The sequence below is a fragment of the Ipomoea nil genome, unplaced genomic scaffold (assembly GCF_001879475.1).
Source record: "Ipomoea nil cultivar Tokyo-kokei standard unplaced genomic scaffold, Asagao_1.1 scaffold1407, whole genome shotgun sequence".
In the NCBI taxonomy this organism is placed as follows: domain Eukaryota; kingdom Viridiplantae; phylum Streptophyta; class Magnoliopsida; order Solanales; family Convolvulaceae; genus Ipomoea; species Ipomoea nil.
In genome coordinates, this window is record NW_017617835.1 from 1,956,309 (window position 1) to 2,093,164 (window position 136,856).

Genomic DNA, 136,856 nt, shown 5'->3' on the forward strand with positions numbered 1-136,856 from the left:
TAAAGTCAGAGATTGAACAAAAAAATATATATAAAATAATGTGACATTATATTGAAGGGTAGGCAAATTATGTAAGTGGCACCATAAGTTGTTGACTATCTGGAAGAGGAGATTTATCCAAACAATCATGGCACCAATATCTATATCCCCAGTTAGAATATCCAAAAAATCGTGTCCATATCTCCGGTAGTAACAGATTTAGAGACGAAAGGAACCCATTATCAATTTCTAGCACATAATATAAATGTCAATATCATCATTTATCAAAAAATAAAATTAAAAAATATATAAAAATTTAATTTTTTTTTAAAAAATGGTGGATCAAAATTGTGATTAATGTGATAAATAAAATAAAAAAATGAATTTATATTCCAAATACCAATGAACATGTAATTTTCTTAGCATAAAATAATGTTCAATTTACATCCACAAATATTATTTTAGTACTAATTTTCATCCACGACTAATTTTTTAGTATCAAAATTCATCACACCAGTCACTCATTTATTTAAAAAATACCATAAATGAAATTTATAAAAATTTTAAAGGTATTTTTGTCTTAAACATTAATAAAAAAAATTTAAACAACAATTCCCAATCCCCTAGCACCAATATATTCTCAAGATTTGATTGATTACACCGATTATAAATATTAACCACAAACAACCACCACTTACTAAAGATTCTATAGTAATACAAGACTATACATAATAATGTTCTGGGTACCCTCAAACAATGTCATGTTAAACTGAGAGTATCCCCTTGAATGATGATATAAACTGAGAGTATCCCAAACAAATAAGGAAATCCAAATCTCTCCGATTCAAAAATGAGTAGTTCCAAATTAATAAAAAAATTAAAAAAGTAAGATAGATAGCGGCAGATTTTGCAGCAATTTGACAGCAAATGAAAATATGACTCATTTTCTAAATTGGGAGAAATTTGTAAGAACGTAAAATAAATAGTGAAGAATTTGCAACCTTGATAATGTAAAAATAAGATCCATTATAGAAAAAGAGAAATTTGTAAGAATAAGGATAGTCCTAGATTGCTGATATATAGTCGGCAAGATGGAACTCATATGATTATTGGAGTACAGAGTAAAGCATGATATACAAAGGTTGAATGTGATTTTGCCAGAAATCAAATTACATTTCATTAAAGAGAAATCAAAATTGGGTATCATTAAAGGGCATCAGTTCTCCAAGGTGATTAGCATCAAAGAAAACTCAGGCGCAAATTACCCATTAAAAATGAGACTCATCATATGCCCTTCAATATTAGACAACAAACATCAAAAGGAAATTATAATCTGCAGATCACAATAAAAAAAAAAAAAAAAAAAAACCAAGTTAATAAATTCTATCATCCCCTCACTTCTCCAGGGAAACATTTTGCAAAACAAACAAACAAACAAAACTGTGAAGTTAATAACACAGCTGCAAGTGCTCAGAACTTCTTAGAGGGTTGTGTAACCGTCAAAGACAAAATGTCTCCGGCACAAAGTTATTTTCATCCCAGCACCATGAAATCACAAAACAGGTACACCCAGACAAACATATACTTACATGGACCCAAAATCATACAAAAAGATTTTTATTAGAACAAGATTCACTGAAATGCATCAAGAAAGATTTAAGGGACTCAGTTTATGGGTGGTGATATATCAGGATGGTCGGCAAGGTGGCTATCACCATTACGACGAACGAGACCAATCTGAAAGCAGTCATCATAATCCCAGAACAATTCAAAATCAAAACAATCGTAGATTAAATCAAAATCAGTAAAATCTAAGCATCTAATCTAAGAATAAACACTGAATCTAACAAATAGTTGATCCAAAAGGAGAGGAAGATGAGTAACTGGCGAGACAAGAGCCTCAGTAGGTATAAAGCGCAATGAAGTTGAAATCATGGATGATCATAATTACCCATTGTTGAATCATCGGCATCTCATACCAGAACCAAAACAGCTAAAAATTAAATTAAAATATATATATATAAAATAAAAATAAAAAATAAAAAGAAGAAATGAATGGCCTCATTGAGAAGATTAGGCTATCAACATAAGAAAATTCAGACATATGCTTGTCTATTAAAGAATTTTAATCATTGGCCAAGCACCGAAGAAACAATACAAAACAAAACAAAAAGAAAACAAGCTAGTTACCCATTACCCATCATGGAAATGGCACATAAACAAGGAAGACTTGAATTTTGGGCTTCTATAGAGAACAGAACACAAAAAGATGATAAAGCCTAGCTGGGAGAAGCAGCTATACATCTCTGATAAATCTTTGATAAGTCTGATAATTATAGCTACATAAGGAGCTAGGGGGTTTTAGAGGCCACCGTCGTGCACAACGTGATAATTATTTCAAGCAGCCAATTCTTTGGTTCCAAGTTGGGCCTCCCAACATGGGACCTAAGTAATATCACACAACATACTGAACTATTAGAGAAAACCGGAAAAAACGGAACTTTTAGACTTTCACACATGGTAATGAGAATCAGAATAGGAATCATCAAATAAAAAACTTAATAATAGTAATAGATTTTGGTGAAAGTATTTTGCATATCTGTTAGTCAAACTAAATGCCAGCTTAAATGACTACCTTAGAGACACTAAGAACTTTCAATTTCCATGAAAGATCCATTCCCTAGCTCTGACTGCCTTTAATTAAGTTCCACCAGAAGTAGTCCCCATTAGTTAGCCAGCTAAACAGCTAGGTGATACTGAAGTGATTCTTATCATTGAAATAATCTCAATATTACCTTGAACCTTACGATCATGAGATATTAACTAAACCTTTTTGTTGAGTCCGACACAGCACAGATGAAACCTATATGTAAATAGGTTTGGAAGAATACCAGTTTTTGTGGACAAGGATACCTGGTAGGTAAGTTGGTGACAACAAAGCACACAAAGCATGTCTCTTGTTCCTTGATCATCAAATCTGGTATGACAAACCATGTGGTATTACATAAAGATAAAATCTTGTAAAAGGAAGTGATTTCCAAGTTGCAAATACAATTCAAATTCTTCAATCAATTATTTCAAACTGATATTCAGAAATTTGGACAGTTATTATGACTGCAATGTTGCTCTAAATCTCAATTAAGATTTGCAAATTTTGTCTTTGGATATAAGTCTCCGGAGAAAGATTTTTTTGGATTATCAAACAATGTGAGGACTGGATTTTCATTTAGATAACAACAGGAAAGCCTACTTGAACAAGAAAAGATTATAACATTGTAGAAAGATCCACATACAAATTACTAGAATTGGTATGAGATTTGATTGATTACAAAAATAACAAATAATAACAGAAATTTACTACGGATTGTATAGTAATACAGGACGGCACATAATGTTCCCATAGAAGCTCTGGGTTTCTTTGTGATCACGCTCAAACAATGTCCTATTTCGAAGATTGGGCAGTCAGATCAGTCTTCCTTGCATGACCCTGCATTCTATTGTTATTGATGTTGAAAATCTAGTTGGTAAAATAGAACTCAAACACCAGACAGGTTTTATTGGAGTCTATATGATTATAGACCATGTCAAATGCAAATAACAAATTCTGTAGGGTAATGAAGCACAAAGCAAGTATAAATATAACAAAGGTTGAATGTGATTTTGCCAGAAATCAAATTACATTTCATTAAAGGGAAATCAATATTGGCTATCATTAAAGAGCATCAGTTCTCCAAGGTGATTAACATCAAAGAAAACTCAGGCGCAAATTACCCATTAAAAATGAGACTCATCATATGCCCTTCAATATTAGACAAGAACATAAAAAAGAAATGATAAATCTGCAGATAACAATAAAAAAACCAAGTGAAAGAAGTGATCAGAACCTGTCGGGATTCACATTTGACATCACAAAATTTGTCAGTGGATTGACAGACTAATGAATTCTATCATCCCCTCACTTCTCCAGTGAAACATTTTGCAAAACAAACAAACAAACAAAACTGTGAAGTTAATAACACAGCTGAAAGTGCTCAGAACTTCTTAGAGGGTTGTGTAACCGTCAAAGACAAAATGTCTCCGGCACAAAGTTATTTTCATCCCAGCACCATGAAATCACAAAACAGGTACACCCAGACAAACATATACTTAAATGGACCCAAATCATACAAAAAGATTTTATTAAAACAAAATTCACTGAAATGCATCAAGAAAGATTTAAGGGACTCAGTTTATGGGTGGTGATATATCAGGATGGTCGGCAAGGTGGCTATCACCATTACGACGAACGAGACCAATCTGAAAGTAGTCATCATAATCCCAGAACAAATCCAAAAGCAAAATAATCATAGATTAAATCAAAATCAGTAAAATCTAAACGTCTAAGAATAAACACTGAATCTAACAAACAGTTGATCCAAAAGGAGAGGAAGATGAGTAACTGGCAAGACAAGAGCCTCAGTAGGTATAAAGCGCAATGAAGTTGAAATCATGGATGATCATAATTACCCATTGTTGAATCATCGGCATCTCATAACAGACTCAAAACAACCAAATTTTTTAAAAAAATTAAAAAAAGAAAAAAGAAATGAATGGCCTCATAGAGAAGATTAGAATATCAACATATGAAAATTCAGACATATGCTTGTCTATTAAAGAATTTTAATCATTGGCCAAAGAAACAAAACAAAACGAAACAAAAAGAAAACAAGATTGTTACCCATCATGCAAATGGCACATAAACAAGGACTTTAAATTTTTGGGGATTCTCCAGAGAACAAAACACAAACAAATGCTAAACCCTAGCTGGGAGAAGAAGCTATATATCTCTGATAGATCTTCGATAAGTCTGATACTTATAGCTACATCAGGAGCTAGGGTTTTAGAGGCCGCCGTCGCGCACAACGCGATCATTATTTCTAGCGGCCAATTTTTTTGGCTCCGGCTTGGGCCTCGCGACATTGGGCCTTAAGTAATACTCCGTATCCAATAGTCATGTTGTGCATGGTACATACGGATGCAAAAACGACGTCGTTTTATTAAAAAACGCGCGTCTCCCCTTTAAAAAAAATTCAAGTTCGATTCCCAGCAACAACATTATATTGTTCATTCATTCTGGAATTTTAGTTCATAGATTATGGAATTATAGTTCATTGGTTATGGAATTATAGTTCATCGATTATGGAATTGTAGTTCATCGATTCTGAAATTTTAGTTTATAGATTATGGAATTTTAATTCATTCATTTTGAAATTTTTAGTTCATAGATTAGATTATGGAATTATAGTTCATGGTGCATACGGATGCACAGCATAATTTGCCCTCCGTATCACTCAAATTAGGGAAAACCGAAAAAAGGGTATTTTGTCTTACTTTTATAAATTTTAAATAAATTTAATATTTTAACTATTCATAATGTTACAATTTTAGTCTCTAGTGTTATATAATTATAAACTATATTAACATATTAAATTATTTATTTAGAATCAATATTTACTATTAAAAACTAATTAAGAAAGCTTGCAAGCCACATGACTTGTAAAGTTAAACAAAAACAAAATTAAAAAGTCACTTCATAGTTCACGTCATCTTGCAATTAACAAAATTTATGAGATAAATTGCAATTGACAAATGATCCCAATGTCTTCTTCCCATAGAAGGTCACAAAGAATCTATCAAGGATGCTCACTCAAGACAACATCAACTTGATTTTGTTCTTCGTAGATGCTAATGTAATACAGGGTTTTTAACGCTCATGCATCAGCAACTCAATTTTGTTCTCTATAAATGTCCATGTAGATGATCTGACAATCAACATATTGATTTTGTTTTTTTGTACAATCAAAAAAATCAATAGCTCACTTATGTTCTTTATAGATGCTCGTGTGTGCATTAAATTGCTCCCACAAAACATTCAGAAACTCAATTTAACCTATGATGTCTTATAAACAGGTTTAAACATAATAACAACACATCACAATTTACATATACCTCAAGTATAATGGTGTTTACAACTGAATAACCAATTTATTTTAACTAATAAAACCCCCTTTTATTTACAGAAGTGATGAAGTGGTATTCCGGAATTACCAGGAGAGAGACTCTTGGGAAGAAGGATCTCAACATTCAAACAGCCTATAAATAATCATGGAAGTAGTAGTATTAATCAACTATATTTCCACACAAACCCTACTTTCTCTACATTGTACACTACCAAATCTTGTTACAAAAGCAACTCAATCTAATCTAATGATTCAAAAATCAAATAAATCGGAAAAAAACTTGTGCCAATCGATAGGGTTGCAGGTGTTGGTGCTGGTGAGGTGCCCGTGCCCCAGTCTGCAACGTTTAAAAAACGTGATGGAATTCAAGGCCGTCGGCTATGTCTATTATCTTCAGTCTCAACTTCTGTCAGGTCTAACCCTATCAACTTTGAACGATTCTTTGATCCAGCGTTGATAAAATCTGGGGCATCGACATGCCACCAGATACGACAATCTCTGCAAGAAAAAACACGGCAACATATGTGTACAGTATGAATTGGGTGCCCTTATGTTCCCCAGATGGGAACCTCAGTAACAAAAGCCGAGAAGAAGCAAGGTTGAGAATGCGTGACTACAGTAGTTCAAAGTGTACTCTGTAAAAAAAAAATACTTAACCAGGTAATATAAGAACTCTTACCAATCCCTTCACGAACTGACAAGTTCGGTCTTATAACATCGTTTGCATTGACCAGGAATATATCACCAATGTAGAGATGGTTTGTAGGAACATACACACAGCATAGCTCTTCATCTCCTGAATAGTTCTGGTTTAAACAGACAAGAATCAAGCATACATAAATCTTATATAGTTATTTTCAAGTCAAGCATACATAAATAAAGCATCCCTTGGTGATTTTTAGGAAGTCTTATTTTATTATATTACATAGTATAGATATTAATAAATTACTAAATAGTGTTTTTGTTTTGAGTGTTGCTGACTCTATATTACAATGTAGTATCTGCTCATAAACTACTTTCTCAACCTAGTGAAGCACAAAGAGTCAATGCTGCCTCCACTGAGGCTCGAACCCACAACCCTCCCACATAGGGGAGTAACTTGGTGCCACTTGACCACAATTATTTAGAAACTAATAAATAGTTATTTAGAAATTACTAAATAGTATTTCCAAAAAAGAAATTACTAAATAGTTATTTAACTTATTACTCTTAGTCTTCGAATTAATTTAGGTAGTTTAATTATTTAGAGGTAAATTGGAAGGATTACTTAGCTTATTTAGCCATTCTATGAGTTGCATTTTACCCTATAAAAAGGGGACCAATTTCAACGAAAGATAAGCAGAAATTTAATCCCAAAAAGGGTCTAAGGGAGCTTTGGGTCTCAAGCAAACCCAGTATTTTCTTCTCTTCCTTTTCCAACTGTTATTCTCTATTCATTTTTTCCTTATGTTTTCTTTCCCATGACGGGAGAACATAACACTTGGTCACAGTTGAAATGATCTAAAACACTAAACAATTGAAAATCCCCCCTTAATATACAGAACGGTTTGGCATGTAAAGTGAAAACAGAATAGCTTAAATTAGGATATAAGAGAAGCATCCAAGTATTGACAAACCTGAAGAACAACAGAAGAAGTAATGAACCCAAATGCATATTCACCAATACGTGGATGCCTTATGATGGCCACTTCCTTGAAAGCCTGAGTGTTCTGATCTGGAATAAAAGAAATATGTCAGGGAATTAATGATCCACCACATATAGAAAGCCATTTGATGAAAAGACAAGAGCAGAAAATCAATAAACAGACCTGGAGATATGGCAGAACTAATTTGCTTAGAGGCATTATAGATATGACGAACAAAAGGCATTCTTTTGATGAACCATTCCCCAAGACCTAAAACAGATGCCCCCAACCATGATGACATGAATACTCCAACCAAGAAAATGAAAGTGATTGAGGTCACAAATCCGAGACCTGGTCAAGATATAGATGTAAACAAAAAAATATACTGCAGTCAAAACAGGGTATCTACCAAGTTTTCACAACATCAAACAAAAACATAAGACCAGAAAAGAAAAAAGATCCATGGTTGAAGAAAGATGTTTCAGACTCATTAATAAAATTTATACTCTGCCTTTTCAACCATATTGGTTCTTGTCTTGCATGGCAATTGTTACAAGTTAAATATCACAACAGTTTATGAGAATAAAACTAGCCACACGATCTCTTCTTGAAGGGAAAATAAGCTTACCAAATATATTGATACCAAGCTGCAGATAGATGGGGGAGAAAAAGCTATCCACAAAGTGAATAAACCACCATGTTATATAAAATGTCACTGCTATTGGAAATAGAATGACACTGCAAAGGAAGATCAGTCAGCAACTATTACCATAGATTAGCAGAACAAGTGCAAACAGAGAAGGTATTTTATAATTTGAACTACTGCAGGATACAAACAAAAACACTCATGAGAAGAAAATATCTGAGCTGCATCTCATAGAAACATGTGCAGCGTGTGATAAACCAGCTAAGATCAGCCAAGTTTCAACAGTTATTATGGATGGCAGTAAATGAAGAAAAGGTGTGAGTGAGTTAAAAGCCTAACCCAAAGTATCCGTAAAATTATGGATTTTTATCTAAAGTATCAAAACTATGAATAATAATTGCGAGCAACCTTTTAAAAGAAAAATCAATATTCAATATAGTTCATGTGCTATATTTGTTTGTTTGCAAATTTTATGTGTCTTCATGTAGGAAATTTATTGCATATGCTACAAATCCAAGAACACAGCAACATCAGACTTTATATCTCACAATACATCAATTACAGTTCTGCCTCACTTGGACAACCATAAGAATAGAAACTAAAATCTTACATTCTTACTATATGCAGAATTTATCAGACACGTTAGGAAAGACCTGCTATATACATACTTATGTAGTGTCTCACTTAAAGTATCAAACATAATTATGCATCAAAGGAAAGGAATGTTCTCACCATCCAGTCATGAATTTCTTTGAAGCCCAACTCCTAACAACTTTGTAGAAAGTCTGCAAAGATAACAGAATATACAGTTTTTGTTAGAAGTAAACGAATTTGCGTATCACAATAGCTTCCAGTAAGATCATTCAAACTGAAATGAGTAATCTAAGAAATTTGGGTATCACAATAGCTTCCAGTAAGATCATTCAAACTGAAATGAGTAATCTAACTTGCTTCTCCGTACATAATTCAATAGTAAAACCTTCCCAGACATCACCAAAACTCAAAAGTGCCTTGTTTTCCTCTTAAAAGAAAAACAAGAAACTAACAAACAAATGAATTGCGGCTTTTTCAACTTTTATACGAAAACAGGCAGCACCATAATCAATAGATCGCACTTATAAACAAAATTAAAAGTTCCCTATTCCCAATCCCAATACCCTTCATCAAACACAGCTCAAACTCCCTAATACCCCACTACCCAAACCCTAACCCTACCCCAAAGTCTGGGAAAAGAACATCTGATCAAAACAAATCAAATTATCAACCGAACTACACGCGCAAGACCAGAAGTGGGGGAAAATATTCTCTCTTTCTGCTAAAATTATGCACTTGAATACAAAAATTCTAGATTTCCGAACACACGGCGTGCTCTACCTCGCGGCCGGAATGAAGGTGGTGAGCAGACGCGGCGGAGGACGACGGCTTGGAGTCATGGTCGTCAACGCCGCCGGCGGAGACAGCCACGGGTATGAGAAGCTCCCGATCTCTTTCTCTACTGGAGTTCCCAATAGTACCCACCATCCCCGATTTGTCATCTCCCATTACTTTCCTCCGCAAACCCAATTTCAGACTCTTCTTTGCTCAGTAGTCTACAGATTTCAACAGTCTCTCTCTCTCTCTATCTCTCCCCTTTTCTCTCTCTATCCCCCCCTAATCTCTCATATATAGCTTTAGCTGTATGCACATCAATAACTAAAGAGTTTTACTTTTATTAAATGTGATTCTATAGATTATTTATATTGAACATTGTAACAAGGGGTATTGTTGGGTAGTGCGACAGGGGAGAAATTCAAGAAAACTGTTGTCAACAATTTCTATTTTTTTTTTTTTAATTTCCTTAAATTACATCATTAGACTGTCATACATAGGATTAGGACATAATCAAACGGTTTATTCAAAGATGATAATTGATAAGGAATTAGGTTGTGTTTGGTTAGTCTATGCAGCCATGCACATGTATACAAACGTTTTCGGTGAGCTGTATCCAATCATTCTTTGCCAGCTCTGCTACCCAACGCCACAGAGGGATTAAACTAATATTAATTGTATCTGAAAATATATTTTCTAAAAATTAGTAGCATCTTAGAATCTTAAAATCAAAGAAAAAGTCAAATAAGTTATTGAATTGCATGCAAAGATACAATTAAACTATTGAATTTTAAAACAAAAAGTGATATTAACCCATCAAACAAGCTAATATTGTTCAATTATAAAAGTTTGTCACTATTGAACTTCATCCCATACCGGAGCAAAGTTCGTCTCTGATCTAAGAGATGAAACATCGTCTCCCATATTTGAGCTTTTGTCTTCGTCTCATATGAAGCTTCTCTAATGCTTTATCTTGGAAGATAGTTGTTTTTTGAAATAATAATAATAATAATAAATTGTTTCAAGAGATTGTTTGCATGGATAAAGATGTTTTAAAAATTACATATAAGTCACATAAGTATGTGACTAGTAATTTATAGGTATAATATGTCATTTTGATATAATTGTACGATTTAAATTTGTTTGAAGGGTTAATTGTACTACTATTTTTTGTATGGTTCAATTACAATTTCATGTATAGCTTAGTAATTTATGTGATCTTTTTTCATAAAATCAATAATCATAATCATAATATCTAAATGCCTTACATTTTACTACATTTTGCACCATCTTTTAATAATAAAAAATTGAAATATATTTGATAAAAAAAATATGTCTATTCTATATATTTTGATTAATTGATTATCAAATTAATGAGTCTTCTAATTTAACAATAAATGCTTACTACAGTTTATCTACTTAGATTGTGTGGTTAATTAGCAAGGAGTCTCATTCGTCTTCTAATGTTATATTAACTTGATATATGACCATGCGAAATATTAAAGTGTCTCCAACATACATTTATGTACTTTGCAACTAAAATTGTTCACATTTGACTTGAACATTGAACTCAATAACTCATAAAGAAGTACATACATCATGTGAACTTATAATAATTTGAACTCAATTTTGCTTCTAAATTAACGGAATAACGGTTGGACTTTTAGTTTAACTGATAGAGATAGGATGGAAAAAAAATCAAGAAAATAAAATAAGAATGAGATAGATAATAACAACAACAACCATAATAATAAAGGAAATTTTGCAAGCTTGTTTAGTATCTAAATAATATTTTAATATTCACGATGGAGACGAATAATGCGGTCCAAAAACACATAAAGTACAGTATTCTAACTCATAAAATACATTATTTTAACACATAAACTACATTATTATAACTCACAAAAACATTATTTTTACCTCAGAAATTTTATTATTCTAAGACATATAAAGTACATTATTCTAACACATAAAGTAGATTATTCTAACTTATAAAATACATTATATTACCCCAGAATGCTCATTATTAATTATAACACGCACATGGAGCAAGAATTTATTTTTTTTAATATCAAAATGACGTCGATTTGGACCGTTGGGACCACATAACATTGTGGACCCTTGATCAAAACGACATCGTTTTGATGTTTAAGCGATTATGTAGTTTCTTGTTTCTCATGTTTTAACACAATTTTTAATTTATTCTAAATACATAATCAATACTTTTAAAGTACAGAATTTCATAACACAAGACACATAGACATATTATATATTTACTTATTCTCAAATTTGATTTATGTAAATAATATATGTTGTATATGCATATAATTTCATAATACAAGACATAAATTTGTAAAATACAACATACAATATGTTGTGTGTTACAAACTACTAATATATTTCAGGTATAGAATATATACGCTTAAAGTATGAAATTGTATAACATGAAACATAGAAACACATAACACAAGACACATACACATCTTTACAAGAGCAAAAAAAACAAAAAAAAAAAAAACAAAAAAAAACAAAACATGTAACGTGAATTGAACAACAAACGGTCGTTGTCAATATTAAAATTCAAAACTACGTCGTTTAGAACCATGGTCCACTGTGGTTAATTGGGTTTAATTTCATCAATTTAGTCCTGAGAAGGATTTAATTGATTAAATTTTAAACAATTCGAGGATCAATTTAGTTGAAATTAAAAACTAAAAACTACATTGACTATTGACAAACAATTGAGAGATCAAAATAGCAAGGTTGAAAAAATCGCTAAGCGCCCTCTAGGCGTCTGGGGACCGCCTAGGATGCCTAGAGCGCCTAGGCAGGCGCCTAGAGCGATTAATCGGCGCCTAGAGCGCCGACCGCCTAGGCCTGATTTGTGCAACACTGCAAAATAGTCTTCATTATCACCCCATTTCTTGTGAACTGACACTCTTAGATACTCTGGAATTCTATAAATTTAATTGACCATTCAGTTTGACACATCCTAATAGTTGGATTTGGAAAAAGGAAATTCCCAAATTTTTCTCCTTGTATCAGCATGACAAGAGTGAGTATAGCTATATACAGATTAGAAGTTGAAATCCAGAATAATGTAACATTTACACAGCAAAATCTGCTACTGTATCCTCAATCATACCACACAACACCTGCTTCTCTATCTCACCTATTATCTTCTCCACTTCATCTGAACTGAATCCTTTACTCCAACCCAAATCCCATGTCCCACTCACCACTCCCTTGCACCATTGATCTTTTCTGGTTAACGAACAAAGTGTATCGACACCAAGGGCTCCAGCAGGATCTTCATAGCTCCTCAAACCTTCAATCACCTCGCAGATTTCAGAAACCAGCATGTCAAGGGAGACACCATCTCCAGATCTTCTAACCGATAATGGATCGAAAGACAGTGTGCATTGCGCCTTCTTGTTGCTCAATAGTTCGCAGGCACAATCGAGCAACAGTTTTGTCTCCACCGTTCCATTCTGTGAGCAATCATGTTTGAAGGATGATGCAGCTCCAGGCTGCCATGCATCAGTACCAAAAAGCTCTTCTGCTTGGCTCAGGAACGATGCACTGCTTAGCAGTAAACTTCTCGTGCAAGATTTTGATTCAATATTGATGTCACATTCGACAGTTAGCACGTTGGGGTCACAGGGAAGAGTTTCATCACTGATTTGATCATCTGAAATCAAAGACAAATTAACTGCAGATAAGTTTTTGGGTTGAACTACAGATAAGTTTTTGGATTTTGGAAGACAAATTTAATGCAGATAAATAGTGGTTACTTTTAAGTTTTTAGTAGTAGGAGCAAAAACGACGGGAGTAACTGCCTTACCAGTGATGTGATTCTCATAAACAACAGAAGCTTCGGGGGAATAAACTTTCTCTGATGCTTCAACTTTGGTTTCTGTTTTGTAAGTCTCTTTCTTGTCCCCCTTATTTTCAACCTGCTTTGTCACCCACTGTTATTGTGGGGCAACACCAAAAAGGATAGAATGTTATTAAGTAAAATTCTCAACACCGGTCTCAAATTGCACAAATGGCTATGAAAAATTGAGAACAAGAAAAAGTTTGATATAAAACTTGAGGCTTTAGAAGCAACAATAGCTATAGAGGAATTCCTTACTGGCTTGTCTGTTTTCATATTCTTCTTATTTCTGGAGTTATGAGATGCAGCACGCTTTGAAGCAAGATCTGAAGAGCTATTTTTTTGCTGTGTATCTGATTTTCTGAGTTTAGCAGAGGCGTTCTTGTCTATGTCACAAGATTTAGCTGCATTCCTAACTTTGGGATTTTTCATTCCTTCTGTTTTCCTCAAATTAGGAGTCACCTTCTGAATCTTGTCGAGCTTTTTATCAGTAGCTTCTTTCTTCTGTTGCCTAGGCTTCCCAGGATCAGAAGCCTTGGCCTTAATAGAAGACAGTTTTGCATGAACCTTGGTCCCATTTTCATTTGGATATTTGGGTGTTTTTCTATGTTCCTTAGCTCCTTTTTCCTGAATGGAATTTGCTATTTGACCATTTTTTGCTGTCCAGCTTCTAGAGTTGGGTAAAAAGTCTTCTCTTCTGCTTCTCCTAACCTTTTCTTCAGTGACAGAAGCACATTCGAAGCGGGGAGCACTTCCATAAAACCTTTCTCCATGAAGTTCAGGAGCATAAAAAGGCCTCATAATCACGATTGGCGGGGAACCATCATCAAACCTCTCTTCCAAATCTGAAACAGTGTGGTGCTTTGACCCATCCATAAGCTTGCTTTTCAATAGCCCTTTGAGTTGCATGGTTTCGATGATCTCTTCCAGAGTTTTGCGTTTGGGATCCGCCTTCTGGATGACAAAAGGAGGTTTCTTTGCCTTTGGCAAAGGCAGATCAATTTCGAATATAGGCCGCCTTTGGTTGAAAAGCCTGTCCTTCTCTAACTGTTTCTGGGAAGTTGATTGGAGAGGCTTTGAAGAAATTTCTTCAAGACCCATAAGTTTGGCAATCAAGTTTGGACCTTTAGGCTTCTCCTCTTTAAAAGGCAGGGAATTGGCAAAGATGGAAGATTGGCTTGAGCTAGTAGAAAGAGGATCAGGAGTGAAAGCCAGTTTTCTTCTGTCAAAACAAGCCTTTTGAAATGAAGATTGGCTTGAGCTAGTGGAGGGGAGATCTGGGGATAACAATTCCAGTTCTCTGCATTCAAAAGAAACTCTCTTGACAGGATAGCTTGGTGGCAACAAATTCTGTCTAGCAAAGCTCTCTCTTATCACCTCCCTCAGCTCCTCATAGCAATCCCCCGACGCCCCATCAACAGAAAACCTCGGTTTCTCAAACTCCATCTCATGATACCTCTGACCTCCAATTCTTTCAGATTTCGCCCTCCCAATCTGTGATGCTTCCTGCAATTTCCCCAGCATCACTAGAGACTCCTGCAAATCAAGAGCCCCTTTCAACAAGTCCTTTGCAATATCTTTCGACTGCCTCTCAAAGCTAACCCCTCGTGACCACAACTCAATCACTCGGTTTAGCTTCTCAGCTCCTTTAGACACCTCCTCGAGCTGCACAGACGACACACAACTTAACTCTTCTGCACACCCTTTCCACGCCATTTCTTTCCTTCCTCCCTTCTTCGATTGTGCTCTTTGTTTTACAACACGATCGTCCATCTTTGAGGGTTCGGTCTTGTTTTTTCTAATAGTCTTACACTCAACAACACCTCTGGGATCATCACATCTGACAAATGATCTGTATGACTTCAGACTGTCTTGAGGCATATTCTAAAAGCACAATTTTTTTTTTTTTGCAGAAACAGTCAAACAATGATTCTAACATTCAGCTCAAAGAGTAAATAAAATCAAGAACGATTCTAGCGTTGCCAAATGTACTTTACCTACATAGATTAGTATATCGCAAATAGGCTGTCGAATGTATTGATCCAGACAGACAAGCAACAGCTCTTCTGCAGCTCTAAATCACAGCAAGCATATGAAAGAAAACATAAAGAATTAAATGCCGGCTAAAAAGAACAACAATCTAATATCCAATTAGAAAAAAACAAGCTTTATCAACCCAGAAACTATAAAGAATTAAAAACAATATATAAACCCAAAATCAACATCAACCTTTCACTCTCCTATTGAAAAATTCAGAAACTATGGACTGATCTACATTCTTAATTCTCACAAATATTCTTAGGAATCCTCAAAAGCAATTTAGGAAAAATAGAGAGTCAGATATAATGGTAAAACCCAAAGCCAATGGATCTACATAAGAAGCTTAAAAAACCAATCTTTATTACAGTGGTAATAACTATATCTCAATAAGTTGATTGTTTTTGCTCCTCTGCCAAAAAAGGCCAGAGTTTTCAATGCTCCCTTTATCATCCTTGGACCAAAAAAGAAAAAGAAAAGGAACCAAACCAGAATCCTTAAAACCACAACATCAAACCAGAAATCTCAAAATTCCTAAACACATGAAAAAAGGAACTGATCAAGACCCATTGTAGTAGCAGCATTAGTGTTGCACTTCAAGTCTCACCTGCATTAGTAATGGTCTTAGGCTGAGAAAGACAGAAACCTCAGATCCACCAAAAAACTTAGAAAATAAGAATATCTCACTACCCTATGATTCTTGACTCTCTCTTTTTTTGGGTTCTCAACCCACCACCACAATATCTCAGTAATTTAAAGAACCAAAAACCCACGGCTCATCTTTCATTGAACTTTGTTTTTTTAGTATAATTAATAGAAACAGTTATAAAAGAAATGAGAGAACTAATGAGGAAACGTGGGTGGTTGATAAACAAGTGGTGTGCTTTGTCTTTATGTGAGATTGCAGTGCTGTAAAGCAAAATAAAAATGAGAGCTTTGAAGAGGAAAGGTCGGATCACAGGCGCAGAAACAACACACAGAACACACTCACTGTGTGTGTGAAAATACAAAGAGAAAGAGAACTACCGGGGGGCGGATGTGCCCGTGAAAGTATTAAATATTGGAGCTTTTTGAACTTGGGGAGGAGAGGAGCATGAAGAACTGGAGTCTGGAGATTCTTTGCCAGGAAGAAAAGTTTAAAAGTTCAGTCCCAATGCAGCAATGTATAGAGGGAGGAGTACGTGTTTTTGTGTTCTCGAAATGAGTGGCCTATTATTGTGTGTCATCATGACAAGGAAACATCGTATAATCAATTGATTAACGTATGATTAGATTGAGGTTTACTCTGTTCTTGGTCTAACCCAGATTAATTAAAAGAGCATTAATTACTGTGATTGAGATCCCACAAGCGGCGGCCCTAAGCTAAGATGGCAAAATATTTGGTAATCTTCAAGTACCAATAAGTGGCAATGAATATGACAGCTGAATTACATTACATTGGTGCCCGGGCATAATTCAACTGGTACCCAAAGTTTATTATTTGAACCTAAGTTTTTTTTTTTTTTTTTTTTTGGGCAGTTATATGGTGAGGATTAACATAATTATTATATGGACTTACATTGTAAGACAGACCACTAATATATTAGGGAGTAATTTTTAATATATCGAAACTTCATTTTTAATGGATTATAGTAATCGTTTATTTTTTGAAGGTTTATTTTCAATGTACGGTAGATTTAAGTTCTGTATGTTATTATTTTTGAAAAAAAGTTAGTATGCTACTTAAAAATGAACATATAGTGAGCAAAACCTTACTCATGTGGTCAAATTGTTCATTTGATGATAACCACAAGATTACATGTTTGACTTCCCACGGGAGTGATCTGTTGATCTTTTTGGTTTGAGTCGGTCAGCTTTGGGCAACTTAGGTTGCTTTATCTCATTGTGGTTCTTTGCTGATTAGAGTCACAAGATGAGATTTATCTCGTGCACACCATTAGTTAGTGGTTGTGAGTTTCCCTCATTACTAGAAAAAAAAAATTTATAATACATTAAAAATGAACATTTATTAGTGTTCCATCTTACAATGTATTATTACTTCCATTAATCTTTAATCAGTGTTGTAAAAATCAGCTTAGGCACCCCTAAGCCGAGGCAATTTTAGTCCTACGCAGCTTTTAGTTGGCTGGCCGACTAACGGGACGACTAGGTGCTGATTGGGGTGCCTAACTCCGCCTAGTTGGCGCCCAATTCAACTGAGTGATATTTTTTGTCTTGCTCGGTTGCTCCTCTTCTATATTCTTCCCATCATATATTCAACTAACCATTTAACATATATAATTGACTAGTTTGCGTGATTATAATAATCTAACAACTCACAACCCTGAGTGAAAAAAGTAGAAATGATATATTCAAATTACTTGATCGCCTAGAAGGCGCTAGGTGCCCCTGAGCATCCAACTAACACCTAGCGCCTTCTACAACATTATCTTTAAAATATGATTGAACTAAGCACATAGAGTGTTGAATCCTAACATCCTTGATAAGCAATCCAACGGTCAGCACTATCAAAATTTGGTTAAAAAAAAAAATAATTTTGACGAAAACAATGTTGAAGAATGGTGTTGTAAAATGGGCGCGCAATGATTAATAAAATGTAATTCAAAGTATGATAGAAAATGAAAGTGAGGAAATGAATGAAGGCATCTACCCCACTATAAAGAAGCAATTATTGTAAGCTTGCAAATTAAAGCCAAGTCCAATTCAAGTCAAAAAGAAAGGAAAGAATAAAGAATAACAGTCTACATACACCACCCCCCTAGCTTCTTCATTTAAAAATTTTAAAATTATATTCAACTCAACTCTATAATGAATATAGTGGGACTATTGATTAACTATTGAGTATTGACCCACCAATAAATGTTTTGATATGTTTCTTCATCTTCCTCTTCTATCTCGTAGTTATTATTATAAAATAAAAATAAAATAAAATAATTGAGAAAGATTCAATACAGAATAACATTATATGCAGTGATTATTTTAAGGGTATGTTTGAAAAATTAAAAAATAATTTTCAAAAGTTATTTTATTAATTTTTTCGTATTTAGATATTCAAGAAAAATAAAGTCAAAGAAAACAAATTCAATTTGGCCAAAAACGTCTTCATATTTTTTTAGTCAAAAAACCCTTTTAAGAATCTTTATTTTCCCACTTCTCATGTCACTCTTTTTTTTTTTTTTTTTCAAGTTAGTTTCCAAATTACTATAATCACCATGACACCACAACAACACCACCACAAATTATTATTATTATTATTATTATTTAACAAATAATATTTTCGTTTTCAAGAAAATTAAAAAAAAAAATGTAATTTCTTAACTTTCAACCAAACAACAAAAGATAGTTTTCTGATACCTTCAATCAAACACCAGAAAATTAAAATATTTTTTTCAAAAAACGAGTCATTTTTCAAAAAATATTTTTTAGTCTTCCAAACGGACCCTAAAAAGAGTTTTTTTTTTTTTTTTTTTTTTTTTTTTCCAATTTTGATTCCTTGAGTATTGTACATTTCTTACGTTTGGTTATCAACTATTAATTTTTTCATATTTGGTGCATGATATCAAATTCCTTCCACTTTTAAATTTTAATCAATTTTTTGACCAACCTTAACCAAAATCTTGCACACGATAGTTATGTGATTTATTTGAATTTATGCAACATATAAACAACACAACTGAAAATAGTATTCTTGGGAGGTTAACGTTGATAAAAGTCAAACAAGATTGACAAGAAAATTGACGATCGAAATAACTAAATATGGTAAGAATTTGATAGCCATACATAAAATATATATAAAAAAAAATTAATAACTAAAGATAAAATGCAAATAAATACAAAAGTCGATGCACCAAAATAAAAATAATCCACGCTAGGAAGTTTGAGTAAAGAGTAAAATTAAATTTGGAGGTTTAATTTGTGTAGTATTTTACATTTATGAACCATGAATGTAGCTGTACCATGATGCAATTAAGTATATATAACTGTATAAGAGTATAAGGCTGACATATATTAGGTGGTAGAACAGGAGAAATTGCATGAAACAAAGGGTACAAACATAGCCATTGGCTAGTATATATTAGATTAAGATAAGATATAACAAAATCATGTTTGACCATCACTTTCATCTTCTATAAAGAGCTAGCTAGGCTAGGGAAAAAGTAAATGCCATCTTTTATATGCAAAATACCACTCCCGCCATCTTAAATTATAACCCTTTTTCTATTCAAAATATTAATTACTAAACAATTAAATTACTTAAATATACTGTGCAGTGTGGAATGGGTATTCGGTAGGGGCCGGGCTTTGCCCAAAGCCTACTTTCGAGCTTTCGCACAGATTCATCCAATCATTATTCTGTGGACCTATATTTTGTATATAGTATAAAATAATATACATTTAATATATTAAAAATATATTTGTATTCAGAGGATGCATTTTATGTGAATACTAAAAGTACATTATTTTATATAATGTAAATTCAGTACACAAATAATATATTTTTAGGGAACGATTGGGCGACGCCACTGCAAGAAGTCCGGCCGCCGTCGGAGGTGTCATGCGCCGCTGCCGCAGGACTGCTCCGACTCCACGCACCGGCGCGTGAGGCGGTTTCCGGCGACGTCTCCGGTCGATTCTTGGTGCGTCAGTCTCGCCTCGCCGTGCTGGTTCCAGGGAGGTGGGATGTGTTGAAGGTTTCCGATCTGGTTGGCTCGTCTATTGAAAGAGGTACGCAGTGTGTATTTTTCTGTACTGTGTGAAGAGAGTTGTGCTGGTTTTTGTTTTGACTTTGCTGGGTGAAGATTAAAAATGGCACAAGAAAGGAATATCACAGTGATTTCCATGCCATCTAAATTAATCGACATAGTTTTGGCCCCAGATGGGTCTAATTTTCATGAGTGGAGGTTTTTGGTTAAAGTAAATTTAGATGGTATGGGAAAGGGTGATCATCTGGAAAAAGAGTGTCCTACAGATGCGACAGCTGGGGACTGGAAAACTACTGATAAAGCGTTAATGTCACGTGTAATTAATTGCATTGAAACTTGACATGGCCAAGGCCTACGACCGGATGGAGTGGGGTTTCTTGAAGGGGATGCTCGCGACTCTAGGTTTCGACCAAGGGTGGATCGAGCTACTTATGATGTGTGTCACGACTGTGGCTTACAACATTCAGGTTAACGGGAATTCGGCGGGACCAATAATTCCGACCCGAGGCATCCATCAGGGCGATCCACTATCTCCCTACCTCTTCATTTTGTGTGTTGAGGGGCTATCCATCTTACTACAGCAAGCCGAAGCAAGAGGTGACATCCATGGTGTCAGAATTGCACGTGGTGCCCCAGCTGTATCACATTTATTCTTCGCGGATGATAGCTTACTTTTCTTCAGAGCTACACCCGCGGAGGCCCAGAAGGTCAAAGATTGCTTGGAGATGTACAGTGCAGCTTTGGGACAAACTATCAACTACGAGAAATCCAATGTCATGTTCAGTACAAACACAGACCACGATACTCGACGGACAGTAGCAGAATGTGCAGGGGTCCAGGAAACCACGGATTTAGGCCGTTATTTGGAACTGCCTTCGGCATTGGGGCGTAATAAAACAGCGACGTTCCACTTCATCGAGCAGAAAGTTCTTGAGCGAATCGGAGGATGGCAACAGAAGCTTCTTTCTAGAGCTGGCAAAGAGGTACTTCTAAAGAGTATAGCGCAGGCTTTACCTATATTCACCATGTCTGTTTTTTTGTTGCCTGAACGGGTCTGTTCTACTATTGAAAAGTTGTTTAATCGTTACTGGTGGGCGGAAACGGAACCGGGAACTCTAGCATTCACTGGATGAGTAGGAAACGCTTGTCTATCCCCAAAAAACATGGTGGGCTGGGATTCAAACGCCTCCACGAATTTAATCTGGCTTTATTGGCGAAACAAGGCTGACGGTTGTTAATTCACCCGAGCTCCCTTGTGTCGCGGTTGTTGAAGGCGAAGTATTATCCACATTGCGACTTCCTTGACGCACAACTTGAAAACAATCCAAGTTATTTATGGCGGAGCATATTGGCAGGTCAACCACTTCTGAAAGTAGGAGTTGCAAGGCGAATTGGTAATGGCATGGATTCCACAATCTGGGGTTGGCCATGGCTCTCGGACTCGGCTAATCCAGCACTACATACCCCATGCGTAGAAGCTCTGAAGGAGGTGACGGTAGATGGTCTGCTAACATCGCAGGGAGAGTGGGATATGGAAGTTCTGCACGATCTCTTCCTCGATAGCGACGTTGCCCGAATTGTGGCAACACCGGTCTCGATACAATACTCGGACTCTTGGCGATGGAAGGACGATATCCGAGGATTATACACGGCACGACATGGCTATCAGATTCTTACGGCGACCAATGGGGAGACGATCACAGCAGGTGGCTTCACGAAATGGCAACAGCTATGGAAACTGCCGATTCCTCCCAAGGTAAAAAATCTGTTGTAGAGATGTGCGAGAGCTATCCTTCCGGTCAAAGAAATCCTTAAGGTACATAAAGTATGGATTGGTGGGGGGTGCACATTTTGCGGCTTCCCACTAGAAACGATAGAACATTTACTGTGCGACAATGCCACTGCACGACAGGTGTGGGGAGAAGACGATGTTCCACGGGGTCGATCCATACAAGGATTGATGGAAGATATTCTGGGAACTGCAACACTGGAAAGGGCTGTGCGCATGGCAGCGATCTTCTGGACGCTATGGATGACACAGAATGATCAGATCTGGAAGGCAGAATACAAAACTATACACAGTCTCCGAGTTCAGGTCTGTGCGTTGCAGCAACTCTGGAAAGCTACGCGATTAACACCAAATGTCGCCAGAGCGGATGGTTCAGGTCCAGCCAATTGGGTCCCACCACCTTACGGATGGATCACATGTAATGTTGATGCTGCTCTCTTCGGAACTGGTGCAGGATTCGGTGCGGTGATACGTGATCATGCGGGGTGGTTTATTGCGGCACATGGCGGTAGATTGGGTTGTCTGCAAGACCCTCTCTTAGCTGAAGCAACCGCTGTTGTTAGAGCCTTGAGTTGGATCAAGAGTTTGAACTTGAATAACGCATTAGTAGAGACTGACTGTTTAAATTTCTCTACTGCTTTTAATTCTAGTTGTAATGATTTTTCTTATGTCGGTTCCATTGTAACGTAATGTTTAAAGATTGCTAGTGATATTGGGAACGTCAGAGTTCGCCATATCAAGAGGTCAGCGAATCAGGTCGCTCATGTACTAGCTAGGGCAACTGATTCCCCGTCTGTCCTAGGGTCGTGGTTTAATCACCCGCCCTCGTGTATTGCTTCTCTTTTCAATCGTTATACCCTACACCACGGCGCACATAGCACTGTGCGCCGCACGCCTCCCAAAATGACGTCGTTTTGGGGTCGTTTTAGGAGGCGCGGTAGGAAGTTGCTGGGATTATGTGTATTTATTCACACAGTTATGTGTATTTGTTCATACAGTTATGTGTATTGATTCATACAGTTATGTACATTTTCTATACAATTATGTACATTCTTTTTATACAATTATGTACATCCGAATCAGAAAATTTGTGTGTATTATGTTAATAGTTGATGTGTATTATGTTAAAAGTTTATGTTTATTATGTATTATGTTACATTATGTGTATTATCCTTTAAAAAGAGTATGTATATTTTTTTATATAATTATGTACATTCATGTATACAATTATGTGTATTCTAGTATAACATTATGTACATTCTTGAACAGCGGATTTTTTTTTTAAAGAAAAAACTACTGTCATTTACTGGGGCGGAAAATTTCAAAAAAAAAATAAAAAAATAAAACGACGTCGTTTTGCATCTGGGTGCATAGTGCAACGCGCACCGTGGTGTAGGATATAAATTGCCTTCTCTTTTGGTTTATTAATGATATTGTTACGTTTTGTTTCAAAAAAAAAAAAAAGGACAAATTATTGTGTGAACCATGATCTACACAATAATACATAGACCATAACAAAAAATACATTTTTAATATACTAAATGTACATTATTTTTGTACTGAATGTACATTATACAATATAATGTACACTCAGAACAAAAATAATGTACATCCCCTAAAATTCTGAATACAATATACATTATTTTTGTACTGAATGTACATTATTTTACAGTAGATAAAATAAGGCCCACACAATATGATTGTTAAAAATGTATTTTCTTTTATGTTCCACACAACAATTTGCCCAGGTTGATCAGGCTATTCACAAAGATTAGGTTAAAACCCAACAATACAAAAGACGAATAATTTTCCAATATTTTTAAGGTTTTTTTTTTTCATTGGTTCAACAATGGATCTCAAAACAGAATAGTCTCTATATGATAAAAACATTAACTTGACTACCTGGTACAGGAAGATGGATAATTACAAACAAAAAAAACTCTAGTCACTGCATGAAAAAAGTTTCATAAAAACAAATTCCATCCAATTATTTCCATGTTTCATCACTCACAGATCATGATGTGTATTCAAAGGCCGGCGGCGGCTGAGGTTCGTCGTCGACATTCATGGCGGCGGCAGCAGCTGCAGATCCGCCGGCAGCATTTGATGCGGTGGAGGGCGCATCAGTAAGGGACAGGACTTCAGGTTCTTCAGGCCTAAGATCCTCTAGTAATACAAACCCTGAAGGAGAAGATAACTTTATCGGAACATATCTGCTATCCTCCAAAAATTTAATGCATTTCTCCTGTGCTGGAACCACCCTCGCAGGATTTGTTAGAATTTCGAAAGATGCCTCGGGTTCTGTCTTCTTCTCTGCAGGAGCATCCACCTGCCAATATATATATATATATATATATATATAAGTACACATTTGGTGAGTGTTAGATCTCAGGCATTATGCTTACTCCCCAGGGTCCCCATCTTGTGATTGTAAGTTAAAGCACACTTAATCACAAAGTTCTTTGGCTATCTGGTTGTCATATCCTACTTAAAACCAATTGGTTATAAGTAAGTGAACATTAATCATTTAACTACATCCCTCCATGGTAAGCTAACAGTGCCCACGTCTCGAATCGAGTAGGGGCTGAACTCGGCCAACCCGGCCGACGCCCAACGGTGAGCAAACAAAATATCGTAAGACAAATTTAAGAGAAGCATTAACAGAGTGTTTGGTTCATGGAATAGGTCAGGAATGGAATAACATTCTTAGAATATACCTGCATGGATTCTCCATCCTTATCAGTGGACTTCCCCTTCACAGAACCCGAAGGTTCGGCTCCAGAAGTCTTCTCAGCATTTGCTTTCTCAGCTTCTTTCTTGCTAGCCCTGGCCTTTGCTCTTGCAGATGTTGATAAGACCGCCGTGGGGAGTTTTACTGTGGAAGTTGTGGCGGCTACGGTAGTCGGTTTGGGATACTCAAATAGCGAGGGCTTGGCATGAGACATGAACTCAAACGTTGGGACCTTGAGGTCGTAATTTAGACCGATAAAAGCAGTGGGTGAGAATGCCAAGCTGACGAAATATATAAGCGGGTACCAGTACCAAAACTGGCTGAAAACAGCGAGTCCAACAATCGCAGTGATCTTATCATGTTTCGTCTTTGAAAGTAATTTTATGGTCACATTTCTTCCCCCAGCATCGAGTATTCCAGAGGCCAAAATTGCACCCATTTTGCTCATGGTATCTTCATGCTTATCCAGAATAATTTTCTCCAGTTGCCGCCTAAACATATAAGGAAGATTATAAACTGAAGACAAAAAAGAATACCACTTTGAACGTGTAATAAACTAGGGTCACTCAATTGGACTATAATGCACATGGGCCAAACAACACTAAAAGATTGAATCCAACCAATTAACTAGTCTAACATATGGCCTTATAAACCCATATGTAATACGTTCTCTCTTATTTTATCAATGTGGGACTCTTAACAGAACGAGAAAGGAGAAGAACATGTCAAGATAGAGTACCTGAATGTACCAACTCGTGAATCACTTGCTTCACTGGTCTGAACCATTACCATAGCCATTGCTATAAGAGCACCCTGACGAACAAAATCAACAACATCGGACGTCAAAGGCTCTAGTAGCGAGATGGCTTCGCTAAGGCCAGTACCAGCACAAGAGATGCCTACAGCCAATGCAGCACCATATCGCACGTGCGGATTGTAAGATTCAGATAGCAGAGAAACAATACGAGGCACCTGCAAATTCAAGGTAATTAAAGAACAATTTAAGGAAAACAAGAAACCTTCATGTAAAGAAATTAACCTTGCAAACTACTGGACCAAATATAGAAACACACGAGTAACAAGATCAATCCAAATTTGTCCCAATCAAAAGCACCAACCTGTTCTGGTTCAGAATAAAGAACAAATCCAAGAGCCAAAACAGCAGTTCGCCTGACATCATCACTAACATCTGATACAGCAAAATGTAGCAACTGGCGGATAGCCTTATTATTTGCTGTTCCTCTGTATGCCAATGCCAAAGCATACATGCCACCATAGCGCAATATAGGGTCTTGATCCCGAGTCATTTGCTCAATCAGTGTATCGGCTTCTTCCTCTCTTCCATAAACAGTGAGGGCTATCCCCAATGCTAGGCCCCTATAGACATCCAATAGAAGAGCATACAAACGGTAAATAAAACAACGGTTATAGGATCATAGTCCCAAAAGAATTGCATTTCAGATGCCAATACCTGATAATCTTCTCATGCTGAGTCTCATGAGCATAAGCAAGCATCTCGCCTGCCTTCTCACTTGCAGTTCCAACCATCAGTAACCCCATGCCTATTCCAGCAGCTTCACCAGCAACAGCACTGTCAGTGTAAAGCACAGTCTTTATGTCATCGTAGACGTCTTCATCTGCAGTGCCCAAAGCAGCCAACCCAAGACCTAAACAAGCACCATGCTGAATAACCTGCAGCAAGAGAACTCACATATAAAACAAATTGCTGGAGATTTTTTCAGGCAAACAAGCATCGTTTTCAGACAGATCACCTCAACATTTGTGCTCCGTAAGCTATCCCGAAGAAACTGCTTGATCCCCTCCCCATGATTGGCATGGATTAACCCTAGAGCATATAAAGCACCACCTTCCGAATATGGACTGCCACCTCCACCAGCTCCACTCTGTGGCAAGTAAGGTGCCATCAAGGATCTACCCTGCTGCAAGTGACCACTGTGAATAACACCTAGTCCAGCTGTCGCACTAAATTTGGCCCAATTGGTTGCTCTGCTGAGCCAGTCCTGAGAAAAGTATATATTTGTGTAAAATCAATAGATGATCATATATGTACAGCACTATTAGGTAAAAGTAGTTAAAATTATTTATTACCAGATTTTCCCTAAGGAATGTATCAACAGTTGTTCCAGCATGCATAATAGCATTAGCGTATATTGTTGCACTGTGGCAAACACTGTTTCTCATCTCAACAGACTGCTTAATTGTCTTGAGAATTAGGAGATCCGATCTATATGAGAATATCAAGAATATGAATACTAATTATTTGACAAGTCAAACAACAAAATTTAGCACATGGAAATTGAGAAATTGATAAGAGCCTTACTTATTATGTCTATACAAGAACTGCAAGGTCAACTGTATTGCAGTTTCTCCAGATAAAATGCCTTTTATTTTTGCCAACCTCTCTGCATAAGTTGCTTCCTTTGGATCCACAATAGGTACATCCCTGCTTGACGCTTGGGAATCTTCTGCCATCTGAACATCCTCAGGAGCATCCGTGTTTCCAGTTTCTGCAGTGCCTGGCTCAGTGGGACCCGCCTGCACAGGTTCTGAAGGTTGTATCATGGGACTAGAAAGTCGGTCTCTCACACTAAGTAGAAAAACTTGATTTTCACTCTCTAAAAGCTCAAAAGCTATTTGAAATGCCATCAGAGCATCATTCCTATCATCTGAGCGCAGAAGTTTCTCCAGTATGGCTGCAGCATCATTTGGTTTATCTAGGAACATAAGCCACTGACAAATGCTCAAATAATTGGGTGATGCAGACTTCTGGTACACATCAACAAGGAGACGGAGCACCTAACATGAACAAGAGGCATACAACAGTGAGTCTATCAATCACTCAACACATGTCATGATTAGCATAGATAATCCTCAGTGCATTGAAGCAATTGTGAAAACATTCTATATTTCTATATAAAATAGACCAAATACAACAAGGATGTGTGCAAGGCTGCAAGCACATATAGGCTAGGACTTAAGCATGAAAAGATAATGGAGGTGAAAGGGATATCTAAAAAGAGGAATCATAGGAAGACATGAGATTGCAAGTTAAAAAGTTAAACCATTGAAATGTAAGCAAGTGGTACATGGGAAAACTAGAAGGAAAGATAGTTATGTTCACTAATATAAAATTAACATAATATGAGTAAATTTTCCCTCTAGCTCAACTGTCAAAGAAATACATAAAAAAGGGAATTATAGAAGTATTACGTAACTATACCTCACGTCTAAATTCCCTACGGTTGACAAAGTTGTGGGACACATTACTGCAATACATCAAAGCTGCATCAAGATTATCACTCCTTACAATTGCTTCTGCAACTTTATCTAACCTTCGGCACTCTATTGCCATTCCAATGGCTTGTTGATATTTTCCATCCACTATGCACCTGAAAAGGTAAGGAGCATGTTAAAGACAAGTCAGAGTGAAAACTACAGAAAAACAATTAGAATAGAGCTCCACATACTTATCAAGCATTCTCTCCACAATGGCCTCCATCCTAGGATCCACATCAGCTGCCTCATCATTTGACTCAGCAGCCTTAGTCTTTCGACTAGCATATTCATCTAATGCTTTAGCTGCAAAGGGCAAGAAGGGAGGAAAAACAACCCAAATAAATTAAACTGAAAAGCAAAACCTAAATTTTTTTAATTTAACATGACATAGTAAATTTATATCTTCGCTGAGAAGAATAGGAATTTAAGTGAATCTTACCGAGAAGAGTATGGACATAGTCAGACTCCTCAGAAACATCAAACAGAGGGCCGGCTCCAAGGGCATAAGATAATGAATCATTAAGATCTCCCAAATAATAGAACACCTAGAGACAAATTAAAATGTTTGAGATGATTAGTGAAAATGCATATCATGAGATGATGCAAAATTACTTCTTAGTTTATTCACTACTTTAGGAATTTGCGATAAACAAAAAAAAAAAAATGGAGTAATAATAATACTCTTTATTGTGATAAAAAGGTTTTTTGCCATAGGAGCAGTTGATTTAACTTTTTTCGCAAGTCAGTTCATATATTATACTCCGTAGTAAAATAACAATAAATACAAAACAAAGAAGCCATAGCAGATTTCAGACCTTAGAAACAAGTAAGGCAGCAAGCTGTCTTTGATCAAATTCCTCATCCTCATACAAACTTTCTCTGCAGAACAATATGTCAAAAAGATATTCATCATTCCAAAGTGAAAGCACACACATCAACATATACTTCAAATATATAAAAGTTAAAGTTCAGAAATAATTTGCAAGTTTAGCAAAAAATTGATAAAGATCCATTCTTTTATAAATTACAAGCACATGACCTCGAGGCTAATGCCGCAATTGCCCAGTATAGACATTAAACTAACAAATCGAAACAATCTTTGTTGATAAACCATGACCAAACTTGGCATAGTACTCGATTTAGAACCAACTTTATAAAATTTTATAGTTTTGGCACTCCCTATCCACATTAATAAGATACAATAAAAAATAATTCCCAGAATTCCACCCCATAGCACTGGACATGGGCATTCTGAAGCAAAAAGATCATATTTTTCATAACCTAAACCATAATGTAGGGTAAAATTTCAAAATCCCAATTGTTATATACATTCCCCAAACTTGCAAAAGTAACCCCAACCCTAGGATTGTTGCAAATAATTAATAAAGATAGAGGTAGAGGGATTACATTACGGGGACGGATGTAGAGATCTCTGGCCAAAAATAATCGACGAAGGCGTTGAGATTGGTGAGAGCGTGGAGTTTGAGGGCGGGGTGAGTCTCGTTCAACATGGCCAATAGCCCTCCGGCGGAGGACACCATCGCCGTGGACGCCATTGACCGCAAAAACTCAGAGATTGATATTCAAGGATCCGAAGAAAAGCAGAGCAAAGCTTATTCAGAGAATCGGACTGGTATTTTTTGTCCAGTTTCGTAGCCGCTACTCCAAGTATATTACTCCTATTTTTCTCCAGCTTCCTAATTTCCTACAATCTCCATGGCGGCGACGTCAGCTACAATGTATTATGGAGAGGTTAGAAAAGATTTCTTGAAACCCTTGTTCAAGTTGCGGGGCTAGCTCAGTTGGGAGAGCGTCAGACTGAAGATCTGAAGGTCACGTGTTCGATCCACGTTCACCGCATTAATGTTTTGTTCATTGCCTAAGTCTTCAGATCATTAGTAGGATTTTAATTTTAATTATTTGGGTGCCCGAAGGGAATGATGTTTTGTTCATTGCCTAAGTCTTCAGATCATTAGTAGGATTTTAATTTTAATTATTTGGGTGCCCGAAGGGGTTTATCATTCCCTTTTGGTTTATTATTAAAAATTGATTGGTTCTATATTTTATAAATCGAATAGGTGAATTGAAAAATCGAATGGTTTATATATATATATATATATATATATATATATATATATATATATATATATATATATATAGAAAGGTTCCCGTGCGGATGTGCGTGAGATTTGTACTCAATGTGCGTGAAGGTTGTGTTTAATGTGCCTGAGATTTGTACTTAATGTGCGTGAATGTGTAAAATGCAGTAGAAAATATTGATGTCAGTTTCTTCCCCATCTCCAGTAGCCATTGCCCCCTCCCTGATGATGATGATGCGGAGGCGGGCTATGGTGGTTAAGAATTATGGGAATAATACAATAGAAATCCACACTTAGCTGCTGTGCAAATTTTACTGTGTGTGCGTCATCTATATAAACATTCAACTGCACTGAAGGTAGCTGATAATTCAGAATCCATGGCCAAATTGAAGGAAGAAGCAACAAGAAGCTTGGGCGTTAATGTGCGTGAGTTTCTGTTCTGCTTCCTTCTGAGCTCGTAATTATGAAATACTCACGCATATTAAGCACAAATATCACGCATAAACACAATACTCAGGCACATTAAGTACAAAACTCACGCATATTAACATGACGCACATTAAGTACAAATCTCAGGCACATTGAGTACAAATCTCACGCACATTAAATATAAACCTCACGCACATCCGCACCAGAAGCCACAAATGCACATGATCCCTTCCATATATATATATATATATATATATATATATATATATATATATATATATATATATATATATATATATATCCACATTTTTTATATTTATAAATTTATTCAAATATATATACTAAATTCCTAATTTCTTAACTTAAATTTTCTTTACAAATCTGTAACGTTGCAATCTGAGGAGGACGCATGTGAAGATGTTGGTTCGGTTTATACTTGTTTTAGGTTAAGAACTTTAAAACATGCATTGTGGACTTGTTTAATTTTTTCAAATTTAAATTATTAGTGGAAATAAATAAATAGTTATATGTGTAAGAAAACTAGAGAATGTTTGAGCCTTCAAACCGGATCGAACCGAAACCGAACTATTTCAACTAGCACATGCAATGCACAGGCATGTTGAGCGCGACAATTACTGACAGGCACATTCTGCATAATAGCTTTCCCCCTTCTCCCCAATAAATGAACCCCACAAAATTTGTGATTTGCAGGAGAAAAAAAATTTCCATTAGTTATTAAAATAAAATAAAATAAAATAAAATAAAACTCACCCTTAACGAGGCGTTTGGTCGGAGATTTGGAGGGAGGGAATTAGGTGGAAAGAAATTGTAATTTCATGGGAGATGAACAATGTGAGAATAAAGTGATAATTTAAATTTTATTGTTTGGTTTGCAGGAACAAAATTACTGAGAATTTCAATTCCAATATTTGGTATACATGGGAATTAAAATGGAATAAGTAGAATAAAGTTCAAAATGCACATACTTGTTGTTGTTGTTGTTGTTGTTGTTATCATTATAAATCCTAAATAACCAAATTAAATTCAAATTTTGCTTTTGAAAATTTATGTAAGACGTTGTAAATAAACTCTAGAATTGTATAACGAAAACAATAAAATCAATAAAAGGAGTTTTGAGAAAACATATTTGATTGAAGTTGGGATATTGATTGACACTATGTGTTGAGACTAGAATGAGAAGACACTAAAATTGAAAAAGAGAGGTCAAATATCAAATTTAGGTTACAAAATAGAGTGGTAATTTTGTCTCAAAGTTATTTTTTCTTCATAAAATCCATGGAATTGAAATACCAAGGGGGACATGAGATTCCAATTCCATGAAAATGAGATAATTTCAATTCCGTGGAATTACAATTCCCTCCACCCAACCGAAGAAATTTGTTTGTCCTTGAATTTAGGTGGGAATAGAATTGTAATTCCCTTAAACCAAACGCCCCATTAATTTTTTATTATGCAAAAAAATCATTGATATATTTGCTATTTAGAGCAACTCCATTAGGAGTTTTGCTAAGTTTATGAGGAAGAATAGATCAAGCTATGATGTTCACATTAATGGGAGAGATGGGTTATAGGGTGCTTTTATCACTGCAAATTGAGGGTTTTTAGTGGGGCCCAAGTGAAAAGATAATGGGAGAAAAAGAAACTCAGGTCTACACGTGTGGCACAATATTTGCACAGCAAATTATGCTGTGCATCCGTGTGTATCATGGATGCAAAAACGATATCGTTTTGACTAAAAACGTGTGTCCACTTAAAAAAAAAAGTTTTGATTCCCAGCAACAGCATTATGTTGTTCATTCATTCTAGATTTGTAGTTCATTTATTCTGAATTTTTAGTTATGAAAGTATGGATGTGTAGTTTTGCAATTCTGGATTTATAGTTATGAAGTTATGGATGTGTAATTATGCATGGTGTAGTTATGCAATTCTGGATTTATAGTTATGAAATTATGGATGTATAGTTATGCAATTCTGGATGTATAGTTATGAAGTTATGGATGTGTAGTTACGCAATTCTGGATTTAGAGTTATAAAGTTATGGATGTGTAGTTATGCAATTCTGGATGTATAGTTATGAAGTTATAGATGTGTAGTTATGCATGCAATTCTGGATTTATAATTATGAAGTTATGAATGTATAGTTATGCAATTATGAATGTATAGTTATGAAGTTATGGACGTGTAGTTATACAATTATGGATGTATAGTTATGAAGTTATGAATTTTTTTTTTAAGTCAACGTCAAAACGACGTCGTTTTTGCATTCGTGTGCACTGGTGCACACGGATGCACAACATAACGCTCCTATTTGCACATAGTAGAAACGTGCATAACACGCGCTATGTTAGACGTGTAATAATATACTTTTTACTTTTATTTTTTTTTTCTTAGATTTGTTTTTTTTTTTTCTCTTTTTCTTTTTCTCCTATTTTTTTTATCTCCCTCTTCCCACTCTTAATTAACACCTCAAAAACCTCAAAATAAAAACTAAAACTAAAATACTCCCTAGAAATTGAACTATTGATCAGCACTACTATCATCATGCCATTATAGGGCTGACATTTTAGGTTGTATGTCAGCATAAATAAAATCATGTTTGACCATCACTTTCACCTTCTATACAGAGGTAGGCTAGGGAAGAATAGATGCAATATATCTATGTGCAAAATAATATGAGATGATTTTTCGAAGTGATTTTATTTCATTTACTGCATCTCCAACCCACTCTACTCCAAAACACCAAATTTTTTCACCAAATGTCACATCAGAAGGAATATTCCCAACATATTCTGACACCAAATTTTATTCATCTCCAACCCATTTTTACCAAAACACCAAACTTTTACACTAAAATAATTTTATTTTTCAATTACTATTTCGAATTTAATTAGTTTAATATAATTTAGTTCGAACTTATTTAGTTTAATATAAAATATAACTTGTGATGTAAATAATAATTTTTATTAACATTAATTTTTTTATAAAATTAATTATTTTAAAAAATCGAATTTAACAATATTTTTTAAAATTTAATTTATTCCACAATAATAATATAGCATACAACATCTAGTACATTTAATTATGTTCTAGTTTTTTTTTTTTTTTGAAGGGAAAAGTAAGCAACTTTATTAGAATAGATGCTCAATACAAGTAGGAATAATCGATAACCAATGCATAGGACCAGGTTGTGAACGAGTTGCTCTAGCTAGGGTATGAGCAAACTTGTTCGCTGATCTCGAAAGAAAATGAATAGACACTGATTCAAAGTGTCGTTGAATTGATCGGCACTCTTCTAAAACACAACCGGCATAAGAACGATCACATGTTATACCATCGAACCACTTACAGACTAACTGACTGTCTGAAAAAATGGCCACCTTGGTGTCTCCTCTCTCCTTTGCCCAGGACAAAGCCTCTTTCACGGCTAGCGCCTCCGCCATAAAAACATTGTTCAAGCAACGTACATAGCCATTTCTAGCCGCCACATAATCTCCATGACTATTTTTCATAATCGCACCAAAAAAACCTTCTCCCGAATTCGGAAAAACTGCAGCATCAACATCAATACAAACCGTACCTGAAGGGACCAAAATATTAGGTGTGCTGCTATCTGTCATTTGCGCACCATTAGTTGTATGCACCAGATTATTTTCCCAATCAGATACCAACCTTGAAGCCTCAAAAATAACCATGGAACTTTGCCAAGCTTTGCTATTCCAAACTAAATCATTACGGTGCTTCCAAATTGACCAACAAAGAGCAACACATCTGTAGCCCATATTGCTATCCGTAGCCCCTAACCATTTAGATAGGCTACTCGTGAAATCATCATCAGCATGTAAAGGCAGCAACGAAGGATCATCCCATAATGGCTGTACATGAGAACAATAAAAAAAGAGGTGTTTGATTGACTCAGGTTCCTGCTGACAGAGAAGGCAGTGCGTATCCACATCCATCCGTCGCGAAACTAAAGCCACCATTGTTGGCAAAACACCATGAATGCATCTCCAAACAAAGTTCAAAATATTGGGTGGTATCTTTAGCCTCCAAAAATTCTTCCATGCGAAGGCAGAATGTTGGCTACTTGTTTGCTGGTTGCCCATCAACTTATAGCCATGCTTCACCGTGTAAGCACCTCTAGTATCATCACGCCATTGCCACACATCATCAAAGCTTGGGGAGATCGGGATTCTTCGAATCAACTCCACATCGCGAGCTTCGAACATCTGATTTAAAACATCCATATCCCAATCCTTAGTTTCCCCATTGATTAGATTACTCACCGGCATATTGAGCTGATGGCTTATACAAGGGCTTCGAATATAAGGGTCATCGCGATCAGGTAGCCACGGGTGCTTCCAAACTAACGTGTCTTCCCCATTGCCTATTCGCTTCACACAGCCCGTTTTCAGAATATCACTGCCTGCTAGAATAGAGCGCCAAACATAGCTCGGGTTTGCACCTATCGTAGCATCTAAGAACTCTGTACCTGGATAATACCTCGCCTTAAAAATCCTTGCGGCTAGGGACGATGGATTCGTTAGTAAACGCCAACCTTGCTTGGCAAGTAACGCAAGATTAAATCTATTTAGCATCTTAAAACCCAAACCACCATCAGCCTTTGGGGAGCACATACGATGCCAAGCCATCCACCGGATCCCACCACCTTCACTGCCACGAGAACCCCACCAATACTTGTTCATGATACGCTCCAAGTGCTCACAAAATGTCACCGGCAGATAATAGATGCTCATTGTGTACGTAGGGAGGGCCTGTGCCACGCTCTTAATTAGAACCTCCTTCCCTGCACGTGATAAAATTTTTTTGTGCCAACCAGCTACCCGTTGGCGCAACTTTGCTTCAAGATAGGAAAAAACTTCCTTCCTATTACGTCCAATGCCCATAGGTAAACCCAAATATTTACCTAAATTTTCAGAGGCTGTGACAGTAAGAGCAGAAATAACCTCATTCCTCATGGCAGCAGACGTGTTGCGGCTGAAGATTATGCAAGACTTCCCATAGTTCACTGATTGCCCGGACATATTTTCATAAGTCGAAAGACATTCCTTAACCGCAGAAGCCTCAGATGGTGTTGCCTTGAAGAAGAGGAGACTATCATCGGCGAAGAATAAATGAGATATTCCGGGTGCACCACGGGCAACAACACAAGGTGAAATCTTTCTACTTTGTACGGCGTTGGTCAGTAAGAATCCCAAACCCTCCGCACAAAGAATAAAGAGATAAGGTGAAAGTGGATCACCCTGACGAAGTCCCCTGGATGGTACAATGAAGTCAGTGAGAAAACCATTTAAACCAACCTTATACCGGACAGTTGTCACGCATTGCATAATAGTATCAATCCACCGGTTATCAAAGCCCATCCTTATCATAATCTGCTTGAGGAAGCCCCATTCCATTTTGTCATAGGCCTTGGCCATGTCAAGCTTAAGAGCACACCAGCCAGTATTGCCTTGTCTCCTACGATGAAGATAATGTACTACTTCAGAGGCGATTAGGACATTATCCGTTATGAGACGGCCAGGGAGGAAAGCACTCTGTGGAGCCGAAATCACAGCATCTAAGACCTCTTTAAGCCGGTTAGCCACCATCTTCGAAAGGATCTTGTAGGTCACATTGCATAGAGCAATTGGCCTTAGATCACCCATATAAACTGGTGTTGTCTTCTTAGGGATTAAAGTAACAAAGGCATCATTCATACCTACAGGCCAAGGCTGTCCATTCAAGCAATCCAAGATAAACCGAGTCACATCACCACCAATTTCGTTCCAAAAGTGTTGTAAAAAAGCTGGGCTATAACCGTCGGGACCAGGTGATTTATCCGGGGCCATTGAAAATAAAGCATTTTTAACATCATCCATGGTGTACGGCCTGAGAAGTCTCTCATTATCTGCTGTTGTAATCTTCCTTGGCATACCCTCCAGCACTGCACAACTTACGTCACTTCCAGACGTAAAGATTTGAGTGTAATATCTGTCCACCAAGCCTAGCAAGCCATTGCCTTCGACCCAATCATCCATATCATTCTTCAACTTTTTAACAGTGTTTTTCCTTCTCCTAGCCGAAGCGTAGAGGTGGAAAAATTTTGTGTTTCTGTCTGCGTTAACTAACCAGAATTGTTTTGCTCTTTGTCGCCATATAATGTGTTGTTGTTCGAACAATTCATTCAACTGACTGTTCACTGTTCGAAACTGAGAGAGGCCATCCAGGTCGCGCCTGCTACGTAAATTGTTTAAGCAGGTCTGAAGATGATTTATTCTTTTATCAATTTGCTGCACCAAACTCCCACCCCAGCTCTTTAGTGATTCACCGCAATAGTCCAGCCGAACTGGTAGGTCGTCCCCAGCTGAATCATTCCACGCCTTCAACACGACATCCTTGCATCCCGAATCCTTTAACCAAGCATTTTCAAATAAGAAACGCCTTCTTTGTCTCCCCAAGCGCGGTCCCTCCACATCCACAAAAATCGCTGAATGGTCAGAGGTGATAACATTGTAATTTCGTACCTCAGCTTGCGGGAATAAAGTTCTCCAGTCAGCACTTGCTATTGCTCTGTCTAGCCTCTCCTCCACCCAACTATCAGTGCCTTGTCCACGTTGCCACGTAAATTGTCGACCTTTCATACCCATATCAAATAGCTGGCAGTCCTCCAAAGCAGTATTAAAACCATCGATCAAAGTCGGTGGATGGGGATGATGTCCCCTCTTTTCATTTGGGGATAAGATATCGTTGAAGTCCCCGCGACAAGCCAAGGGAGATCAGACTTTTGATGAAGTGTACGCAGTAAATCCCATGATTGTTGTCGCCTTCCTCTATCTGGGAACCCATAAAAACCGGTCATCCTCCAAGCTTCACTGCCAGGCAGCTTAACCTGGATGTCGATGTGGTTTTTAGAAAAGCTAATAAGATTAGCTACATCCTTATCTCTCCAAAGTAGTGCCAAACCACCCCTAGTACCCCCGCCATCCACAAAGAAAAGACCTTCATAATTTAATTTTCTTTGAAGCTGTTCTGCATGATTCTGTCGAACCTTTGTTTCCATAATAAAAATAAACATTGGCTTAGTTTTGGCTTCCAAGGCCAAAAGTTCCCGAATTGTACGCGGATTGCCAAGCCCACGACAGTTCCAGCAAAGGGTACTCATTGAAATTAATATATATTCAATATTAGTCTTGTTTCGATCGTCTCAATGAGATCTTTAAAATGGTATAATTTTTATTTAATTATACAAACTTTAAATATAAGCATTTAACAAAATAAAACATTACATATAAAACAAATAAATGATACATTTAGAATTATAAAAAGAAGTAAGGACAAAAGAGTCATTTTCCCCTCCATTTTAGATTTGCCGCGGATGAACAGTGCAGTCATGAACGCCAAACATTTTGGCGTTATGGCGCAATGAAATCTCCTCTTGGAGCACCCCAATTTGCATATTTGGTGTTTTGCAGTTTTGAAGTTCACATTGGAGATGCTCTTATATACTCTGATGATAGTGTGAGGTTTGATAGGAAGTAGGATTAAACTAAACCTGTTTAATATTGCAAGTAAAAGATTATATTACTATTATCCTATAAACACTTGTTATGTTGTATTTTTGTCAGACTTTATAGCATGTCATGACATATATCCATATTTGCAAGTGATTTTTTTTTTTTCTCTCTTTCAACTTTATTTGTTCACAAATTTTAAATATTTTATAAAGTTTATTAGATAGACTGATAGAGGCCACACAAACTAATAAGTATGTAAGTTTAAACTAGTATAAAAATATATACTCCGTATTTCACTTTTTAAATAGCGTGAAATATGTTGTTAAAAAACTTTTTTTCTTTCTAGGGCACTTTCATTTTTACTTGTACACATGCATATCAAGTATTTGTAATTTTTTTATTCATTTATTTTCTTTCTTAAAAAAAATACAATAATAATATTCTTGAGCAAATACCAATTTTGGTTCCATGAGTATTAGTAAAATGATGATTTTGGTCCACATGTTTAATTTTTTCCAATTTTCATCCACGACTATTGTTTTAGTACCAATTTTCATCCACAATTATTATTTTGGTACCAAAATTTATCACGCCGGTCACCCCTCCATTTAAGACATGACGAAATCTAAAACTTTGTAGGGCATTTTTGTCCTTTTCAACTTAAGATTCCAATTTAAGCATGAATAAAGTGATTTAAACTCTAAGATAGATCCCAATTCGCAGTTATCATCCTCATCCTACCTTAATTTGAAGAGGAAGACTGCAATTTGATATAGATCTTAGGATTTAAACCCATTTATTCATGCTCAAATTGATATTTTAATTTGAAAATGACAAAAATACCCTTAATAATTTCATATTTCGGCATGTCTTAAACGAAAGAGGTGACTGACGTGATAAATTTTGACACTAAAACAATAGTCATGGATGAAAATTAATACTAAAACAATAGTTGTGGATGAAAATTGATAAGAATTAAACATGTGTATCAAAATTGTCATTTTGCTAATACTCGTGAGACCACAATTGATATTTGCTCTAATATTCTTCTTTGAAAGTAACAGGTATCAATGTATCATTTTTCAATTATAATGGTTATTACCAACAATAAATATGGTATGGTAGGGGTCTATTGATATTTTGGTGTCATTCAAATTTGAATGGTTTTAGTTGTTGAAAAGCTACATACCATTAAAGACCATTTATCCTTGTATTTGTTTTTAATCCTTTTAATGCTAGTAATTAATGAACTCCACTTTAGCTTAATATTTGAAAACATGTCAAATTGTCAATGATAAATTTTAGCCGGGAGTTGATGATATAAGTTTGACTTTTTTTTTTTTTTTTTTGAATGCTACTAGCTCTATTACATTATAGTATCTGTTCATATACTTTCTCAACCTATTGAAACATAAAGAGCTAATAACGCCTCCACTGAGGCTTAAACTCACAACCTTCCTAATGGAAGTCCAACCCGGGTACCATTGGACCACATATAAGTTTAACTTAAATTGATTAAAATTTACTTTTTATGATATTTTAATAAATTAACATGCCATTTAATTTTTAATATTAATGTAAGAACCTTTAGTCATTAATTTGAATCTTATTAAGAAGAAATTATAGTAAATAAAAGCACGTGGTAGTACATTCCTTTTATTGTTGTAGGTCCTCCATTATTTGAGTGTAGCGTCTAATTACTATAAGAAAACATGTTATTGATTGTATCAATTGTATTGGAGATATTTACTGATTAATTGAATTTATTTATAATTTTAATACATGCATAATTATACAGAGAGATTAAACCTCAATTCAAAATATGAGTATAAATGAGCCGAGCCAAGCTCGAACTCAATCAACAATAGATAGGCTCGAGTTCGGCTCGAATATGAAACGAGCTGAAAGCTGAGCTTTGAGAGCGGCTCGGTTATATATATATATATATATATATATATATATATATATATGTCATGTGGGGGGCTCATGATCGGCTCGACGAGCCACGAGCCTAAAATATTTGAGCTCGATTACAAAATGAGCCGGCTCGAGCTCGAACAGAACTTTGACCGAGCGGCTCGACTCATTTATGCCCCTAGAAATTCAAACAAACTTTTGGGTGGGAACTAGATATTTGGTCTTGTAAAGTTAAGGCAATTATTAAAAATGGATGACTAAAATTAAAGAGGGCATTATTCCATTTATTTGTGTATCTTAAAGACAGTTGACCATTGTATGCTTTCCCCGGGCTTTTTGGTGGCAGTAAAAACTTCAACCATTCATCTCCTTTCATGCACCCACCCACCCACCCACACCATCTTCCATCCAACAATCACAAACTCACAAGAACACATAACCTAAAAACAAATTTTGATCTCCAACAGGAAGAACTTTTCCACCCATTTCCCAATCCTGGACAAAGGGGTTTCCCCCCATTTCTTCATTCTCCTGCCTCCTGCATCACAAGAAATAGAAGAAGAACAACAAGAAAGAATCATCAGAGCATTTTATGGTGACTAGTTACTGCAAATCTTGATTGGTTTCATAGCCCCAATGCCCGTGTGTGCAAGGCGTTTGTTGCAGAGATAAGCATCAGAAAAGGCACAAGATGGTTACGGAGGAGCGTGTGATTCAGAAGTCGTGGTCTTTCAACTTCAGGAAGATGTTTGAGCTCCCAGGGAGGAAATTGAGCGTGCATGGCTTAGATGGCGAGGAGGGAAGATCGGGCAGTCCAGTAGAGAATCAAAGCACAAGCGGGATTTCAAAAGCGTGGGAGAAAGTCCCTATTTCGCGGTTGGGGAAGTCAAGTAACCAGAAGGAGAAAGAGTGGGAGGAGAAAGAGAAAGAGAGAGATAGAGACATGCAGATGATGAGGGAAAAGTTTTCTAAGCTGCTTCTAGGAGAGGACATGTCTGGGGGAGGCAAAGGTGTTCCATCTGCTTTGGCTTTATCAAATGCCATCACAAATCTTGCTGGTAAAAAACCATTGTGTTTTCTGCATTTTCTGTCTTTTTTTGTAGATTCTTGATTTGTTTCCTCTCTGGTTTTCTATAGCTTCTGTTTTTGGAGAACAATCCAAGCTGGAGCCTATGTCTGCTGAGAGAAAAGCAAGATGGAGGAAGGAGATAGGTTGGCTTCTAAGTGTCACAGATTACATTGTTGAATTGGTTCCTTCTCAACAGAAAGCAAAAGACGGATCGACTTTCGAGGTAATGTGATTTCAAGAATCATAATTTGTATTGGTTTGAGATGCCCAGTTATGGACAACCTAAGCTGGTTTACCTCGTTCTGATCTTTTGACGGCTAGGGTCCTTCGCAACCTAAAAAGAATCATAATGTATTGGTTTGAGATGCCCAGACGCCCAGTTATGGGCAATCTAAGCTGGTTTACCTTGTTCTGATCTTTTGACGGCTAGGGTCCCTCGCCACCCAAAAAGAATCATAATGTGGTCTAATATCTTATCTCTAAATAACAGATAATGATGAGTCAACAAAGAAGAGATCTTCTGATGAACACACCTGCATTGAAGAAGCTTGATGCCATGCTCATTGTAAGAACCTGCAAATTCCCTGATGCAATATTGACATGTGGTGAACTGTTAGATTATATGATATATCATCCGAAAATTTGGGCAGGACTGCTTAGATGAATTCTCAGACCAGAATGAGTTCTGGTATGTCTCGAAAGACGCGGATGAATCAGAGAGAGGCGTCCAGAAGAGCGAGAAATGGTGGCTCCCCACGGTTAAGGTTCCACCGGGTGGCCTGTCAGATTCAGCAAGGAAATGCCTTCTGTACCAGAAAGAATGTGTAATCCAAGTCCTAAAAGCATCCATGGCCATAAATGCTCACATTTTGTCAGAGATGGAAATTCCAGAATCCTACATTGAAGCACTCCCAAAGGTGAGAGAGCTAAGAACACACTAGCTAGATAGCACTGCTGCATTCTTGAAAACCCGATCGATTTTGTTACCTGAATTGTGCAGAATGGCAGAGCAAGCCTTGGCGATTCACTCTACAAGAGCATAACTCTTGAGTATTTCGATCCTCATCAGTTCCTGTCAATGGTGGACCTGTCAACAGAACACAGTGTGCTTGATCTAAAGAACAGAATAGAGGCATCTATAGTGATATGGAAAAGGAAGATGAACCAGAAGGATGGGAAGTCATCTTGGGGTGTAAGCTTGGAGAAGAGAGAACAGTTTGAAGAAAGAGCAGAAACAATCTTGATCCTGCTAAAACACCGCTTCCCGGGGCTCCCTCAATCTTCCCTGGACATCAGCAAAATCCAGTTTAACAGAGTACAAACACACGAAACACTCCTTCATTTCCCATAAACACAACAAACTTTAACCTCACCTTGTTTTCCTTACACTTCAGGACGTGGGATACGCGATTCTGGAGTGCTACTCGAGGGTACTCGAGAGCCTGGCCAACACTGTCATGTCTCGCATTGAAGATGTCCTTTATGCAGATTCTCTCGCGCAGGCTCCACCCCTGGCAGCAGTTAAACGGAAACCACCATCACCTCCGGCCTCAATTGGGACAGGCAGCCCTGTGGACGAGACAGACAACATAGACACACCAAACTCAATGACATTATCTGACTTCATGGGATGGAATTTCGAGCCAGGACCAGGCGGGCCAGGAGCAGGAGAGCCAGGAATTCACTCCAAAGACAATTTAGATGTTAGCAACAAGCCAACTAGTGTCACCCCGAAGAAGTTTTCTTACCTAGAACAGATAGAAACCGGCCAAAGGAGTCCAACTGCACGCCATTAACAGCAAGCGTTAAAGGAAAATCAGAAGAAAAGCGAGGCACAGAGACAGAAAGAAGTACAGATCACACAGGAAAAGCTATAGCAGTAGACAGCTTAACTTACCAGCCATTTCAAGGAGTTTAATGGCTTTGTAGCTTTTGAATGCTCCTTTCCATTGTGGATAGAGAAGCTCAAGACAGTTTGTTAATGTTCTTCACTAATTTAACATGGTATTTGATAGCTCTTGAGATTAACATTACAACACATTTCTCTATCCTTTGCTCAACCGAATTATAGAATAACATGTGACAGAAATGTCTCCTAATTTTGTTTGGTAAAGACACAAGTAATAAGTACCTGTCTTTATAATGTCCAAAGTACTATATATACAACTATACAAGAGTAACCTCAGCCAAGATAATCCAGTTGTTGACCTTAGCCAAGATAGTTCAGTTGTTGACTTGGTAACCACAAGGGTTATAATTTAACTCGCAAAAGCAGTCTATGGGCCTTCTTAGTTTAAATCAGTTAACTATGAGCAACCTAAATTAATTTACCAGCTAGAATCATAAGGCAGGAATTACCCAGTGCACCTAGTATAGTGGCAGTAAATTTCCCTCTGTCACTCAAAATAAAAAATAAAAAAATATTGTATATACCAATGACACCATATTAAGGCTAATGAGCTAACAGGGTTGATAATATTAATAAGAAAAATTCCCTGTTAGGCGAAATGATTACATTCAAAATGATGTCTCCATGTGTCCATGGTGAAATTTTATTTGAATCCATTTCAAGCAGTATCAAAATACATAGAAAGTCAAGCTCAAAACTGAAAACTTATTGACAAAAGGCTTCTGTAAACTATAGATTTAGGCTAATTTGGTAACTGCTGCATGTATTGCTTCAGCAAGATGAGGAACTTTCTCAGAACTAAGCCCTGCCATGCTAATTCTCCTGCAAAATGATGAGAAAGAAAAGTGATATTAAATTTTCTGTACACAGATTTTGGCAGCAAAGGAAAATATATATATTTGGAGGGAAAGTAGAAAAAATGAACTGATTATAAACAAAAACAATAAAGTCATACACATTAAAATTTTCATATTCAAGCCCGTCTTGTGACCCTAGCCAGCAAAGGACCACACGGAAGTAAACCAGCCTAGGTTGCCCATAGCTGACCGGCTAAAACCAAGAAGGCCAATAAGCCACTACCGCTAGGAGTCAAACTTGTAAGTTGTAACCTTGTGGTTATTATGTCAACAACCTGACTAATTTGGTTGGGGTTGCTCCCCTAATTTGATCTTTGATATCATTGCAGATAGATGCTATATCGGTTGAAGGGTTATACTGCGCTTACCCATCAGCTGTCATGTAGATGTGATGCTTTCGGGTCATAAAGGCAACTTGCTCAGCATTCAATCCCGTGAAAGTAAACATTCCAATTTGTTTGATAATATGACTCCAGTCACCTGGTGTGCCTGCAAAAACAAGTAATATTCTCAGTGCATAGGTCAACTTGGACCGTAAATGAAGTGACCTAACTATACCAGTCCATGCAAAACTACATTATTGTTGGCTAGACATACAAGGAAGTAAGATATCATGCATCAAAGGGATCCAGCCACAGTCTAATTGTGTAATGGTGAGATTCAAATGCATTACGCGAAAGTAAAAAATTAGAATGGGTGACCACTGGATACCTTTAGCTAGTAAAGCCTCAAAAAGTTGTTTTCGCATGCTGATGATTCGATCAGCCATTGCTTTCAGTTCAACAGTCCATTCCTCAAACATTATCCTGAAAGCAAGAATTAAATATGCTTCGGGCCTTCTGTGAAAAGGATATATTATAATAGTGGAAATCACAGAAAATATCGAAAGGACCTGTCCTTGAGTATGGTAGCAACGATGGATGCACCATGAAGGGGCGGACTTGAGTACATAGGCCTGATGACTAGCTTCAATTGGCTTTCAACCCTGCTGGCTACTTCTGCATTTCTGCAAACCTGTAAATAAAATGTAATATGCTGATCGGCATAGCTTTCACTTATGAATCCTCTTTTCCATAATAACGTCCACTCCACAAAAACCCCACTAAGGTTGTGATATCAGCAATACTTTTTGTTCCCTCTTTTTGAAATACAGAGAAAAACCATTTCAAAACACAAACTAAGAAGGCATCTCAGATATCGCTTTAGGCCAACAGTTAAAGTCGCTTTAAACAGAACCAGATACTTACAATGCTAAGGGCACCGACACGTTCCCCATACAGTCCCATATTTTTTGCATAACTCTGTGCCATAAGCAATTCACCACCGTCTGCAACGAAAAGGCGAACAGACTTTGCATCTGCATCAAGATTGCCACTAGCAAAACCCTACAGTGTCAAAGGAGCATTCTTAAACATTTTATGCCAACTGAATATTCCCAACATAATCGCACATCACCATAACGTACCTGATAAGCACTGTCAAAGAAAGGTAACAACCCTTTGGATCGTATCAGCTCCCTGATTTTCCCCCACTGCTCAATAGTTGGGTCTACCCCTGTTGGGTTATGAGCACATGCATGGAGAAGGACTACTGCTCCAACTGGGGCAGCACTAAGATCATCTATCATTCCTGTATACATGTCAAAAGAGCATAGAATTTAGAAATTTCAATTCTTCTATGATCATATCTATGAGCATAAGTCCGGTACAACATAAGAAAAATAAATTGAAAAATGAAAGAAAAAGAATGTGGAGTATATTTTATGAAATACTGAACTTATGCTTACCCATTTTTCAAAAAAATAAAAAAATTGGTGGGGAATGTCATTTGGATCTAATAGAAGCCAATCTATACATTTATGATTAAATTGAAACTATTAGAACATTTAGGAAATTCTTAAATATAGCTTAAACTCTAGGACCAAAAATGAAATTTACTCTGCAATTAACTTATGAAGTTGTACATGTTTAACCAAACAAACAGGTGAAAAAAGTAAATACCCTGGAAATTCAAGCCCCGCGTTTCTGGGTTATAGTAGCGGTAGGTCTTCACTGTCAATCCAGATAACGTGAAAACCTTCGGATGATTTCCCCATGTTGGCAGAGGAATGTATATAGTATGCTGGAAATAAAGTAACCAAGTGAGTAGAACATTTCAACTATTACTAAATTTAGACAAATAGAAGAAACCAACATATATATATATATATATATATATATATATATATATATATATATACCTCATGATAGTGCCTAGCCAGGAACTCTCCACCAACCCTCAATGAACCAGTTCCAGACAAGCATTGGACAGTAGTCACCCTGCCCTCTTGAATGGCACGGCTGCGTCCAGCAAAGCAAAATAACGAATAAATTTAAAAGGAAGAAGGAGACAAATAGCACTGGAAGATGGCTGAATATGCCACCCCAACAAAATGTCTCAATCAGATTTCACAATTATTGACCTATTATGGTTCATACTTGTATCATACTATCAATTTTTTCTCGGGAAATTGATAGATGACTTCGAAACATTCAACACAGAATCTAGATTCAGCACATTCGTTACACGTAAGGTACACGTGACAGCTTGCATTTATATTACTCTGTATTTTTGCCAAAAAAAAAAAAAAAGACACATGCTCTTTGATTGAAGAATCTTTAAATGAAAGCAAGCAAAATTACATACCAATCAGCACCAAATATTAGCTTTGCACTCAGTTTGTTAAACTCCGTCAGTCCAGTGATGGGTAGATACTCTTTCACACGAGCCCTGTACCCTTACCAGTTAGCTACCAACCTTAACATACTCCATTATTATTACTATTATTTCAGATAACAGCCAAACAGGAGAGAACATAAATTAGAAACTCACTTATTGCTTACAAGGATTTCCTCAGCCCGCTTCACCACATTAAGAACAAGGGGCTTCCCTTCCTATTTTATCAAACCAAGTTTTACATCCAAAATCAAGAACCATTATGTTAATGTTAATTCACTACCATGACTGATTTCTCTATCTAACCTTAAAAATCAAACTTCTATAAGAGGATATAAGACAAATTAGTAAAGACGAACCTCAGTTCGATAAGCGCCAACGCCCAAATTCAGCTTTACTGGGCTAGGATCGCTGTTGTAAGCAACAGTGACCTATTTTGTCAAACACGAATCACAACAAAAAACATCAGAAACAAAACACCACAAATCAACCAACTATTATAAAAAAAAAAAAAAAAAAAAATCAATTGCATCCAAAGACATCTAAAAAGTCTAAAGCATCGCTCCCATCAAATCATTTTTGCTGATCAAACAAATGATCTTTTGAAGTATCATTTTAATTTTTAAACGATCATACATCCATGGATCATACAGAAAAGAAAAGGAAGAAAAACCATTTTATCTGATCAGATCACAGATATATAAAGATAAAAGCTTTATGCATAAACATTCATACCCCAAGGATTGGATCTTCATGGGCACGAGCAACATGGGAAAAGGCGGAATCAGAGGGAGCTGACATTTTCACAAGTAAATTTTTTATGATCAGAAAACTTGAGATGAATCGCTATATATAGAGGTAGAAGAAAGTATGTATAAAGTATATTCCAGTGAGAATTATTGTGAGTAGAATGGAGGATGCGTGAAAACTGAAAAAGTATAGTTAGCTCCTGAAAGAACAGTGGGCGGTTCAGTAAATCAGGGGGGCGTTCTTTATTTTTTATTTTAAATTCTTTTATTTTTACCCAATACTGCCTTGGTTTCTTCCAACGGTGTCAGTACATTTTATTATAATGTCTTTTGTCAAAAAAAAAAAAAAAAAAAAAAAAAAAAGGAAAAAATGTATTTTTATTACATACGGAGTACTATTTTTTATATGGAAAAGTGACATTTTTTTTTCAGAATTATATGCATAGTACTTTTTTTCTTAAATTATATATGTATTTACATTACCCTCCTCAATTATTATAAAAGTGATAATTTTTTTCTTGATATATTAAATTAACATTTTTACCTTTTTAATAAATATTTTATTTATTATTTTTCTTCAACAAATTATTGCTTATACGTAATGATGACCACAGTTCGCCTCGAACTGTACCGGACACTATAGCAATCAAATTAAAATTTTTCGGTTATGATTCAGAACCAGAACCCAATATTTGAATTTTAGTTTATTAAAATCGTGAACTGAAAAAATTTGGATCTTGAACCGTGAACCAGAGGTTTGAATCGAAAGAACTACTAGTATTAGCTTAAGTGGCCTAATCTTGCCAAACAACACCCTATTTTAATAAAATACTTAAACACATAACATTTCATTTGAGAGAATCATTTCATGTCACTTGATCATATATAATATTTGATTATATATGATCTTATCTATAGCATAAAAAATGTATAATAATTATAGTTTTTGTTTTTTAATTATTAAAAGACACAGTAAAACTAGCCATCCGAATATTGTGATGTAAGTTTGAATGATGGAACTATTCGAAAATTGCATATAAAAAAAAAAAAAAGTCAAAAGGATGGAGGCAAAGTAGGCAAAATGGAAATTAGAGGACGTGAGAGAAATTCCAAAGCGAGATCCACTTAAAATTGATGAACAAAATTTACAAAGTAGACTCAATTGAAAATTTCAACATAACTGCAAATTATAAGGCCCGAAAAAAACGAAAGAAATAAAATAAAATAAAAAATTACTTATCTTTTCTTCCTCTGATTTTTAAAATGCTTTTTGTGCGTTTTTCTAATATTATCTTTTTTCTTTCCAGGGTACTTTAGTAACGTGGCAAATTTTAATAATAGTAATACAGCACAAGAAAACGAATAATAAATAAATAAATACTCCGTAAATGAAAACATTGTCAACTTCGTTGCGGCATCACGACGACGCAATGCGGCACGTGTGTGGTCCATAATGACGTGGCTCGCTTCTACAGACTACAGTAGAGTTAACAAATAAAGGAGTGTTTAGTAAATTAATGGTAATCACCATTTCATTCAATTGTAGTTATGTTAACACTTTAATGGTAATCACCATTTCATTCAATTTGTAAATTGTTAACAGTAACCATAATTAATCCCCAATTAATATTTCAAGACTTTCAACCAAGTTACATCAATGGACTAAACCGACAATGTTGCCAAATTATTATATGGACCATAAAAAAATGGAGAATTCTATTTACACCATCCTAATTGCTATTTGCACCACCTATTTAATAGGTGTGATAACTTTTAAGTGGTGTAAATGAAAAATTGCTATTTGCACCACCTTCATTAATTTTAGTCAAACATTATTTTTTTAACAAATATTTATTATAAATGACACTTTTTCCCCGTAGGTATATGCTTTTAACACTTTTTCCCTCTTAGTTATTCATGTATCCACATTTGCCTCCTAGTTATATTAAAAGTGGCATGTTTTCTTCCTTTTATGTTTGATAGACATTTTTACCATTAAAACTAAATATTTCATTTATTTTTTCTTCTCCAACAAATTATTGTTTATATGTACGGATGGTCACGGTTCAGTTCAAACAATTTTTTTTTTATTTATTATTGTCAGTTCAAAATTTATTTATTGATTATAAATTTTATTTCTTATTTAAAAAAAATTAATAATTATTTTTTTGTATTTTATTTTTTCGGTTCTGAATCGTAAGCAAAGCCAAAGGGAGTTTGTTTTAATTCGCAATCACACGTGTTATATATTACTCCTCCGAACTTCATTCCAATTAAAAAGGGGGGAAAATATTGATTTCTTAGGCTTTCGCAGTCATATTGAAGTTGACAATCCATTACGTTCCAATGACATTTTGGAGTGTGATTTTATATCTAAGATTATATTTGATTTCTCTCTTTTTGAGGAATGCACACCTTCATTAAAGGACATATATACTAGTAATCTACAATTACTTTGATTTAACAGCAATTAGTTTTTATATGATTATCTTAATCTTAATTATAATAAAGTCATATGGTATTGTGAAAATTAAATGTTGATATTAATGGTTAAATGTTGGTATTAACAACATGTAATTTTCACAAGACCATATGGTATGTGTGTGTGTGTGTGTGTGTGTGTGTATATATATATATATATATATATATATATATATATATATATATATATATGAATATGAATTGCAACTATGTTGATATTAGATTATGTATTTTTTAATAAATAATATTATTATAATGTTGTCCAATATTCATTTCGTGCATCGCATGGGTAGCATACTAGGAGTAAACATACTCAAGATTAAATATGTATACCGCTAGTTGCGATTAATAATATATAGTAACTTTTTCATACTATTTTCAATTATTAAATTAAATACTGTAAATACAATATCATAATTATTTTGTCATATACTTAATAAAAATGTAATTTTAAACAATTAAATTGTGGTTCATGTTTTCTTCTTCTGTACTTCAAATACCATTATTAAAAACATTTTTTTTTACCTATTCTAACATTACAAACAAATTTTTAATATTTAGTCCGTGCATCGCACGAGACAATACTAATTATATATAATATGATTAAGCCAACTATCATGTAATATGATGACATTTCAATTACCATTTCAAATAAATGGTCATAGGTCCGAACCTTGGGAGTGGAGCTTAGATTCTTAGGGTTAAAAATGTTTAAGAAAATATAGAACAAATCTAACTAATTGTGAGGGCACAACACAACTTTATTTTCTTATACTTACGATTCAGAACCGAAAAAATGAAATAAAATAAAATAAAATAATTATTGAATTTATATTATTTTAAAAATAAGAAATAGAATTTATAATAAATAAATAAATAAATTTTGAATTGGCAATAAAATAAAAAATTGTTTCGAACCATAATCATCCGTACATATTAACAATAATTTGTTGGAGAAGAAAAAATAAATGAAATATTTAGTTTTAAGGGTTAAAATGTTCACCTAACATAAAATGTAGAAAATCTGCCACTTTTAATATAATTGAGGGAGCAAATGTGGATGAACAAATAACTGAGAGAAAAAAAAAGTGATATAATCATATAACTCAGAGGGAAAAAGTGTACAATTTTCCCTTAACCGGAAACTTTTAATTCGATTGCTATAGTGTCCGGTTCAGTTAGAACCGAACCGTGGTCATCCCTACGTATACGCAATAATTTGTTAGAGAAGAAAAATAAATAAAATATTTACTTTAAGGGTAAAAATGTCAATTTAATATATCGAAGGAGGGGGGGTGGGGAATCGTCACTTTTAGAATAGTTGAGGGGCTAATATGCTAACATGAATAATTCAGGGATAAAAAGTACTATAAGTATATAACTTAGGGAAAAAAAGTATCATTTTCTCTTAATTAAATTTTGAATTAAAAAATTATTAATTACACCTCATAAATGAGGTTTGACCAAGGTGGTGTAAATAGCAAAATGAATCCCCATTTAGCTATTTACACCACCTATGTAATTATTGAAATTTTTTACCTTTTTACAATTTCAAGATACTTTATACCTACTTTTGACCAAAGGATGGTGTAAATAGCAACACCCTAAAAAAATACATTTTTAATATACTAAAAGTACATTATTGAGTACTGAAAGTACATTATTTAATGTATTTTTTTTTTTAAATACAAAGTACATTTTTAATATATTAAAAGTACATTATTATGTACTGAATGTACATTATTTGATAGTATACAAAATAACGTACTTTCAGTACTCAAATAATGTACTTTCAAATAACACTCAAAGTGCATATTCCTATAGCCGTTACAGGCTTTTCCGTAAATCAAAGGATATGATAATGTACACAATATTTTTAATCATCCCTTAATTAAATTATGAAACTGATGAAATGATAATATTCTCTAGTTGAAGCAGGAATGATGTGCTTGTTTATACATACATGATACATGCATTAATACAAATTTACGAATAAAGTAAGTACTAATTAATCTTAGCAGTAGCTAACAGGAGTGTTTAGTGTTCTTTTGCCTCGCCGAATCATTGACTTCAAGTCTGTAGTCTGCAATGCTTTCCAGTTCAATATGCTCCGTTTTAGCTTCCGACCATCCTTAATTCAACCAAAAACAACAACATTATTAGCTTTTCTCATCTACTCACCATTCCTCATATATATATCCAACTGTGAAAGAGCATATATGTATAGATGGATGGATACCTGGAAATCAAAATTGGGATTTTGAGGTTTTGGTAGTGCTGGAAGGTCATGACGAACAGGCAACACTGCAGATATCCAAGAATGGTTTAATTTGTGTTGTTAAGAACTGCTTAACTTAATTATAATGTTTTAACCTTTGGATCAGATAATTATAGTATATATGCTTCACAATCACATGTTTGGTTTGAGTGATTTAAGGATGTGCCCAATGAGGTCAGATATGTTATGTTCTGTTTCAACTAAAAGTTTAAGTAGATAGTAGAATTACAAATTTTTATTTTGTATGTTATATGCTCCACACTTATCCCGCAAACCAAGATCCAAGCTGGTCGGACTGTTAACTTGGTAACTACAAAGTTTCAAATTTGACTCCCAGTGGGAGCTGGCCTTTTTAGTTTGAACCGGTCAGCTATAGACAATCTATGATAGTTTACCTCTTTGTGATTTTTTACCGTCACAATGCAAGACTTACCCAGTGCACACCCTCAGATAGTAAATTGTGAGTTTCCCTCGTCACTCAAAAAAAAAAGGACATTCAAAGTTTAAAGGGGTTTGTAAATAATCCATTTTACCTGGTGAGGAGCTAATCCCATTCTCAGTATCCTCAGCCAGAGAAGCCTTGTAGCTGCAAGTGTAGAGGAAAAGTGGCACTTCATCTTCTGCTTCAAATTCAGGCTTAGCATCAACTGAACCATCTGATTCCCTTCATTCACACAAGTTTAAAAAGATACAAAATATTACTCAAAAGTTCCTTGCTAATTTCTTCCTAATGTTTGTTTCTCCATTCAGAAGACTCAAACCCGAGACTTGGAACATGTCGTTGGTACGACTCAAATCAAATCTGGAAAGCATCTAGAAAAGAAAACTAACCTTGTGACTCCTCCGGTTTGCTTAGGATCTGGCATTGCTGATCAAGAAAACAGAATCAGCTTTAAGAACTAGAGTCTAGAGACCACAACATTTGATGAAAAGAATTTGTTTGAGTGATAGAGTGAAAAGATTACGCGGGGATAGATAGCGAGGGTGAAATCTCGGACAACTAGCGCTCCAGTAAAATCTGGTAACCGCAAGCTTCTGAGCATAGTATTGGGATGTTCCAAGCCTCTATAAAATTCAAAACAAAACAGACACTCAACGGGGTAACAACCCATAAAACAACCATGTTTTCTGCTAATTCTGGTTCTACTAACTACATACTAACCTGTTTCAGGCAGTCGATTCGAAGTTCTGTTTCAGAAACGTTGTTGCTCTTCGCAAGACAACATTCAAGGTTAGCAGAGACACATCCCAGATGATCAACGACCGTAACGACAGCCCTGCATATGTACTCTCTTGTGTGCTCCACCACACTGCACATAAATAAATGCAGAATTAAAAAAATATGCACAACTTCATACCATTAAATTGGAAGAATTGGAAGACTTGCCTTCTCTTCTCTTCAGAATTCTGGAATGTGGTCTCACAGTAGTCTGCAGCATGATGAAGTTGAGAGCACAAATCCCTGAGTTCCTGCAATCAAGATAATTAAACAAGATTCAAGAAACAAAACAGAGAAATTTCTCCAAAAAAAAAAACACTTACTCTTAGAGACTTCTGAAATTTGGTATCATCATCTGTTTCTTCAACTTCTGGTATCATCTTCATTTTCATAATCTGTTCATTGGCAGGCAACACAGTATCCACCTGCATTGTTTCTTTGAGCAAGAAAGCTTAGAAACTGTACAGAGCAAAAAACAGAAACGTTGCAAGAGCACAGGATAACCTTTAGGGGGAAGAAGAGTGGTCCATTTTATGATGGATTCTTGTGTCAATATTGTGTGTCTGTTTCCTAGGGAGAGAGATAGAGAGCAGAAAGAGACAAGGGTTGAAGAGAGAGATTTTAAAAGCAGAGAAATGGAGTGTGGGCATATATGAGAGACAAAAGTTACTGTCAGTCCCGTGATCTTTAGGGTACTAACCCCTTTCCCATTCCCTTTCCAAAACTAGCTGTGCAGATACCTATCCAACCGTCAGTCAGCCTCTTTCTGTTGCCTCAACAGACCTCCTTTTATTCAAACAATATACATTTCTTGCAGAAACTTTAGTACGACAACCTTAGCCAAGTTAGCCAGACAGTTGACTTGATAATCACAAGGTTACGAATTCAGCATTCTTGGTTTGAGCAACCTTAGCTGATTTACCTCAATGATGTTTTTTACCGAGCACACACTCTTGAATAGTGATTGCAGATTTGCAGGTACACATGTTGATGTTGTATTGTTTTTCGCAACAAAAAAAAAAATAAAAAAATAAAAATAAAATAAAGACATTTTTTTGGTTCATGTTTCAAGAGTTGGGTGATAAAACCAGCATTAACATTTAATGGAGAATCATGGAATCCAGTGTCCAAAAATGCAAGGCACATGCAAGGTGATTATAAAAATGGCAGCTCAGAAATCATAATTTCCAGCCTTGAAACAACCAAAACAGACAAAATGCAACTTCCACTGTCTTAGGTACTAGGGAACACACCATGAGCCAAAAAGGGCTGTGTTTTGCTGATTTAGAGCACACTAAAATACTCTATGCACAATAAATTTTTCCCTCAACTTGAACACTCAGGTGAAATTTGAGAAGCTGGAGGAATCTCTTTCTTCAGCAGCATCCACACTTCTACTACCTCGTTACGGCTATGGTGGAAAAAAATAAACTCACTAATGAAGAACATTGCAGAATTGTAGTCAGCTCATTCGGTTAGGATAGTTTATAGGGTGAAAGAAGAAGGCAAGAGGATCAAAACCGTGAAACTGTTGATCAGATTTTCTTCGTCAGCTCAAGTGCCAAACAAGGTCCTGATGATTCTGAAGGCCTCGGTCACATACATTATATTTGGAAATCAATTATGCAGCTGCCAAGTGTCTCTGCAGACTCGAGTTCTTGAAGAATCATTTTCTGATTTGGAGATCTCGATGATCGTAGAACACCTTTTAGATTTGCACACGTCTCTTTGGGTACCTCTGGACTAATCTTCTCATTGTTGCCATGCTTCCTTCTAGTCACTTCTTTTCGAGTTTTCTTTTGAGTACTTGAGCTTACATCTTTCTCCTTATGGTTCGAAACTTCTGTTTCTGGTTTTAAAATAGATAAAAACAATTGGTTATGTGGGAAACATTTAACATTAAAAAGATCAAGTTTTTAAATGACCAAATTGTAATAGTGCTCTTCAACTGCTATTTCATTTATAAACAAATACCTTTGGATACATTAGGAGAATTCTTCCCTGTCGTGTGTGGGTTAGTCCGTGTAACACATAACCACGTCCTATCCCCTTCAGATTCAAGCTCTGATGCAATTGGAATGTGCCAGTGACCTTTTTCTGACTCCTGTCAACAAAAAAGTGTCACACGTTCTATTTATTGTTATCTACACTAAAGAAAAAAAAAAAGAAACTTTTAAGTCGTGTATATTAATTTAATGGATCATGAGCATGTTCCATCCATGTCTAGATTCCAGGTCGAAAAAATTAATACATTAGTTGCAAGAGAAGACAAACCTGGATTACAACAGAATATGGGGGAGGCATGTGAAATACTTGACCTATTTCCGAGAAACCAAAATGCACCTTTCATAAAAATCCTTCATGAGAACCAATATAAGCGTCCCAAGCACTGATATCATATCAACCCTCGTAAGTATTAAAACTCACCTGATGTCGCTCTTTCCATTTAGGGAAAAAGTCATTTCCGAGTAATTGAAACAAATGATCTCTCATTTCATCATTTGTCACAATTAAGCATCTGAACTTTATAGCTGCATATAACCAGTACCTGAAGAACAAGTTACTTCCGGATGGCTATATATATATATATGACGGTGCATCATAAAATATTGAATAAATGGCAACAAAAATTTTTCACTGACAGCAAAAGGACCATAGTTCTTACCAATCATCATTCGAACCGGTAGGTGTTTCATAGAGTGCATCAGCAGTTCTCCACTTCTGTACAAGTGCCTTGTTTACACCAGAAACTCGTCTATTATGCAAGATTATAAGAGGCCATCTTTTAGAAGGAAGCATCTGACGAATTCCATTCGCAACAGCATTGACCTTTTAAGATGAAAATTACAAGATGAGATAAGAACAAAGAAAATAATTTATTCTTGTATTTTGTAAACTGTGTAATCAAACACTTACCTTAGAGGGTTGAAATTTTCCTTGGCTGAAGAGGCCAACGTTTGCTCCATCAACAATTGCTTCAAAAGGTCCATGGTCGTCGAGCCATTTCTGCATTCAGTTGATTATTTTTACCCTCGTAAGGCCCACATATTATTTGAGGACAAGAAATTATTCACGACAAAACTTTACATACTTGAAATTTCTGAAAATTTAAATGCTTCTCTCTCTGTGAAGCTATAGATGCGACTGATTTGGCAAAATTCTCAGTTTCTTCAGGATCTAGGTCAATGGTTGCTAATTGTTCACCACAACATTTACAGAAGCCATCAGATCCCACGGTTTTACGCAAAACAGTCCATTTTCCATTTCCCAACCAGCCTTGTCCATGCCAACCTCCGCCTCCATTTTCAATTGCTTTCGTAATTAATCTTTGATCCCATTTGCTTTTTCCCGCTCCAGAAGCAGCCTTACTATGAAACCATTCCTCAATCAAATCAGCAGTATAAGGAGAAACCTGCCTAACACTCGTTCTAAGTTTATGCAATAAATAATAGACCTTATCACTCCTTTTAGCCTCAACACTTAATTTCAATAGTGCTTCTAGTTCAGGCTCCTCTGGATAAACCCCATTCTCCAGCATATGTCCTTCAACCATGAATGCTTTCTCAACATCTCCGCTATTGCAGAAAACACTAAGAGCAGGACCATAGGATCGTAGTCTTGGATCTATCCCACATTCCTTCATTTGCTTCACCACATCAAATGCCTTATCACCATCGCCTAAAGACATTGCCAGTCTAGCCATGGATGTGAAAGTTGCCTCATTCATTGGAACCTTTTCTGAACGCATCAACTCACATATTTCAAAACCCTTTCGAAGGGCAAAGCTCTTGACATCTTGGCCTACTTGAATTATATAGCCTTCCTGTTGATCCCTTGCATCTTTTACCTCAGAAGGCTTGACACTAGTCTTCATCAACTGAACTAATTCATCTAGAGTTTGAGGAGAAGAGTCCAAAGGCGTGCTCAACGATTCACTCCAACTAAACGTACTTTGAGAATTATGTTCCGTTACTTTTGATGGAAAAACATTAACATGCAATTGATTTTCCAAAGAGCTATCTACTGTCAAACCATTCTCTCCTCCATAAGGTTTTCTATTTTCCATTTGAGAAAATTCACTATTATCTTCAAACCCCACACTACTAACCTCCTTGGATTCTAACGGATTCAAACTCCTACTACCACTCCCGCTTTTTGCAGGCTGCAGAAAACCAGTAGCCGCAGAAGAACAAAGATACAGAAGCACAGAATAATGGTATTGCCCAATTCTTACTCCCTCCTTCCTAGCCAACTCAAACAGCCTAATTGCCCCCCAAAAATCCCCTCTTTTCGAGCACATATCCAACCCTAGCCTCAACTTAGCTTCCGGTGAGTGTACCTTACCTTTACTAGATCCTTTTTCCTTTTGCTCCATTGCCACCTCCTTGCCATCATTCTTTCTTGATTTCTGCTCTACCCTCTGACTTTTCTCATCCTTCTTTCCAGAAGACCCATTTTTGGATTTAACAATAGAAATTTCAGAGCTTAATTCCCCTCTTTTTCGTGAATTTAACCCATTTACCCCATGCCCTTCTTTTAATACAACTCTTTTATCAACATTTTTCTCATCCTTCTTTCCAGAAGACCCATTTTTGGATTTAACAATATAAATTTCAGAGCTTAATTCCCCTCTTTTTCGTGAATTTAACCCATTTACCCCCTGCCCTTCTTTTAATACAACTCTTTTCTCAACATTTTTCTCATCCTTCTTTCCAGAAGACCCATTTTTGGATTTAACAATAGAAATTTCAGAGCTTAATTCCCCTCCTTTTCGTGAATTTAACCCATTTATCCCATGCCCTTCTTTTAATACGACTCTTTTCTCAACATTTTTCTCATCCTTCTTTCCAGAAGACCCATTTTTGGATTTAACAATAGAAATTTCAGGGCTTAATTCCCCTCTTTTTCGTGAATTTAACCCATTTACCCCATGCCCTTCTTTTAATACGACCCTTTTCTCAACGTTTTCTACTGCATGGTTATTTTTTGAATGTTTTCTACTAACCCTGCTGACTTTAGAACTAAAAGAAGACAACCCAGAACCAGTTTCACTATGATTTACGCTACGCGGTATGATTCTTGAGATTTCCCGGTCTGTTTCCAAGCGAGTAACATGTATATCAACTTCAAGTGAGAGTTTGGTTGAAGGGAAATATGAGGTGTAGATCTTAAAAGGGTTGAGCATTAATGAATACTTACAGTAGGAGAAGGGAGAGAGCTGAAGCTGAGCCTTTTGCAGCGGTTTGAAGGTGAAGGAAGCGGAAGCGCAGGCCATGTGTGGCCGTCACATAGTCGCTCTGCTCTATCTCTGTTGGATTACATTTACAGAGTATTGATTTTATTTTTTAGATGACAAGAATAACTCTTTATATCATGTTTTGTTCAAGGAATATGTGAAAAATAAAATGATATTTTATGAAATTGTCTTATCATGATGGTTGATTTATTTATTGAGTTAATACCTAAAATCATCCTTGACTACAGTGATTTTTTTCAATTTCGTCCTAAACGACTTTGGTGACCTAATATCGTCCCAGACTTTTGTGTTTTTGCTCAATTTAGTCCTCAATTTGTTATTTCGTCAAATTTGTGTTAAATAAAGGGACAATTCAGTAATGTCAATATTGATCTCTCTTTACTTTTAACTTGTGAAGTGCGAAATTCCTCTTTCTTGTACGAATTACACCCAGAATTACTCTCGTACCTGCAAATCAAATTTTATATTCGCAATTTTAGGAGTAATTCGTAAAAAAAAAAAAAAAAAGGATTTCGCAGTTCACATGTCTATGAGTAAAGAGATGCCAATATTAAAATTACTGAATTGTCTATTTATTTAACACCAAATGGATAGAATAACAAATGAGGAACTAAATTGAGCAAAAATACAAAAGTCAGGGACTAAATTGAGCGAAACACAAAAGTCTGAGATGATATTAGGTCACAATAATCGTTTAAGACGAAATTGAGAAAAACCAGTATAGTCGAGGACGATTTTGGGTATTAACTCTTTATTTATTTTATTTTGTGAAATAAGGAAGAGGATGATTATCTTAAATCATTCTTCTATTTTAGTTCAAACTTAGTTTTTTTATTTTTTGCTTTTTGGCTTTAAGTTGTATTATTCTTTTATAAAATTATATATGCAAATTTAAGGTGTATTGTTTTTTTTTACAAATACAATTTTGAATTGAATTGAAGCAATTTTAATATGGAATATTAAATTACCAACTTTAATATATTTGATAAGAATTTTGGCACAATAAATTGCAATTTTTTTCATCAAATAAGCCTAAATGTTGCAGCTAATATTGTGCCTAACAAATGCTATCGATTTTGATTATTAAAAAAAAAAAAAAAAAAAAACTGTTAGTGACGTGGTGTTATATTCCCTCCATTCCATTTTGTCTATCTATAATACGGAGTATAATATATATATCATTAATTTAATATTAAGTAAAATTTATATCACAAAATTTTATATACAAATTATTTTTAACAATTTTTTGTAATGATTTCTGATCCAAACTGGACCAGACAAGCATATACACAAGAAAATGAAAAAAAAAAAAAAATTAAAATAGAATACTCTGTTTTATGAGGGAGGAGAGGGGAGTATGAGAATATGAGAACCTTGAAGCAGCAAATGATGAGGTATATGTAACACAGCATTACTCACCAAAATTCAGCCTTTGTGAGTATGAAACAATCAACCTCTTGGACAGAGCAAAATACAGATTAGTATACAACTCAGCAAACCAAAATGGTTGCCAGGAACTGGGAAATCAGTCACTAATAATGTAGGAAAAAGTTATTAAGGTGACCACAGAAATGTTTTTGGTCTAAATTCAGATATCGAGTCTGTCGCCTACATCCCTTCAGAGAAATAAACTGCTTGCCTAGTGAGGACTTGACTCAAAAGGTGCCTATCATAAAGGCAGTGAATTCCCTGTAATATATACAAAATTAGTGCAAAATCCCACTGTTGACGTATATAACACAAGCATATATGGTAAAACAACAAAATGCAAGAAATATAGTAGTAGGAAATCAATCATTAGTCTTCAAAGCCAAAGATAGGATATTGTCACAAGAAAAGTATAACTTCTGCATGCCCTTACTTGCATTAGTATACATTGTTCCACACAATAAACATATAAACAAACCATATAACCTGAAAATCAGGTGCTAGCAAATGCCATTATTTGGTGCCTTTGGAAAAAAAGACCAAGACTTCTTTCAAGTAAGGTTGGATGACGCAAAAGATGTGCTTCCCAAGAATATATAAAGGAGGCACTGAGGCAGCAAGCCAATTGAATTATGACCATGTTTCAAATTTCAATACCTTTATATCAATCCCAGCCCAAACCAAATGCAGGGTCATTATTCATTTTACACCTTTTTTTTTAGTTCTCAACATAATATAATGCATGACTTTGGCGTATAATTTTAACAGTGAACAGAACTCTCCCATTGCTCTAATTTTAGCACTCCAGCTGCAAGCTTCCTTTACCTAACACAAGGTAACCCTCTATGGTACATCAACATATATAACATCTAAAATTTTTGCAGTCTATTCCCCATGCCCCTTCCCATTCCAATTACAATTTATAACTGAGCCTCAAGACGTTAAAAATAACGGAATTCAAGACAGCTGACCCCAGTAAGGCAGTAACCTCAAAGGGCAATTAAACCACAATTCAAAAGACAGACCCAACCACCAACAAGCAGGTAATGAAAATAATAGCCACAAATGACAACTACCAAGATCTTTCAACAAGTAATGATACTTGTAAACATACATCTACAGAGTACGAATGTACAATTAATAGAGGTTGGGAAAAGGATAGAGGTCCCCAAAATCTAGGGAACGTGAAAATACAGTTAATTTTAAGCAGGTTTCAGGCGCTCCCCACATAGCTTTTTTCTGACAAAATAGTATAACAAAGTAGAAACTTCCAGGCAATCCCAAGATAAACTGCAGTTGTAGCAATTGACAAAATAGTTTAAAGTTGAGAGAAGCTCTAACCCTATACCATAATAGACCTTATACCAAAAGGTTCTACCACAAGCATTCGAGAAAGAATTATCCAAATTCAAATTTCAAACTAAAAAGTCTTCATCCTTCAATGCCTAGTATACATTTGGTACTACAGATGTCACAGAACCAAATAGCTTGAGAGAGGGAAAAAAGGAGAAAATTTCTATAACAGCAAAACATCGAACATCTCCTGGACGCAAAAAATATTCCAAAAATGAAGCCAAAAACGTTACCTTGAGGAACTAAACTCCAGCTATGCGATTCAATGGACAAGCTGGACTTCAGTCGAGCTGAAGCTATGGCACTGTACAGTGGCATCATCGTCTCCACACCACTCAATTCCACGGGTAACCTAATTTCCATTTCAATCACAAGCACAATAAGCATCTCAAGCTCCGCATTTCCATGTTTGTACGTATACATGCAGAATAACATAAAACAGATACATGAATCATGTATGTATGCGTATATACCTGGAGATTCGGGAGAAGCGTTTGACAGATGATTGGGAGGCTGACTTGAGGAACGATGTATCATGCGACAGAGAAGCCGACTTGTTGATCTTGAGAGCTACAGGCTGTAACCGAGAAGATAATCTGGAGAGCACTCTCGAGGCCGCCATTGAAGAAAAGGTTTGGAGGTAGATGCTTGCAGTAAGGGGGCTGAGGAGAGCGACAAGGGTTTCAAAATGGTTTAGTGATACGGCGTCGTTATTTCTCATTGATTCAAGAGTAGTGATATGTGATATCAAGGTTCAAAATACCTGCTAGGTCCCTGTATTGTATCGTTTTGTTCAATTTAGTCATGTACTTTAACTTTATTCAATTTAATCCATGTACTTTAAAACAATTAATGACAATACTTAACACTGTTTAACATAAGTGTCAAATAGACTCATCTACTACTGCGAAGTGTTCAATTCCCACCACAAACTAAATTAAGTGTCAAATAAATCCACCTATCAGCTAAATTTGTTCAATTGACATTTTTTACAGGTTACTAGCAGGTTGCCTATTTAATTATTAAAAATAAATAAATAAATAGAATAGAATAAAAAATTAAAAAATTTTTAAAAATTTTAAAAAAAATTAAAAAAATTAAAAAATTTACAAAAAAATTAAAAAATATCAGCCGCCGTTGATATTTTTTTTAATTTTTTATTCTATTTATTTATTTATTTTTAATAATTGTAAAAAATGTCAATTGAACAGATTTAGCTAGATATACTTATTTGACACTTAATTTATTATTTTATGATGTGGCATAAAACAATATGATTTTCGGACCTAAAAGGATTAAGGACTCGAACCTACTACCCCTTGCATAAAAAATGAGCTCTCTACCACTAAGCAGCACATTAAACTTGTTTTATGATAGTTAAATTTATATAATAATAGATATTCTCCTGAAATACTAAAGTATAAAAAAAGAAAAGGCATAATATAAATTTAACAAGCCAAGACTTTATGGTTTAATGGCATCAAAGTTACACTTTCATATGGGAGGTCGTGGATTTAAGCCTCAGGGGGTGATATTTACTCTTTGTGCTCATTCAAAAAAAAAAAAAAAAAAAATTAACATATTTAACTTATACTAAAACCTAACCAAACAATATATAGAATATAAAATCTGTATGTATTCCTACCCGTGAAGTTTAAATTTCTTCTTATATACGGAGTATTTATTTTCATGGGCTAAATATACCGTAAAATTATACATTTTTAAAAAAATTTTAAAATTTCACATAAAACTAACCAAACAATTGGAAAAAGAAAAAACTAAAAGCATATTAGAAAATGATACAAAATAAAGTACTTAAAATTCACATAATATTTTAAAAAATTTATTGTGGCAAGTCTACTAAAGTATAAATAAAATATACATTTTTCTTTTTTATACTTTAGTATTTTAAGATACTTTTAATTATCTTAAAATAAGTTTATTGTGTAGCTTGATGGTAGAGAGTTGAATATTTAGGCAAGAGTTTGTGGGTTCAAGTCTTCTTTTTTTTTAGTCTGAAAATTATATTGTTTTATGCCACATCACAAAATCTAACATGGCAATTGCAATATCACAAAATCTAACATGACAATTTCAACACCACGTGGGAGACTCTTTATAAACGTTTTGTGATCAATTTAAGCTTGTATTAAAATTTTTTAAATAACTACATTATTATCCTACTAGCTTAAAAAATATTACTCCGTAAATGAGTAAAATACTATTCACATCTTCAAGGAACGCTAAATGCGTTAACGCTTAGATAAAGTGAATGGAAGGAACGTCGACGAAAACTTTTTTACTCAAATTATATCAGTGATCAATGTAGTAAAAAAAAAAATCCTATGGGGTAGATTAGCTCTTTATGAATGGTGCCCAAAATAATAAGCACTGCTGCATCAAAGAAAAAGCCGAATGAACAATTGCCTAATGTTACAGGATGCATCAGTGCTGGGCAAATCTGAAGCTACATCTCTCCCTCTCTCTCTCTATACACTCTCTTTCTCTATCTCTCTCAGTTCTTTGGTTTCTGATCCCCATTCTTGGCTGCTGGGGAAACAACAGGGTGGGGACTACTAACACCACCGACACTAGTCGAGGAACTTACCGTTTCAGGGGCTCTCGATGGAGGCGGAACAGTTGCCATGGCCACACCGTTGCTATAGGCTTCCGGTTGAGTGCCATTGTTGATGATGACGCCGCCGCCTCTTTGGTAAACCGAGTCTGAAGCTCGGGCCATCGATGAACATTTTGTTTCTGTAGTGAAGCAATACATGAATGTCAGTATCAACTCCCACTAGAGATTGGCCCTATGACCTGTAATACAGAGGGAGGGATCAAATCTGAACCTGATGGTATTGAAATCTGAAATGATTAATTAGTTTTTTAAGATAGAAACTTGCCTTTTATTTCTCCCAAAGTAATAAGTCTGTTAAGACAATCACGAAACTTCATCAAAACAATCCTCTCCTGCTCTGCATAGGCTTCTGTCATGGCTTTCCCATGAGAAACCTGAGAAGATGTGTTGCAAATGCTTGTTGATTCATTAGGGGAACCAGCAGCAGCAGCAAACACTGTGTCCTGCTCATCGCACATCAGTGCCAATGTTCCCGGAGACATTGGCCTTTCTTTTGACACGTCGGCACTATCCGAACTGCGCTCACTTGTACCTTTTTTATCATCTTGGCTCCCACTCGAACAATTGTCAGCCAAAACCTTCCCCATACAACCTTTCTGATTCTCTAACTGTTCTTGAGACAATGAAGGAGCAGATGTTTCTCTCTGGTCCTCTCTCGCATTCTTTTCATCTGGAGGCATTACAATAATTTGTAATCAAAAAGAAAATTTAGTAGGTAATATAAGAAGAGCAAAATCATCAAATTTTGTTCACAACACAACTCAACGCCCTTTGACTAAAAAGTGGTAGAACCATTTGTCTTTAACAATTTTGCTGTTGTCAATTAATCTGTGCAACTACTTTCACAATGAGAGAGAACGTCATTATTATGATTCAGGACAAAGATGGGCATCTAGTTCTTCTTAAACAAATGAACCAAGGAGTAAATGAGGCACTTTAAAGATAAGAGAAGAACAAGGAAGGAGGAAGGTAAAAAGATAGGTAGGACAGCAATTTCATATATGGTAGGGATTTTTAGATAATTTGACCTGTACCCGTCAGGTTTTTAACAGTACCACTAGGAAACCCTGTTGTTCCAATAATTATATCACGATCCCCAACCACACAAAAGTGGTGATGATAAATATTATTCAAGAAATGGCATAAAAAAGTGCTTATAATACACACTTATACATATGGAAAATTCTACAATGCCTCTTTCCAAAAATGGAACAAGTGAAGGTATTTTGGTAACATCAACAAGGTTGAGAAAAGAAGGAAATGAAGTAACAAGTGACAAAAAGTCACCCCCCCCCCCACCCACCCAACACACGCACACACTTTTTTTCCCTTGTTTGGCAAAAAGACATGTTATAAGCTCCCTAAACACGTGTGCACAAAAATAGATGAATAGAATTACAAAATTTGTTATGACCAATGAAAAAAGTTAAAGTATGATGGTAATTATTTAATAAATAGTAAAGACGATTTTTAGTGAAGAATATAAAGGGGTAGAATAGGAATATTAATGTAATTTTCCCCTTCCCATCAAACTTGATTTAAGCCCTTGGTATATATAATTATAATATATAAATGACTTACACAAAGAAAGGTTTCGATCATTTTAGTTGGCAACTATATTTACCTGCAAGCATCTTGGCAGCTTGTCTAGAAGAATAGACCAAAACTGAACAAAGCTCTTTCACATCTAGTGGTTGGATCAAATCTGCTAACAAAGACCTTCAACAGCAGTAGATTTAGTCAATTTACTTGGCATGTATTAGAGATTTAAAAGGACACTCTAATGTATTTACTTGTACCTGTAAGTAAATTTTGAAGGTCCCATTGCAGCTAAATTACCAACACGAGCATTGGGAATAGAAGACATTGAAGATGATGGTACAGAAGATTTAATATGGTTCGCCTGTAAGTACCAAAAACACATTTAACACTTGTTAGTAATATTATGAGTTTGTCTCTGAGCTAACTGGATGTTTTAATTTCTAAGGAAAAAAAAAAAAAAGAAAAAAAAAAAAAGAGTATCATTTAAAGTGAAAACTAATATGATTATATGAAGCATGCTATAAAATGCAACTAGCATTCAACCAATTAACCAGTTAGTAATATTTCAAGCTTAGAGGACAGACATTATCCACCTGCGGAAACTGCCCAAATGTGTGAATTGGGTTCTTCATTGTTGACCCAAAAAAGAGCTCCTGACCCTTTCTCTTCTTGTTAACTGGAGGAGACCCATAACCAGATGCCCCAATTGCACCAGTTATTGCAGCATTTGCCGCTTGCTGCAGATATGCCATGTTATTGGCATGATCTCCATGGAAGAGAGCCTGCCTCTCTTCACTTCCTTCAAAATTTTTGCAGTCCATGCATTTGCAATTTTCTGAACACAGAATGTTAGCTTGGAAACACTCACAATACTTCTTAAGGCACCCTGATTTTTTGCAGTGGCATCCTTTGTTATGTTTTCCCAAAACTAAACCATCTCCAGCTTCCTCCTAAATTGTAAATGGTAAAACATAATTAGAAAGATCAACTGTGTAATAACAATTACTTTTTTTATACATCAATTAGGAATTCACTTTGGCTTTGAGTTATGACAGTACCCTATTGTCCCGGACTCCATGGGGACTGCTGGCAATTTTAGGCCTGAATGCATTTGGATTACGCTCCAATGTAGCTTCAACAGCTTCTCGTCTGGCAGCTTCATTTTCAACATTATTGTGACAATTTACACAGTTGCACCCATCGCAATAAATACCTGATGCAAAGCATTCACAGTACCTGATCCGTAACAAAGAAAAAACAGAAAGGAAAAGAATATCATATGTCTGTCATGACTCTCAAAACAGCAAAGACAGAAATAATCCTTATAGAAGTTTCATTAAATGAATCGGAAGAGAGTAGATTTAACAATTGCAACAACCAAATTGCAAAATGAGGATTATGTAGGTAGGTCCTCTCTCCCAATGTCAAAACTCAGTAGTATATATACTACAGTTTTCTCCATCAACTAGATGAACCAAACCAGGATTAAAACTGGTTAAGTGATTCACAAATGTCGTAACTACAGGTTTATAGAAAACAAAAATAATAGCACCCTATCTATCTTTCCATGATTACCTAAAAACTAAATGATCATCAACACAACCAAAGCTTCCCTTATGTAGTTCCGTTTCTTTTCTCCATTATTTGTGATAATAGTAACAGACACAGCATTGATGAAACATAACAAACAATAGAATTACAAGTGGATGCTATGTTCTTAATGAATCAAGTAGCAACAATTGTACGCAAAAGTTTTTATGTCCTACTGAGACATCTCTAAAGTCTAAACTAAAAATAACATCAGATCAGCATATCATAGATTTCATAAAAATCTGTCTTGAAGGTTTATTCAGTTATTCTTACACCTGTAGGCTAGTAAGATAATCACATTGTATGCCCTGGTCAAGTTTATGTTAAAATGATAAAATCAACAGAACCGTGACAAAATATTAAAACAAAAACATACTCCCATAAGTTGTTAAGTTCCAAGGGACTACAGTTCCTAATGCTCACATACATTGATTAAACATTTTATTCTTATGTGAATACACCAATTACAGTTAGAGGGAATTATCAACTAAAAATCGGTGGTTATGAACAAAATGGAATATACAAAAACTTATTTTATAGCAATAAAAGAATAAACTGCTCAATGGTAGAGCAGGCAAATAATTAAGTACAAGCATTGCATTTTACTATCTTTTGAAATTGACAAGTATCAGCTTAAATTACCTATCCATGTTACTGCATTCTCATTGAATAAGTGAGAAAAATAAATAGAATACACAAATGAGAAACAACTTGGTCAATATAAACCTGAAACACAAAGGCAAGGCATAAGAAAGAAGAAAAAAACACAAAGGCAAGGCATAAGAAAGAAGAAAAATTTTCTCAAATAATTTGTGATCTTTTTCCTAGGTGCATACTAGTAACAGTGATCTTAGTATTGATAATAAATTTTTTAAATTAAAATAATTTTAAAAATGAATCAAAACAAAAACCAAACATGAAGTTTAGACATTAAGCCATTCATTAGAGTCCCCTTACACTTCATGTCAATACATGATATAAATATCATCTCATAGCAAACATTAAGAACTATAAATAAATGGTCTCTGCCTTCCCCACCTTTCAAAAAAAATAGCATTACTTATTTTTAGAATCTAAGATTGCGCCGATGGGCCAAACCACACTAAAAGATTGAATCCAATCAATAAGCTAATGTAACCCATGGCCTTATAAACCAATATGTTTCTCTCTTATTTTTCAATGTGGGACTCTTAACACTTATTAATCAAAACTTGAAACTCAAACCCGAAAATCAATATCTAGGACTTTAAGGGTATATTTTTACAACTTTAAATGAGAATTCTTATCTTTATATGGAACGTTATATTTCCAATTCGCGCCAGATATGTGGTAATTATTTGCATACCTAACACAAATTCAATGTGAGACCTTCAAGTACATGAAATTTTTACAATTACTTATTGCATTTCTAAGATCACAGGAGTGGACATGCACAAGCACATCCTTTTGAGAGCACATATGCATCTTAGTTAAATACAAAATTTCTAACAGCACAAATCCACAGCTCCATTCGAGCACCAGGAAAATAAGCAAACACAAAATAAATGGAAGCTCAAACATTACAATTTCTTCCATTATTTCTCTATTAGGAATTACCGAATTACAATAGGCACCTACAGACCAACTTCCACCCATTTTAGGCTACATGTTCAAGCCATTACTATTTTACCAAGTAAACGTCCTCCTTATCAAGGAACTTACCTCATGCAACATGCAAACCTTATTCATCAGTAATTCATTACATGAAAAGATCATTGAGACATTAAAAAAACAAAACAAAACAAAAAACAGAAACAAAACAAAACCTTACAATTTCAAACATCGAGAGTGTTTGCAATTACACTGCTTTTGCTTCTTTGGAGTACCATCTTTTACTTCAGCAGCACTTTGCCTTGGTCTTGCCCTTGGGGATTCTGGTTTCCTGGAAAAGTAAAAGAAAACAGTATGACATAATGGACAAGGCAAAATAAGGCTGGAGTTTCCCCAAAAACTGTATTTTAAATGTTTAATAGCTCAAAGGAATGAAAAATAAAAATATATGTGATTCCATAGTTTGTGTGACAAAGAAGAGATCTTGTTTGATTTGTCATCACCAGATTATAATTAGCTGGAGTTTGCTAAAAAGGACACAATAATAGGTAATAGATTCATGGGAAATTCAAACATGTGCATGGAATCAACTTCTTTGCAAAAGGGAACTGCAAGCAAATCAAGAAAGTCATTTCAAGTCCATCTAAATAAATGTGGGTAGCACAGGCGGCAAATAGAAAGTTGGAAGTGAAGGACAATGCTAATCCATAACTGACTACCAACTTCATTAACAGCCTAGCCAAATATGCAAGCAGTAGAACTCTCATTGACAACCTTCAAAGTCCAATTCGCTCTGGTAAAATTTCAGACATATCTTATCAACAAAGGGACACTGATATAGCAAGTTTCACCCAGCCTTACTCCAAAAATTAATGCTTTAGCACTATATAATCATACTGCTCAACTACAGATCAAGGGAAATGCCAATGAAAGCTTGCATCTTTACAATACATCTTAACGAAAATTCCTTCAATCAGTAACTGTAAGAGTGCTGAATTTTAATTGATTAAGTTATTCAAACAAATTACAGAACTTTGTGACAAAACGCAAAGCAGAAATAGATAAACGAGGTTAAGTTTAGGAAATAGCATAGCACACCTGACCTCCAAGATCCATTTTTTAAAAATAATTATGAAATTTTACTATAAATAATGCTATAACATATAATTACAATGACTTACAGAGGTCGTATTTGAGGAAGATGGGGCGGAGCAGGGGGTTGCTGCATCGGCATCAATAGTATATGTTGTTGTTGTGGCTGCGAGTGTAGCTGTAACTGTGGTCGTGGAGGGTGGCTTGGCTTCACCATGAGCTGCGGCTGCAATTGTGGCCGTGGAGACTGGCTAGGCTTCCCCACCTGCGGTTGAATCTGTCCATGATGCTCCGAGAAAATGGCCGCCGCAGCACTGCCATCTCCTCCTCCACCGCCGCCGCCGCCAAAACTAGTGAAATCCAGCTGCCTCGCAAGCTTCTTTGTCGGAACATCCGGTGAAGCAAGTACCGGCGTCAAGGCCACTGTCGAAGCCACATCCGGCTGTGACCTCTTTGGAGGGAAATCCCCTCCCTCACTTTTCTCCATTCAAAACAATAATAATTCGCCGCAGAAAAAAAAAATAAAAATACACAGATTAAATTAAATAACACTTCACAGATTCCCCACTCCGAAACTCCCAGAAATTCAAATTCCCAATTCCAAAACAGTATTTGGAAATTTCAAATTCGATATCGAAACAGTGTCATCACTCATCACGCAGCTCAGATTCAAAGGAGAAAAAAAAAATCCTCCGAATGTCGGCTTCAAAATCTTCAGTTTATCGACCTCAATCTACTGAAAAATCGATCTATATAGCACACAAATACCCGCGCAAATCCTTGTATGCGTGTGTATGTATATGCGGAGAGAGAAAATGAGGGATTTTCTGAAGAAGAGCAAGTAGGCTTGTCTCTCGCTCCTCCTCCCTCTCTAGCTTTTGAATTTCAATTTCATAATATTTTGACGGTCAGATGGTGCGACAGCCTCATCGTACGGGCTTTATTTGGGCGTTTAATCGATGGGCGAAATTCATAGAACTTTCGAACGCTGCTTTTCAACCGTTGGATTGAACGAATTTGCAATGAGTTTAATGTGTGCGGGTGCACGGGGGGAGGAAGTATCCACTGCTCGTGCGTTACTATCAAGAGTGGCAGGTATCCAATAACATCGCGCCACGTTTCCAGTGTTTTGTTTTTACTTTTTACTCTTTTTTTTTTTTTGTGTTTTTGAACAGGGAACTAAAAGGGAAGCAATAGTAACATGAGACAATAAGATAGCCTTTGGTTGGAATGAATGAATTAGAAATGAAAGAAATTATAATTTGATATGAAAAGAATATGTGGAATAAAGTAGAAATTTAAATTAAGTTAGTTGGTATGGAAAATAAAATTATTATGATTGAAAATGAAAAAAAATGGTATACAAATTAAAATATCATCATTTAGAATAATAATAATAATAATAATAATATCATCATTTACAAATGGTATACCAAGAATAGTAGTGTCATCTCATTCATTTTTTCCTTTCTGACAATCATTGAATTACAATTCATGAGGAGATGTCCACGAATTGTAATTCAACAAAATGATGGAATTGCAATTTCCACCAACCAACCATTGTAATTGGAATGGGCAAAGAGTTGTGGTGGAATTAAAATGCAACTCATGTCTATCAAACAGTCTATGAGATCACGACGAAGTCATTTGTAATGGACGGAAGTAAATGATTTCATCCCAACATGTAACTCAGTTGGTTTTGAGATGTTAAATTATATCATGTCATCACTTATTTGAAATAGTAACAAATATGTCATCATACCCATAATAATTGACAATCAATGTAATTTAGCTCATCTACAATTCTTGTAAAGGACAATAGCTTAAAAGGTTAGTAGATAGTATGGGGGAAGAATGAATATGTTTATTACTTTTACAAAAATTTAAGTCTATATGTTACTCCGTATAATTTATACTTTTAAAATTAGAATTAGAATTAAAAAATTTTAAGTTTATTACATATTTGTATAATTGTTAAATTGTATGGAGTATATAATCTATACATTTAGAAAGTTAATATTTATGCTTTATAAATTAGAAACTCACAATTTTAAGAATTAAAACTAATAAAAATTATAAGCTCACTAGTTACAAAGAATAAATTTAAACGAATACATAAAGATTATTGTAGTTCATCGCTAGTATGAGTGTGGATTCATTATACAAGATTTTGAGATTTACTTTATATGTAAAAGAAGTTTAACAAATATATCTTTAAGTTACAAAGATAAATAAAACGTAATAATACGAAATATTTTATTTATTTTTTTTAAAAGAGAGATAAAAAATAATGTGAAACTGGTCAGGGCCGCCCACATTATATGGAAGGTGGCTCAGCAAGACTCCGTGTATAAGATTGTGTCGTGTCTAGGTTAGGTCATATGGGTTATGCTTGTGCATGTCCAAGTATATCTAACCCACATTATTATCTCTAAAATTAACTATATTTCTAGTTATCAATTATATAGGTGAAAAAACAAAATATTAATTTTTCAATGACTTATTAATTATTAATTATATTAGATAAAATGAGTTGACTAACAGACGAAACCAAATTAAAAAATGGATGATTTTTTTTTTTTTTTTTGAAAGGAAATGGATGAAATTTAATATTAAATGTATCAATAGTCCAAATACCAAAGTGCCAAAGTCCAACCAGCAAATTAACAACCTAATTTGCTCAATGCTTAATATAAACTAGCAAATTAAACTCCTTGAAGACATCAATCAACAAATTAACCAAACTTATTTGAAGAGTAGCGGAGTACGTGGTTGGATAATGGGAGGTATATGTGACATTATTTCTACTCGTTTAAAAGATTTAAAAAAAAAAAAAACAAAAAATTAATGATATTTTGGCGCTAAAGAGTAGACAACGTCGTTGAAGTGAGGTGGGGTTTTAGAAAACGTGCTTTTGCTGACAGACCTGTGGAATTGTTGGGTACCGTTACTGTATTACACAACAAAAAATTACCATTTCCCATATGATATTCTGTATGTCTGTATCAGTGTATCTTGCATTTGAATAATCAAAATAATAATAATAATAAAGCACTCATTGAACAAAACGAATTAGTTACACTGAAGCACACTAGTTGCTAATAAATTTAAAAAGAGTTTTTATTTAAAAAAAAAAAAATCAATAAAAGGGGCAGCAAAAAGCAACAATTTTAGAAGGTAGGTTTGGCACAAAGCGGACGAAAGTGCAGCAAAGAATCCCAGAATTACAGCCAGCAAACAAAATCATGAGAGGTTCCCCTTCCGCAAACTATAAGGTGTGCGTCCACTTGGAACCAAACAACAGTCTAAATATCACACAAATAATAACTAAGGCATCATGGCAATCATCTCCGGCCCCTACCTGCAAACATATTGCGACGGTAGTCCTTTGCCGTTGCCTCACCTCTGATTGGAGAACGGCTCCTCTTTCTGATATCACGAGCCCATTGGTCACGACTTGGCATGGCTGGTACTGGGGGTGGAGGAGGAGATGGCAATCGCCTTTCATAACCTCTCCTTTCAGGTAAGAAGGTCTCCCTTCCACGATCTCTGTGGCCCCAATCAAGCGCTGGTCTATCAAACCTACCCCTGCCCCTAAAATCTTCATCCACAAAATCTGCCATATCTCTGCGCAAAGGGGGATCCGGGAACCTTCCTTCATATCTTGGATGTGGAAAACCAGCTCTAAAATCTCTAGGATCATCCCTAGCCCACCCACGAGGAGGGGACCTGTGGCCATTAATAAACCTTCCGGGAGAACGGTCCATTGGGGGCCCAGGAACTCTTCGAAGAGGAGGAGGAGGGGCATAGCCTCTCCTAGGACTCCCAGAAGATGCATAACGCAAACTCTTGCAGTTGTTACAGTACTCGCGTCTTGCAAAGTTCAAGTTGTTGCACCTGAAATATCAAAGAAACTTTGTAAGAAAACGAGAAGGCAGCTCAAGTAAAAGCAAATAAATAGGGAATGGTGCGACTTACAAATGGCATATCCAGTCACCTTCTCTTGGCCGTACATTTGGATTACTTCTAGGCACATTTTCCCCTTTGAATGAACCAGGAGCATTACCAGGGCGATCATAGCTCCTACCAACAAACCTGTTGCTCTCCCTCCCTCGTCCATAAGGGGGTGAGTAGTCTCGATATCTACCAGGATCTCTCCCATTGCCAAATCCATGACCACGTGGTGGACCACCAGGGTGAACAAAATCTGGACTGAATTGACGATCTGTATTTCTATGGCGCACAGGAGAAACAGAACCTGCACGCATTCTATATCCTGAAAAAAGCCAGCGAAGCTCAGAAGATAAGAAACACGGTATCATAACCAAAAACTAGTCCAGTTCCACTTATATTAATGTGGGAACCCATGATATGACAATCCGCTATGCCTGCAACAGTTTGCCTTTGTTGAGGCCATCATCTTGTCAAGAATAACAGAAAACAATAACATGAATTGATCTCAGCGAATTACCACCTTGAAATTATTCCAATGCAACTGTTTAGTGATACCGGTAAAAACAACTGAACCCAAGAGTATCCACACCTCAAAGTCAAGTAATCATGACCCTTTAGCATGTAACAAGCACAGTTATTATGTGTGAAGCCAATGCCATTAAATTTTTAACCCATAACACAGTTTAAATTAGGTTCCTCTAAATATCCCATACTAAAAGCCCATATTTGTCGATTCAAAGCATCAACCCAGATAATTCAACTAATTATTCATTGGCAACCTCATTCCAAGTGTTAGTAAACCAAGTGTACAGCAGAATTAGTTAACCACAATAGTCAACAGTCCACTAAAACTAAAGTCTACATCCTTTTTAAAAGAAAGGAGCATAGAGATAACCGCTGACCAATCAAAAATTACAAAAGAAATGAACAGAAAAGACTGCTACCAACCACAGAGATAACTACCCTTAGGTCTTAACCAACCCCATTCAACAACCAACTTAGTAGTTAGTCAAGGATATTGAAATGAAAAACCCTATAGCTTTCCAGCAGATTCTAAAAGAACAAAATAGTTTTTTCCACAAATTTAATTGTAACCAATGCAGCATCTCTGTTGTGAAATACCACTCCTCAGAAAGGCTAGTAAGCACAATACAAACCCTATTTAAGTTTCCAAATAGATGGAATTAAAAATTCCCCAATAAAGCACTCTTGCTTGTTCTGAAACTAAAAACTGCTACAGGCAGCAAACGAAACATTCATTAGTCACCAGTACACCCAGGCCCAAATAACACATGATCCGATAGCAGTAAAAGAATGTCATCCACCCAAAACCCACCGCACCAGTGATGGAAAGTATCTCTTCACTTATATTTCATCTGTCACCGCTCATCATTCTTATGGAGTTTCCACCAATAAGCTGTTGACAACCCTGACTTTTACTGCTAATTATTACTCTGTAGATTAACCAATGGCATCATTGAAGTTTCCAAATATCTTACCATATCAACTTCCATGGCAATCACAAATTTCTCAAAGCCATTAAGAAGACACTCTTTGAAAACATATTAAGATAGCGGGCATCTTCCTTTAATAAGTCTGTAGAGCGAGGGAGCTTTATGCAACCAGTCAGCGACTTCACATAACAATCTCAAGATCTTAACAATATCTTTTCATGGATGTAATCATAGATTATCATCAATAAAGATCCCATGAAATTCCAATACCCAGATATAGTTACCAAGTTATGACTGACCCACAGGTCATGCACATCTGTCCTTCAAAATCATTTTTCATGTGCATATTTAACAATTCAAAACCCCTAAAATGAATATTTTCACCAAATCCTTCATCAATACCCACACTAATGTACCTTCCTCAAGACTCAAGTTCTTGCACCAGGCAACATACACAGCTGTAAAACACAGTAACAAAATTATTCACATCTCAACACTCTGGAAATGACCCTTAACAACAAGTGAAGGAATCAAAAAGGTTGGACACTTTTGTAGCATATCTGACACTGGCAAACTGAAAATATAACTCTTACTTTGTAAAGGCATGCACGCATTGCATGACTAAAATCTTTCATGCAGAAATGCTAAAGATCTCACTATATACTTCAAAATAACAGTCTACCACAATCAAAACACAAGATAGGTTATGGACAAAGATTGAACATGAAATATGGAGTTAACAATGAAGTACGAAACCTATTCACTATAGCTTTACTTTATAAGACATTTGAATCTGCAAATAAAGCACAACAAACTAGACTCTTATTCAGAATATACACCTTTCCTATGGCTAAAGAAAGATATGATGGTACTGAAAGAATATCATATGGAATACTTGGCAGAGATGAGAAAATGCCTTATGATTTACGAACACAAGTAGCAATTTAAAGCGTTATATTCAGTAGAAATATTTTACCTTTATTTCAGGATTACATGCATTTATGGTGTCAAAGTACTTGACAGGATATTTTCAGCACATCAGACAACTAGATGGATATTGGACTATAGCAAAACATATCGCAATATCTGACTTTTAACAAAAGATTATACTTTTGAAAATAAATTTTTTTTGTTTTGTTTTTAGTTTCTTTTGTGTGTGTGACCTGTGCACTTAAGATGAAAATTAAAGCATATCAGATACTTTAGGCACAAAAGCAAAGTCAACTCGGAAAGCTATATCCTTTCAAATGCCAAAATTCATCGCTTTAATCCTGAGTCAATGGAGTTTCAGACTTACTGTGGATTACATATTTAGACCTAAATATAAATAAATAAACCACAAAAAATAAAATTAAAAATCATTTACAAAATCAATAACTTCCGCCAGCATACAGGAGATGAAATTAGATTGGTCCTATGGTCCTTAATGCTTCAATCCATGATTTGTAACAGAAAGGACCCTGTTAAATAACTACCTTTCTCAACAAAGAAGATGAAGAAGAGAAGACAAATATGATACAAAAGATTCTTTTAAATCAGTAAAACATCACAATTTAGCATGCAGGACTTGAGATGCTAATTGCTAAGCACATCTGAAAATCCGATTTGCATAGAGTATTGAGCAAATTATTGACAGGTCCTCAATGATTCATAATTTATGCTAATCCAAAATTCAAACCAACAGAATTCATGAATCCAAAATTGACTCGGGCAGAGAGGTAGCAAGAGAAATATAATGGACAATTAGTAAAAGACGAACCATGGCCGTCCGGCAATCGATTGGAGCGAGAATACGGAGGTAGATTCCGATGGACCTCGCCAGTCTCGTAGTCGGTTCCACCGCCTGCGCCGGCGGCCGCTCCGCCGCCGCTATCAGTGGGCCGTACAACAAGGCTGCTGAGGTGCGGCGTCGCCTGGTCCTTCTCTCGCGACATCTTACTCTCGTATCGCGTAGTGTGGGTCGTACCGATGATGCCCGCTGCGTACTGAAAAATAAAAATCAGAATAAAATATTTTTACAAAATTCTTTAATGGTTACGACTTACGATTCCATAGGGTACTCAAAATAGGAATAAACCATTAAAAAAAAAAATCTTAAAAATTTATGCTTCCAACTGATTTGATTAGTAGGAAAAGAATTTTTTTTTTTTATTCAAGAATTTTAAAAAAAATTAAATGATCATGTTTGGTTGATAAAAAAAAAAAAATCGTTAAAAATTAAATTTCTAGATTATGAAGAATTTAAATTTACCTTAATAAACTTTTTATATTCATCGTAAAATTTGGCCCTATTACATTGTAGTATCTGTTCACAAAGAACCAAACACAAAAAACCAATAACGCCTCTACTGAGACTTGAACTCGTAACCTTCCAAATGAAAGTCCAACCCGGGTACCATTAGACCACATAGTCTTGGTCAACTTTCTTTTATTTATTTTGCATGAAATTTAAATTTCATATGAATGGCTCTGGTTAAGCTTCACTAAAATCCATATGGTTACTAGTTTTTTGGAATAAAAAATTATCCCAATTTTGATTTCAAAACATACAAATAAATTTTATATACACGTATATATAGAAAAGTTCAAGTGAAAATAAATTATTATGTAAAAAGTGATTTGATAGAATTATTCCTGACTGAACCGTATCGTATGTGTGATCGGTACAAAGGTTTCTCATCGAGTGAAGCCGTATCTGAGCATGACCGACTTCCTTGCGCGTTGACCCAAGTACCCAACCTATAACAAAAACCGAACAAAATTTCACTCGCCAGCAGAGTACTCTCATTATTTCACCCCAATCAGATCAAGTCGGGACCGACCACTTGACCTACGATGCTTGGAGCTTTAAGCTTAGTTCCTTCAGCCAAGTTTAATAGTGGTGGGTCCGAAAGAGTAAAAAATCTCAAGACATGTGGAGGGACCATCAAGGCCTTCGAGCTTCCCATGTACATGCGCTCCACGTGCCACAGATGTTGAGAGACTACATGTGTTCCCCGCACCTCCTATAAATACTGCATTAGATGCAATGACGGTGGATTTTGAGATTTTGCTACCTAGCCTTACCAAGCTCGGGGATCTATAGCTTCACGCTATCATCCGAGCTTAAGCCTTAAACAAACGAGCAGATAAGAATGAGACCTCAACCCGATCCGACCTCGTAACTTATACGTATTTGTATGAACCATCGTGTTTACCACATCACTTTTTGCACCGTCCGTGTGGATTGGTACAAAAAGTTGTCCGTACACTGGTAACTGATTTACATCATGTATCCTTACTTGGACTTCTTCAATGAGCCCGAGGCGAAAGATAGTAGCTCAGATTTGCGGTCACACCTGAATGTTAGGATGCACCTCAATCAAACTCATCCAACGAGGGTAGCATTGGGGGAAGCGGTGCAAGTGATTAATCAGGGGCCGACGTTCCCCACCACCCCCATCCAGATGCCTAATCAAATTCCCGTGAACCCCGCTGGGGTGCCGAATTCGACATTTCAATGGTGGTAGAATTCGTCGTGATTCTATACCCCAGTCTATCTGTACCAGCCGGTCTCGACTATGTACCCATAACCGATGTATATGACGACCCCAACTGCACCAGAAGTGGCGCCTCCGGGGAGCTCGTGGAAAGGGAACCTGAGCTTTGCCGTGCGCAGTTAGAATGAAGAGCACCCACAAGTCACCATGAACCTTTCCCTCAATCTCGCCCCCTGTTGCAAAACTCGATTAGGTTCGGTGGAAGGATTAGAGGTAGAATCCAGGCCAAGGAGGAGTGCCTTTGACTGCATTTGGCCACCTATGCGTGAACGTTTGGGCGTGCAGGATGAAGGGCGAATGTCAGTTGACCGTCCAGTCGGAATGATAAGACCATTATACCCTTGCTATAAAAGGGAAATAAATTTTTGTGGTGAAAAATTGACGGAGATTTCACCGAAAGGACTATTTGCACTAAGAAATTGATACCCGTGAACTAATTATACAAGTTTTGAAAGTTATAGATCAAAATTAGTAATTTCACAATATTTGTGTGATAAAAAATGGAAAAAAAAAAAAAAAAACTCAATAAAATAAAAATAGATCTAAGCCAGGATTTATTTGTCACATCTACTTTTGCTTTAGATAACAACTAGTCGGCGAAGGAAACAATTCCGTGCGTTGGGAATCTCGTCGCTTCCCGCACTCTGCCACGCGTCTCATTTCGCGCTATCGGTCGTTTTACAAAAATGACAAATCTAGCCCTGGAATCTAACTAATACTACGCCGCAATACAATTATGCCGTTAATTTCGTCGTCTTCCTTCCCACAGGAACAGGTGTCAACTGTCATTGATTTTCATAAAAGCAAATTATTATAAATACGATTCTCCATACATTCATTGATACAGACGCGTTGTAGTTGTCGCGAACAGGGGACGCAAGAACTCTACCAGGCGCATTTTAGCACTCACCATCCACATCTCTTCCTTCATCTGCTCACACACACACAGAGATGAGGATGTGTTAGCAGTTTCCGGAGCTTCCAGAAGAAATAATCTGTAGAGTCGTGTGTAAGGACTTCTCAGGCTTCGACAAAGCGTCGCCGTTTTCTCGCTTTCGGATTGGAAATCCGTGCTGCTCCGGTCGTTGAATGATCGGAGGTAATCGAACTCTAAATCGTTAACATTTTTCATCGATTTCTCGGAGCTGTGCTATTTTTAATTTTTATTTTGTTCTGTGTATGTTAAGATCTGGAATCGCGCCTTTTTACAGCTTCCGGTTTTGTAGATTAAAACCCCTGCAAAAAGAAGAAATTATAATAGTGCTAATCACGATAAGTTTAGAGATAAGAAAGAAAGGCATTATTTGTTCAGATTTCATTGCTGTAGTTTTAATCTTTAAAAAAAAAATTTGCTGAAAAATGAATACTACTCCGTGTCTCCGTATAAGGTAAGATAAGGAGAATCTAGTTTTAACTAGTTTTAATAGTTCCCAAGATTTCATTACTCCATTGTTTTCACGTTTGTCCGCTTTCCACAGTCGGGTTAATTCAGGGGACCCAGCTCCATAATGGTAAAATGCACTCCTCCTTCCATAAGAGCAGCAGTCAGCTCTTCTTCTTACATAAATTGCTTCTTCTTAATTGCATTAGTACTTCTCCTTCCATCGGCCTCTTTTGGGGATGTTGAGACTAAGGGAATGCCATTTCTAGAGAAAGTGTGTGTAGTGTCGGTCATGATTTTGTACTGAAATTGCGAACATCCGGACTGATCATACTCAGGTTAAATGTATTGGGCATGTCCATGTGATGGGTTCCGAAGATCAGAACCAAATTTTTTAAAAAACATAATTGGTTCTGAATCATGGCCTATTCAAGGCATGACTATGGGTTTTGTAAGAAACCTTGATTTACAATTTAATAGCTCGATTTTTATTCTTCAATCATGTGTGCTTTTACAAGACTAAGCTGCTAAAGTCTGCCTCTGACAATATTTTGGTGCTACTGTGACAGTTCCGTTGAGTTCTTGGGATTGCAGGTTTGGAGGTAAAGGAAGGGAAGTTGTGGCATGCTTGTGCAATCACGTGTTTCCTCCTCGATGTATAAGAGAATGCCGTCGAGAGATTACATGAATGTCGATGATTTTGAAGCTGATCAGGATGATGATTTAGGTATTTCTTTTCATTCAATATCCTATTGCATCATGTTCACTATTGATGCTGGTTAGTGTATCATTCATGGGGAAACTGCTCCTTGTGTTTCAGGGTTGTAACCATACATGATCAAATCTCTGTAGAAATTAAGATCTTACTACTGCAATATGCTGTATGAAATTTTGTGCAATCTATATTGTCATGGTTAGGAATTGTCAATTTAATGTGACTTCTAAAACCATTAAAATTTTCAAAAGACATGCACAGACAGGCGCACATGAGCAGCAATTGCATTAAGGTCTATTGCTCTTTTCTTGTAAACTGCCTAAAGCTTTTGTATTTGCTTTTAGGTTTCCTCCAGAATGGTGCTCAGCAAGAGATGTCAAATCCCTCCTGGAAATATTCGTGTCCACATGTACTTGTGGCAACAATGGTTTCATTCTTGTTTGGTTATCATCTTGGGTTTGTTTTTAAAATCTTCTTTTCTCTTTGTCTGATCATGACCTTGTTCTTACTAATTTTCCATTTAGCTTAAGGAATAAATATTTTTTTCCTTCCTTTGCAGAGTAGTTAATGAGCCACTCGAAAGCATTTCCATTGATCTTGGATTCAAAGGGGATACACTCGCAGAAGGTTCAACTCCACCAAATCTCCTCAGAGCTTTCTGTTTCAAATATGAATTCAAGTCTGATGTTTGCTATGAGTGTAGGTCTGGTGGTCAGTACGTGTCTTGCTGGTGCTTTTGTTGGATCTTTGTTCAGTGGTTGGGTTGCTGATGGGATTGGGCGCCGTAGGGCTTTTCAGTTGTGTTCTTTGCCCATGTTTATTGGTGCTTCACTATGGTAAATTTCAAACCTTGCTTCAATTGATCTATACTTGAGGCACATGGTTGGTATGTGGCTGAAACTAACACATGCATTTCCAGTGCAACAAGTAAAACATTAACAGGTATGCTCGTGGGGAGGCTTTTGGTAGGAATAGGATTAGGTGTGGGCCCACCTGTTGCCTCTATGTACATTGCAGAGGTAAAGAAACTGCTGACATTATGCATGATGAAAATGCAGTCTATAACTTTCTTCTGTTCAGATCTAATTTTGTGGTGATCTTTTGCAGGTCTCTCCTGCTCATGTAAGAGGTACTTTTGGGAGTTCTATCCAAATAGCAACATGTCTTGGACTAATGGGGGCTTTTGTTGTTGGGATGCCGGTTAAAAGCATAATGGGATGGTAAGAGAAGTTTTGAAGCTAGAGTTTGCTGCACAACTGGAACTTTGAAGTTTGTGACAAATTACTTACATCATCACCATATCTAGTTTAATATGCATATACTCTTAACATGCACAGGTGGCGTACATGCTTTTGGGTATCTTTAATTCCTACTGCTATACTTGCACTTGGGATGATCTTCTGTGCTGAGTCCCCTCATTGGCTTTATAAGGTAGATTATTTTTTTTTTAAAGGTTTTTAGTTTTGTACTTCTACAGTTGCTCTAATCGCTGAAGGCTGCTAGTGGATGGCTAAGAGTATTCTCAATGATGCGTAATCTTAAGAGCTAGAAATTGGAAACTTATTGACATCTTTGCTCAAGTTTTATTCACCAGCGGGGTTCCTTAGCAGGACAGTCTTTGATGTAGAATTCAAAGATTGCAGAACAAAAAAGCAGTAAGTCTGTGAATAAGTGAACTAGTGAAGTAAGAAGAAGAGAACAACTAGGGTGGGGTAAAATAGTAATTCACATATATCATCTAAAACAGTCTCCAAAATAACATATATTAAGTAAGTATTTATTTATGACAAACAATAACAACAAAACCCCATTAGTTAGGCATGTGTACCCAAAAATAAGATAAGTTATATCACATTATCAATCGATGTTGTGTCATTCAAGATTTTCAAAAGTAATCTTTGGTTTCTCCTTTTTGTAGCAAGGTAGGCTTGCTGAAGCTGAAACTCAGTTTGAAAGAGTACTAGGAAGTTCCCATGTCAGAACTGCAATATTAGAGCTGTCCAAGTTGGACAGAGGGGATGAGAATGAAACTGTCCAACTCTCCGAACTGCTTTATGGTCGACATTCCAGAGGTTCTCTTCTGAGACTGAAATGCTTGCTCTCCTAATTCTGCTGCTGCAGTTATATTCTCTTTTGTCTCTAGATCCCATTCTTCTCTGCCAAAGACTTTGCGATTTACTCAGTTCTTTTGCAGTTGTTTTTATTGGATCAACCCTATTTGCTTTACAACAGCTATCTGGAATAAATGCTGTGTTTTATTTCTCTTCAACTGTATTTAGACGTGCTGGAGTATCCTCAAACCTGGCAAATGTTTTCATAGGAGTTGCAAACTTAACAGGTAAATTTTCTTCCTGACTAGCACCCCCCCAAAAAAATAAAGAAGTCACCTTTTTCCTTTGTTTGCTTTGTTCCTCTCTTCCTTGATCTCCATGGTTTTATTGCTTGTAGGCTCAACTGTTGCGTTGATTTTGATGGACAAATTAGGAAGGAGAGTTCTCCTCCTTTGGAGCTTTTTGGGCATGGTATACTTCATTTAGATTTCCAAAACTTCTCCCACATTTCTGTTCAAGTGTTTACGGTGATTAGTACAACTCATCAATTAAACATATCAGTGTTTGCTTTCCCTTTGCGGTGCTTATTTAGTCCAGCTTATTTTGTGCTCATCTAGCCCAAAAAGTGGAAGCTAGGTCAAACACTGAAGTTGAAAAATAAAGAAAGAAGAAAGCTTTCAGTAGTAGATAAGAGGAAAAATCATCTTTTTCAAAAAGCTCCAAGTTTGAGGCTTTTTGAAAAAGCCTCTTTTTCAAGAAGAAGCCAAACAGGCTCTTAAATTAACTCTCCATTTAAAATTTTAACTCTGGGACTCTTCTATGACTACTCAGGCTGTATCAATGGCACTTCAAGTTTTTGCTTCAACTATTGCATCAAACTCTGCTGCTTTCTTTCTTTCTGTTGGCGGCATGCTCTCGTGAGTATTCACTTGCAGTTCATAGTGATGACCTTTACTGCATGTTAATGAAGCGAAAAGAAAGTTCAAAGTAATAACAGGAAGGGAAAAAACGACACTATTAGCCCCTGAATTGTTTCACTTTTGAAAATTTGGTCCCAGTAAGTTAAACAAATTTAACCCCTTAATTATTCATAATGTTACACTTTTAGTCCCTAGTGTTATATAATTGTCAAACTCCATTAACATATGAGGTTATTTTTATCATTTATAAATTATAATCAATATTAACTGTTAAAAATGACATTCATATGGAGAGAATGAAACTTTAACCATGGATATTGATTCTAAATGACAAAAATAACCTCATAACAAAGAGTTTACTAACAGATTTTGATAATTGTATAACACCAGGGACTGAAAGTGCAACATAATGAACAATTAAGGGACTAAATTTGTTTAAATCAATTAACAAGGACCAAATTTCCAAAAGTGAAACAATTCAGGGGCCAAAAGTGTTGTTTTTCCTAAAAGGAATATGAACTGAAGGCATAGCTTCTTGGGAAGATATTTGTGAATGTGATTGCTAAACTTAAACAATGTAGAGATTGATCAATGTTGTCTCCATGCAGTCCAACCATATTGAGAGTTTTGTTATTGTTCATTGGTAGCTAGAAGCTTAAACCATCAAACTATTGTTGACTGGTCACTACTTTGTGCAGTTTTGTCTTAACATTTGCCATTGGTGCTGGTCCAGTTCCTGGTCTCCTCCTGGCTGAAATATTCCCTAGCCGGATTAGGGCAAAAGCTATGGCATTTTGTATGTCAGTGCATTGGGTAATTACAATGTCATAATCTTAATTGCCTCATTTATCCTTTTATGTGTATACCAATATACAAATCTATCTTGCTCTGGGAATGAGCAGTGATGCGGTAGGGTAGGGTGTTTCTTTCTTTTACTGGTGCATTTTATTGTCTTATCATATTGTGTTAGGTGTTCAATTTCCTTGTTGGTTTGCTCTTCTTGCGTTTGCTTGAGAGTCTTGGACCCCAGTTGTTATACGCTATGTTTGGTGCCTTCTGCATGATGGCAGTGGGTTTTGTGAAGAAGAATGTGATGGAAACCAAAGGAAAATCACTCCAAGAAATAGAGATTGCTCTTCTCCCCCCAGAATAGACTATAGAGGTAGCTCTTTATTCTCTAAGATTGTTGAATTTCTCAACTCAATTTATCTGAACGAGCTCGATCTCTGTTTTGTCAGATTGATATGGTCATAGACTGTAAAACTGGTGACACGTGAAGTAGAGGCCAGAGGGAGGCATGTACTTGTATTTGGGCTGTTTATACTCAACTTGTCCAGCGTTGCTGTGAGCATGGTTGTCTTACACTCTTACCTTCAAGTCCATGTTATATTGGCTCATAATGAGAATTTGTACATTGAAATCTATGTATGCTGTATGTAGTATGTACCTTGATTTTCAGTATGTTATATTCCATTTCATGAGTAGTATTTTTTATGCCACCTTTTCCAGACTCGCTGTGATAATTAACGGCATTTTTTTTTTGAATGATACTGACTCTTTTACAATGTAATATCTGTTCATAACTACTTTCTCAACCTACTGAAGCACAAAGAGTCAATAACGTCTCCACTGAGGCTCGAACTCACAACCTCCCCCATATGAATTTTTTTTAAGACAAGCAAAATGAGTTTTACTAATTCAACACATTAAAAAGGGATGAAATTCACAAGTTTATTAATTTAGGTTGTCAAGATTTTACTAATTTAGGTTGAGATTGAGTTGAGTGTACCATTCGGTTAGGCATTTGCTTTACTTACCCCACAAGTTTGTTATTCACTCCATAAAATTGAGTTTTTGTTGGGAATAACATTCAAGAGGAGTAATGTTTGTGTTTTGCCTTGCTACTTGTCCCACATTGTTTTCCTAGAGACTCTTTTTCCATCATTTAAATGCCACTCCTTTTGGAGTCTTTGAAATGTTTTCAAGGGAGAGAAAAGGGAGGAATTCCCACGCGCGCCGCTCGCTCAGCTCGGGGTGTGGTGGGGTTGAAGTTTTACGTGGGATTATAATTTTTTGTCCGAATTTTCAGCTAATTTACACATACAGAATAATTCTACGCGGTCAGAATTATTCTTGTGGACAAGAGGCATTCTAGTGCGTTAGTGGGCACATCTGAACGCAACTTGCGTTCTTTCCCCTTTTTTCTCGACTTCTTGTGGCTGGTACAGGGGAGACAGGTATTCTCACTACTATAAATACCTGTCTTCCCAGACCTGTATTTTTACACCTGAAAAATAAGCTCTTAAGCTATAAATACTGTGATTGCGTATCTCTATAAGTGCAACAGAGTTACGTGAGTACTTCTGTGTGAGCCAGTTGAAAGCTCCCGGGTTAAGACTGCACAGTCTCCGGATATAAGCTTTTAAGGCAGTGTCCTGCACACGTCACAGAAACTATCCTACATATATCCCAGCCTATATCAATTGTAGTCCATAAAATCTACGACATTTTTATAAAAACCACAACAGTTAAAAGCTTATACATATAAAAATGAAGATGTCGTCCCTCCTTTCCAAGCCCGCCGCTGAACTCACGAAGATCGAGCCGCTGAACGGTATAAATTACCAAAGGTGGGCTGTGAAGATGATGGTGCACTTCGAGACGCACGAGGTCGATTATGTGCTCAGCGGCTGTCCTTTCGGTCAAACCGCTGCAGCAACAACTCCAACAACACCAACCCCGGTCGGAGACGAGATCGAGATTGCTTCGACCGAAGAAACAATTCCAGATCCGGTGACATCAGATCCAAAGACGTCTGCGCCCGCAAAATCGTCTTCAACTACTCAAGATGTTCGAAACAAGTTCGAACGTGACAATAAAATGGTAAGAGGCATACTGCTTCAATACATGACCGATTCTCTTCTTTATATTTATGCGCCTCACAAGTCCGCGAAGGCAATCTGGGATTTGCTTCAAAAGAAATACGGGTCAGACGATGCAGCCCGGAAAAAGTATGCGGTTGCAAGTTGGTTAAACTACAAAATGGTTGACGGTAAGCCTATAATTGATCAAGTTCATGAATTCGAAAATTTAGTTGGGGATTTAATAACCGAAGGGGTTCCGGTAAGCGACACATTGCAAACTTATGCTTTGGTTGAAAAATTACCTGACTCGTGGTCTGAATTGTCTGAATTTCAAAATAAAATGAAACATGAACCAAAGTTAAGTACATGGGAAGAAATGGTGAATCACATAAACATCGAAGAGGCGTTTCGCCTAAGGCAAAGGTCAGTTTCCTATCCTGAAAATTTAAAGGCTAACGTTATAGAAACAAGTGACAGGTCAAAAACTGCAAATAATGGTAAAAATAAAGGTTGGCAGAAAGGCATGAAAGCAAACAACTCTAAAAGTTTCAAGGCGAACAGAAACCAAAAGTCAGGGAAAGGAGGTGCTTGCTATGTCTGTGGCAAACATGGACATAAAGCAGCGCAGTGCTATCACAAGAAAGGTGGATTTGATCAAAAAGGGAACCAAGGAGGACAAAAAAGCCAAGCAAATGTGGTGGAAGATTCTGAAGTTGTGGCAGCAGTCATAACACTAGAAGCCAACGTTATAGAAGACTCTGAAGAATGGATCGTGGACACTGGAGCGTCACGCCATTTCTGTTCAAACAAGAGTCTTTTCAAGAATTTTCAAGCAATTGCTCGAGGGCAAGGTGAACAAGTTTTTATGGGCAATGATAGCGTGGCCGAGGTAAGAGGTAGTGGTACCATAGAAATAAAACTATGTTCAGGAAAAAAATTGTTTTTAAACAATGTAATGTACGTTCCCTCTCTGCATAGAAACTTGATCTCGGGGCCTTTATTAGTGAGGGCCGGGATTAAGTTAGTGTTTGAATCTGATAGAATGATAATGACTCGTAGGGGGGGATTATCTGGGGAAAGGTTACATGCGTGGGGGGATTTTTGTGTTACCTTTCATTTCAAACCAAAACAATGCAATCAACATGAATAATGTGGCCAGTGGCACTGGCAGTTCTGCTTATATTGCTGTTTCGTTTGACATGTGGCATGCTAGATTAGGACACATTGGTGTCAAATGCATGAATAGACTAAAGAACATGAACTTGCTAACTAATGTAACAAATGACATTATAACACAATGTGAGACTTGTGCTGAAGCAAAGTTCATTAAGAAACCGTTTACTTTAGTTAAGCATAAAACAACATGTGCTTTAGAGTTAATTCATTCTGACTTAGCAGACTTTAGAAACACAGAATCTAAAGGTGGAAAAAGGTATTACATTTTATTGATGATTTTACTCGCTTTTGTAAAATATATTTGATAAGAACTAAGGATGAAGCCGAAGATAAACTTGTTATTTTCAAAAATGAAGTTGAAAACCAACTAAGTATGAAAATAAAAAGGTTACGTTCAGATAGGGGGGGTGAATGTGAATCTGCATCCTTTAAGTCATTATGTGAAAAACATGGAATTATCCATGAAGTGACTGCCCCTTACACCCCTCAACAGAATGGCGTAGCCGAGAGGAAAAACCGAACTCTCAAAGAAATGATAAACGCTTTCTTATTAAGTTCGGGAGCTCCCAATACACTTTGGGGAGAAGCTGCACTTACAGCGAACCATATCCTAAATAGAATACCCCACAAGGGGTATGATAACACACCTTATGAGATGTGGAAAGGATACTCCCAAAATCTGAAATACTTCAGAGTGTGGGGGTGCCTAGCGAAAGTTGGGCTTCCCTCGTTCAAAAGACCTAACCTTGGGTCTAAGACTGTGGATGCAGTCTTTGTTGGGTATGCAGAAAAAAGTGCAGCCTATCGGTTCATGCTATTAGAAAACCGATCCATATGTGAAGCCAGGGAAGCTGAGTTCTTTGAAACCATCTTCCCCTTGAAAACCCCTAATAGGACCGAGTCGGCTCCGGTTCCAAACTCACAAATTGAGAGTGAGCCTGAACAACTCAGGAGAAGCAAGAGACAACGAACTGAAACTACCTTTGGTTTAGACTTTATAACATATATATCTGAGCTAGAAGACTTAAATGAACTTTCTGAGCAGTTCGTATGTCAACTAGTCTTAGAAGACGAACCAAAGACTTTTGATGCGGCTATGTGCTCAGTTGATGCGGTGTTCTGGAAAGAAGCCGTTCAAAGTGAACTAGACTCAATAAAGTCTAATCACACATGGGAAATAGTAGAACTTCCCAAAGGGGACAAGCCTATTGGGTGCAAGTGGATATTCAAAAGAAAACTTAGACCCGATGGGTCAATAGAAAGATTTAAAGCGAGGTTAGTAGCCAAAGGCTACAGACAGAAGTTTGGGGAAGACTACTTCTGTACTTACTCGCCTGTGACAAAAATAGCAACTATAAGAGTGCTATTTGCATTAGCCGCAGCGCTAAAGTGGACAGTCCATCAAATGGATGTCAAAACGGCCTTCCTAAATGGAGACCTAGAGGAAGAAATCTACATGGACCAACCTCCTGGGTGTGTAGAACCTGGACAAGAAGGGAAGGTCTGTAGACTAGTGAAGTCCCTATACGGGCTAAAACAAGCTCCAAAACAGTGGTATGAAAAATTTCACAAAACACTGTTGGATCTCGGTTACGTGGTAAACAGATCAGATGCTTGTCTATACTCAAAAGAAGTTGAGTCAAGCATAGTGCTCATCTGCATCTATGTAGATGACATGCTAATCTTTAGTCCCAATGTCGAAACAATAATAGAGACCAAAAGGTCTCTTTCTGAAAGATTTGACATGAAGGACTTGGGGAAGGCGGATGTGATACTTGGAGTAAAAGTCATTCAAAGTGGAAATGACTACAAGTTGTCACAAAGCCACTATACAGAAAAACTGTTAAGGAAATTTGACAGTTATGAAGTGAACCCGGCTCCAACTCCGTATGACTCTAGTGTCAAACTGATAAAACACACTGGAGCAGGAGTGGCGCAAGAGGACTATGCAAAGTTAATAGGGAGTCTGATGTTCCTAATGAACTATACCAGACCTGACATTGCTCTTGCAGTCAACAGACTCAGTCGGTACACTCATAATCCAAGTGAGGTCCACTGGCATGCATTAAAACGTGTACTGCGTTATCTGAGAGGCACCATCGAGTGGGGCCTGCAGTACACTGGTTTCCCAAATATCCTAGAGGGATATTGTGATGCAAACTGGGTCAATGACAGCGATGATGTAAGCTCCACCAGTGGGTATGTGTTTACCATGGGCGGAGCAGCTGTGTCGTGGAAATCCACGAAACAATCGTGCATAGCCAGATCAACAACGGAGGCTGAGTTCATAGCTCTTGATCTGGCTGGGCAAGAAGCTGAATGGCTGAGAAACCTACTGGCAGACATGCCGTTGTGGGGGAATTCTACTCCATCAGTGCCCATTCATTGTGACTCACAAACTGCCATATGTGTAGCAAAAAATAGTTCCTACAATGGAAAGAGAAGACACATAAGAGTCAGACACGAGTCTGTAAGGCAGTTAATTGTGAACGGAGTACTCACATTAGAGTATGTGAAATCCGAGAGGAATATTGCAGATCCTCTAACAAAAGGACTGAATCGGAAAACTATCCTTGATACGTCAAAGGAAATGGGCTTAAAATGAGAGGTAAGGAATTCAAGGTGGATACCACTGTAATGGTCAAACGAAGCCATGGAAAGACTTATGTAAGAAAGTTGAAAGGTATACTAAAGTACTGATATGTGAACCAAAGTTCAAAACTACCCACTTCTCAAAGAGTTCAAGACTTAGTTCACTCCTGAGAAGTAAGTTACTCAGGTCACTACGTGCCAGTTCAAGGTTATACACTGGTATTAAGGTCAGACTAGGTGGTATACTCAAACGCCCTGTTACCACACCCCTTGAATGTGTGGGAGATTATTGGGAATAACATTCAAGAGGAGTAATTTTTGTGTTTTGCCTTGCTATTTGTCCCACATTGCTTTCCTATAGACTCTTTTCCCATCATTTAAATGCCACTCCTTTTGGAGTTTTTGAAATGTTTTCAAGGGAGGGAAAATGGGGGAATTCCCCCGCGCGCGCGCCGCCGCCGCCCGCCCGGCTCGCGCGACGCGGCATTATAACTTTTCAGCTAATTTACACATACAGAATAATTCTACGCGGTCAGAATTATTCTTGCGCCACCCGCCCGCTCGGCTCGCGCGTCGCGGTGGGGTCGAAGTTTTACGCGGCATTATAACTTTTCAGCTAATTTACACATACAGAATAATTCTACGCGGTCAGAATTATTCTTGTGGACAAGAGGCATTCTAGTGCGTTAGTGGGCACATCTGAACGCAACTTGCGTTCCCTCCCCTTTTTTCTCGACTTCTTGTGGCTGGTACAGGGGAGATAGGTATTCTCACTACTATAAATACCTGTCTTCCCAGACCTGTATTTTTACACCTGAAAAATAAGCTCTCAAGCTATAAATACTGTGATTGCGTATCTCTATAAGTGCAACAGAGTTACGTGATAGGTATTCTCACTACTCACTACTATAAATACCTGTCTTCCCAGACCTGTATTTTTACACCTGAAAAATAAGCTCTCAAGCTATAAATACTGTGATTGCGTATCTCTATAAGTGCAACAGAGTTACGTGAGTACTTCTGTGTGAGCCAGTCGAAAGCTCCCGGGTTAAGACTGCACAGTCTCCGGATATAAGCTTTTAAGGCAGTGTCCTGCACACGTCACAGAAACTATCCTACATATATCCCAGCCTATATCAATTGTAGTCCATAAAATCTACGACATTTTTATAAAAACCACAACATTTTGACACCAACAACTCGTATTATACTGATGTCTACTTTGAGTTGGGGCCTGGGGGCAACTTTAAGAAAGAACATCGAACCTGGAGTGAAAAGTTAAGAGTTCGATCCTTAACTTTGAATATGAAACCGTCTTAAATCTCCAGTGAAGAGGATTAGTCATTGTGTCCGAGGGTTACAAAAAAAAAAAAAAACTTTAAGAAAGAACATCATATCACGGAATTGTAAGGGCGGGAGCCTTGCAAGTTGCAAGTTGCAAGTTTTGAATGAGTTGATCCTCGTTCGCATCAAGTAGTAAACATCATCATCATAAAATATAAAGAATAGAAAAACATTTGGAGTAATCAGGATGGTTTTACTTATAAAATAAATCAAAGCACAATAATATATAGCCAGGCAGGCAGGAAGACGCTTTGCTTCTAATGTTGTGTAGATTAATGACCAAAATGGGGGTATATGTTCCTTCTGACACCTACATGAATGGAATAACAGTTTCAAATATATAGCCAAAGACCAAAGTGGAGTGGAGGGCACAATGCTTTTTTAGTTCTTCACATGTCTATATAACTTAACAATAAAGTGTATTGAAACAAGCTTGACCATCAGGCTCAGGAAAACCGAACTGAGAAACCATTTTCAGTTCTTGAAAAATTAACTCCCCCAAAATCGTCCATATCAGAATCTGAGTCTCTGTAATCCCCCCACTCACCAGGGGAATCCTCGTCAAGTTCGTTATTCTTGGGAGGAACTCTCAGCTCAGATACCGGGACAGGCAGCGGATCTTCGTTAAGATACTTGTCGTGCAGCAGTTCCATTGATGTTGCTCTACCAGCCGGATCATAGCAAAGGAGCTTTTTCACCAAAAGGATTTCGTCAGGGGAGCGGTTTGGTAGGCATCCTTCCAGCCCTGTCGGTTTCTCCACTTTATTGAATGAAATTGTTTTGTAATCTGGAAGATGCACACAACCAGGCCACACTTCTTCAGACAAGTTACCCAAAATGGTGAAAATTCTGCCCAGCTGATCAATGTCCGAACTACCCGGGAACAGTGGTTCTAGGCTCAAAAGCTCAGCAAAAATGCACCCTAACGACCATAAATCTATCTCCGGCCCATAATTTACAGACCCATACAGCAGCTCAGGTGCCCTGAACCACCGAGTTCCAACACATGAAGTCAGCGGAGCTAAATCCCCTTCTTCACCCTCAACATACGAGCTCTTACAGTCATCTTCAAAATCACTGTTGGTGCATGTAGCTAAGCAAGACGTGTTTCCATCCTGGATACTACCTTCTTTATCAAAATCATCAAATCTGTACCTAAACTCATCTGAATCTGCAAATCGGTCCTCTTTGGCCACATTCCGTTGATAATGATGTGATTGACCTTCTCTATAAGCATTCTCCATTACAGGAACGAACTCAGGTGTATACATTGGGGTTGGGACATTCGGGGAGGCTTTCCCATAAGGTTGTCCATCATCAACAGCAGCAAGCCCAGGTGCCAGTAACATCCTAGCCTGTGTTGAAGCAAACAAATCACAGTCATAAGTGCGTAAGCAGGGGTCTTTTACCTGATCTGCCATTAAAGTTCAGGTCTATACTAGGAAAAAAACAACACAATGTAGACATGTATGACTCGAATCTCATTCATTCCACATTCAATAATACTAAAGTAGCATCGTCATTCAGGTACTTCACTACAATACCCATCACAACCCCATTCCGGTAGCTCTTAAAAAGTAAAAGAAACAATCTTTTAGAATGGAAAACAGTTGTTTATCTTTGGTTTTTATCCGGCTCCCATCTTCCACTTTTGTCAGCAATCAATCAGAGATGTTTAAGGCTGAAGGAGCACTGCTTTACAACCAATCTCCATACCAAATAACATCAAGAAAATACCTCTTTTAAGCAATAGCTATATAGCAAGTAATTACATTTTCCATGAAAGAAAAAGAACTTTAAACTTTACTGAACCCCAACAACCCTTTAATATCATCTCTTTGCATGCATGTGATAAGTAAAGTAGTCACTAAAAGACCATTTCTTTGCAACACATTCGATATTTCCACTGATTTATTAACTTACAAACAGGCCACAAGAATCGAATCAAATCAAATCATATTTCCCATGGCAAAAAAAGGAAATGTAGCTAATCACATACCCAGAAAGCCTTGATTGACTGACTAAGTATTTTGTCAGAAAAAGGAATATAGAAAAACCAAATAGAATTTATCAATGAACAAAAAAAGGGAAAAAAGAATAGTGACCTGTCCGAAATCGGCTAATTTGAGAATCCCATTGTCAGAAATCAACAAATTTGAAGGCTTCAAATCCCTATGCACGATAGAATTCCGGTGACAGGCATCGACGGCGCTCAGAATCTGAACCATCCACCGCTTGATCTCGCCGACGGTCAAGCCGTTGTCCCAATTCTTCTTGGCTGCTTTGATCACAGCTCCCAAGTCTGTGGGGAGGAACTCCAGGACCAGCACGGAGTCCTCGTCCTCGCTCCAGAAGAACTCGTGCATTACGACGACGTTTGGGCAGTTCTGGAGGGTCTGCAGGGCCTCGATTTCGCGGAGGGCCGACTGGTAATCGTGGATTTCCTTCAAGGCGACGGTGAGTGAGTCGGATCGACGACGGCCTCGATACACGTCCGAATACGCACCCGACCCGACCCGCTCGAAGATCTCGTATTTGATCGTGATTTCTTTACGAGTGTGGATGCTCCAGCTCTTGGAGGGCGGAGAATCCATTGGGGTTTCTTTCTCTCTCTCTTGTTTCGTTATAAGTGGCGGTGCTCACGGTGGTCGTCGTCGGCGAGGGAATGATTCTTTCTCCGATTCTAGAACGTCTTCCGACGAATTTAAGAATGAAAGATGTTATTTCCACGTGAGCTTTGAGTGACATCACGTGCTTTTGACATGGCGATGGTTGTAATTTGGGCCCTATTGGCTATTGGCTATTGACTATTGAGGCTTTATAACTTTATATATTATTGGAATAAGGGTCAAACACACAATAATGCAATTAGCCACTGAATTAAAACACCAACTGAGTCTTTAAATTAATCAATTTTAAACAATTTTTACAATTTGAAAGTTTTCAATAGGTCATCCTTCCAAATTAATTATTTAAATTTAAGAAAAAAAAAAAAATAGGACTCCGACCGGAGACAAAAAAACCTTCTTCGTCTCCACGGCGCTATGACTTGAAAGCGGAAGCACAAATAACATTGAATCGCGTGTAAACGAAATTAATCAATTAAACAATGTTCATGATCATGAATTTTTAATTAAAAATTAAACAGAAGTAAAGATAAAACTTATTTGTTCGGTTGGAGATGTAATATTTAAATTGACTTAAATTAAGAATGCTTCACCTCTCTGATTTGTATGACTTAATCACCTCCGGATAATATAGAGACTGGAAACCTTAGTCATTCTTAGAGTTTTTCGGGTATTTATTGATGTGATGGTAAACCTTCCTTCAAGAGGAATGAGAAACTTGTTTTCAAAAAAAAAAAAAAGAAAAAAAGAAAGGAATGGAAAACTTTCTTTTAGAAATATAAATCTCTTTAGGAATATGAAAGCTTCTTTAGGAACCCATAACATTTTTTCATTATACATCTTTTAACTCTTATAAACTTAAATTTTAACAGAATGTGAGAGAGAAAATTTCACCCGATAATTCTGCATTTACACATCACTAATCATCATTGTAAATACCCAAGACCTTGTGGTCTAATGGTACCAAGTTGCTTCTCTATGTGGAAGGTGATGGATTCGAGCCTTGGTGGAGGCGTAGTAGTTTATTGTATCTTTCGTTTTCATGCTACTACACAAAAGTCAGAATTATCATCATCTTTCTAATCAAGAAGTTGAAACTTGAAACCAACCCTCTTCCTCTTAATAAATGGCATTCAATAATATTCCCATAGAATCATAGACCAATATCCTTCAAAGTTGAAGCTGGGGGAGTGGAATTGCCATTTATGGCCATTCCCCAACAACTTCAGAGTTGAGAGCTGGTCTTGTTGGAACTCTCACTCACTGGATGGCCATGGCAGAGGTGAACTTGGAGCCACCCAACATTCATTCATATTTATAATTTTGGAGAAGTGTTTTACAATTAATTGATAGCCAATCACCAAATTATGTGTTTTCAAAAAAGTGATTTACCAAACACCCAAACTAGCTAAAATTTCACTCCCTTTTAACTTGTGATATTGTGATGGCTTAAACTACAGTGAGCTACCCTGTCACTTTTGGAAGATTGTCTTCAGATCATAAGAATGATTGCCCAAATTATTGATTGCCATACCTCTAACTGTTACAGAGAGAGAATGAATGAATGAATGAATGAATGAATGATCATTTGGCTATTATTTATGCTCTTTTTAAACATTTTTACTGATTCAAAAGTTTCTTTTCTTTTGCAGTAATAATGACCTTCATCTGAAGGGTATATATCTCTCTGCATTCCATGCATACCAGATTTCTCTTTAGACTTAAAAGAGAGATTCTAATTCAACATTTGTGCTTATGTAAATACAAAAGAATTTGCTTGTGAACATGGAGAGATAATCGCAAGTTGCTCAAAACACCAAACTGAAGCGCATAACATAGTAATAAGTTAACTAGTAAGTAATTCACAGAACCTGAGAGAATCGACAATTCTCTCCTACTTTTGATCATAGATAAACACCTACATTCAAAACGACATTGCTTACAAAACATGCCCCCCTACACGTTGAGTCCGATTCCAGCCACCTGTGATGAATCCGAGCTAACCCTTAGCCCTGAAGCTTCCCTAAGCCACACAACCCCCGCAGACTATACCCCTCCTGTCAAAGTAGAAACGAAAAAGATAAATCCAAATTTGTCACGCAAACAAACATACATAAGCAGCATCATATATTCATCACTCGAAGAAGGTTCAAAGTACTACTTTCTCGTCAATTAGGTGAAATTTCGGTTAGTTTTATCCTCAATATTCTTAGTATATATGCATCTATCCATTCAAGCGATACTTACACTATTGAGCAGCCGGTGCTTCTGCGCCTTTTCTTCCTAGCCGTTTCCTTCCTCCTAGGTGGTTGTAGCACAACCTTAATCGCAGTGTCGAATACTGCTTTCACATTCTACAACACCATTACGAGAAGGGATTGGGGTTTAAACTTATCAAAATACACATAAAATTCGGTACGCAAAACAACACTAAAAAACCTGCTGAGTTTTAGAGCTACACTCTATGTATGCTGCTGCGCCAATTTGCTTCCTTAATTCCTCGCCCTGCAATTTTTTTTCCAAGTCAAATTAGACGCTTACATATAGTTACTTTTCAAAGGTATGGCTAAATGGAACCGAGATACGCACTTGGGCTGGTGTAATAACGTTAGAACCCATATGATCAGCCAGATATCGATTGTCATCACGAAGATCTGTAGCAAAGAACCATGTCAAAAATGCGATCTTTTTTTCAAAGATATTCAATGACTTAACTCTGCTAGGATGCGAGCTCGGGTGCAATAAGTGTATGGTGTACCTAGTTTCGTTCCGACCAGAACGATTGGAACGTTGGGCGCAAACCGGCGAAGTTCAGGCATCCACTGAAAAATAAATTCGGAATGGCAATGAGCAGATAATAGAGAAACATAGTTTTTTAGGAATCGAACTTTTGGTTACCGAGTCAATAGCCCAACAAATGGTTTATGGTTAGATTATATACTATGTACCAAAATGACAGTTCTTAAACATCCAAATGGCTCTTCAGTTTAGACAAACACCTACTTCTGATATGTTCATCAATGTTGGATTTATGGATCAATCCAAACCCTAGTGCAGAAAATGGCAAAAGATGAGGTAAAAAGTATTACCTTTTTGAGAACATTTTCATAGCTTGCCCTGCTAATTAAAGAGAAAGCCAAAACAAATATGTCTGCTCCTCTGTAACTCAGTGGCCTCAACCTGCTGTAATCTTCCTGGCCTTTAAATCAGAGATTAAAAGAACCCAAACTCAGAACCCTCAAAAAAGAAAAGAAAAGAAAAGAAAAAAACAAAACTTTCAAGTGGATATACCAGCAGTATCCCATAATCCCAGGTTAACAATGTTACCATCCACAGCCACATTTGCACTGAAATTGTCAAACACTGTTGGAATATAATCCTGAAAAAAACATCCTCAAAAGTGAGGCAAATGAGATAAGATTCAAAGGGCATTTCCAAAGTAGGGAGTTTCTTGATATGGGGCATTTTCACACAACCAAACTCCCAAAAGAGAGCATTACAAGAAAAAAATTTAATTTTCAAGAAAGCTAATAAACCAATGTTACAGTAAAGATGGTAACTTTATGGTTTCAGTTTGAAGCCCAATATGAAGAAATTTGCAGAAAATAGAAGAAAACTCAGAAAGAGAGGCCTGGGATTCCAAGATAGGGTTGGAAAAGACTTACAGTGGGGAACTTGTTACTGGTATAACAAATGAGCATGCATGTCTTCCCCACAGCCCCATCACCAACAGTCACACATTTGATGAACTTTGAAGCACTCATCATCCCCCTCCTCTCAGATTCTACAGTAATGCCCTTCACACTCAAAGTCTTCCTTATAAGGTTAACCAAAGTTGAAAAAAAGAGAAAGTTGAAGAAGAAAGGCACAAAAGGGAGAAAGGAAAAAAGAGAGTTTCACAGAAGCAAACAAGAGTGAGAGAGCATCTTTAGTGAGGAGGCTGTGAAGTTAGATATAGTTGCTACTTGGTAGATAAAGACCACAGAGAGAGAGAGAGAGAGAGAGAGAGAGAAACAAATTTCAAGAAAAGAACAGTAAAGAAACTACAGCGAGAAAGAGAGAGAGAGGGGCGAGTCAAAGGGGTCAGTGTAACTTTTTTACGCAGTACATGGCACTCAATAAATTTGAAAATCTGAGTGAAGAGGAAGAAAAAAAAAGTTTTTTTTTTTTTTTTTTGAATTTGCAGAAAAAGCTAACATGGGGGGTGGGACCCTTGTGTTCTCAAACGGCTCCAAACGACTTTGTTAGTTCTATTATAGGCAGCTGGGTTCCATTTAATAGTGTTTGTACAAGCAGATATTGTTAATTGTTTTCGCTCGTTGTTGCATTCGAATTAGACACATCATTAACTCATCCTCCAATTCATTTTGACCATTTCAATACTGTTTTCAACATCCTTAACACAACACACTAAGCATCTGAAAGAATGTAAATCATGATAACGAACACAAATACTTTTATGAAAAATTTTTGACAAATTAGTTGTTTAAAGTAATATACTCTTTTTATTTTATTTTGTGTCTGGTTTGGTTAAGAATATGTTTAACGAAGGTTAAATCCCCAACCCCCGGCCCGACAGAGCATCTGAGATGATGTAAATCATGGTAACTCAACTGAACCACGGAGGCTTTTTAACACCTCGGCCCGACAGAGCATCTGGGAGGATGTAAATCATGGTAACTCAACTGAACCACGGAGGCCTTTTAACACCTCGGCCTGACAGAGCATCTGGGAGGATGTAAATCATGGTAACTCAACTGAAGCACGGAAGCCTTTTAACACCTCGGCCCGACAGAGCATCTTGAAGGATGTAAATCATGGTAACTCAACTGAACCACGGAGGCCTTTTAACACCTCGGCCCGACAAAGCATCTGGAGGGATGTAAATTATGGTAACTCAACTGAACCACGAAGGCTAGACCTTTGTTTACTGCACACAAACCCCCTCACTTTGAGAGGTTGCTCACACACTGCCGCTGGTGAGACTCGACCCTGATCATTTTTCTCATACTTCACCCCTATGACTAGTTGAGGTTTCTATGCAGGCTTGATTATCCATATTCCAAACACCATGAATGAATGTTATAATTTTGTAACTTCACATTTTTAGATTACCTATTATAAATTAGAGTAAATACTCAAAATGGTCCCTTGACTATAGCTAAATTCACAAATTGGTTCTTAACTTTCAATTTTAACTAATTAAGTCCTTAACTTTGTAATTTTAACACAATTTGGTCCTTCGTCTATTTGACCGTTTGTTGACCGTGATCTATGAGGATATTTATGTAATTTCATGTGAAAAGCTCAAGAGAACGCTGTGCTCTTGGAGGTAACGACGTCGTTTCGGAGGGGGAAGTGCTTCTTCGCTTACTGCTTGGGGATCACGAGCCGGTTAAGCTTGCTGACGTCGCTTGGAGTCACGGCTTTCTCGTAGAGCCGCTCTAGGGATTTCGTCAATCGTAGAGCCGTAGCGCCGGCCTGATCTCGATCGATCTCGCACGTGACCTCCTACTTTTAGTCTTCTTCGCTCTGGTACGAACTCAACTACATTGAATCTAAAGGGAGGATGAAAAAGGCGACAGGATTTGGTATATTACTTTTGGCAATGGATTCAAATGTAACAGTGCGGTCTGGAAATGCAACCAAGACCTTAAAAAACCGGCGGTGGACTATGAAATTACATATATATCTTCAAAAATCACAGTCAACAAACAGTCAAATAGACGGAGGACCAAATCGTGTTAGAATTGTAAAGTTGAGGACTTAATTGGTTGAAATTGAAAGTCAAAGATTAATTTATAAATTTAGCTATAGTTGAAGGAATATTTTGGGTATTTACTCCATAAATTATAATGAGGGAGTTTTGAGCTTAAGATTGTGATTGGGTTGGTGTGGTATACTAGGAATAGGAAAAGGAAAAGGAAATGACAGCAAGTTGAGCAGTCCAAAATCTTGAGCTGCTTGGCTTTTACCTTCGTAAAATCCAATGTATGAAGAGAATAACATTAATTATATGGCGTGGGTGTGGGTGAGGGTGAGGGTGTGTATTTCTTGCTGGGTAAGCCTCAAATGAATTGAAGTTCCCAAGGTTAGGAGGACATAGGACATCGGAGAATGGAAATCGGACAAGACAACAACTAAGGTACACATACAACAGATTCCACCCACCCTTCATTAAATAATCCCCTTCCCTCCCTGTCTTCTCAAAGAAGATGCCGGATGTTGCCAGTAGGAACTTAGCTTAATGATTCAACAGATAGTATTTAGAAGAAGAAATAAATATTTAAATCTCGACAGTAACTGTATAAGAATTATGTCTAAAATGAACAAATATCTTATGCAAGTATTTAACTATATCCCTGAGTCATTGAATTACCTAATTTACATCTTTCTAAATACTTTGTCGAGTTGAGGTGTGGATGATTTTCAACGGATAACAATTGTCACTCACCTCTTCTCCACACCTAATACCTTAACCAGCATTTATTTTGTTTTATTCTTTTCATCTAACTGCGTAGTTTTCTTCAATGCTATTTGCTAACATGTTTCTTATTGTACTTCCATAAGTTTCAATTTTATTTTAATTCTCTCTTTTTATGCCATTTTTATTGGTTAGATGAAAAATAAATCAAAATCATTAACTACAAGCAATTTCTTCTGATTGGATGAGGAATAAAAAGAGTATATCATTAACTATACTCAATAAACAATTAGTATGTTAAAAATAAAAGAGTACGTCTCAGAAAAAATAATCGAATGAACAGAACATAATTTTTAAATAATTTCAATCAAACCTATCAAGTACAAAAGCAAATTCTTATCACCCAAAATATTATGTTTACCAAACATATTTTCTTACAAGAATTTTGTTTATAATAATATCTTTAAAACATTTTGGGCAGATTTGATACAGGACATAAGGACAACATGATGAAATTCAATTTATCGATTTTCACTACTTAAAATTACTCTACCCCTTCTCAAAAAAATTACTCTACCCATAAAGTGATAAGAAAAATCTATATTTACTACTCTCTAGTCTCTATCACGATTAAAAACTACAACTATCAATGAATTGACAGATTTAGCACATGTCAATTTTAGCCACAACTATTACCGGAATTGTAACATGAACGGATCAAGGAGTTGCAGATATGGTCCCATTTGTTTTAATTATTAATTCAGAGAAAATTTGCTATTTGGACTACATCTTACTATAAAATGCAACTTTATTATTGCATTAAAAAACAAAAACAAAAAGAGTGGATTTAGTAAATTATTCAAATACACATCACTCACCTAAGCCCATCTCAAGAGAGGTAGCAGAATTAACTGAGAAGGGTAGGTAAGTAGGTAACAATTTCATATGGACTGATGGACCTAACCCAAAATGGCTAACTTGCCCAACATAAAAATAAAAGACTCAACCAAAAATAACTCATGTATAATTCAAGACAGTAATGCCTTTCTAAGAATAAAGGCCCATAATCAAAAGATTTCTGACAATAAAAACATGAACTGATAATCTGTTCAGGATCAACAAATATATGATTCGACAACATTGCATATGTAGAAAAGCATTTCATATCATAAAATAACCGAATATGTCATTTTTAAGAGCAAAAGTCATTTTATTTCAAAAAGATAGGACAGGAAAGGCCATTCATAATTGCATAGCAACTAAACACAACAGCAATCATAACGCAGCAACAATCTTAGAGAGCCTTAAGGATTTCATCAGCACCAGAGACAGTGAATTCCCCACCAGATTCGATATTAGCGACAGTCACTTTGAGATCGTCAACCAAAAGTGCAAACCTTTTAGATCGGGTGCCAAGCCCTTTCTCTGAAAGGTCAAGCTCAAGGTCAAGAGCCTGGGTGTACTTGCCAGATCCATCGGCTAAGAACTTGACATGTTTGTTGTCGGGGTAAGTTTTTGCCCAAGCTTTCATCACAAAGGGGTCGTTCACTACATGTGGCAAGATAAAAATGAGTTAGATATTAGAGAAGATCTGCCTGGTCAAAAGTTGGAACTGTTTTATCTGGGAACCACAAATTATTAGATCATATGATGATGATGATAAATATAATCAGTCTGCTTCTTTATAAGTTCTACCAACTATCAACATACATGCATACACACATGTGCCAACTATAAAGCAAATAACAGACAATCTATTAAACAAAGGGATAAAGGTGATAAGAGAAAAGAAAGACACAGAATGCATTCCAAAGACTGCACATATTTGTCTCCCATTCTAGCCTAAAAATATTTCAAAGCTCTGTATTTGCAAAACCATTTCTCCAATGCAACATTATCATGACATTATTTTAATGCTTTCAGGCAGGCAACTGGCATAAAACTATACATAAGAAATTAAAATAATGCGGAAACTAAGGTCTAGGGGTGAAAGTGCTGCTTTTAAAATACTTGAGTTTGGTTAAGTTATATGGTACCCAAACCTTGTTATAATTTTTTTTTTTTTTTTTAAAAATACTCAAAATAATACAACATTCAGATAACCAATTGCTTCAAGATCTAAAGCTTTTACTTTCCCACCCAAACTCTTCGATGCTTGAATAAAGTTATTGCCTTTATTTCTACTTGGACTTAACTTCATTTTCAACTGTCTTTTCAAGTTCCATCATAGCTCTAATGAGAACAGCTCTTTTTGAAATTATTCGTGTACATTAAATTTAGTGAATACTTCTCACTTCTCAAGTAAATTTCTCACCAATTTTGAGGCTTTTTGGATCCTAGATTTATATGAGCACCTTGTCATGAACTTTGGTGAGACATAGAGGATAAAAAAATGGAAATTGGATAGAGCAAAGGAAAATCCATTGAGGGATGGGGTGACATATGTGCAGAAGAAGGGAGAGAATAGTGGAGCAGTAAAGACTCAAGGAGAAGGAGGTTCAGATCATGGGTAATATAGGGCAGACAGCAGAGATTTTTGGGAATAGGAAATGCTTCATAGTTAAAGCTAAAGACTCAAGGTTGACTTCAAGTACAGTTCTTTTACTTAGAGCCTGAGTTTGACCCTGCACAGTATTTAGGTTATCCAGCTCAGATTATGAACCAGACACCAAACTGCTTTACTCGGGCTGCTATACCCATAACAGTACAGGATTTCATGATTTACAAGTGCAACAAAGCACACAGAATCAATTTACAAGTATCTCAAACTCATCAACAACTACAGCCACTCCCTATCACAAAACTTGATACTAATCTTCATGATCCACAAAGTCATCTAAGCCAAATTCAATGTACACACCCATACAAAATAACTAGAGGAACTCCTGAACAAAGCTTAATCTCATTTAACACAATTCATGTAATAAAGCTTCAGCTTTTTAAAGATCATCTTTTTTCAGGCATCAAAAGGCAATAAAAAGGGGAATCCGGGAATGCACGCTGATACACTCCTATAAACAACATAATGGAGAACAAAAATGACAGTAAAGTCTAAGAAAATTTTTAAATAACAAAATTCTGTTTTTCCAATTAGAGATGAATTCCAAAGAAAAAGGTCAGAAGCAAAATACAATTGAAAATGATAATAAGAAACGTACCACTGATGCAAAGAATTTCATTAACGCCCTTTGAGATCAACTCCTCGGATTTCTCAATAAACCCAGGCACGTGCTTCATGCTGCATCAAAGCCAAATCAAAACCTCCTCACAATCATAATTTTGCCAAATTACATATACTCTTTCACAGATTAAAAACAAAATTTTATTTTATAAGCACCGCAAATTCATTTCTAAGTCAAAAAAAAAAAAAAAAAAAAAAAAGATAAATACTCCGTAGTTCGTTATGCTGATAGCGTATAAACGAGAAAATGAAAAATCGAGCATGGCGTAATGCGGACCTGCAAGTGGGAGTGAAGGCCCCGGGAACGGCAAAGAGAATGACCTTTTTGCCCTTTGCGAGAGAATGGATGGACACACTCTGAAGCTGATCTTGCTCGTCGAAGTAGGCCAAAGTTCCGTCCGGGATAACGTCGTTAACTGCGATCGGCGCCATTGATTCTTTCACGATCGTCGTATACACCCACTGAGGTTCCCTGAGAAATCAGAAATGGAAGACGAGACACTTCGTCGAAGAAGAAATCCGGCGCATATATATTAACGTCAGAAGGGTGGACTCCAATGTTCAAATTAGCTGGATTTGATAATATTCTTTGAAATCCGACCTTAATTATAGTGGCCGCCTGGCCGACCTAGTACTCGAACAATGAACTTTCAGAAAATAAAATTCAATGTATTAAAATTAAAATATACAATAAATAAATCTTATGTCAATGGTCCAGTATAATATGGAATATGATTCATTTATGATATAATGATTTTCGATATGGTTAAAATATATTTTGAGTAAAGAAATAAAGTGTAGGGGGATAAGATGATGTGATATACAAAGAAAAAATAGCTATAAAATTTTTTATCATTTTCTAGCTTTATTAAATCTTCAATTAAATTATTCTTGAAAACAAAATCATATTTCATTGTATAATATGAAATATGATCCATGATATAATGATTCTCAATATAGTTAAAATATATTTTGAGTAAAGAAATAAAGTGTAGGGGAAGAAGATGATGTGATATCCCAAAAAAAAAAAAAAAAAAGTAACTATCAAAATCTTTATTATTCTCTAGTTCTATTCGATCTTCAATTATATTATTTTTAAAAACAAAATCATAAAATAATTAGATTTTATTTATCTATTGCTATTTTATTAATCTCATAAAATATTTATAATATAATTTTTTTTCTTCTCTCTTCTTAATATGATGTGATACAAAAAAAAAAAAAAAAAAAAAAGTTTTTGTTGGTAATGCTCTTAGAGCATCCCAACAGTCTCATTTTTATTTTTTTTTCACGTGAGAAATAGAGAGAGGATAGGGGGGGGTAAAGAATGTACATGTTAATTCAAAAAAGGTAAATTTAATATCTAATTCATTAATTAGTCTATATTTATAATATTCCGTGTAATGTTAATTAATTTTTGACTATATATATTACATAATACCATATAAGAAATACACGTTAATTATTTCTTAATTCAAAAAATGTACACGTTAATAATATTTTCATAATTAATTAGTCTATATTACCATAATAATATTTCCATAATTATATTAATTAATTATTGGTTATATATATATTACATAATACCATATAAGGAATACACGTTAATTCAAAAAAGGTAAACGTTAATACCTAATTTATTAATTAGTCTATATTCATAATATTAATATTCCGTGTAATGTTAATTAATTTTTTGTTATATATATATATATATATATATATATATATATTACTTAATACCATATAAGGAATACACGTTAATTATTATTTCCTAATTCAAAAAATGTACATGTTAATTCAAAAAAGGTAAATGTTAATACCTAATTCATTAATTAGTCTATATTTATAATATTCCGTGTAATGTTAATTAATTTTTAGTTATATATTACATAATACCATATAAGAAATACACGTTAATTATTTCCTAATTCAAAAAATTTATACGTTAATAATATTTCCATAATTAATTAGTATATATTACCATAATAATATTTCCATAATTATATTAATTAATTATTGGTTATATATATATATATATATATATATATATATATTACATAATACCATATATATAAGGAATACACGTTAATTCAAAAAAGGTAAACGTTAATACCTAATTTATTAATTAGTCTATATTCATAATATTCCGTGTAATGTTAATTAATTTTTGGATATATATATATATATATATATATATATATATATATATATATATATATATATAACCAAAAATTAATTAATATTGCACGAAATATTATGAATATAGAGTAATTAATTATGAAAATATTATTGTGGTAATATATACTAATTAATTATGAAAATATGATTAACGTGTACATTTCGTGCAATATTAATTAATTTTTGGTTATATATATATATATATATATATATATATATATATATATATATAGGTAGAGGATCAAATGAGGTCATGTTTCTAGATGAGGTTTGTGGTCAAATATTGACTCTTGATTTTAGTTAGATCTATGGCTATTGTTTGTTGGTTTATTTTTTGGAAGATTCTTTTTAATTATTGCCGCCATTTTAGTTGGGGTCTTTTTAGTCTTTGTATTTTTTTCCTTTTAGTTGTTTATTTTATTTTCGGTAATTGCATATTTGTAGTTGGCTTAATTATGGTAATTAAGATTTCTTTTGATTCCCTGAGTTATTTACCGTGTCTTTTTAAATTGTCTTCCTAGTTCACTGGTTTTAGTTGTGTTGCTTTGTGATTTATCAAACACTATTGTCAAACACTTTTACTTTTCTCCGTCCTTTGGTTTTTAAATTAAAATTGCATTTACATAATTACTTAGGGTGCATACTTTTGTCTATGTAATTCGTTTGCAGTTGCTCTGCTTCTAAATTCTTAGTTGCACAAGTTTTGAACGGCTTAATACCCATTTTGCCAATATTAGATCACTACCAAATTCACTTAAAATTGCATTAGTATAAACTTCATCGTTGCACATTCCATTATTGGGGGGGTTTCTATTGTTTGCACATTCTTTCACGTCATCGTTGCACGAATCCTAAATAATGAATATCCATTACTCGTTAGCAAACTGTTACATATTCGCAAATTTGATTTTCTATTAACCCTCAATCAGTAGCCAGTAGCATGTTTCTGAACCTACTGTTGCCAATGTCAATTAGTAACATTAATACTACAACTTTATGTATTCTAATAAATTAATGCACATTAAAGACTCTTCTAAGAAAACACCATGTTGCACAATCATCTTCTAGGAAAATTATAATGGTTGTACATTCGACAACTTCACTGTTTTTTTTTTCCAGTAAAACCATGATTAAGCATTTGACGAAATGATAACACAAGATAGTTACTAGCAAATTCAAATGGTCTAGTTGCATGGTACTCTATGTTCTCCATGCCTCTTTAAGTCATAAAAAACTTATGTTAAAAGTCGCATAAAAAAGAGTAAGTCACTTGTGTTGCACCCACGTTAGCAATGAAATCCCTTTCAGTTGTTGCGGTAACTAGAGAGGCTACATCTGTTGCGTGAATTCTCCATCCTCAAATATTGGTGAGCTTGCGAGGTTTTTACCGTGATGCTCGTTGCACTCGCTAAGTAGGATGTCCTTCACGTACTTCATTCTCAATGCCTCTATTATGGATTTGTCTCATTTCCTTAGGCCACACTCCCACCTGGTTGCTTTCTCTATGAATGTCTCCATGTGCCTCATTGCGTACACTCCACTATCCATATTTTCCTTTGCATCCCTCCATCGCATTTGCATTCTTTTTGGCTCCATTTTTAGTATTTCAGCTCCCATCTTATGGTCTTTCGTATCATCTAGGAAACAACCCAACATGTCTTTCTGTTGACATAAAATTTTAGTAGTTAGTAACTGAGCTTCGGTCACCATCTTTCATTATAAAAAATAGTAGGTACGCTCTAATTTTTTGTCACGGTCCATACCATGCGCTGTAATGCACATTAAATGGTGTCCTAAATGAAAAATATTTATTCATCCAAATGCACCATTTATTACTACGTGTGACCACTAATTTTATCACACAACTTCACAGTATATTCACAACTTTATACACACCAACCATTACTCTTTCATCAAACAGTTTTGCACTTTATTATATCATAGCAATGCACATTTCGTTCATCTTTATTTTATTATCAGACTCATCTAATTATACAAACATAAAATGCGGGATGCTTACCAAAGCAATTTTACTTAACCGTGCACAGTCAACTGTGTAATATGTGCACCCAGAAGCAATTTAAACAATGGACTTGTCCTTCAGTTTTGTAAACTGTGGATTTTGTCCTTCAGAAGAATATAAGGGGTCGTTTACTTCATTTCTCTGTTTTTCCATTTCCAATTTTCCATTTCTCCATTTTTCCAGTTTTTCTTCTCCATTTCTCTAATTTTCCATTTCTCTATTTCTCCAATTTTTCATTTTTCTAATTTTGTGATTTTATTAAATACAATCATCTTATATACCATTTGTATATTTATACAACAAAGATCAATAATAATAATAACAACAACAACAATAATAATAATATTAATAACAACAACAATAATAATAGTAATAATAATAACAATAAGAACAATAAGAATCACCAGCAGGATTCGATGCTTGGACCTCACAACGCAAGCCTCACTGTTCACCCGTCTATTTCCATTTCTCCATTTGGAGATGTTGGTTTTTCTATTCTCCAAAATGCTTAACAAGATTGGAGAATGGAGATGGAAAAGACATTTGGAAGAAGAAATTTAGTAAACAACTTTTTCATTTTTTATTTTTTCCACTCTTCAATTTCTTCATTTTTTAGAAAATCCTCCATTTTTCCAAGTTGGTAAACAATCCCTAAAGTTCTCTGTAAACCAAACCACGTTTGCACATTAGACAGTTATTCAGTTGCACATTCAACTTCGACCACATGTTGATCAGTACGGTTTTGTGCAATAGCATGCAGTTTATAGTTTTTACTTTCACATTATTGACATTATTAATAATCTTCTAAATTTTTAACTGCATTGCATCCTCTTCTTCATATTCTTCGTTTGCTTCCATATCTTCTTCATCCGCAGTCTCGCCTCCATCCTAGTGTCATCAAGTATGCAACACGGTCTTACTTTTTATCTAGTACTTCAATGTGCACATTCACTAATATAAACTGTGCAACCAGTATCTTGTTTTTTTTTTCCTCATAAAATCCAACAATACTCACCTCATTCATATCCTCCTGCATGTCCAAGGGATGTTCAATGTTCCCTAAACCAAATCCTCCTTTTTTTTTTTCTGCAAATTCATGCTCATTTAACAACTTCGTTGTCCAACCTTTGAATGGCGGCCTTTGGCGCTCCACATAACGAATGGGGTTCACAATCCTATCTACATATAGCATCTGCAATACCATTTTTTTTTTTGCATAGTCAAATAGAGTACCAATGTAATATGGGCTATTTTCACAAACGATCAAAAGTACATAACTATGAAACCATTTGAACTTAGGAGCTTATCGTTATAAACAATAGTGGTCCAGCAAATACCTTCTTCTTTGGACTTAAACCAAACTTTTTCTTTATCCAACTACTAGGTTTGTGGTCCCCCATTATTTTTTGCCCAAATCTGTGCAGCCATCAATTTATGCATGTTTATTACTTTTTTACCAATTCTGCATATTTTAGTATCATGTTCGTCAGCAGCACACCCAATCTGTTCCCGCAATGAACCCCATATTTCCCACCATCAATTTGTAATAATGCACACAAAAACAAACAAGCCAAGTGGTGTTTTTGTGCATGAACCCTAATTCAAGCAGCGTTGCTCATACGGCCGGCGACACTCCATACCCATGGTCGGCCAAATTTTATTATCCGCAAAAAAAAAAAAAAAAAACAAAAAAAAAAAAACCACAACCGGAACCCCCCCTCCCCCGTGTTGGCCACCGTCAGTTTGCCGTCCTCCGGTCCTCCCCAACCGGTGACACTTCAATAGAGTCCGATCAACTCAGCAAGTTTCCATCATTTTTAATTATTAAAAAAAAAAACAAACAAACAAACTTACCCAAAATCCACTCTAACGCACTGTGTTCAAGCAGCCAATTTCGCACACATGCAATACAATTTTGTACACATTCATAATAACAAAAAAATTAATCGTTGATGCTTACGAAGTCTACTTGTTTCCTCAATCGATGCACGCCGGTGACTTCGTCTTGGGGTTCCGTCCGCCATAGCTTCGTGCTTGCTCGCCGGTGTCTTCTTCTTGTGTCGTCGGACAGGTCTTCTTCTCTTTCTCGCCCTCGCGCTTGCTCTTCCCACTCTGTTTATTGTGCAATGCCGACACATTGACTAGACACCAGCCGTTTAAACTCTACGCGGTACAGACTCGGTGACTTCGGCCTTTCCTTTCCCATCGTGCACAAACATTTACCTAATTACCCTTTTTTCCCATAATTAATTACTCCTTCAGTTACTTGTCTTATTCAGTGACCTTTTAATTTCTCACATTGTGCACTTTACAGCTGTTAGATGGTGTGATCTCATGGTTGCAAATTGTCCACAGACCTCACCTAACACAATAACCTCACTAGAACCTCACCCTATATATATATATATATATTACATAATACCATATAAGGAATACACGTTAATTCAAAAAAGGTAAACATTAATACCTAATTAATTGAGTGATACTTTTACAGTAATCTTATAATCAAATAAATGTACACTTTCAAATATTAGTATTGTTTATAATTTTCATCTTTAATTTTATTTTCTAAATATATAATAAAAAAATTATATCCGCGCATCACATTGCTAATTGCATAATTATTTGTTCGAATTCAAGCAAGAATAATATATAAAAAAAACCTAATCAATCCAACCAATTTCATGAATTGCACTATATAATATTCGTTGTTATAATTTATATAATTATATATCAATTCAAATATTCTTAAAATATTATAACAAATCATTTTTGTGCAACGCACGGGTAAAAATACTAGTTAGTTAGAAAAAAAAAAGGGAAAATGGTCAAATAGGCCCTCAAACTTTAACTTAAAAGTCAATTAGACCCCTAAACATTTTAAAGGTGCAATTACACCCATCAACAATTCATGTAGGTGCAATGAAACCCAAAAATAAGTTAATGACCTGCTATCACAGGTCATTAGAGTTCAGGCCACCTTCCAGCGAAATTTCCAACAAAAAAAAAAAAAAAAGTGACTGGCGGCGACCATTCGTCGATCGCCGGTCACTTTTTTTTTTTTTGCTTGGAAATTTTCCCGGTCACTTTTTTTTTTTTTTTTGCTAGAAGGTAGCCTAAACCCTAATGACCTGTGATAACAAGTCATTAACTTGTTTTTGGGCTTCGTTGCACTTAAATGAATTGTTGACGGGTATAATTACACCTTTAAAAATTTAGGGGTCTAATTGACTTTTAAGCTAAAGTTCGAGGGTCTATTTGACAATTTTCTCAAAAAAAAATAAGCCTAGCCAGCCTTGGAAGGTGGATCTCTTTCAATTTACAATTTGATCAGAATAATACAAGTGTCAATCATTTGGATGGTCTCTTTCTTTGCAAGACTGTGATTTAAGGATGGTCTTCAAACTGAATTTGTCAAAATATACAGTTATAGTCTTAGAATCTTAGAATGAGTTTATTTTCCTGTCAGCAATTAAGCTCTTGTTTGGTTTGGTCATAAATTGATGATAAAATAAAAAATAAAAAATCTAAACCCCAACAGAACATATGACATCTTCAGGCCGGCCTGTGGGCACTCCAAAACCAATAATCCAACCACTATATATGACAGTGACAGAAATCATGTTTGCAAAATCTCTCGCTCCAAGGGTCCCACAACTCGGTGATAATACCAATTGAAGAAATTGAAGCTTGTAAGATTCTTGCACTGTTTGAATCATCATGGTTAGATGCTTATTTATGATCTTTTTTTCTATTTCTTGAATCTGCATCATACACTGAAGTCTAAAAAAAAATCACTGTACTTTCTCTCAGCTCAATCCCCACACCTTAAAACAAAGAAAAAACAAAAAACAGGCAAGTCAACAATGACAGATACAAATAAATACTGCATTGTAACAGAGTCAGTATTCCTAATGGCAACAAGAAGTTAAAGAAAGTGAAACCCACCTGAATCTTGCCATCAGATGTCCCAACCACCAAAACCTCTTCATTTCTGTCAAGGCTCAAGCCCAAAACTTTGGCGGTGCCGCTACCGGTTTGCAACGCTCCCGCCCTACTATACTTCTTTTTGCACCAGACTTCCACAACCCCTCCTTTGCCACCCAAAAAAACCGACTTTGAACTCACTGCCATTGCCCGAACTTCCATTGTCGAGGGCAGTGACGCTATCATGGAGTGATTCCAAGTGTCCCATATCTTTCATTCGATGCCATTCAAAACAACACATTTAGAAGCATTACATTTTGCAGTGTAAAAACAAGATTTTTCTGCATATTCCCTTACCTTAACAGATGCTCCATCTAAGGAAGAACCAGCAGAGTATAACAGTCCATCATGGAGCTGCAGTGCATTGACAGGACTAGCTTTTCCCAACAATTTTCGAGAGCCACTTTGGATCGAGAAAACTGTTCCCGTGTTCATATCGATTTCCTAGCATGGCAGAGAGTGTTAAAAAATAAAAACTTAAAATCAATAAATTCGTATGCTCGTTCAGATAGTTTTGCGCGTTTTTTTACCTGAATACTGTTATCCTGACAACCACAATACAGTTTCGATTTGGCAAGAGCCAAGCATCTCGCGTGTTTTGCTTGGTTTACCAATTTGAACTCTCCGCACCACGAATGCACCTGACGTAGAAACAAAAAATGTTAACTTTAAGATTTATGATAAGTTAACTTCGATTTTGTACCTTGATGCCAGCTCCTTGTGGAATGAAGCACGAGAGGCTTTCTGAAACTACGAGGTTGTTAACGTGATCCTTAATTTCATGAACTTGTTCACACCGTATCCCCTCGTTGCTGATTGCCCAAACCTAAAATCAAGAATGCTACAATTAACTCATGACTATGCAAATTACTCATAACTTAGGAGTTTAACTATACCCTCAAAGTCCTATCAAGGGAGCCACTGTAAAACTTTTCTGCTGACTGTAAAATTGCTAAACTTGTAACTGCCTTGACATGTTCTCGAGTTTCTTGGACGAGATGCAGAACCCCGCCTTTTAGACTCCATGCCTTCAAAAACAGGTAAATTTGCCATTAAGCTAAGATAGTGAAATTCTTGATCTTTTTTGTGGACTAATGGATTGCGAGTCACAAACCTTTATTGTTCCATCTGAATGGCCGGATAAGACTTTGCTTCCGGAGCAGACTATCGATAGAACTTCTCCATTAGCACTGCAATCTTCTTGGACAATTTCTTTTCGATTCCATAACTCCTATGGATAAAACGATATGAGAAGATTGCACGAAAGATGAATATAATGCAGTATAAATAACTTACATAACTAGATTCTTGCCCTCCCGAGACAGTCTTTAGTATCTCAACAGCCAAACTCGAGGATTCCTCGAGTTCTCCTCGATCACGGGTGAAGCTGCTCAGTGCAAGCAAGGAAAGAGCTTTATCTTCGGTGTCTTTCGAGGACTGAAATATCGACACAAACTGCTGAAGAAGGCTTATTCTTGCCACTTTTCTTACACCCGTGTCAGGTAAGATGCTGAGCATGTATACCAGCCAAGTCGCTGACACGAAACACGCTGAAAATAAGTCTGCACATTTAGCGTCTTCTGCTAAAGCCTCAAACAGCAACCCGCATTCATGGCTGACTAAAGCAAATGCCATCTTTCTTTCCCATTCCTCGGCTGCTCTCTCCTCTTCCTATGCATCGGTTTAGCAGTATAAGTGTTATTCTTAACCTTGTTGAGCATATAGCCATTAATGTGCAATCCAACTATCAGCTTAGGCTTTTAGTTGAGATGGAGCATGCTTCAATTTGGTATCAAAGCGACTACGGTCCACGTGTTGCTAACCAACTATCAGCTTCCGCTTTTAGTTGAGATGGAGCACATGCTTCAAAAAACCTTAATGGAACGAAACGAGCAAAGACTCACCATTTTACATGGATTATCACTAGAAGGATTTCTGTGATGATCATTTTGTAGCAGAGATTTATTAGTTTTCTCAATTCCTGCACGTTTGAGAAGGAAAGATCGGGTAAGGGGTTCCCCGGAGTACGAAAATCTTCCTCGAAGGGAGAAAATTGTCTTGGCAGCTACTATTTGAGCAGTAGGCGAATCCGAACTTCTGAGACATGAGACTAAATTTTCAATGGCTTCTTCCCTATATATACTCATCTTCCTTGGCTCCACCTATGTGTTAAAAATAGTGTTAAGAGTCCCACATTAAAAAATAAGACAGAAACATATGGTTTATAATCGTTAGACTAGCTAATTGATTGGATTCAGTCTTTTAGTACCAGCAGGTCGAGCTGGAGAAGTAACCCAGAAATGATAGGACATTGGTGAGGGAGAGCATTGTGCAGAAACACGAGAAGGCTGTGCATCGAACTGTAAGAGCCTTCGTTCTTAATGATATGCAAGATCTGCTCATTAAAAGTCCTTCTGAAGAAGCCAAATATGTATTGAACTTTAGAAAATGATGAATTGATGATGACAATATAATATAAATCTCTCAGGAAAAGTGGAAAGAAATTACCTGTTCAATTTAACCAGCTCAGATAGGAAGCAAACAATCTCGAACTTTTCCCCATCATTTGCCTCCATGAAACTCTCTAAAACCGGGGCTAATTCAGCTTTATCTGCAATTACATTCCTGCATTCACCCTCCACCTGCATACATCTCGATAAGATCACCACACCCGATATTCGTTCTTCTGTTGATTCACCTTCCAAGCTGCCAACAATAGCCTCTACCGCTTTTCCAGAAACCACCATCTTAGCAATCTCAGAGGTTTTCTCCTCTCTCGACGTCCTAAGAATCTGTCCTAGGAGCAAAACTGAAGCTGTTTTCGGGTTTACACACATTTTGATCAGATCCTCATCTTTGCTGTCAAGAACTGCTAAAAGAGAATCCAACACATTTATATCTAAACAATTCTCGGGAAAAGGCATTAACAGATAGATCACTACAACAGCCTCCAGTAAACCTTTCTTGAAAAGAGCAATGATGCATTCCACATCAGAATCAACTCTGGTAAGAGTCTGGATAACACTCTTATCCCTTGACCCTAACTCGGCAAGGAGAAAAACTGTGGCCTTTAAGACATATGGATCAACAGAAGTAAAAAGAATCTCCACGAAACCATTAATGACTGGAGGTTTAGAGAGCATTGCTAGACTTTCTGCTCCCGAATTAGCTTCCTGCCAGAATTTCTCGATCTGGAGGACTGCCAGTTCAGATTCCTTCAGAATCTCTGATGTACAAAGACAGGTGAGAGCAAGATGAATATCGTTAGCAGAGGTGTCAATCGTCTTATTGCTACGAAAATCTAAACGTCTAATTCCCTGGAAGTTTGGCACACTTTCTGGTTTATCATTGTCATCAGAGTTATTGGATACAGCTGAACTTGGATTGTTTTCTTGCCAGCTTGCAACGAGGCGTTTGAGCACATAATTCGTCTTGGGTAGTTGAGTAGTGTGCAGGGTCTGTCGCGTGATTGGGCAAGTGGAGTTTCCCCTGTCAAGCCATTCTTGGATTGCTTTTCTTTCATAAGTCTGGCCTGTTTCAAGAGTCACTGGATCACTAAATATGTGACCAGTAATGGGGCAGACAAAGTCCTTTGGAGGTGTATGCTTTCTGCCACTGTGCAGAAACCCAAATTCTTCCATGAAAGAATCTGGAGAGCTGAGACAGCAAGAAATGTTAGTTGAAGTTAGTCTCATTGGCAATGCAGAACTCAGTTGGACCGAGACCTAAAGGGCCAAGTCCAGAACTCTGTCGGATCGAGACCTAAAGGGCCAAGTCCAGCACCAGGTGCCAGTGATTTTTGGGCTGAGGCTTGAAGGGGCAACGAGGCCTGAAGGGCCAAGTCCAGCACCCGCTTTTTGAAATGTGGGGCTGACTACTAGGCAAGTATAAGGAAATAAAGTTGCACCTACCTGCTGCTTGATTCTCCAGAGGGATGGTGCCTTTGTTGCTGGGCTTTTCTTTGCCTAAACAATGATGTTTTCTTGTCCATATGGTACAAGGAAAAACAACCTCTTCAATAACAATGCCTGCCTGCATAGGTATATCAGTCAGCAGAGAATATTTGTTTTCATAGATATTATCAAATACCTTATACCTCTGATCTCCTTTTCAGCTTCAGAATCCAAGGAAGAAGAAGCAGTCAAGTGCTCACTGGAACATTATATTGTAGTTCAAGACTTAGATTTTGTTGAGGATGTCTGGCATGTAATCTCTCTTGAAGAGACTCTTCAATTCCAGGAAAACAAAAAAATGGAAACTCCACTGATTTATGCCCTTCAGCCATAGGGGATAGGAATAAGGTTGTTGAAATTTTCTAAAGTCAAATTTGACAGCATGATCTTTTTTATTTTTTGAAAATAGACAGCATGATCTAAAGTATAGAAGAGGATGGAATCTATAAGGTGCTCTACTGCTCTATATATCACGTGCAATATATTATTTCTAAGTGAGAAAGGTCAATACATTATTATGACATATCAAATAAAGGCCACCCATGTAGATCAAGAGCAAAATGGTTGATTATGTTAATTTCTAGTGTTCCTTTCGTTACAATTAAATTAACATGGTTGAGTTTATTGTGCTTTTCAAGTCTAGTGGCAATTTTCACTTTTAAGTATTAATTATTACTCTAATTTGTTTCTTTTTTACCACTTTAAAAAAGTTTTAAGATCATGTATTAATATGACTAATTCACAGGGTTGTAAAAATCGGTCTAAGCACCCGCCTAGGCGTTAGGCGCCTCTAGACCGTGACGATTTTCCCCCTAGGCGTCCGCCTAGCGCCTAACTCGGTCGATTTGGTCGCCTAGCGTCTAAGTTAGTCGAGTTAACTCGTCCATTTCAGTTGAGTTAACCCGATCAGCTCGGTCTATTTTTTTATTTTATATATATATATATATATATATATATATATATATATATATATATATATATATATATATATATAGGGTTGCATTCACATGCAAACCCCCTTAAAATACAAACGTGTGGACAACATCTAGCCATAGGATGTGATAAGATGAATGGATTAGATGGAGTCTTAATTCTGACACACGGATTGTTAATTACTTAAATGAAGGGCAATAATGTGAATGCAGCCACAATGTAAATAAGGAACGAATTCTATTTTGTATATTAATTCTATAATTAAGGAAGTTGAATACTGACAGGATTTGACTAATGAATTCTATTTTGTATATTAATGCTATAATTAAGGAATTGAAGTTGAATACAGAAAGGAGTTGAATTTTACCCATCGTTGGTAGTTAGTTTGTTGAGTTATGCACACAGTTTATCAACATTGTGCACACGTTTTTTATTACTAAGCCTATAAGCTAATACTAAAGTACTCAATATTGTGAAATTTATTTAGTTTTTACCATGGTTGAAATGTATTTAGTTGTGCACGCATACTATTTAACGCCAATGTACACCCACGTATTTAAAAAGTTAGCGCATACGATAATATTGAACTAGTCTGTTTTTAATTTTATCCATGGTTGGCATTTATTTAGTTGAGCTATGCACACTGTTTGACGCCAATGTGCACACCCGTTTGTAATTACTAAGCCTATAAGCTAATAGTGAACTACTCACGCTAGTGAAATTTATTTAGTTTTTACCGATGGATGAAATTTATTTAGTTGTGTGCGCACATAATTAAAGCCAATGAGCACTCATGTATTTAAAAACTAAGCGTATAGGACAATATTGAGCTAGTCGCTTTTGTGAAATTTATCTAATTTTTATCCATGCACCCAGTTAACACAACTGTGCACACATGTGTTTATAAACTAAGCCTACAAGTTAATCGTCCAATAGTCACTTATGTAAAATTGATTTAGTTAATGTCCATGGTTGAAATTTATTTAGCTAACTACGCACACATTTTAACACCAATGTGCACGCATGTATATATTTACTAACCCTACAGGCTAATAGTGACATAGGCACTTCTTTGAATTTTATAGTGTTGTGCGTGCACACAGATTTCCGCATCTGAGCACACACGTATCCATTTACAAAAAGTACAAGCTAATACTCAACTAGCCACGTCCGTGAGATTTATCGAGTTATTATCCACAAATGAAATTAACTAAGTTGTGTCGGCTAGTGCACATGGTAGTATATATGTGTGTATTGGGTCATACCAGTTTAAGCAACTAGCTTTTACTTCAACTTTCCACGTAACAGTTTAAGCAACTAGCTTTTACTTCAACTTTCCACGTACAAATGTCTAATTTTGACTACTCCATATCAATATGAAAAACAATTAGCTAGTTTAATATCATACTCTCAGATATAAATAAGACAAAACACCATGGATTTGTGCATTGATGTGGTCTGTAACATTATGATAAATGAACATTTACTGATTCTATTGTTAGCAAGGCAAAGGGTTGGAGTGTAGTTATTGTGCGATGTGCTACGTTTACGTCGTCCTAGAATTCATAACGAGGCTAGTCTAACCTTAGGAATTTCGATTTAGGAAGAAGTAGTGAAGACCACCTTGTGATTTAACTAGGCCTAGGATGAATGTGTTCGTCTACTGTAGAAATCGTATGCACCCACACTCAACGCATTCGTACCAGATCACAATACAAAATACGTAAGCACACAGTTTCAATCGTATGTGCACACGGGATCTGAACAGTATAAACCACGATAGAGGATAACGAGAATATAAATATTAAATGCCAGTACTATCCCACGACATGTAATCAAAAACCAGTCAGGAAAAAATATGAGGAATAACTAGTCTATACAACTGCAAGTAAGATAATGCAAAAAGACCCTAGCGGCAACCACAAGTTTACATCGTAGGAAAAGGAGCAGAGATACACTGGTACGCCCGACATAGGTTCTGTGATTTGTGCTCATTGAACTTGGACACCGCCAGTTCCTTCGTATACTGTAGCCTAAGCTTGTGCAGCATACTAGAGTCCCCCTTCACAAGGCTGCAATCCCACTTTGAATACTAAAAAAAAACACCACAAACAAATCAATACTGCGCTAAACACAATTAAATACCTGTGCACAGTACAAACAACATGTTTGCAAGGAAATAGGACTACACAAAGCTTCGTAGAGTGCACACATTCGCACAAATAAATGCACAGATCTAACTAAGACAAAAATTCACAACATAAGACCAAAGAACTTGTAAATTAAAACATACAATCAAAACTTAATTAGAACTCGGAAACAAGAACATGGAAACAAATCTGGATAGACTATAGAGTGCACACATTTGCACAAACAAATTCACAAATATAAATGAGACAAAAACTCACGACATCAGACCAAAAAACTTGAAAAACATACAATCAATACTAAATAAGAACTCGGAAACTATAACAGTACTAAACACATATTTTAATGGGAAAACAAATCTAAATAGAACCTGTTTCAAGCTAGCAATCATAGTAACCTAAATCATCATCGTAAATGAAATAGCCATACCTGGCAATTAAATTTACATGCTTAGCTTCAACAGTCAAAGTGGTCAACCTAAGTTTATAAGTAATTATAGAACTAGACTAGAAAAAGGAAATGAAGAAAAATCAATTTAAGCAAATGCAGTTGATAAGCAAATGTTTCTATCACAACTAACAATCTAAATGAAGAAAAATCAAGAAATTAAAAAACATACTGGATTTTGATTCTTCTTCATCTTCATATATAATGATTCATTGATATGTTCTTTTCTACCATTATCTTCCTATTCTTTATTTTATTTTCTTTCTACTTAAACGAACACATTTTCATAACAGCAAACAATTTTATACATTAACACCACTAAACATATTATAACTTTACAGGAATGGATGCATAGCACTACATTATCTTTTTCACTAGAGCAACTAATTTATCTTAAAATGAAAATAAATTTTATTAAAGCAAATGGAACTTTAAAGACACAAAAAAAAAAAAAAAAAAAAAAAAAAAAAAAAAAAAACCACAGACACCAGACACTGCAAAAAAAAAAAAAAAAGACCATAGACACCATTCTCACACCTAATACATGCATAATAATCAACCACAGAAAGCAATTAAACAGGCAAATACATACAAAAAAAAAAACCCAAAATCAGAAACCCTAGCCCCAATATCGCCCATAAATCAAGCGAAACCCATCGTCACCACAAAAAAAAAACACACACCATGCGTAGAATGAAGGAATCCCCCGACAAAACAAGACAAACACGACGAACAAACAGAAAACCAAAAAAGTAAAATAAAAATATGGCGACAATACGCACCTCGGCTGGCACCTCGGACCGGTGGTTCCCGCCTCTTCGATGCGCCGCGGTCCCCACCTTCCACCATTGCAACGTGGAAGTGAAACGCAAGAGATGAAACCGAGATGGACGCGAAGCCTGGAGACGTAAATCACGCTCGGGCCGAGAACTAGAAGCGGAGAGACAGAATAGAGAGCTGTTGCGCTTGGAAGAGGAATAACTAGACTAATTTGACTAGGTCTCAAAGATAACCAAAATACCACAAATAACCCCCTACCAAAAAAAAAAAAAAAAAAAAAAAAAAAAAAAAAAAAAAAAAAACACTTAACGTAAAAACCCCCGCACGCGCGAAATAATCAGCCACAATCTGGACCATCCAACGGTCCCAAATTGTCCACAGGTTTGTATTTTAACAAGTGTTTTTACCTGAATGTAATTATATATATATATATATATATATATATATATATATATATATATATATATACTCGTAGACTAGTTTGATACTTTGAATCTTTGGATGATTGAAGTATTTGAGTATTTTTAATTTTTAATATTTTTAATGTTTTTTTTTTTTGAAAATCATTGTTTTGATGTTATGACTTATGAATTATCATTAAATTCATTTATTTGGATGTGTTATTTGATTAAATATTGAAAACAATCTCATTAAAATTGTAAAACTGCAAATCTATCACTGTTTTTTTTTGCGTCCGCCTAGATTCCGCTTAGGCGCTAGGCGCTGTCAGGGCACCCGACTAGCACCTAGGGCCTACTGGAACCATGCTAATTCATATATTATTTTGAACAGTTAACTTATTGCATAGCAGAAATCACTCCGTGTCACCTCGTCACATGGTAATATTGATAATTTTGTTACAAAGTATTATTGAAGACAATTATAAAATGGGATAATTTAAACTTGCAATCTGCAAATTAAACCCCACCACTAAGCACGCACGCACCCCTAGGCTTTCCCTAATCCAAAACCACAACGGCGAGATTGCTTGTTTGAGCTGCAGCAAGGGAGAGATGGAGGAGGAAGGTGGGGGAGTGGCCTGTTAGGGTTTGTTTGAGCTGCTGCAAGGAGGAGGTCGAAGGAGGGAAAAAAAAAGGAAGAATGCTGCGGCGGTGGAGGAGGAAGAGCAAGGAACCAGACGGCGCCGCCGGAGGAAGAGGAAGGAGCCGACCTTAAGCTGGAGAAAGGAGACAATTTTTTAGAGAGAAAGCCACAAATTGCAGTGTTATCAGTAATTATAGGTTAGTTTTTAAAAGTTCAAATTGTATCATTTTAATGAGTTCAAACAGTTAATTAGAGGTTTTTATTGGGATATTATTATAAAAATGTAGAAAATGAAAACAGAGATGAGAATATCGAGGATTAATTGCTTACATTATTTTTGATTCCGTGTTTATTTTCCAATCCTGTAGAATAGGTCTGTGTTGTTGCTTTTCATAGCCTATTAGCCTGCTTCCTTCTGGTTAATAAACTGCTTCCTTCTGATTAATAAATCAAGTTGTTCACGCAATCTATAGAGAATGCAAGGACAGTTGCAGGCGGACATGCCGCCTCCATGTCCAGAGCTGATACGCTGAGCTTTTTTCTCAGGCATGCTTGAAGACAAATTTCACGAAAACAGAAAGCGTGGGCGTACTATTTATTTTCGCAGTGCTGCGTGTCCTATTTCTGGTAAGTCAAGATCGGGAATCGCAATTTCAGTATGTAAAATTGCAAGTCTGAGATCATTTCTGGCAAAAAAGCAAACAAAGGTGGAAGTTATGCGTTGGTTGTGTGTGTTGAATAGGGAGAGAGCTTAAATACCTCTCATATCATCTAGAGCTAGTCTGTTTCTTCTCACTTTCCCCCCTGTTTCTATTCATTTTCACTCTCATTTCTGGTTTACTTAGCTCAGTAACTTTGAATCCCAAGTTTACTACAAGTTTATCCTCTGGTTAGAATGGGTGAAAAATTTCCACTGTTTTTCAGATTTATGGCCATTCATGGGTCTCAAACCAGACTTGTATGCTATTCTATCTCCATTTTCACTCTGTTTTCTTTCTATATTTTCAAGAGTCTAGCTCTAAAGTGATTTGTTTTGTTTTGTATTTATTTTTATTATTTAAACAAACTTGGTGAACAGGAGCTCCCACCCATTATCTCCAAGAAACTTGTTGAACAGGAGGTTGAACAAGTGTTGTTAACCAGCCAAGAGGGCAGCTGGGAAGTTGAAACCCATAGATCTGGAGGAAAGCTCTGCTTCACAAAGGGGTGGGATGAATTTGTCCTGCAACATGGCATATGTGTTGAAGATCTTTTACTCTTTGAACACACTGGGGACTTGAGTTTTAAAGTCAAGGTGTTCGGTAACACTTCCTGTGAGAGAGATTTCAAAAGTAAATTGAATCTACTTTTGACCATCCTTTTTTCTTGTTAATACTGTAGTATTTAATTATGATTTATGAATGAGATTATTATTAGGTTTGCTTCTTTACAAGTAGATGAGTTACACCTGAATTAACTTTGCTTTATAATTTTTGATTTTACCTTTAACAAATAGTTGTTTTGAATCAAGTTCTGGACGAATTACAATTTGGTTTGATCATTGCTGTAGTCATTCTGTAGCTTGAAATCTTGAAGTAAAAGATTAATGCTTGTTATTATAGGAGGAAGAACACAAGGAAATGAAGATTCTGTGAAACTGAAAGTGGACATAGATGAAGTGCCTTCCCCTGTTGAAATTCAGAAACATGATCATGCTCATGCACATGATAAGGAGGTCAATAAAAGTGAGTTGAATCTACTGTTTACAGTCATTTTTCTTGGTAATACTGTAGTATATGGTTGTGAACTGGATTGTTATTAGATTTGATTTCTCAGAAGTAGTGTGTTACACTTGAAATTAACTTTGCCTTACGTTTTGTTTTCTATATTAACAAATACAGAGTACTTATTTTGAATCATGTTTTGTGGGCTGCTTTGATCAATTTTAACCTGTATGCACCAGTTATGTTGATAGAAGGAATTAAACTTCAAATCCTATGTTTGTATAATTTAGACTGTTTGTATAATTTATATAATTTAGACTTATTTGTTTTACTGTTTGTTTAGACTCTATATAATTTAGACTGTTTATATTATATAGTTATATAAATTATACAAACTGTTTGCAGTGTCTAAATGATATATTTTAGAGTGATTATATATAAATATAAACTACATAAATTACACAAACTGTTTGTGAAGAAGACAGAGACCTGGTGATTCTGCTGTTAATCCACTACAAGAAGTTATACTTGTAATGATTTTTAAAACAAAGGAGTATGTGTAAAATATTACAGTACTATGTACATGGTAGACTGTTTGTTTATATAAATTATATACAAACTGTTTACAGACTGCAATGTCTAAATTATACATTAAAGTGTATTCAATATTTTTTAGAGTTTAGTGTATTAATGTATTATTGAATGTGTGTTTATTTTAGACTTTATTATTTTATTGCAGTGTAGAAGTAAAAAAAAATGGAACCAAGGAGATTTGGAAGGCATTAATGCGTCAAGGAGATGAAGAAGATGAATTGAATTATGAAATGTCTAATGTTTTATGAATTATGGACTTGTGATTTTGTGTATTTTATAATTTTAGATTATGCACTTTAAAATTATTGTTATGTTTAATGTTTGATGAACTATTGGTAGGGACTATGGACTTTGGAGTAGTGAGTTGTGACTAGTGAGTTTGATGAACCATGGAGTATTGTTAGGTTTAATGTTTGATGAACTATGGACTTTGAACTTTATAATTATTGTGATGTATTTTCAATTATGTAATGTCTAATGTTTGATGAATTATGTTTTATGTGAATTATGTATTCAAGTTATTTTAATTAGTTTTGTGTGTACAACTGATAAAATTTAGCAAAACAATAAACCAAAAAAAAAGGGGTTTTGGGGTGGGGGCCAAGGGTGGGGTGATCTAGGTTAGTAAAACTTAGGGCCGTCAAGGAGTGGGTTTTTTTTTGCTGTCCTGTCCTGCCAGTTCGTATTGACAGCACTATTGGCAGGAAAGCGAAAACCTAAAGTTGTGAATATGTCTCAAACTTTTATACATATAATATTAAAATAAAACAAGACAATCAAAGACGTGTAACTCTAAAAAAAATATGTTTATAATAATAACACATTTATTAATTTGTATCTTGAAAAAATGATTTTTTTAGTACATTAGTTATACTTAAATTGTAGACTCAATCAATAGATTATTGCTTTATACAACTTTTCTCCTTTAATTATGTTGGAAGTGGTTGTTTCAAACCATTACTTATAAATTTTGATGACATTAAAAATTTATTTTGATTGGCCAAACTATTAGAGGACAAATTGGTAATTTGGTCATTTTGTCAATTTTCCCATATATTAAAAAAATAAAAATTTTCACATTGATGATTTTCTGTGAATATTGGGTTTATTGTAATGTTGATTACACAAGAATACCTTAGTCTAAAAAAAAACATCACGAGAGATGCCTTACAGACTAAAAACATCCATTGTGCACTGTTATGTCATATGTGCAAGGGACAACCTGAGTCAGCTGGCCATATTTTTGCACAGTGTCACGAGGCCGTGCGTATCCGAAGCAGTTTAGGCATACCATCGGTTGGAGTTGTCAATGGTAACATCACTGATTGGTTCTTTGGTTTGATTAAAGTCTTGCATGGTGATTATCTAGCTAAGTTTGTCATGGCCTGTTGGGGAATCTGATGTAGTAGGAATGAGCATGTTTAGCAAGGGGTGGTGTTTGACATGGATGTTATGCTACGCAGGGCTATAACCTTCTGGCAGAATTGGCAGCATGCGAATGTGACACAACATGCAGGGAATCCGAGCACTGGGGAAGATAGATGAATACGGCCAGCAGTAGGGAGACTAAAACTCAATACAGATGCTACTCTAAACACAACAACGAATTCTATGGGTTTGGGGTAGGTGCTGCGGGATCATGATGGAACTTTCATGGCTGCGAAGAATATGAGTTTAACAGGTGTCTACACTGTTAATGAGGCTGAGGCAGTCAGTTTACGTGAAGCTCTGAGCTGGATTAAAGATACTGGAATGGGTAATATTGATGTAGAAATGGACTCCCAGACTGTTTTTTATTCCCTAACATCTTCCTCTTTTAATTCTTCGTTTGGTCTTTTAGTAGAGGATATTAAAGAATTGACATCGCTCATACACGATGTGCAATTCCGTTTTGTTAGACGATCTGCGAATTGTGCCACCCACATTGTTGCTAGAGAAGCATTTTCGGAGTCAGGTTATGGAGAGTGGTTAGATGCCCCTCCAATGTTCCTTGAAAACTGTCTTACACATGATTTAATGAATTAAGTTTTTGGTTTCAAATAAAAAAAAAGAATACCTTAGTATACAATTTAGGCATAATTAATGGATTAAAACCATCATTTTTCTTTTTTCATTTTAAATAATTTTAAGAAGTGAAAGCGACACTTTTTCCCCTGAGTTATATACTTATAGCACTTTTTCCCCCTGAATTATTTATGTAAGCACATTATCTCCCTCAATTATTCTAAAAGTGATGGTGTTTCTCTCTGATATATTAAATTGACATTTCTACCCTTAAAGTAAACATTTTATTTATTTTTCTTCTCCAACAAATTATTGCGCATACGTAGGGATGACCACGGTTCGGTTCAAATTGAACCGGACACTATAACAATCGAATTAAAAGTTTCCAGTTATGATTCAGATTCAGAACCCAATATTTGAATTTCCGTTTATTAAGATTATGAATCAAAAAAATTGAATCCTGAACCGTGAACCAGCGGTTCCGGATCCGGTTCGCGATTTTGAACCTTCTTTATTTTAAAATTTTATTTTTTATTTTAAAATAGTCTAAATTCAACAATAAATGTATTATTTTTTCAGTTCGGAACATGAACCGGCCCGTTCAGGTTCACGATTTTAATAAACTCGAAACATCGGGTTTCCATTCTAAATTATAATTGGAATATTTCGATTTGGTTGCTATAGTGTCTGTTTGGTTTGAATCAAATTGCTGTCATAATTTGTTGGAGAAGAAAAATAAATGAAATATTTATTTTAAATATGTATTTTAAGGATAAATATGTCCATTTAACATTTCAGGGGGAAAAACAACCACTTGAATAATTCAGGGGGAAAAGTGTTATAAGTATATAACTCATGGGGAAATATAATAAGTTTAGGGATGTCAATCGGGCTAGCTCACTCAGTTTTGGACTAATCTTGTTGGGTTTATTGGTTCGGGCTTATCATTTTTTGTGAGGTTCAACATTTGTTGCCTTAATCATAAAATCTCGGGTTGTCGAGCTTATTAGACGGGTTCAACTGAAATTTGTGACATTTTAAAATTAACATTATACTTTCAATTTTAATAAACTAGCACATTACCAACTACCTTGTAATGTTATGGCATCTCAGTTATCATTCCAAATGGGTGATCATACGTTCAAACATCGATGGTGGAGGCTTAGATATTTTGGACTAAAAATACATGTAGATACTACTTTGTAAATAATAATGAGAATTTTTTTTAAAAAATAGCACATTTTATATTATTAAATAGAAATTTAAACATCATTTTTAATGAATCTAAATCTCCATTTTCCAACTCCAACTCAAAAGCATTTTCAAGTATGTAACAATTAATTTAAAAGAGGTAATTTCACTTTTGGTCCTATAACTATTGGGGTCTTGTTAATTTTATTTCACGACTTTCAAAACTATCAATTTAGTACCTTAACTATTCAATTTTTATTAATTTTGGTCACTCCGCCCAAATTGCCGGCCAAAACTCACCAGGAAATATTAATAGGTAAAATAATGAGGGTATTTTAAAGACGAAAGAAAAGATAAGTAAAAAGATTAAAATACCCTCTTTATTTTACCTATTAATATTTTTCGGTGAGTTTTGACCGGCAATTTGACTGGAGTGATCAAAATTGATAAAAATTGAATAGTTAATGTACTAAATTGACAATTTTAAAAGTCGTAGATTGAAATTAACAAGACTCCAACAATCATAGAACCAAAACTGAAATTAACTCTAATTTAAAATATTATACAAGTATGAAACATTTCGTTTATACCTAAAATATTAAAATAAAACAAGACAATCAAAGACATGTAACTAAAAGAAATATGTTTATAATAATACCATACATTTATTAATTTATATATTGAGGAAATGATAATTTTAATACATTAATTATGTTTAAATTGTAGACTCATCCCATAAATTATAGTTCTAGTTTTCCCTTTAATTATGTTGAAAGTGGTTGTTTCAATCAATTACTTATAAATTTTGTTAACATTAAATATTTATTTTGATTTGCCAAATTATTAGAGGACAAATGGGTCATTTTGTAAATTTTCCCAAATATTTTTTAAAAAACCCTTCCACATTGATGATTTCCCGTAAATGTTAGGTTCATTGTAATGTCGATTAGTGATTACACAAGAATACCTTAGTCTACAATTTAGGCATAATTAATGAAATAAAATTATGATTTTAATCATGTCACGTTGTAATTTTAATTTTTAAATTAGAGATTTTTTATTTTATTTTTTGGTTCGTTTGCTTTCTAATTATTCATTATGAGAATGTCAAAATCGAAAAATGATTAAAAACTCAAAAATTATTTATATATACATTAAACCGTTAAGAATGCCTTAGTTTACATTTTGTACTCAAATGACATGTAATCATTTTTTTCATGTGGGAAGTCACGAGATCGAGCCTCAGTGGAGGCATTGTCGACTTTGTGTGCTTCAACATGCCAATAGAGTAATAGACCCAACATTCACTTGAAATTATCAATGTGAAAATTAATATATTGTGTAATAAATTTTTTATTTTTCATTATTTATTTTCATAAAATTATTTTATTTTTTAAATAAATTTAATAATATATTTGTTAAAATTTTAAAAATATTAAAGATGAACTTACGTATAAACTTCATATAAAATTTGTCCACATCACTCGTAGAAAAAAAAGTGGTATTAAGTGACTCGCGCTATTAGGCTATCTTACTAAATTTCAAGCCATTAGACTTATTAATTTCGCTCTTATTGAATTGATTTTTTATCGAGCTAATTTTTGTGTTGTTTTGTTTTGTTTTTTTGTTTTTGTTTTTGTTTTTGTTTTTTTTTTTTTTTTTGGTTTTTTGTTTTTTGTTTTTTTTTTTGTTTTTTTTTTTTGTTTTTTGTTTTTTGGTGCCATATTCCTAAACATTGTGTGTTTTATCGGTTAAATAATTAGTTTCGTGCTAAGATTGACATCTCCAAATAAATTGATGATATAAAATTATAAATAATTAAAAATCATATTATAGTGTCATGTTAGGACAAATTTTTATTTTATTTTATTTTTTTGAACAAAGGAAAGGGCGAAGCCCCGGATACCAAAAACAACAAAGTCAGTCGCTATGGGCGAACGAACTCCCTATACAGTTTCTATAGACAAACTTTGCGAGAATTGCATTCGGGCAAAAATTTAACAAAACTAAATCAGATTTAACTCCTTGATTTATCGCCAGCCAATCAACCACTTGATTTTGTTTCCGTAAAACGTGACAATATTTCACATTCCAATTTCTCTTCATTCAATTTTTACACTCAAAAATAATATTATTCAAATTACGCCACTAGTAGCATTAAAAAGAGGGTCATTAATCCATCTAACCAGGAATCGCTTTGGATGATGATATTAGTAAAAGTACATAAAACAAAACAAAAGGGGGTGTCAAAGTTGCAAACCCATTAACCCAGAGTTTTTTGCACTTTTGGTCCCACGACTATAGTGGCACTAGCAGAGTTGATCCACGACTTTTGAACCTTGCAATTTTAGTCCACGACTATTGATTTTTTTGCAAAAATGATCCTTCCGGCCACTTTTTCGTCAAAATGTCACCGGAAGAAAAATTTTTCGTTTTTAGCAGGGGTAAAATTGACATTTGACTTGTCTCCAAAAAAAAATAAATAAATAAATTAGCGTTTGACTTTACTACTCCTCTTATTCACCAAAACAACAAACAAAATAAAACCCCCCCAATTTCCCGAACCCTACCTGCGAACAAGACGCCATTGCAGATGCAGCAGAAGCATAAACATGCATTTCGGAGAAGGCCTCCTATCGATTCAGACATGTCCGAGTCAGAGTTGACTCAAGCAATTCTGAAATTCGAAGAAGCTTACGAGCAAGCAGAGAATGCAAAGTTGCAGCAGATGGTGGTGATGGAAAAGCAGAGAATGAAGTTTGTAGATAATGAAGTTTGCAGTAACTAGGAAGAGTTTTAAATTAGGTTGGTTAGTGTGCATTTTAGGCAAATGACTAATGCTCTTGTTTCTTTTACTCATTATGAATGTTCATGTTGTTGAATAGAAATATGTAGGATCATTTTAGTTTGGCAGATCTATGGTCAATGCTGAACATTGTTGTATCATTATGTTACTTGTGAAACTACAGCTCGTGTAGAATGATGAGAAAAAAATTGTAGTTCATTAGTGATCAAGTGAAATTTAATACTTCCACCATGCTTTCTACTGTATATGATATGCAACATTATCTTCTGCATGTTGTCCTTGTTGCTGTTTTAGATTACCCACAATCAATTCTCTGTTGTGTTATGCTCATCAATAGACAAAAATCCATCAACCATAGACAAAGAAACCATAAACAGTCTGATGTATTAACCATAATCAGTGTTTACAATTTTAAGACAACAAAACTGCATTGGCAGTATAACAACAGTTTTGGCATCATAGTTTGACAAAATAACATGCCTAAAATCATAAACCATTACAGTTTTGGCATTACAAAAAGAATCATAAAAACCATTACAGTTTTGGCATTACCAAAAAAACCATAAACCATTACATCAGTCAATTTTACTTGGAACTAGATTTGGTAGAACACTTTCTCTGAACTGGAAGTTTCACTCTAAAATTAGTTTTGTTCTTGGCTTGAATTAGTGGGGCTTGAACTTGGGCTTGAAGTGTTTCTACATGTGCTTGAACTGGTGGGGCTTGATCCGAATCTCCTTGGGGTTGAACTGAATCTGATTGGGCTTATTCTTGCATTGGCAGTATAAGATCATCCAAATTGAATGAACTTAAAGCAATATCAAAATCATATTCTTCTTGTGTTAAAACATCACGGGCTCCCATTTCCTGAAACCATAAACCATAGAACATAGACATTAAACCATAAACCATAGACAATAAACCATAAACCATAAATCATAAACCACTGCTTACCATTGGAGCTGGAATGTAAACATTAGGCTCAGTGGTGTTTTCAACAACTGGCTCTGAAGTGTTCTCAACAGTTGGTTGTGCTTTGTTATGAACTTGTGGTTGCTTCTTGGATCTCACCCTTTTTCTGGGATTATTCTAAACAAAAACAACAACAATAAGTAAAATTATTAAACTAAACATATAAAGATAAATAAAATAAAGTAATTAAAGCATTACCAGTTTTTCTGTCAAACTTGGATCATTAGGACATCTCCTATTATTGTGGCCAGACTGTTTGCAATTGGAGCAATGTAATTTTATTTGAGACCTTGCCACTCTTTCTCCATCATTTTTTATCTTGTGACTTGCTGTCTCACCTGCTGACTTTTTCCTTAATATTTGTGGCCTCCCTACTCTGACAGTGTACACAGGAGGTAGGGGTGGATTTCTTTCACGTATAGGCCAATCATCAGGGCCAGCCATTGGTCTAATACATCCTTCATAAATCTTCAAATATGTATCTTTAGAATAACAGGGGTGGATGTAGTCAGTTACATGGCCTTTTCCATGCTTAAGCCAAATTGCACGAACACCATGCTCACATGGAATACCAGTGAGGTCCCACTTTCTACATGAACAGGTTCTTCTTTGCAAATCCACTCTATGTTGTGCCTCATACATACCTCCAATCTCAAATAAATATGTGTCACATTGATATCCTGTATAACCAGCTGCTTTTTCCTCAATAATCTTAACTTTCTCCACAATCCTAGGGCAAATATTGCCAGTCCACTTACTCACTTTTTCCCTATTGGCAAATAGCTTGGTCATTAGCTGCTTTCTGATTAATTCAAGGCACAAAATGATAGGTTGTTTACGTGCATCAATAATTACAGCATTAAAACTTTCACAAATATTGTTCACCAACATATCACAATGAGAAACACTTGTGAAATGTGACCTACTCCATTCTGTTGGACTCTTATTAGATAGCCAAACATATGCATCCTCATCCAATTGTCTAAGTTTTCCAAGTGCAGTTGTATATTTGGGCACAGTTGTTGCTTTGGCACAGTCCCATAGTGCATCCTTCAATGCCTTTCCTTGAAATCCCGCAACCTTCATATTCCCATGAAGGTGCCTAACACAAAATCGGTGCTCAACTCTAGGCAAAACCACTTCAAATGCTTCTATTAAACCCTTTTGTTTATCTGACATGAAGGTAAATTCATGTTCATTCCCCTCACTGATTTCTAAGTCTTTTTTTAAGAATTCTAAAAACCACACCCAAGACTGTTTTGTTTCACCCTCAACAATGGCATATGCAACAGGGAAGATTGAGTCATTAGCATCAAGTCCAACTGCAGTCAGAATTAACCCCCCAATTCCAGACTTCAAATGAGTTCCATCCACTCCCAAGATTGGCCTACAAAATTTGAAACCTTGCCTATATCCATCCCAACACATGTACAATCTAAGGAATCTGTTTCCCCCACAAAGTTCAACATTGTCACTGAGCTTCACCTCACAGATTGTCATAGGATTAGTCCTGATAATTTCTTGGCGGTAACTCCAAATCTTTTTGAAATTATCATCTAGATTACCCATAATTTGAATTTTAGCTTTCTTCATTGCTCTATAAGCTTGATGTGTACTAATATGAAACTTTTCATCTTTACACACCTTTTGCCTAAATTTTTCCATTTTCCAGTCATCATGATGTGCAATCTCCTTACTCCACCTCTTTGCAACTACAGTTGACGTTGCTCTTGAATTCTCAGAAGTCCAACAACATCCATCATGTTTATCTGTCAATCTAAGGATGCTCCAATTCAAAGAATTCTGTTGCTTTCTTAAAGTTACTGTCCAAGGACAACTACTATCCCTACATTTAACAACTAGTCTGGCTTTGTCATTCTTAACAATTTTTACATCTTTTCCATTGTTAAAGGCATAATTGGTCACAGCTTCCTTAAACTCTTCTTTGCTAGAAAAAGTCAATCCTAGGATTAAATGAGGCTCTTTCATATCAGTAGCTGCCCTAAAAACAGGCCACTTACTACCCTCTACATCACTATCTGAGTCTTTTAATGATGCATCATCAGATAGATTAGGTTCGTCCAAATTTCTCTCCCAACTATTCACACCAACTGGTTCACTAGAAATACCTTCTACCCCACCAAACTCAACTGTAGAATCCACATTCTGATCAAATTCAAAGTCATCAATATTTGATATGTTACCATCTATTTCATACTCACTATCAGTATCATCACTTTTTGCATCACCGTCACTACCATTATCACCTAAATTATAAAAACAATAATCAAATTGTTATAAGAAGAAATGAATAATTAGCTAAGACATAATAGTAATCAAATTGCTGGCACAACAAAACAACAAAAACAATATGTTCACTTGTAATCAAATTCACTAGGCAATTTTAAATATTTATCACAAATTTTTAAGGAAATGTTTGTGGGTACTAAAATAACATATGGTAACTCAATGGTGCCACACAATGGTTGTGAAGAATATTTGAACCATATTTAAGGCATTTACTGGTTCGAAATACAATATTTAGATTTAAGCCATTTGTTCCAATTTTCCAACTCCAAGGTCTGTTGCTTGATTTAAGCCATTTGTTCTAGTTTTACAACTCCAAGGTCTGTTGACACTGGAGTGTGGTCCCCATTCACAGAACACATGCCACATGTTACAAGTAAACATTATAAATTGATTACTGGTCCCCAGAACACATGGTCTCCATCTATAATACTACAAGTTTGCAATACACTTAATATAAAAGCATATTCTGCACTTTTCGTACTAGGCAAAAAGTATATAATGCACTGTAAACTAGTATAGACATATCAACAAAATTCATAGCAATAACACCATACAAACACCCACAAATATAGACACAAATATTTTACAAACTAAAAGTTTGGACATTGAAAACTTACCATCACTCCTCAACCTACGCGGAATCATTCTTGAATTTTTCGCACTGGAGAATCAAGCCACGAAATCCAAGCGACTATTTGTGACTGTTGTTGTCTTGTTCGCAGGTAGGGTTTGGGAAATTGGGGGGGTTTTATTTTTAAGTCAAACGCCAATTTATTTATTTTTTTATTTTTTGGAGACAAGTCAAATGTCAATTTTACCCCTGCTAAAAATGGAAAATTTTTCTTCCGGTGACATTTTGACGGAAAAGTGACCGGAAGGACCATTTTTGCAAAAAAATCAATAGTCGTGGACTAAAATTGCAAAGTTCAAAAGTCGTGGATCAATTCTGCCAATACCACTATAGTCGTGGGACCAAAATAGCAAAAAACTCCATTAACCCAACCACAAATCAAAGTTGCAATCTGCAAATTAAATCCCACCACTAAGCACGCACTCACCCCTAATCCAAAACCACAACGGCGAGATTGCTTGTTTGAGCTGCAGCAATGGAGAGATGGAGGAGGAGGAAGGTGGGGGAGTGGCCTGTTAGGGTTTGTTTGAGCTGCTGCAAGGAGGAGGTCGAAGGATGAGAATACAAGGACAGTTGCAGGGGGACATGCCGCCTCCATGTCCAGAGCTGATACGCACAGATTTTTTCTCAGGCACTTAAGACAAAAATGCACGAAAACGGAAAGCGTGGGCGTACTATTTATTTCCGCATTGCAGGAGGTGCGTGTCTATTTCTGGTAAGTCAAGATCGCGAATCGCGATTTCAGTGTGTAAAACTGCATGTCTGAGCTCATTTCTGGTAAAAAAACAAACAAAGGTCTAATTAGCTGGGAAATTCTGCGTTGGTTGTGTGTGTTGAGAAGAGAATAGGGAGAGCTTAAATACCTCTCATATCATCAAGAGGTTTCTTCTCACTTTCCTCCCTGTTTCTATTCATTTTTCCTATCATTTCTGGTTTACTTAGCTCAGTAACTTTGAATCCCAAGTTTACTACAAGTTTCTCCTCTGGTTAGAATGGGTGAAAAACTTCCACTGTTTTTCAGATTTATGGCCATTCATGGGTCTCCAACCAGACTTGTATGCTATTCTATCTCCATTTTCACTCTGTTTTCTTTCTATATTTTCAAGAGTCTAGCTCTAAAGTGATTTTTTTTTATTATTTAAACAAACTTGGTGAACAGGAGCTCCCACCCATTATCTCCAAGAAACTTGTTGAACAGGAGGTTGAACAAGTGATGTTAACCAGCCAAAAGGGCAGCTGGGAAGTTCAAACCCATACATTTGGAGGAGAGCTCTATTTCACAAAGGGGTGGGATGCTTTTGCCCTGCAGCATGACATATGTTATGCAGATCTTTTACTGTTTGAACACACTGGTGGCTCCAGTTTTAAAGTGAGAGTGTTGGGTGCCACTTGCTGTGAGAAAGATTTCCAAGGTAAATTTAATCTATTGGTGACAATCCTTTTTCTTGTTAATACTGTAGTAGTGAATTTTGTAGCTTGGAATCTTGAAGTAAAAGATTAATGCTTGTTATTATAGGAGGAAGAGCACAAGGAAAGAATGCAGAAGACTCTGTGAAACTGGAAGTGGACATAGATGAAGTGCCACATGATCATGCACATGATAAGGTCACTAAAAGTGAGTTCAATCTACTATTGACAGTCCTTTTTCTTGTTAATACTGTAGTATATGGTTGTGAGCTGGATTGTTATTTAGATTTGATTTCTCAGAAGTAGTGAATTTTGTAGCTTGGAATCTTGAAGTAAAAGATTAATGCTTGTTATTATAGGAGGAAGAACACAAGGAAAGAATGCAGAAGACAGTGAAGATTCTGTGGAATTTGAAGTGGACCTAGATGAAGTGGAAGTGGACATGGATGAAGTGCCTTCCCCTGTGAAAATTCAGAAACATGATCATGCAAAGAAGGTCACTAGAAGTGAGTTAAATCTACTCTTGACAGTCCTTTTTCTTGGTAATACTGTAGTATATGATTGTGAACTGGATTGTTATTAGATTTGATTTCTCAGAAGTAGTGAATTACACTTTGCTTTGCTTTGCGTTTTGTTTTCTACATTAACAAATACAGAGTACTTATTTTGATTCATGTTTTGTGGGTTGCTTTGATAAATTTAACCTGTCTCCAGTTATGTTGTTAGAAGGAATTAAACTTAAAATCCTATGTTTGTTAATTCAGAATGACATGTCATATTGGAATAAAATATTGTCAAATGAAGTCTTTGTTTGTTGATTTGCTATGCTTACTCCTTGCTTTGGTAGGAAAGCGAAACCCTAAGGTTGTGAATATGTCTTCTACGGACCGTTCACAATTCGTAAGAAGCATAAAACAGTACAATATCCGACGTAGATCTCCTTATATGGTAAGTTTTTTGAGTCCTGTTAAACTTTTTCATCACTTACTGACTGGAGATTCTGTAAACTTCCCTCATTTTTCCATTACAAGCTTCAGTTTTTGCTTGTTTGCTCCTTACCCTTCTGTTTATATGTTGGATTTCAGCACATACCCGCCAACTTTTGCCTAGCTAATGGCCTTTATTGCAATGCAAGAATATGTCTGAAAGGTCCATGCAGTGAACAAGAAGTTAGTCTTAAAGTTTGCAGAGGTGGGAGGACGATATATACTATCATTTCTAGGGGATGGTCCGAGTTCATTGCAGGCAATGATCTGAAAGTAGGAGAGATCTGCACCTTCAAACTCCGCAGCACAGAAGGCAGTTCAAATGGTGTTGTGTTTGATGTTGATGTTCTTCGCAAATCAACCTAGTCTTGAGATCTTTTTTGTTGAACTGTTTTAAAAACTCACACTTTGGATAAGAAACTCTAGTAGTAGGGCATTATGATGTGAGTTGGGAAATCTACCCACTTAGTAGAAAAGTGCGAGTCAACTATTGAAATTGTTGATGTAATGTTACATGTGTTCAAATCATTAAGAATTTCTGCAACTTTTACCTAAAACCATAGAATTGAAGCTATTCTTAACACAATTTCTTATTGTAATATTGCACATATACATTGATTGGTAATGCAGGGAGATATGGAACTACTGTTGCAGTACTTGAACATTGGGAATTATGGAATCAAGGAAATGAATCCTAGCAGAACATCTGCTGCATTCTGAGCTGCCAATGGGGCAAACA

At 35.9% G+C, this 136,856-nt stretch overlaps 18 protein-coding genes, 3 long non-coding RNA genes and 1 other non-coding gene across 41 annotated transcripts in view; 5 read left to right on the forward strand and 17 right to left on the reverse strand.

The window, feature by feature from the left end:
• Positions 1–6,080: 6,080 nt before the first annotated feature.
• LOC109186415 (protein LIKE COV 1-like) lies at positions 6,081–9,944 on the reverse strand. Of its 2 annotated transcripts, none has more exons than XM_019336383.1 (7): positions 9,624–9,939; positions 8,982–9,034; positions 8,232–8,341; positions 7,787–7,954; positions 7,595–7,692; positions 6,658–6,784; positions 6,081–6,476 (listed from the first exon to the last, which is right to left on the reverse strand). In XM_019336383.1, exons 1-7 carry the CDS (start codon positions 9,789–9,791, stop codon positions 6,403–6,405), a joined length of 798 nt encoding a protein of 265 aa, XP_019191928.1. In that variant the 5' UTR covers positions 9,792–9,939; the 3' UTR covers positions 6,081–6,402. The 2 variants fall into 2 exon arrangements, with proteins under 2 accessions (XP_019191928.1, XP_019191927.1); XM_019336382.1 differs by lacking the exon at positions 6,081–6,476 and adding an exon at positions 6,512–6,600 and having other exon boundaries at positions 6,631–6,784; positions 9,624–9,944.
• A 2,743-nt stretch (positions 9,945–12,687) lies between these two features.
• Positions 12,688–16,715, reverse strand: LOC109186411. Of its 5 annotated transcripts, none has more exons than XM_019336377.1 (5): positions 16,558–16,715; positions 15,492–15,568; positions 13,729–15,378; positions 13,462–13,588; positions 12,688–13,308 (listed from the first exon to the last, which is right to left on the reverse strand). In XM_019336377.1, exons 3-5 carry the CDS (start codon positions 15,373–15,375, stop codon positions 12,725–12,727), a joined length of 2,358 nt encoding a protein of 785 aa, XP_019191922.1. In that variant the 5' UTR covers positions 15,376–15,378; positions 15,492–15,568; positions 16,558–16,715; the 3' UTR covers positions 12,688–12,724. The 5 variants fall into 5 exon arrangements, with proteins under 5 accessions (XP_019191922.1, XP_019191918.1, XP_019191917.1 ...); XM_019336373.1 differs by having other exon boundaries at positions 13,462–13,561; positions 13,753–15,346; positions 16,139–16,715; XM_019336372.1 differs by having other exon boundaries at positions 13,753–15,346; positions 16,139–16,715.
• Positions 16,716–23,813: 7,098 nt separating this feature from the next.
• On the reverse strand, positions 23,814–29,800 carry LOC109186700 (26S proteasome non-ATPase regulatory subunit 1 homolog A-like). Its single transcript, XM_019336809.1, has 13 exons — positions 29,459–29,800; positions 28,867–28,930; positions 28,491–28,596; positions 28,243–28,354; positions 27,996–28,164; positions 27,096–27,571; positions 26,864–26,999; positions 26,527–26,775; positions 26,226–26,446; positions 25,873–26,131; positions 25,494–25,726; positions 24,741–25,245; positions 23,814–24,352 (listed from the first exon to the last, which is right to left on the reverse strand). Exons 1-13 carry the CDS (start codon positions 29,605–29,607, stop codon positions 24,038–24,040), a joined length of 2,994 nt encoding a protein of 997 aa, XP_019192354.1. The 5' UTR covers positions 29,608–29,800; the 3' UTR covers positions 23,814–24,037.
• Positions 25,228–25,581, forward strand: LOC109186701. Its single transcript, XR_002055161.1, has 2 exons — positions 25,228–25,315; positions 25,464–25,581. It is a non-coding gene; the product is annotated as an uncharacterized LOC109186701 (long non-coding RNA).
• A 38-nt stretch (positions 29,801–29,838) lies between the features above and the next one.
• On the forward strand, positions 29,839–29,911 carry TRNAF-GAA. The gene has a single exon. It is a non-coding gene; the product is annotated as a tRNA-Phe (tRNA).
• Positions 29,912–40,228: 10,317 nt separating this feature from the next.
• LOC109186175 (rho guanine nucleotide exchange factor 8-like) lies at positions 40,229–43,000 on the forward strand. The gene is made up of 6 exons (XM_019336099.1): positions 40,229–41,089; positions 41,169–41,323; positions 41,591–41,665; positions 41,751–42,017; positions 42,101–42,415; positions 42,495–43,000. Exons 1-6 carry the CDS (start codon positions 40,723–40,725, stop codon positions 42,894–42,896), a joined length of 1,581 nt encoding a protein of 526 aa, XP_019191644.1. The 5' UTR covers positions 40,229–40,722; the 3' UTR covers positions 42,897–43,000.
• LOC109186176 lies at positions 41,121–42,552 on the reverse strand. The gene is made up of 4 exons (XR_002055101.1): positions 42,474–42,552; positions 42,000–42,187; positions 41,634–41,903; positions 41,121–41,207 (listed from the first exon to the last, which is right to left on the reverse strand). It is a non-coding gene; the product is annotated as an uncharacterized LOC109186176 (long non-coding RNA).
• Positions 43,001–43,573: 573 nt separating the features above from the next.
• Positions 43,574–47,520, reverse strand: LOC109186909 (aspartate aminotransferase, cytoplasmic-like). The gene is made up of 12 exons (XM_019337097.1): positions 47,317–47,520; positions 46,941–47,012; positions 46,738–46,799; positions 46,552–46,635; positions 46,106–46,205; positions 45,867–45,987; positions 45,332–45,495; positions 45,114–45,251; positions 44,759–44,880; positions 44,578–44,672; positions 44,235–44,355; positions 43,574–43,831 (listed from the first exon to the last, which is right to left on the reverse strand). Exons 1-12 carry the CDS (start codon positions 47,380–47,382, stop codon positions 43,747–43,749), a joined length of 1,230 nt encoding a protein of 409 aa, XP_019192642.1. The 5' UTR covers positions 47,383–47,520; the 3' UTR covers positions 43,574–43,746.
• A 4,164-nt stretch (positions 47,521–51,684) lies between these two features.
• On the reverse strand, positions 51,685–53,915 carry LOC109186833 (probable protein ABIL5). Of its 2 annotated transcripts, XM_019336993.1 has the most exons (9): positions 53,813–53,897; positions 53,632–53,733; positions 53,477–53,559; positions 53,252–53,399; positions 53,055–53,154; positions 52,921–52,957; positions 52,623–52,753; positions 52,051–52,115; positions 51,685–51,942 (listed from the first exon to the last, which is right to left on the reverse strand). In XM_019336993.1, the coding sequence occupies exons 2-9, from the start codon at positions 53,698–53,700 to the stop codon at positions 51,826–51,828; spliced, it is 750 nt and encodes a 249-aa protein (XP_019192538.1). In that variant the 5' UTR covers positions 53,701–53,733; positions 53,813–53,897; the 3' UTR covers positions 51,685–51,825. The 2 variants fall into 2 exon arrangements, with proteins under 2 accessions (XP_019192538.1, XP_019192537.1); XM_019336992.1 differs by having other exon boundaries at positions 53,632–53,915.
• Positions 53,916–54,434: 519 nt separating this feature from the next.
• Positions 54,435–58,645, reverse strand: LOC109186832. 3 transcript variants are annotated; one of them, XR_002055174.1, is made up of 8 exons: positions 56,400–58,645; positions 56,225–56,314; positions 55,974–56,137; positions 55,736–55,856; positions 55,583–55,651; positions 55,283–55,412; positions 54,710–55,157; positions 54,435–54,646 (listed from the first exon to the last, which is right to left on the reverse strand). XR_002055174.1 is itself a non-coding variant. In XM_019336990.1 (7 exons), the coding sequence occupies exons 1-7, from the start codon at positions 58,581–58,583 to the stop codon at positions 54,913–54,915; spliced, it is 3,003 nt and encodes a 1,000-aa protein (XP_019192535.1). In that variant the 5' UTR covers positions 58,584–58,645; the 3' UTR covers positions 54,435–54,912. The 3 variants fall into 3 exon arrangements, 1 of the variants encoding a protein (XP_019192535.1); XM_019336990.1 differs by having other exon boundaries at positions 54,435–55,157; XR_002055175.1 differs by lacking the exons at positions 54,435–54,646; positions 54,710–55,157; positions 55,283–55,412 and having other exon boundaries at positions 55,736–55,839.
• Positions 58,646–59,939: 1,294 nt separating this feature from the next.
• Positions 59,940–62,082, reverse strand: LOC109186481. Its single transcript, XM_019336475.1, has 3 exons — positions 61,820–62,082; positions 61,580–61,698; positions 59,940–60,254 (listed from the first exon to the last, which is right to left on the reverse strand). Exons 1-3 carry the CDS (start codon positions 62,065–62,067, stop codon positions 60,235–60,237), a joined length of 387 nt encoding a protein of 128 aa, XP_019192020.1. The 5' UTR covers positions 62,068–62,082; the 3' UTR covers positions 59,940–60,234.
• A 1,542-nt stretch (positions 62,083–63,624) lies between these two features.
• LOC109186478 (protein tesmin/TSO1-like CXC 5) lies at positions 63,625–70,671 on the reverse strand. Of its 3 annotated transcripts, none has more exons than XM_019336469.1 (8): positions 69,888–70,671; positions 68,927–69,037; positions 66,585–66,762; positions 66,111–66,476; positions 65,784–65,887; positions 65,609–65,703; positions 64,250–64,654; positions 63,625–64,163 (listed from the first exon to the last, which is right to left on the reverse strand). In XM_019336469.1, the coding sequence occupies exons 1-8, from the start codon at positions 70,283–70,285 to the stop codon at positions 64,144–64,146; spliced, it is 1,677 nt and encodes a 558-aa protein (XP_019192014.1). In that variant the 5' UTR covers positions 70,286–70,671; the 3' UTR covers positions 63,625–64,143. The 3 variants fall into 3 exon arrangements, with proteins under 3 accessions (XP_019192014.1, XP_019192012.1, XP_019192013.1); XM_019336467.1 differs by having other exon boundaries at positions 63,625–64,103; positions 69,888–70,670; XM_019336468.1 differs by having other exon boundaries at positions 63,625–64,103; positions 66,120–66,476; positions 69,888–70,285.
• Positions 70,672–72,948: 2,277 nt separating this feature from the next.
• On the reverse strand, positions 72,949–77,204 carry LOC109186480 (RNA-binding protein EWS-like). Of its 2 annotated transcripts, none has more exons than XM_019336473.1 (3): positions 76,966–77,204; positions 73,777–74,074; positions 72,949–73,695 (listed from the first exon to the last, which is right to left on the reverse strand). In XM_019336473.1, exons 1-3 carry the CDS (start codon positions 77,138–77,140, stop codon positions 73,143–73,145), a joined length of 1,026 nt encoding a protein of 341 aa, XP_019192018.1. In that variant the 5' UTR covers positions 77,141–77,204; the 3' UTR covers positions 72,949–73,142. The 2 variants fall into 2 exon arrangements, with proteins under 2 accessions (XP_019192018.1, XP_019192019.1); XM_019336474.1 differs by having other exon boundaries at positions 73,777–75,664; positions 76,966–77,183.
• A 2,357-nt stretch (positions 77,205–79,561) lies between these two features.
• LOC109186479 (probable plastidic glucose transporter 2) lies at positions 79,562–85,313 on the forward strand. Of its 3 annotated transcripts, XM_019336471.1 has the most exons (15): positions 79,563–79,844; positions 80,696–80,853; positions 81,186–81,297; positions 81,401–81,468; positions 81,545–81,677; positions 81,761–81,860; positions 81,949–82,061; positions 82,179–82,272; positions 82,760–82,913; positions 83,036–83,179; positions 83,290–83,363; positions 83,724–83,809; positions 84,511–84,625; positions 84,783–84,974; positions 85,051–85,313. In XM_019336471.1, the coding sequence occupies exons 2-14, from the start codon at positions 80,751–80,753 to the stop codon at positions 84,963–84,965; spliced, it is 1,479 nt and encodes a 492-aa protein (XP_019192016.1). In that variant the 5' UTR covers positions 79,563–79,844; positions 80,696–80,750; the 3' UTR covers positions 84,966–84,974; positions 85,051–85,313. The 3 variants fall into 3 exon arrangements, with proteins under 3 accessions (XP_019192017.1, XP_019192016.1, XP_019192015.1); XM_019336472.1 differs by having other exon boundaries at positions 79,562–79,844; positions 81,406–81,468; positions 84,783–85,313; XM_019336470.1 differs by having other exon boundaries at positions 79,564–79,844; positions 84,783–85,313.
• Positions 85,314–92,038: 6,725 nt separating this feature from the next.
• LOC109186881 (cyclin-dependent kinase F-1) lies at positions 92,039–94,513 on the reverse strand. The gene is made up of 2 exons (XM_019337062.1): positions 93,894–94,513; positions 92,039–93,143 (listed from the first exon to the last, which is right to left on the reverse strand). Exons 1-2 carry the CDS (start codon positions 94,380–94,382, stop codon positions 92,235–92,237), a joined length of 1,398 nt encoding a protein of 465 aa, XP_019192607.1. The 5' UTR covers positions 94,383–94,513; the 3' UTR covers positions 92,039–92,234.
• Positions 94,514–96,133: 1,620 nt separating this feature from the next.
• On the reverse strand, positions 96,134–98,397 carry LOC109186180 (rac-like GTP-binding protein ARAC7). The gene is made up of 8 exons (XM_019336105.1): positions 98,081–98,397; positions 97,707–97,794; positions 97,505–97,614; positions 97,174–97,237; positions 97,005–97,069; positions 96,855–96,920; positions 96,663–96,769; positions 96,134–96,472 (listed from the first exon to the last, which is right to left on the reverse strand). The coding sequence occupies exons 1-8, from the start codon at positions 98,180–98,182 to the stop codon at positions 96,439–96,441; spliced, it is 636 nt and encodes a 211-aa protein (XP_019191650.1). The 5' UTR covers positions 98,183–98,397; the 3' UTR covers positions 96,134–96,438.
• Positions 98,398–101,903: 3,506 nt separating this feature from the next.
• LOC109186922 (peroxiredoxin-2B-like) lies at positions 101,904–104,544 on the reverse strand. The gene is made up of 3 exons (XM_019337115.1): positions 104,298–104,544; positions 103,998–104,077; positions 101,904–102,387 (listed from the first exon to the last, which is right to left on the reverse strand). Exons 1-3 carry the CDS (start codon positions 104,450–104,452, stop codon positions 102,134–102,136), a joined length of 489 nt encoding a protein of 162 aa, XP_019192660.1. The 5' UTR covers positions 104,453–104,544; the 3' UTR covers positions 101,904–102,133.
• Positions 104,545–111,494: 6,950 nt separating this feature from the next.
• Positions 111,495–116,490, reverse strand: LOC109186668 (putative E3 ubiquitin-protein ligase LIN). Of its 2 annotated transcripts, none has more exons than XM_019336758.1 (13): positions 116,312–116,490; positions 116,120–116,242; positions 114,717–115,865; positions 114,478–114,622; positions 114,113–114,370; positions 113,505–113,879; positions 113,323–113,439; positions 113,105–113,236; positions 112,912–113,034; positions 112,739–112,849; positions 112,506–112,652; positions 112,170–112,418; positions 111,495–112,048 (listed from the first exon to the last, which is right to left on the reverse strand). In XM_019336758.1, the coding sequence occupies exons 2-13, from the start codon at positions 116,197–116,199 to the stop codon at positions 112,031–112,033; spliced, it is 2,904 nt and encodes a 967-aa protein (XP_019192303.1). In that variant the 5' UTR covers positions 116,200–116,242; positions 116,312–116,490; the 3' UTR covers positions 111,495–112,030. The 2 variants fall into 2 exon arrangements, with proteins under 2 accessions (XP_019192303.1, XP_019192302.1); XM_019336757.1 differs by having other exon boundaries at positions 116,120–116,240; positions 116,305–116,484.
• Positions 116,491–118,876: 2,386 nt separating this feature from the next.
• Positions 118,877–120,592, reverse strand: LOC109186674. Its single transcript, XR_002055158.1, has 2 exons — positions 120,472–120,592; positions 118,877–119,186 (listed from the first exon to the last, which is right to left on the reverse strand). It is a non-coding gene; the product is annotated as an uncharacterized LOC109186674 (long non-coding RNA).
• Positions 120,593–121,638: 1,046 nt separating this feature from the next.
• LOC109186670 (putative B3 domain-containing protein Os03g0621600) lies at positions 121,639–136,671 on the forward strand. Of its 6 annotated transcripts, none has more exons than XM_019336763.1 (7): positions 121,639–121,710; positions 134,356–134,439; positions 134,884–135,136; positions 135,241–135,339; positions 135,491–135,637; positions 135,979–136,079; positions 136,217–136,671. In XM_019336763.1, the coding sequence occupies exons 2-7, from the start codon at positions 134,371–134,373 to the stop codon at positions 136,481–136,483; spliced, it is 936 nt and encodes a 311-aa protein (XP_019192308.1). In that variant the 5' UTR covers positions 121,639–121,710; positions 134,356–134,370; the 3' UTR covers positions 136,484–136,671. The 6 variants fall into 6 exon arrangements, with proteins under 6 accessions (XP_019192308.1, XP_019192306.1, XP_019192311.1 ...); XM_019336761.1 differs by lacking the exons at positions 121,639–121,710; positions 134,356–134,439; positions 134,884–135,136 and adding exons at positions 122,280–122,471; positions 122,592–122,844; positions 123,115–123,237; XM_019336766.1 differs by lacking the exons at positions 121,639–121,710; positions 134,356–134,439; positions 134,884–135,136; positions 135,241–135,339 and adding exons at positions 122,280–122,471; positions 122,592–122,844; positions 123,115–123,204 and having other exon boundaries at positions 135,512–135,637.
• On the reverse strand, positions 131,263–132,255 carry LOC109186673. The gene is made up of 2 exons (XM_019336768.1): positions 131,552–132,255; positions 131,263–131,516 (listed from the first exon to the last, which is right to left on the reverse strand). Exons 1-2 carry the CDS (start codon positions 132,209–132,211, stop codon positions 131,514–131,516), a joined length of 663 nt encoding a protein of 220 aa, XP_019192313.1. The 5' UTR covers positions 132,212–132,255; the 3' UTR covers positions 131,263–131,513.
• A 23-nt stretch (positions 136,672–136,694) lies between the features above and the next one.
• The window catches only part of LOC109186672 (bark storage protein A), a 1,996-nt gene continuing 1,834 nt past the window's right edge, over positions 136,695–136,856 (reverse strand). Inside the window, exon 5 of the mRNA XM_019336767.1 lies at positions 136,695–136,856. This exon is cut by the window's right edge and continues 268 nt beyond it. Within this exon, the coding sequence (XP_019192312.1) occupies positions 136,789–136,856 (68 nt within the window). The 3' untranslated portion in view covers positions 136,695–136,788.

What these genes read in the sequence shown, in the direction of transcription:
- LOC109186415 (XM_019336382.1), bottom strand. Translation starts at nt 9,791, where the DNA reads ATGGGAGATGACAAATCGGGGATGGTGGGTACTATTGGGAACTCCAGT. An exon ending in AAGAAATTCATGACTGGATG is followed by an intron (nt 8,342 to 8,981) that starts GTGAGAACATTC and finishes CTTCCTTTGCAG; the next exon opens with TGTCATTCTATTTCCAATAG. An exon ending in TAGTTCTGCCATATCTCCAG is followed by an intron (nt 7,693 to 7,786) that starts GTCTGTTTATTG and finishes CTTTTATTCCAG; the next exon opens with ATCAGAACACTCAGGCTTTC.
- LOC109186411 (XM_019336372.1), bottom strand. An exon ending in ATATGAAAACAGACAAGCCA is followed by an intron (nt 13,589 to 13,752) that starts GTAAGGAATTCC and finishes CCACAATAACAG; the next exon opens with TGGGTGACAAAGCAGGTTGA. An exon ending in TTATGAGAATCACATCACTG is followed by an intron (nt 13,309 to 13,461) that starts GTAAGGCAGTTA and finishes CTTTGATTTCAG; the next exon opens with ATGATCAAATCAGTGATGAA.
- LOC109186700 (XM_019336809.1), bottom strand. Translation starts at nt 29,607, where the DNA reads ATGGCGTCCACGGCGATGGTGTCCTCCGCCGGAGGGCTATTGGCCATG. An exon ending in TACGGAGCACAAATGTTGAG is followed by an intron (nt 26,447 to 26,526) that starts GTGATCTGTCTG and finishes CTCTTGCTGCAG; the next exon opens with GTTATTCAGCATGGTGCTTG. An exon ending in CAGCATGAGAAGATTATCAG is followed by an intron (nt 26,132 to 26,225) that starts GTATTGGCATCT and finishes GGATGTCTATAG; the next exon opens with GGGCCTAGCATTGGGGATAG.
- LOC109186175 (XM_019336099.1), top strand. Translation starts at nt 40,723, where the DNA reads ATGGTTACGGAGGAGCGTGTGATTCAGAAGTCGTGGTCTTTCAACTTC. An exon ending in TGCCATCACAAATCTTGCTG is followed by an intron (nt 41,090 to 41,168) that starts GTAAAAAACCAT and finishes GGTTTTCTATAG; the next exon opens with CTTCTGTTTTTGGAGAACAA. An exon ending in ACATTGAAGCACTCCCAAAG is followed by an intron (nt 42,018 to 42,100) that starts GTGAGAGAGCTA and finishes TGAATTGTGCAG; the next exon opens with AATGGCAGAGCAAGCCTTGG.
- LOC109186909 (XM_019337097.1), bottom strand. Translation starts at nt 47,382, where the DNA reads ATGTCAGCTCCCTCTGATTCCGCCTTTTCCCATGTTGCTCGTGCCCAT. An exon ending in GCGGGGCTTGAATTTCCAGG is followed by an intron (nt 45,496 to 45,866) that starts GTATTTACTTTT and finishes ACATGTATACAG; the next exon opens with GAATGATAGATGATCTTAGT. An exon ending in ATCTACATGACAGCTGATGG is followed by an intron (nt 43,832 to 44,234) that starts GTAAGCGCAGTA and finishes ATCATTTTGCAG; the next exon opens with GAGAATTAGCATGGCAGGGC.
- LOC109186833 (XM_019336992.1), bottom strand. Translation starts at nt 53,739, where the DNA reads ATGCAGGTGGATACTGTGTTGCCTGCCAATGAACAGATTATGAAAATG. An exon ending in GAATCGACTGCCTGAAACAG is followed by an intron (nt 53,155 to 53,251) that starts GTTAGTATGTAG and finishes TGAATTTTATAG; the next exon opens with AGGCTTGGAACATCCCAATA. An exon ending in TGGGATTAGCTCCTCACCAG is followed by an intron (nt 52,116 to 52,622) that starts GTAAAATGGATT and finishes GGATATCTGCAG; the next exon opens with TGTTGCCTGTTCGTCATGAC.
- LOC109186832 (XM_019336990.1), bottom strand. Translation starts at nt 58,583, where the DNA reads ATGGCCTGCGCTTCCGCTTCCTTCACCTTCAAACCGCTGCAAAAGGCT. An exon ending in ACCGGTTCGAATGATGATTG is followed by an intron (nt 55,857 to 55,973) that starts GTAAGAACTATG and finishes CTTGTTCTTCAG; the next exon opens with GTACTGGTTATATGCAGCTA. An exon ending in AATGGAAAGAGCGACATCAG is followed by an intron (nt 55,652 to 55,735) that starts GTGAGTTTTAAT and finishes TTTTTATGAAAG; the next exon opens with GTGCATTTTGGTTTCTCGGA.
- LOC109186481 (XM_019336475.1), bottom strand. Translation starts at nt 62,067, where the DNA reads ATGAGAAATAACGACGCCGTATCACTAAACCATTTTGAAACCCTTGTC. An exon ending in CGCTTCTCCCGAATCTCCAG is followed by an intron (nt 61,699 to 61,819) that starts GTATATACGCAT and finishes AATGGAAATTAG; the next exon opens with GTTACCCGTGGAATTGAGTG. An exon ending in CTGGAGTTTAGTTCCTCAAG is followed by an intron (nt 60,255 to 61,579) that starts GTAACGTTTTTG and finishes TATATATTACAG; the next exon opens with GGAATTCACTGCCTTTATGA.
- LOC109186478 (XM_019336467.1), bottom strand. Translation starts at nt 70,285, where the DNA reads ATGGAGAAAAGTGAGGGAGGGGATTTCCCTCCAAAGAGGTCACAGCCG. An exon ending in AGTTTCCGCAGGTGGATAAT is followed by an intron (nt 65,888 to 66,110) that starts GTCTGTCCTCTA and finishes TGGTACTTACAG; the next exon opens with GCGAACCATATTAAATCTTC. An exon ending in AGCTGCCAAGATGCTTGCAG is followed by an intron (nt 64,655 to 65,608) that starts GTAAATATAGTT and finishes TAATGCCTCCAG; the next exon opens with ATGAAAAGAATGCGAGAGAG.
- LOC109186480 (XM_019336473.1), bottom strand. Translation starts at nt 77,140, where the DNA reads ATGTCGCGAGAGAAGGACCAGGCGACGCCGCACCTCAGCAGCCTTGTT. An exon ending in TCGATTGCCGGACGGCCATG is followed by an intron (nt 74,075 to 76,965) that starts GTTCGTCTTTTA and finishes GGCTTTTTTCAG; the next exon opens with GATATAGAATGCGTGCAGGT. An exon ending in GGTGACTGGATATGCCATTT is followed by an intron (nt 73,696 to 73,776) that starts GTAAGTCGCACC and finishes TTGATATTTCAG; the next exon opens with GTGCAACAACTTGAACTTTG.
- LOC109186479 (XM_019336471.1), top strand. Translation starts at nt 80,751, where the DNA reads ATGCTTGTGCAATCACGTGTTTCCTCCTCGATGTATAAGAGAATGCCG. An exon ending in TGATCAGGATGATGATTTAG is followed by an intron (nt 80,854 to 81,185) that starts GTATTTCTTTTC and finishes ATTTGCTTTTAG; the next exon opens with GTTTCCTCCAGAATGGTGCT. An exon ending in AGGAGTTGCAAACTTAACAG is followed by an intron (nt 83,180 to 83,289) that starts GTAAATTTTCTT and finishes TATTGCTTGTAG; the next exon opens with GCTCAACTGTTGCGTTGATT.
- LOC109186881 (XM_019337062.1), bottom strand. Translation starts at nt 94,382, where the DNA reads ATGGATTCTCCGCCCTCCAAGAGCTGGAGCATCCACACTCGTAAAGAA. An exon ending in AATTAGCCGATTTCGGACAG is followed by an intron (nt 93,144 to 93,893) that starts GTCACTATTCTT and finishes GCTTCAACACAG; the next exon opens with GCTAGGATGTTACTGGCACC.
- LOC109186180 (XM_019336105.1), bottom strand. Translation starts at nt 98,182, where the DNA reads ATGATGAGTGCTTCAAAGTTCATCAAATGTGTGACTGTTGGTGATGGG. An exon ending in CCAGTAACAAGTTCCCCACT is followed by an intron (nt 97,795 to 98,080) that starts GTAAGTCTTTTC and finishes TGTTTTTTTCAG; the next exon opens with GATTATATTCCAACAGTGTT. An exon ending in ACGTTATTACACCAGCCCAA is followed by an intron (nt 96,921 to 97,004) that starts GTGCGTATCTCG and finishes AAAAAATTGCAG; the next exon opens with GGCGAGGAATTAAGGAAGCA.
- LOC109186922 (XM_019337115.1), bottom strand. Translation starts at nt 104,452, where the DNA reads ATGGCGCCGATCGCAGTTAACGACGTTATCCCGGACGGAACTTTGGCC. An exon ending in GCCTTCACTCCCACTTGCAG is followed by an intron (nt 104,078 to 104,297) that starts GTCCGCATTACG and finishes GCTTTGATGCAG; the next exon opens with CATGAAGCACGTGCCTGGGT. An exon ending in TGAAATTCTTTGCATCAGTG is followed by an intron (nt 102,388 to 103,997) that starts GTACGTTTCTTA and finishes TGCCACATGTAG; the next exon opens with TGAACGACCCCTTTGTGATG.
- LOC109186668 (XM_019336758.1), bottom strand. Translation starts at nt 116,199, where the DNA reads ATGGACAAGAAAACATCATTGTTTAGGCAAAGAAAAGCCCAGCAACAA. An exon ending in GAGGGCAAGAATCTAGTTAT is followed by an intron (nt 113,440 to 113,504) that starts GTAAGTTATTTA and finishes TTTTATCCATAG; the next exon opens with GAGTTATGGAATCGAAAAGA. An exon ending in CCCTTGATAGGACTTTGAGG is followed by an intron (nt 113,035 to 113,104) that starts GTATAGTTAAAC and finishes TCTTGATTTTAG; the next exon opens with GTTTGGGCAATCAGCAACGA.
- LOC109186670 (XM_019336761.1), top strand. Translation starts at nt 122,409, where the DNA reads ATGGGTGAAAAATTTCCACTGTTTTTCAGATTTATGGCCATTCATGGG. An exon ending in ATGGGTCTCAAACCAGACTT is followed by an intron (nt 122,472 to 122,591) that starts GTATGCTATTCT and finishes CTTGGTGAACAG; the next exon opens with GAGCTCCCACCCATTATCTC. An exon ending in CTGTGAGAGAGATTTCAAAA is followed by an intron (nt 122,845 to 123,114) that starts GTAAATTGAATC and finishes TTGTTATTATAG; the next exon opens with GAGGAAGAACACAAGGAAAT.
- LOC109186673 (XM_019336768.1), bottom strand. Translation starts at nt 132,211, where the DNA reads ATGTGTTGGGATGGATATAGGCAAGGTTTCAAATTTTGTAGGCCAATC.